Below are 141,936 nucleotides of genomic sequence, written 5' to 3' on the forward strand. Positions count from 1 at the left end.
CTTTGTTGTTAGCCATATTGAGATGGCTATTATACTTTACATCTCTAAAAATGCTTATATAGTTAATTCCCTTACAAACCCGAGCAACGCTGCTAGTAAAATATAAAAGATCATTTTTTTAATCAAAACTTCAATCATCCCATGAGTGAGTTCATCTCTTGAAGGAGATCTCTCTAGGCAGTAAATACCACAAGGAATGTACCCTGGTAGACACAAACACCTTTAAGGGACATCATTGAGATATCTTGACTTGCTATGAGTAGCAGCCATATCACCCTCAAATCACATCCTAACTTGAAATAGGTGAGGATACATTGAATAATGTATTCCACAAGATGTCTCTAAAGTGGTAGGGTGAGTTGACCCTGTCTGGAATGCAGTTGATCAAAGATCAGTTGCTTTATCAGGACATAGACGTAGACATCCATCTTTCTCTTTCACCTTGTGTACACATGCATGCACACACACACACACACACACAAGCACAAGGTTTACGTGGTTTCTGTTTGTACCAAGTTTTACTCACATCATATAAGTCAATCTAAAGCTGTAGTAGAGGATACATTCCAAAGTTCTGCTCATTGGGCCTGAACCTAGAACCATGTAACTATGAAGCAAGCTGCTTTTCCCCGCAGCCATGTCATTCGTGCCCAAATGTTTCCAAAATTACTTAAAACTTATTATACTCTTGAGATTAAGTGAAAGCAAATTATTAACCCTTTGGCATTCAGATTACTCTGTCAAATGTAATGCTTATTTATTCATGTTTTGAATTAATCATCCATTATCTCGTAGCTTCACAATTTTGATAATGTGATTGTTTATTTTTAGAATGGCATTGCAGGATAGGTGTGAGAAGCCAGATCTAGCTGGTTTGAACATAAAACTGATAGAACATTAAGGCTGGATATGGCTGGTTTAACCCTTTTGTTACTGTATTTATTTTGAGATGCTCTGTGTTTCTTTCAATTATTTTAAAATATAACAAAGAATTTAGTAAAATAACTTAATTATCATTAAGCTAGTTTTAGGAACATAAATTGTGACTAAGGTTTGGTGGAAGATTTTAATTCAAAACTTATGAAAACAAGACATTTGTACTATAGAGCCAGAGCTGGTTTCAACCGGGTTAGTAACAAAAGGGTTAAATAGAAGTAATTAATTTTGAATAATTGAATTTGATTTATTAAATAAGATGGTTAGCTTTGACAAATATAAAAAAAAATCTCTGTGATGAAAAATCCCACTGTTTTCATTGTTATCAGAAACTAAAGTAGATACAAAGACAAAACCTTTCTTAGCTTTAAAGGCTTCCACATATTTCATTTAACAGAAAATGCAAGTATGCAGGGTACATAATTCAAGGTGGCTGTCTATTCTAACCTGCACAAGTCCATGGATATTAACCATCCGCTGACATTGGACATTACAAACACTATTTCAAATAACTGCCTTTTAAATAGTTGCCTGATCAAATTTAAAGACATACATTCCAAAATATTTAACAAATCAAAATTATTGCACTTCAGTTGAGTTTATCTTGCCTCTTATAATCCCCACCAAATCCTCTGGACATTTTGTACCAAATTCGATATGTTTAATCTGAAATATTGCGTCTTATGTAACTGTAACTTGGTTCAATACAGATAAAAACATGGCATGTCTGCTGCAATCAGGATATATATAGTTCTTCATTCTTGATTTGTAAGCTTTGGATTGAAAGAAATGAAATCAACTGTCTATATTTATAAATAAAAGGAATTTTTTATGAAATTGTGAAAATAATAGTTAATAAAAATCTCTTGTTTATGAAAACTGTAAACTGGTTTGCTTTGCTTTATTATTATTGTTTGATCTAAAAATTATAAAAATTTTAAATTGTCTCTGAAAGCTTTAGGAAGAATCAGTTAATGCTAAAATGATGTTGACTTGACCTGGAACATGTTAAAATTTATTTGAAACACCCAAGTATATCTTAATTTTTTTATTACTACGTACTGACACTTATTTTATTGAAAATATTATTAGATGCTTAGTTTGAGCTTCATAAAAGAACAGAACAGAAGCATGTTGGTAATAGAAAATGTTCATGCTAAAAGTAATCTAGATATTAGAATTTACTTAATGAGCAAAGATTGAAGAATCTAGTAGATAACGTGTGAAGATAAATACCTAGATATCAGAAATTCATATGAACAAAGGTTTAAGAAACTTGTAGATAATTTGCAATGATATGATGAAGGCGCAGGAGTGGCTGTGTGGTAAATAGCTTGCTAACCAACCACATGGTTCCGGGTTCAGTCCCACTGCGTGGCACCTTGTGCAAGTGTCTTCTACTATAGCCTTAGGCCGACCAAAGCCTTGTGAGTGGATTTGGTAGATGGAAACTGAAAGAAGCCCATCGTATATATATGTGTGTGTGTGTGTATATGTTTGTGTGTCTGTGTTTGTCCCCCCTAGCATTGCTTGACAACCGATGCTATTGTGTTTACGTCCCCGTCACTTTGCGGTTCGGTAAAAGAGAGCGATAGAATAAGTACTGGGCTTACAAAGAATAAGTCCCGGGGTCGATTTGCTCAACTAAAGGCGGTGCTCCAGCATGGCCGCAGTCAAATGACTGAAACAAGTAAAAGAGTATATGGTTTAAGATGTAGGAGCTTAGAACTAATCAGGACTAAAGAACTTACTGACCGTAATGTGAACATCGAGGGTTCGTTTGCTGGTATTTTATGAAATAGATTTCTTTTTTCTTTTACAGGTTTAGCTATTGGGCTTAATCCATGCTGTGTCAATTACTTAGACAAAAAATATTGATGGTGCTAAGAGTACCAGGCTTGCAACAGTTGGAGAAGTGCAGTGATCATTGTATTGTTTACATGAAGACTTAAGGTCCTGTATGTAATCCTACATTACTGGGTATTCAATATAGTCCTTGATTTCCAATAATATTGAGGTCTAGTGCTTTTGTTGTCACATACAGTTTGTCATTATTTATATATATATATATATAATATTGTTTATGCTGTTGATTAGATTTTTGAAATCTATAAGTTGTTCAAATGTGTATGTCCATTGGATTAGGCAGTCATCTAAGTAACGTTTCCAGTTTTCTAGTAGATATTTGTAGAAGTTCAAGCCATATATTGATTTAGATTGTTCATATATCTGGACCTCCATGTATGCCATGACTAGATTGGTGTAAGTTGGAGCAACTTTTGTACCCATTGCAGTCCCAGATATATGTATATTTGTGTGTCTATGTACCCCCACCATCGTTTGACAACCGATGTTGGTGTGTTTATGTCCCCGTAACTTAGCAGTTCGGCAAAAGACACCGATAGAATAAGTACTGTGCTTCAACATGGCTGCAGTACTTAATCCTGAGCAATGCCGGGTACCTCTACTAGTTTAGTATATATAAAGGCAGGGCTGTGTGGTAAGAAACTTGCTTCTCTACCACATGGTTCTGGTCCAGTCCCACAGCATGATACCTTGGGCAAGTGTCTTCTACAGACTCATGCTGACCAAAGCCTTATGAGTGGATTTGGTAGATGGAAACTGAAAGAAGCCAGTCATATATATATCTGTATATATCTGCATGTGTCTTTGTGCCTGGTTGTCCTCCTGTCACCGCTTGACGACCAGTGTTGGTGTGTTTACATCCCTATAACTTACATCCTTCAAAACTGTGCTCCAGCATGGCTGCAGTAAAATCACTGAAACAAGGCGAAGAATAAAAGAATATATATATAGATGTATGTAAGTATGTATATACAAGATGTAATCAGTGTAAGCTATGGACACATAAGAGGTGTAGCAATATCAGAGGAAGGTTAACCGGGAAGACAGCTTTTGTGTGTGGTAAATGCACAGGGGCAATAAATACTGTAGAAGCTCAGAAAACTGATTCCATCACATGCCAGGGGGAGAAACTTGAAATAGTTGATAGCTTCTGCTACCTAGGTGGCCGAGTCTATAGTGGGGGTGGATGCTGGGAGACCATTGCCACTAGAATAAGAATAGCCAGAGCAAAGTTCAGAAAGCTCTTACCTCTACTGGTGACAAAGGGCCTCTCACTCAGAGTGAAAGTTAGATTGTATGATTCATATGTGCAAACTGCTATGCTATACAGCAGTGAAACATGGGACATGACTGCTGAAGACATGCATAGGCTTGAAAGAAATGAAGGTAGTATGATCCACTGGATGTGTAATGTCAGTGTACACACACGACAGAGTTTAAGCACTCTGAGAGAAATGTTGGACATAAGAAGCATCAGATCTGGTGTGCTGGTATGGTCGTGTGCTACATACGGATGAGGAGAGCTGTGGGAAGAAGTGTGACTCCCTAACAGTGGAAAGAACCTGTGGAAGTGGGAGATCCAGGAAGATATGGGAGGAAGTGGTGAAGCATGACCTTCGAATGTTGGGCATCACAGAGGCAATGATGAAAATCTGAGACCTCGGGAGATATGCTGTGATTAAAAAGACCCGGCAAGTAATGTGAGATCACAGCAGTAGCTTACAACAGCGTTGTATAACCAACCCACTCAAAAGTACCCCTGTATCATTCGGCAACATGCTGTACTTGAGGAAACTTATTGAGTCAAGTAAAATCGAAATCAATATCAAATAAAATCTAATCACAATCAAAAGGAAATTTTAGTTGTGGCTGATGCCAGTGCTGCCTGACTGGCTCCTGTGCTGGTGGAATGCAATAAGCACCATGCATGCGTGGGTCGTTGCCAGTCTCACTGCCTCGACTGGCTTGTGTGCTAGTGGCACATAAAAAGTACCATCCAAACATGGCCGATGCTAGTGCTGCCTGACTGGCTCCCGTGCCGGTGGCACGTAAAAAGTACCCACTACACTCTCAGAGTAGTTGGCATTAGGAAGGGCATCCAGCAGCAGAAACATTGCCAGATCAGATTGGAGCCCGGTGCAGCCTCTTGGCATGCCAGTCCTCAGTCAAGCCATCCAACCCATGCCAGCATGGAAAACAGTCGTTAAAGGATAATGATGATATATATATCATATATATCAAGTGAAAGAATTAAAGATTATATATAAACCAAAGTCCTAATAAGTAGAAAGGTAGATAAATCACAAACGCCTTCAGGTAGATGGCCTTGCTCAATCTGTAGAAAAGGTGTAAGTAGAAACTCTATAAGATGCACCAAGTGTAAGCTATGGACACATAAGAGGTGCAGCAATGTCAAAGGAAGGCTAACTAGGAAGATAGTTTTTGTATGTGGCAGATGCTCAGGAGCAATAAACACTGAAAATGCTCTGAGACCAACTTCTGCCACATTCCAGGGAGAAAAACTAGAAATAGTTGATAGCTTCTGTTACCTAGGTGACCAAGTCAGTAGCGGGGGGCGGTTGTGCTGAAAGTGTAACTGCTAGAGTAAGAATAGCTTGGGCAAAGTTCAGGGAGCTCTTACCTCTGCTGGTGACAAAAGGCCTCTTGCTCAGAGTAAAAGGCAGACTGTATGACGCGTGTGTATGAACAGCCATGCTACATGGCAGTGAAACATGGGCCGTGACTGCTGAGGATGTGTGTAAGCTTGCAAGAAATGAAGCCAGTATGCTCCGATGGATGTGTAATGTCAGTGTTCATACTCGACAGAGTGTAAGTACCTTGAGAGAAAAGCTGGACCTAAGAAGCATCAGTTGTGGTGTGCAAGAGAGACGTTTGCGCTGGTATGGTCATGTGGCGAGAATGGATGAAGATAATTGTGTGAAAAAGTACCACACCCTAGCGGTTGAGGGAACCCGTGGAAGAGGCAGACCCAGGAAAACCTGGGATGAGGTGGTGAAGCACGACCTCCGAACTTTAGGTCTCACTGAGGAAATGACTAGAGACCGAGACCTTTCGAAGTATGCTGTGCATGAGAAGACCCGGCAGGACAAGTGAGACCATAACCCATGGCCTCTACATGGGATGTAGCCAGTCCACTTATGCATACCTTTCCTTCCTGGGACACAAAACTCTACTTGTGAAGACCTGTTGAAGCAAGTGAAAATCGAAATCGATCAACATCAATGGAAATTGCAGCTGTGATACCAGTGCCAGTGATACGTAAGAGAACCATCTGAACGTGGCCGTTGCCAGTGCCGCCCTGATTGGCCTCATGCCGGTGGTACGTAAAAAGCACCATCCGATTGTGGCCGTTGCCAGCCTCGCCTGGCCCCCGTGCCGGTGACATGTAAAAAGCACCATCCGATCGTGGCTGTTTGCCAGCCTCGTCTGGCACCTGTGCTGGTGGCACGTAAAAAGCACCCACTACACTCACGGAGTGGTTGGCGTTAGGAAGGGCATCCAGTCGTAGAAACATTGCCAGATCAGACTGGGCCTGGTGCAGCCTTCTGGCTTCCCAGACCCCAGGTGAACCGTCCAACCCATGCTAGCATGGAAAGTGGACGCTAAACGAAGACGATGATGAGATGATGGTATATATATATAATCTTTAATTCTTTCACTTGTTTCACTCATTGTACTGTGGCCCTGTGTGTGGTTAATATTAGTTTCTTACTATATGACTTTGGTGTTCAGTCTCACTGTGTGGCACATTGGGCAAATGTCGTCCTCTGTATCCCTTTTCAGTGGATCTGGTGGATGGAAGCTGAAAATACCCATCATATACATGTATATGTTTATGTGTCTCTTTGTTTGGACATTGTGCAGTGTAAACAAGTTTTACTGTCACATAAGCGGTGTCATTCATTTCCAAACTTCTTTGAAGATATGTCTGGCCATGGGCAAGTATCATTTAGCTTGAAAACAGATGAGGGTTAGTGGCAGCAAAAGCATCAAGCTGTAGAAAAGTCCAACTCAATGAAATCAGTCTGGCCGATGCAAGCGTTGAAAAGTGGACATTAAAATGATGATGATAATGGTATGTAACTGGGTTTCTGCCAGTTATGACGACAAGTGTTCCAGTTGATCTGATCAATGGAACAGCCTGCTTGTGAAATTAACACACAAGTGGTTGGGTATTCCACAGACATGCTTACCCTTAATGTAGTTCTCAGGGAGACTCAGTGTGTCACAGAATGTGGCAAGGCTGGCCCTTTGAATTACAGGTACAATTCATTTTCACTAGTTGAGTGGACTGGAGCAAAGTGAGATAAAGTGTCTTGCTCAAGGACACAATACCCTACCAGGAATTGAACTTAGGCCTTATGATCATGAGCCGAATACCCTAACCACATATCAATATTTTAGTACTCTGTAATAGGAAAATCATGTATTCAGTTAAAGATTAAGTAATCAAGGAGTGTGTGACAATCTAACATGATTTGACCTTTTAAAAAATATTTATTAAAGAATTATGTCACTGTTTCATCCAATCCCTAACATTAGCTTTAACCTAGATCCTGAAACAATACTCTTGTTACCACAATACGTTTAATAGATCCATAAATGTCATGGATTCCTGTGGTTCCTTTACATAAATTATAATAATAAATAAATGCACCCTTTTAAAGCCTAGCCAGGCTCATAGGCCCGGTTTCCTGGTTTCTATGGCTTATGTGTTCCCCAGCTGGCCGGGACACCAGTCCATCACAGAGTTATTCATTTTGCCTGCTGAGTGGACTGGAGCAATGTGAAATGAAGTGTTTTGCTCAAGAACACAACACATCGCCCAGTCCAGGAATCGAAACCACAGTCTTACGATCATGGTGCTGGCACCCTAACCACTGAGCCACGTGCCTCCACTTTACATAAATTATTGCACCCATTATATTCACCTTTTAAGCAGTTTTCATAGATCAACACTGAAATTCTGTAGTTAGTTATTTTCATTTATAACTAATTGGATGTCATTCAGAATACTTTTTCAGACAGCAGTGGACTTGTCCCAGATGTATGAATAATACTTTAATGTGGATACATTTGTGGCTTGTACGTGTGTGTTGTTTTTGTGGAAGATTATACATGTGTGCATGTTTGTTTCCAGTGTATTTAGGCCAGCTTATGATTGTGTGAGTACTTAGGTGTTTGGTTTGTTTTTAAAGTCTGTGTAAGTAGGTTAGGGTGTGTTTGTGATTCTATTTTGAAAGTGTGTGCACATTCTCTTTTACTTGTTTCAGTCATTTGACTGTGGCCATGCTGGAGCACCGCCTTTAGTTGAGCAAATCGACCCCAGGACTTATTCTTTGTAAGCCTAGTACTTATTCTATCGATCTCTTTTGCTGAACCGCTAAGTTACAGGGGACGTAAACACACCAGCATTGGTTGTCAAGCGATGTTGGGGGGACAAACACAGACACACAAACATATACACACACACACACACACACACACACATATATATATACGATGGGCTTCTTTCAGTTTCCATCTACCAAATCCACTCACAAGGCTTTGGTCGGCCTAAGGCTATAGTAGAAGACACTTGCACAAGGTGCCACGCAGTGGGACTGAACCCGGAACCATGTGGTTCGTAAGCAAGCTACTTATCACACAGCCACTCCTACGCCTGTTTATTTTGTGTGTACATAGGCTGGAATGTCTATGTGCTACTGTATGTATGTGTACTTGCTTTTAATGTCTCTATGTGTGTGGAAGTTGAAAACTTAAATAGGTAATGTATGTGTGTGTGTTTCTTTTGCACTGTGGATGCATACTTTTTTTATTTTTTGAATTTGAAAGATGAAGCATATGTATGTTGGATATGGTGTACACTTATTTTGTGTGTATGCATACTTATTTAAAGTGTGTGTGTGTAAACGTTGATGCATGTGTGTGTAGGCTGTATGCGTGTGCTGATACTTGTGCCAGTGTGCACGTGACACGTAAAAAAAAACCACGATTTTCCATGACTGTTGCCAGTAAGTCTGATTGGCCCTCATGCCAGTGGCACGTAAAAAGCACCCACTACACTTTCAGAGTGGTTGGCATCAGGAAGGACATCCAGCTGTAGAAACTCTGCCAGATAAAGATTGGAGCCTGGTGCAGCCATCTGATTTGCCAGTCCTCAGTTGAATTGTCCAACCCATGCTAGCATGGAAAGCGGACGTTAAACGACGATAATGATGATGATGTGGATGCTTTGACATATTTAATTTATACTGAACTCACTAAAATTAGAATCAATACAGGTCGGTTGTGTGTTGGTTATAAAAGAAGTTAATAGTTTTAGATTGTCAGATATATTTCTGTGAAGGAAAAATGGCCCAGAGTCACCAGATATTTATGACAATACTGTATTTCACAATTCATTTAGATATCACAAATTGATACTAATTTTATTTTGGAGAGGAATGTTGTTATGGACTGAAAACCTATCTAGACACAGATTATCTAATACTATTAATTTCAGGACTAAACACTGCTACTAATCAAATGTATCCTCATATATAATACTATACCTTAAATATTGCATGGACTGAGCTCATTAGTATGTCTAGCTAAGCTTTCTATTTTAAGTGCTTGGAAGTTACGATGTCACTTTGATGTAGTGATTAGCACAGCTATATGGTTTACAGCAGACACACAGTTCAAATCCCACCAGCAACATTACAACTTTTTCTGTCTTCTTCTATAGATGAATAAGATATATATTTATTTCTAATTCATATTGAATATCCTTATAGACTTAATATTTTTAGAAAATTTTATTGAGCCAAAGGTAATATTGTAAAGTTTAATCAATTGACAAAAAAAAAAAAGAAAAATGAAAAGAAAGCATGTTTAGCTATCTTAGACAACTCTCTACTTCATATTCTTTTCTACTCTAGGCACGAAGCCCAAAATTTTGGGGCAGGGGGCCACTCAATTAGATCGACCCCAGTATGCTACTGGTACTTGATTTATCGACCCCGAAAGGATGAAAGGCAAAGTCGACCTCGGTGGAATTTGAATTCAGAATGTAAAGACAGACGAAAAATACCTATTTCTTTACTACCCACTAGGGGCTAAACACAGAGAGGACAAACAAGGACAGACAAACGGATTAAGTCGATTACATCAACCCCAGTGCGTAACTGGTACTTATTTAATCGACCCCGAAAGGATGAAAGGCAAAGTTGACCTCGGCGGAATTTGAACTCAGAACGTAAAGACAGACGAAATACCGCTAAGCATTTCGCCTGGCGTGCTGACGCTTCTGCCAGCTCACTGCCATAGTCTCTACTTCATATTGTGGATCTATTTTCTTTTGTACCTATCATCTTTGTAAATACTGAAATCATTCATGATTATTAGAAGGAAAACAAAAATAAAATGAAAATAAAAAATATCCATAAAACTATTCAAAAAATTTCACATGGCATGTAATATGTTTTATCTCACGGCCTATTTTTACATGTCTATTCAATTTATCATTTTTCTCTGTATTTTCTACCCTGCAGCCAATCCTCACCTTTATATTTCTGCCATGATTCATTACATCATTTCTCTTTTTGAATGCTCTTTCTGCTTCATGAATATTCATGAAATGCTCAAATTTTACAACAAACATGTTTTTCAGTTTTATAAACACACTAGCCTGGCTTTGCAAAATGGTCACATTTAATTCAAAGCATTAAAAATGTTATGAAAACAATTGGTATGTGTCCACAAAGTCCAAATGATTAATACGAAAAAACCCTCCAGGCTACATCCTGAAAATTCATTTCTTTGCCGAATTGCTACAATGTTTACGGTGATTCGTTTTTATATCTTGATTTTTTATTTTTCATGCAATTTACGCATGCTTGCACGCGTGGTGAAGACAGTTCACGTCAAACAGCTGACTGAGTAAAGTTCACTATTCAATGCATGGGATAAGGCCTAAACAAACACATTATCGATTTTTGCACTTGCAAGATGAATTTTGGAACAGAAATAGCGCAGTTCAATTTTCATTTGCCTAAACTTTAAATGACCCATTTTTGGTGGTTCTACGATTTGTTGGCTAGGAGATGTGCCGGAAAGTTAAACACACAGATACACACACAAGACACACAAGTTGAGTTTTATATATATAGATTTGATATCCTGAATGAAAGCAACTGTAGCAATAGCTAATGGAACACTTAATGGCTGCTTTTATATAATATATGCATGCATTATTTCTCCATGGATAAAATTGAATATTTAATTACAATAATAAAATTACACACAAAAAATAGTTTGATGAAAGAAAATTTTCAGGAGTGGCTGTGTGGCAAGTAGCTTGCTTACCAACCACATGGTTCCGGGTTCAGTCCCACTGCGAGGCACATTGTGCAAGTGTCTTCTACTACAGCCTTGAGCCGACCCAAGCCTTGTGAGTGGATTTGGTAGACGGAAACTGAAAGAAGCCTGTCGTATATATGTATATATAAATATATATATATATATATATATATATATACATATGTGTGTGTGTGTGTCTGTGTCTGTGTGTGTGTGTATGTGTGTTTGTGCGTTCGGGTTTGTCCCCCCAACATCGCTTGATGTTGTGTTTACGTCCCTGTAACTTAGCAGTTCAGCAAAAGAGACCAATAGAATAAGTACTAGGCTTACAAAGAATAAGTCCTGGGGTCGATTTGCTAGACTAAAGGCTGTGCTCCAGCATGGCCACAGTCAAATGACTGAAACAAGTAAAAGAATAAAAGAGTAATATCTTAATTCAGAATTCACTATTTTTAAATGCACCATTATCTTGCACTATGAAACAGGTACTTGTTTGCATTTTAAGCATGTCCCAAATAATAGAAACTTTATTGTTGATAGAATTTTATTTCTGTAATATAACTGGCTGCATTAAGACATCTGATAGGTTTGTATTGGCTCTGACATGCCAATACAAGCTTATCAAGAGCAAACAGTATCCTGAATGTATTTATTACCTAAATATCTAGTCCAGTTTTTATGGATTTATACTGACATAAGGCAAAAAGGAATTTATAAGTGTTTCCTATCACACAAAAGCCACTTGAATTGGATACAATGACCTTCATAAAGCATTCAATGTTTATTAAACTGAGTTCAGTTATTCTGGCAGAAGGAGTGAAAAAGGTGTCTAAATATTGAAAAGAAATGGGTTTGAGTTTCTTTTCAACCACTTCAGTTTCTTTATTGAAACTTCCAGTATGTCTTTGAATAAATTTACTAATGACTTTAAAATGAAGATTTTTATAACTATGAGTTATTTATTAGTATTTATAAGTATTTATAAGTTTGATATGAATAATGTTAATCTTTTATTGAATAATTTTATTAAAGAAAGTGCTGCAGTAGTAAATGGTTAATTTGTGCACAATTAACCAGCTATTATGAATGAAGTAAATAAAAATCTATGAAATATATTCTGGTTAAATATTTATGATATAATGTAGTTAGTTTTTATAGTTTGTCTCGTCTCATCTGAAAAAGATGAAAGATTGTGTTTTGAATTGATTTAAACTTAGAATTATATATAATTCACAGAATTGCAACATTCACTAAACAATTTTGCTTGACAAGTCAAAAATGTTGAGATTGGGAGAATTGAAAGACACTTCTAACTCAGAACATAAAGACAGACGAAATACATATTTCTTTACTACCCACAAGGGGCTAAACACAGAGAGGACAAACAAGGACAGACGAAGAAGGGATTAAGTCGATTATATCGACCCCAGTGCGTAACTGGTACTTATTTAATTGATCCCGAAAGGATGAAAGGCAACGTCGACCTCGGCGGAATTTGAACTCAGAACGTAGCGGCAGACGAAATACCGCTAAGCATTTCGCCGCCACCTTACTGAGACAGACCTGCCCACACTCACTACATGTTAAATTGGGCTGTGTACCAGCATAATTAAGCACATTAATATCTCTCTTAATGCTTGTAACATGTAACCCAGTACGACCTGCAGCACGATTGGGTCGTAGGCAACTAAATTGGCATGCATACATACATGCATTTAAGGATATATATGTGAATGTCTAGACATGCAACTATATGCATGAGAATATATACATAAAACAAAACATACAAATGTGCACATGCACTGACTTTAAACACTGCACATATATAATATACATACATGCACAAACACACTGCTGATGTTGAAATTCCAATGAAGGAGCTTTGGATCTAGGTTAGAAACTGGCTCTTTCTTTATTTGCAAGAAATCTTGAAAGAAACTGAATGACTTACAAACATACACACATTTACAAACATATAAATTAGTTCCTGTCTAATTTATATGGAATGTAATAGGAACTGCAAAGCTTTTTCTTGTGGAATGATATAAGAATTGAAAAGAAGTGTGAATAAATTAACATTCTGTTACTCTGTTACTTGTTTCAGTCATTTGACTGTGGCCGTGCTGGAGCACCACTTTTAGTCGAGCAAACCGACCCCAGGACTTATTCTTTGCAAGTCTAGTACTTATTCTATCGGCCTCTTTTGCCGAACAGCTAAGTTTGGTTGCCAAGCGATGTTGGGGGTTGGGGTGGGACAAACACATTTATACATACATATATACGACGGGCTTCTTTCATTTTCCGTCTACCAAATCCACTCACAAGGCTTTGGTCGGCCCGAGGCTATAGTAGAAGACACTTGCCCAAGGTGCCACGCAGTGGGACTGAACCCGGAACCATGTGGTTGGTAAGCAAGCTACTTACCACACAGCCACTCATGAACCACATGTTTAAGATTGTTTGAAATCTTTTAAACTCAACATAATGACAAAGAGAATTGTATGAACGTAAACTATATTTTTGTCTTTTAATCAATAAAGAAGGGTGGGGAGGTAAGCAATTCTACTGACATTTTGATGTATGACTGGTATTTGTCACTGAGAACCACAACAATCTTGATTTGTTCTTTTGTATTTCAACTTAAAATTGTGTTAGAGCAACTTTTTCTAAATATCAGTTTACCATCGGTATACTGTTTCAGTTTAGCTAGTCTGTACAAACTGAAGGAATCTGTGTGATTGCTAGATTTGCTAGAAACAACAGCCAAATCTCACTTAAAGCACCCTGTTGTCTTAAATAAAGAACATATAGGATAATGTTGTCTTAGACATACTCTCCAAAAGATGGGTGGTCACAGATGGAATAACTTTGATCATTCCTGTTCAGTCAGGGTAAACTCGGGGCTAAACAACAAACGAAGGCGATCTTACGGTATATGTACCAGTGTACTTCCGGAAGTACTGGATACATTTCAAAAAAGTGTTTTTTTTAATATATGAGGGGGGGGGGTTAGGGTTAGGGTTTGTGTTAGGGTTGGGTTAGGGGTGGGAGAAAAGGGTTTCTGTTATCTTCAGAAATGTAAACAAAGTCACGTGTGTACATATACCGAAGCATCGCCACATACCCCAACAGAAACCCTAACCCCACCATATATACCCCCCCTCAGTTTTTTGAAATGTAACCGGTACTTTCGGAGGTACACCGGTACATATACCGTAAGATCGCCACTCTCTCTAAGAAAACAATATAAATGAGCCTACAAGAAACGTCTATGCAGACATTCCACTTTCTAGAAATAGCAGTCAAATCTCCTTTAAATTACACCTTACTACTTTGAAAGGAGAAACCATATTGGATAATGAAGTAGTATTGTTAATAGGTCTCCTGGATCAGGGTTGACCTTGGCTAACCAGCAACAAACAATATAAAGGCGGAAGAATATTTGACTAGCAACTGTTTAAGTCATCACCGGTTGAAACCTACTTCAAGTTTTATTTCAAAATAAAGAAGGTAAGTTTATATAATAAAGATTTGATTAATTTTCAAGAAGTGTTAAAACCCTCTTTTCTGTGATATTTATTATCATTGCACGATTAAATCCGTAAAGAATCGCGAGTATTCTTTCAGTAAACAAGAGCGGTTACTTTGAAATTGTCAGTTTGAGACTTTGACAATTGTTATCTGGTGGAGAAAATATAATCGCGGAAGGAAGAAAATATATTAAAACAAATGGATAAACCAGCTTGGAAGTAGTTATATGCTGCTATTAAAACTTGTGGGTTTTATTTACGAGTTTATACGAATATGAAAACAACTTCATTTTTGCAGCATATTTTGTATTCGGATTAATGCCGAGAATCTGGGACAAAATGCAGTCGAAACATTTTCGACTCACTTTTCGAACAATCCAAGATTTTAAAGTTTCGTTTACTTCCCGCGCCGACTCTGCATTGGTGGCTTGCTTATCCCGAACGAATTCCGCATCTTCTTTGCTCTTAGGACCTGTGTCCTCTTATGTAGCTGTGCGATATATTCCGGGCTAGATTAAGTGCAATAGAGGCCATAAGAACTTAGACGGCAAAGACTTCCGCCCGGCGGAAAGACTTCTTAGAAGATTTTGGTACCCCCATGTATATGTAATTTAAAATATAAGCAACAATAAACTATAAAATAAATTTTTACGTTTCAAAAATTATACAAAACTAACAGTAAGATGGAAAATGATCCTTTCTAGTAAAGGTAAAAGGCCTGAAATTTTAGGGATGGAGACTAGTCGATTACATCGACTCCAGTGTTTCACTGGTATTTAATTTGATTTGTCGACCTCGGTGGAATTAGAACTCAGAACGTAAAGGAGGACGAAATGCTGCTAAGCATTTCGGGTTAAACTCCAGTGTTTGACCCGAGCACAAAAAAAAAAGAAAGAAATATAGTGCAATAGGTGTAAAACAACATCTAGTAAACGAATATGAAAAAAAAAAGAAAAAATGTGCGCTGGCGAAGGAGAGGGGACTCGAAAAATTCACTTGCCCAAGGCGTCATGCAGTGGGACTGAACCCGGAACCGTGTGGTTTGGAAGGATATCCATTTTCTTGAAGGAAAAAATCGGACCGTGTGAATTGTCCTGGTCCTCCCACCACCCTGTTCGCCAGCAAGTGCTTTCAACTATAGCCTCGGGCCAACCAATGCGTTCTGGAGGCCGAAAGTGGCATTTCGGAGGAAAAAATTATCTATGCTATAAACGAAGATGAAAACAAAAATTTTCGCACAAATATTTTCGATTCTGTCTTCTACATTATGGTTATTAACAAAAAGAATTGCAGCGTAGATGTTTGTAAGCCAGTCAAGAACACACACACCAGGACAATTCACACGATCCGATTTTTTCCCTGAAGAAAATGGATATTCTTCCCAACCACACGGTTCCGGGTTCAGTCCCATTGCATGGCACAATAGGAGAAGTCCTCTCTCCCCCGCCCCCTGTTCGCCAGCGCGCATTTTCCCCCCATATTCGTTTACTACATGTTGTTTTACACCTATTACACCATTTTTTTCATTTTTGTGACCGGGTTTTGAAGTGGGGTTACTGGATCGTGTGAATTATCCGAGTCCGCACCCCGCCCACCCCCGTCACAAAAATTGAGAAAAAAAAAATGTACTAGGTGTAAAATAATGTTTAGTTAACGAATATGAAGAAAAAATTTCACCAACGGACAGGGAAGTGGTGAGAGGACTCGGAATATTCTCGATGTGAATTTTCCGAGTCGTCTCCCCCACCTCCTGTTCACCAGCGCGCATTTCTTTTTCATATTCGTTTACTACATGTTGTTTTACACCTATTGTACTATATATATATATTTTGCTCCAGTCAAACACTGGAGTTTAACTGTATTTCGCCCGGCTGGTTAACGATCCTGCCAGTTTGGTGCCTTAGTAAGATGGAAAATAATGCTTATCTTTTTGCACTTCTAATTTATTTATATTTAAAAAAAATTTCCACCTTTTTTAATTGCAAAGTCTTTGATGAGATCCTCACCATGAAACCATGAGCACTTTTGAATTTATGTTTCCAATCATACAAAAAACTTCGAATATTATTCTGGCAAGTTTAAAATGCTTTCTTTTGTGCTGTGAACCATACACCATTTCTGTGGTGCCCATCATCCCTTTGATTCCTTAAGCACATGCTTATTTTGCATAATGGTTAATCCAGCGCTGACTTCATTAATTGTTAGGTAGACTGAATGGAGGTTGATTCGTTCAACCTAATGAGATAAATTTAATTTTCAAGGGAATCCTAGTAAAGCTAAATATCTACTCAGTTCCAGAACTGAGTATTTCCATTATCTATGCATGAGGAAACATTTCGGATAGGCTTATCCATTTTACCTGGGATCGAGGAATATGCTTTATAGCATTGCATATAAAGCATAACTTGCTATCACTGTGAGAGCTCGTTAATTACATTTTTAATCAACCAAATCATCATCATCATCATCATCGTTTAACGTCCGTTCTCCATGCTAGCATGGGTTGGATGGTTCAACTGGGGTCTGGGAAGCCAGAAGGCTGCACCAGCCTCCAGTCTTATCTGGCAATGTTTCTACAGCTGGATGCCCTTCCTAACGCCAACCACTCCGTGAGTGTAGTGGGTGCTTTTTACGTGCCACCTGCACAGGTGCCAGGCGAGGCTGGCAACGGCCATGGTCGGATTGGCGTATTTTATGTGCCACCGGCACGGAAATATGAATCATTTTGTTGTACAATCTTTCCTTTAACTTGAAAATACCCTTTTCCCAGAATTAAGGTGCCTGGGAGGGTAAGTCGAAAGGTAAGCTACTATAAATCGGCACGAACTTTCCGGACAACCCAATATTTTGTTGCGAAGAGGAAAGAGCCAAGTGTCTTATAATGCTTACAAGAATTATAATAGGTCTCTACAGACTTAGGGAGAATGGCTAGAGAAAAATGTTGAGATAATAGTTAAAATGTTTTAATATTATATAAAATTTTTTGAAGTTATATTTGCGTGTGCTTTTGTGTAAAATTAGTCGTGGGTATGAGAAAGTTTGAGGTGAATTGTTATGTGTGTCAAAATGTAGGACATGGTGCATAAAAATAATTACGTGCATGTGCGGGGTACGTTTAGGTACCTATTGATAGCAGTTTTGACAAGTACACGTATGTATGTAAGCAAGCTAGTTAATAGTCTTTGTGTCAAAACTTGAAGTGGCAATCGATATACAATTTGCTGAGGGTATCTAATGTGAAGTTTCGTGGAAATATACAGACAGACATTTCTAATGTCCCAGGTATAGTGTTTCTTCAAAACTTGTTACCACAATGATGTTTATATATGGTTATAGTTTGGAGGGTCATGTTATCCAAGTGTTCTGGAGTTGATTACACAACAATGATCAATGGCAATTGACCGAACGTGATTTTTTTTTTCTCAGAGGATGTGTTTATTTTCAAAGAATTGATGATAGCACTTACATTTTCATCAGTTGAGTTTGAGTAACCTTGGTTTGTCTTTACTTCTGCATGCTTTAGAAAAGTAATGTTCATGGTTCCAGTGTGCTGAACACTTTTCTGCAACAAAACCGTTAAGTGATAATAATGTATACAATAATTTCATTATTATTATTATCATTTAACAGTTTTGTTGTAGAATGACTTCCATGACTTCTGTTACAATCTTGATTAAATAAATCAAGAACAGACATCTTGATTTATTACAGAAGGCTTGATAACAGCACTTTTTTTGTCACTCTTTTCATTCTTGTAAATTCTGGTTGATGTAAATTCCTTATGAATCTAAAAGGTAGATTGCTGGTCTTTTATCAGTTTCCTTGGTCTCAATAAATTGGAGTACTAGTTCCAAGGATCATAACGCTAAAGAGGTGCAACTGAATTTATGGATTTTGGAGGTTACAAAATAAGATATCCTTAGTAATTGTAGCTGAGTACTTAAATTCATTTTAAATTTTATATATGAGTACAAAAGAAACCGGTTTTTCTGATCTTTGGACTTGTAGCATGAATAGTCATTACATTTTTTTCACTGAATTTTTTTTTACAGCAATAACCTGTAAGCTTTCTTATGGTAACTTGAAAATGTATCTGTAAATTATATATCTAGAAGTTAACGCCTTCCAGATGAATTTTCTTTCATCCTTTCTGATCAGATAAAATATTTATGGTGATTTATTCCACTGTACTCTTTATGTCTAACAAAAACTATACTCTATATTTCTTATTAAAACTGTACTGAAATTTTGTTAAAACTATCAATATTAAAGTTGTTGCTGTGGGCAAATTTAAAATGTTTTATTTCTTACTTTTTTTGATTACAGATCTGAGTGGAAAGTGAGAATAACTACCTTCCTTCAATTTAATCTGTTATATTTTTTTTTCTGAGAAAAATAACCCACAAAAGAATAAAAGACATTTTAATACACAATGGATTTGGATGTAGAAATACCACTCAAGGAGAGACTTTCAGGGTTATCTTCTAAATTTTCTCATGCTGTCATTGATCTAGACAATGAAAATATATATTCTGATGATCATTCACATGCTAACGTTCAGTTTGATGAACCTCTCAATTCATATCAAGAAAACAGAGATCTCAAATCTGGTTCCACAGTCTCGGACTTTGTAGGTGTAAATAAAGAATGTGCTGATAGTGATGATTCTGATTCCTTACCTGCATATACTGAATTAACGAGCTCTCACAGTGATGGCAAGTTATCAGAATTCCTAAAGAAACACACAACATTGTCGCAAACAGAAGTGATAAAACACACAACTTTGAATACATTGCCACAAACAGAAGTGGTAAAGAAGAGAAAATGCTCTCCAGAAAAGATGGCTGTGAAAAAAGACCTGAAGGATGTGAGTTTAACATTATTTTTAAATAACAAAATTTATAATTTAGTGTTCCAAGAAACTAGTAATAGCCTTCATAAGTGAAAACAGTTCACATGATACATTTTTTAAAAGATAAATTTGTGTGCCATAAGGAGAAGCTGGTTCTGAGGTTTTGCATACAACCCTTTGAAGGAATGAGAAATATGTTAGAAGGTTCTGAATAATGTTGAGTAATACAAGGAAAAAAATAGCTGATGACCAGGTATTAATTATATAAGATGACCAGGTATTAATTGAGTTGTAGATCAATGATCTAAGTGAACTATATGTGTTATACTTGTGTGTGTATGTGTGTGTGTGTGTATGTGTGTGTGTGTGTGTATGTGTATGTAGACTTCACCATCTTTTGTGATTATTGGTGATCTGTTAGAATTCAGTACTGATATTCAGTGTTCTTATTTATTACTGATAGGTATCCTTGTATTAGAATTAACCTCTTGACAACGGTCGATGCAAATATGCAATCACACTTTTGCTTGCCTACCTACTTTGCTAACCTACATCTATCACAGACTTTTTTTTTAGCGGCTGACATATGTTTACATTCGCTATCGTGTACTTTATCTCTTGAGGTGCGCTCGCTTCCCACCCCGTGCATTATCTTAGCTATTTTAGGTTACGTTCAAGTCACGAGACTAGTAGTAGACCAATGACATGCGGATACTTTACATGCATAATACAGTGCTTTGAGTTGTACCACACGCAAGCTATTTTTTGAACTTGAGCAGAATAACTCGTGCATATCATATTATGATAAATAGCTTCACATAGTTCGTTTTCATAAACCGGTAGACGTAAATGTACGACGCTATGTTATTGTAATGGTGAACATAAATAGATGCAAACTTGTTGGCACTTGTGGATCCGTGGAATAAGCTGCCGGATGAGATAGTGAAGATGCCGACGACCGCTCGGTTCAAAGTCTCTCTTGACCAGAAATGGCCTGAACTCTTTGTATGACCACCCTCCCTGCACATAACCACCTGTCCCCCTATATGGCCTTGCTTTTGCTTTTTGAGCCAATAAAAATTGAAATGAATTGAATTGAAATTGAATTGTGTGTTTATGTAGCCTCATTAGATAAAAAAAACCTGGAGCAGTGTCTCGCATGCTTCGGGTAATACCAGCGTCAAGGGGTTAATTTGAGTTCACTGCATAAAAAATATCTTTTGGGATTTGATTACTCCCTATCTGGTGGTTGTGTGCAAGCAAGCATTGCTTGTGATGAGCACAGCTTGTGAAAAGATATTAATGTTTGATACTTTATCTCATCACTTGAGGCTGATATTGAAGAAACTGTTCAGTTTCTGTTCTTGTTTGGCATGTTTTGTCTATGTTTTGTTGCCATGCCAAAAGATTACTGATTATACAATTGTTCTTCATTAGCATCTTGGTCTTGAGAATGAGTTTCTGGTTCATCTAGACACATGAGTAAGCAAACCTAAAGTAGATGTAGCTTTCCCAATATGATTATTGATCTTAGCATCAAAAGAGACCTTTTAACTGATAGTAGGTCTGATGTATGTGAATTAGTATATGTGAGCAAGTATACTAGTTCCAGTTTCTTATTTCTTTACTGCCCACAAGGGGCTAAACATAGAGGGGACAAACAAGGACAGACAAAGGGATTAAGTTGATTACATCGACCCTAGTGCGTAACTGGTACTTAATTTATCGACCCTGAAAGGATGAAAGGCAAAGTTGACCTCGACAGAATTTGAATTCACAACGTAACGGCAGATGAAATACCTATTTCTTTACTATCCATAAAGGGCTAAACACAGAGAGGACAAACAAGGACATACAAAGGGATTAAGTTGATTACATCGACCCCCAGTGCATAACTGGTACTTGATTTATCGACCCCGAAAGGATGAAAGGCAAAGTCGACCTCGGCGGAATTTGAACTCAGAACGTAATGGCAGACGAAATACCGCTAAGCATTTTATCTGGCGTGCTAATGTTTTTGCCAGCTCGCCACCTTGCTAGTTCCAGATGCTAATAAATCAAAGGTGGAGTGTCATTTAAAGGATGATAGTCACTCTAAAATCTTTGCAAGTATTAGAGAAATGGTCCGGAAGACACTGAAGTTATTTCTTATTGGGTGAGGACACTGGAGCATTATTGCCTTTGATTAAGAACCACACCCTCCTTGGCTCTCAGTCTTGTGCAGCTGTCTGTTAGTTTTGGTATGCGAATAGACTCCTTTGGTTGAAGTCTCAAATAATGTTTGAGAAGCAGATAGAAAGAGAATTTTGAAACTTTGTAGTGCCATATGTAGCCTTGATTCCCACTGCTGTTGATGTCTAGACGTCCAGATGGATTACTATTGTAGTTCTATTGGATTGTTGCCCTTGTATCGTCATACAATGATAGAATCTTGCTGTGTAACTTTGAGAGACATTCATTCTTAGGAGATTTAATCAAATGACTTACTATGTCACTAATATTTATTTCTTTATTGCTCACAGGGGTTAAACATAGAGGGGACAGACAAAGGGATTAAGTCGATTACATCAACCCCAGTGCGTAATTGGTACTTATTTAATCAACCCAGAAAGGATGAAAGGCAAAGTCGACCTCGGTGGAATTTGAACTCAGAACGTAATGGCAGACGAAATACCTATTTCTTTATTACCCACAGGGGGCTAAAAACAGAAGGGACAGACAAGGACAGACAAACGGATTAAGTCGATTACATCGACCCCAGTGCATAACTAGTGCTTAATTTATCGACCCAGAAAGGATGAAAGGCAAAGTCGACCTCGGCGGAATTTGAACTCAGAATGTAATGGCAGATGAATACCACTAAGCATTTCGCCCGGCAGGCCTCTCTGTTTCTCTGCATTTCTGAATTTGGTAATTGTACTGACATGCAATGTGAACATATTTCACCATTTTCTTAGACAAATCAGCACAGCTCCTGTGAAGGGAAATGAAATGTGAAAAGGCAGGAAATAGCTGTGTAATTACTCCTATTAGCTTGATTAGCTCGTTTTTTGATAATAGCTGCCTTTCAAATGTTGATGATTTCTTGGTGGTTTTTCATGCATCAGGTCAACTTTGTATGAATGTTACAAAATCACAGTTACAGAGTGAGTCTTTGAGATTTTTGGTTTTCCATTCTGCTTGTTTGTTGGAGTTTCTCCATTATCTTCATGGAACAAATGAGGAAGGTGAACTATGATGAGTTAACACCTAATTAGCCTTGTTCAATGTGGGTGGTAGTTGTCCTTTTACACTGAGGCCATGATTGGCTGTATTGTTAATAAGTTGGCCTCAAAATGACAGTTTCATGTTCACTTATGGTGTCTGACACCTTCGCCAGTGTCTTCTGTCATACCTTTCAGGTCTTCATCATCATCTTTTAATGTCTGTTTTCCATGCTAGCATGGGTTGGACGGTGTGACAGGAGCTGGTAAGGCCAAGGGCCACACCAGGCTCCGTTGTCTGTTTTGGCAGGGTTTCTACTGCAGGATGCCCTTCCTAATGCCAACCACTTTACAGAGTGTATTCGGTACTTTTTACATGGCACCAACATCAGTTCTTTTTATGCGACACCATTCACCAGTGCTTTTTATGTGGCACCAGCACTAGTGTTTTTTACATGACACAAACTCTTTGAAAGTTCAGCAGAGGGCCTGTTCTTGTTTTGTGGTAGACTTAATATATCATCTGGTTCAATACCACCACCTGGTTCATGGGTACCTCAGTTGGCATGCATTCTGTTGCAAATATTTGGTCAAGGTCTCTGCCTTGAGGATAACTTCTCCCATTTAGACTTGGAAGTCTTGAGGAGGTCAACGATCCTATCTTCCTCCTCTGATTAAGCCATTTAAAAAACAGTTTAAAAATATTGCAAATCTCTTTCAGTATCCACAGCAACCATTGGTACTATGCTATATGTTGATTTAGAGAAGCAGAACCTAACTTTTCTTGTTATGGTGATGTTGATACAAAGTTAGGGAGTCCTTCTCAGGGTTCTAGCTTTCAGTATTATTGAGGACCAGAAAGGCAGCAATCATTAACAGAATCATTAGCACACTAGACAAACTGCTTGGCAGCACTTCATCCCTCTTTACATTCTGCTCTGAGTTCAAATTCTGCTGAGGTCAATTCAGTTTTACCTTTCATCTTTTCAGGGTCAATACAATAAATACTAATTGAGCACTGGGATTGATGTAATTCACTTAACCCTGCCCCCAAAATTGCTGGCCTTGTTCCAAAATTTGAAACCACTATTATAGAGGCCAGTTGGTAAATCAGTTAATTTAGCCCTTTACTTTCTGCTGTATCCTGATCAAAGTATTTTGTCTGGCTATTACTTGGATTATAAGTTTTTATGAATTTCATATTATGGATTGTAGAAATGATATTGTATGTAGATCACTTGACTTGTTGAAACATAGAAAAACATAAAATATATCTTTAAGTGTCCATGTTAGCAGGTTTGAATTCAGGTTTGTAAATTACCAAACAATCACTTCAACATGCTAATAGGATAGGATAGGGGGAGAAGAGGAGGTAAAAGAATAAGAGAGAGAAGAAGAGGAAAACAAATGGGTAAAAAGATTGTATAGAGTGCACATCAGAATTATTAAGATAAAACTTACTCGGAAGAGGATGCGTGGCATTCAATCATATAATAATATAATTTATATATATATATATGAATTAGAGAAAAACCACTATTATGTAATTCAAACAATGATAGACATAAATCAAATCATAAAGAAAAAATAAAACATATTATAAAACATAACTAGATCACAAAAAGTACAAAAAATGAATAAACAATATATAATAAGTAAAAAGGCTACGTACGTTTCATATATATAATTTATATATATTATATATTTATATTGTGAAATTTGATTTAATACTAAATTGAATTTTTCCCTGCAAGTTTGGAGTTATACTCCCTAATATTATATATATATATATAATATTTTTATATAATATATATATATATAATATTTGTATATAATATATATTTTTTTAATTAAATGAATAGGTGATGCAGAAAAGTGATCAAAATGGAAAGATAACAAAGAAACACATGAAAGAGAAGGCTGCTCAAATAAGAAAGGCTGAGCAAAAGAAACGTTTAGCATATCAACCAAAAGAATGTCTGAAGGTTTGTGCTTCTAGTTTTACCTTGATATTTATTAACTGTTAGTTTTGTCTTAAGAGCTCAGAGACGAAGTTGTCTATCCAGGTTGAGCAGTTACTTCTCCAGATCGAGAAGACACACCTCCTGCACTATGGCTATGGGGTTAGAAAGGCGGCGAGATGGCAGAAACGTTAGCATGCCGGGCGAAATGCGTAGCCGTATTTCGTCTGCCCTTATGTTCTGAGTTCAAATTCTGCCAAGGTCGACTTTGCCTTTCTTCCTTTCGGGGTCGATAAATTAAGTACCAGTTACGCAAGGGTCGATGTAATCGACTTAATCCCTTTGTCTGTCCTTGTTTGTGCCCTCTATGTTTAGCCCCTTGTGGGTAATAAAGAAATGCAAAGCAGCAAGCTGGCAGAAACGTTAGCACGCTGGGCGAAATGCGTATTTCGTCTGCCCTTACGTTCTGAGTTCAAATTCCGCTGAGGTCGACTTTGCCTTTAATCCTTTCGGGGTTGATAAATTAAGTACCAGTTACGCACTGGGGTCGATGTAATCAACTTGATCTGTTTGTCTGTCCTTGTTTGTCCCCTCTATGTTTAGCCCCTTGTGGGTAATAAAGAAATGCAAGGTGGTGAGCTAGCAGAAACGTTAGCATGCCGGGCAAAATGCGTAACCGTATTTCGTCTGCCACTACGTTCTGAGTTCAAATTCTGCCAAGGTCGACTTTGCCTTTCATCCTTTTGGGGTTGATAAATTAAGTACCAGTTACGCACTGGGGGTCGATGTAATTGACTTGATCCGTTTGTCTGTCCTTGTTTGTCCCCTCTATGTTTAGCCCCTTATTGGTAATAAAGAAACATATGGGGCTAGAAATGTTGCAGGTAAAAAAATCACAAGATAGCTTCTTGAAGCTGAGCCGATGGGAAGGAGACCAGGAACAGACCATGAACGGGATGGTCGGATGATATTCATAGTCTCTGTAGGTCACATTTGGGGTGCTATGGATGAGATGCCTGAGAACTCTACCACAATGACTCTGTCAAGAATAGTGCATAGAGAAGATGGATGGATAAACTATTGGAGCCAGAAAAAGATAAACTGGTATCAAACTAGACTTCCATTTTATAGGATTTAAGCATTGAAGTTGTTTATTTTCTTTAAAGGTCTATTTTACTATGTCATCATTATCATTATCATCATTTGATGTCTGTTTTCCATGCTGGCATGGGTTGAACGGCTTGGTAGGAGCTAGCAAGGCCAGGGGCTGTACCAGTAACAGGCATCCATTTTGGTCTACTAGAGACTGTACTGAAGCTCTGTTGCGATGTTGCACCTCCATCGCTCAGGCCCATCAAGTGGCTTTCATTCCTTTGTGTGTTAGATAAACCCTCGCATTTATCACTGACGAAGAGAAGGTTCTTATGAATTAACTATGAAATCGGGTCCGATATGGTAATAACAGAATTTTTTAGAAATTTCTGTCGGCTTTCTTTGAGATGCGTGCTTATAGTGATGAATTATATAGTTATGGACAATGTGTCTAGTTTCAGCATATTTGGCATTAGAATTTTTTTTTTTTTGCCCTTGTTTATAAGTTGTTTATAAATTTAACCTTTATAGATATTTTTTGATATGTGGCCATTGATGAAATTCTTTTCGAAAAATTTTATCCTATATTAGATATATATATATATATATATCATCATCATCATCATTTAGCGTCCGTTTTCCATGCTAGCATGGGTTGGACGGTTCAACTGGGATCTGTGAAGCCAGAAGGCTTCATCAGGCCCAGTTAGATCTGGCAGTGTTTCTACGGCTGGATGCCCTTCCTAACGCCAACCACTCCGTGAGTGTAGTGGGTGCTTTTTACGTGCCAATATATATATCCATGTAGGATTGTAGTAAAGTAAGTATTGTTAACAAAAAGTATAGAGAAACATGCTTGAAGGTTGTCTGGTCGAACTTGATGGATACAAAATAATTGATAGAGATGCAAATAGTCAAACACAGTAGTCAAACTGTTAAGACTTCTTCTTTTCTTATGCTTTGTTCAACAGTCTATGACAGTTATCATTGATCCTGGTGTGGTTAACCAGTCTGGTGTTGGAACAGCTATTTTCAGTGCCTGTGATGATCTTGAAGTTACTTATAAAATTGAATCTCAATTCATGCCTTACGTTGTCTCTTGGAAACGAACTACACTGTGTTATGACACTGAAGATCAAGAGGTAATGTATATATATTTTTGCTTGTGTCTTGGAATTTGGAAGCAGAAACTTTTATCTTGATACTCTTTTACTTGTTTTAGTCATTTGACTGCGGCCATGCTGGAGCACCACCTTTTAGTTGAGCAAATTGACCCCAGGACTTATTCCTTGTAAGCCCAGTACTTATTCTATCGGTCCCTTTTGCCGAACTGCTAAGTTACAGGGATGTAAACACACCAGCATCGGTTGTCAAGCAATGTTGGGGGACAAACACAGACACACAAACATATACACACACATACATATATATATATATACTTATACCAAATCCACTCACGAGGCTTTGGTCAGCCTGAGGCTATAGTAGAAAACACTTGCCCAAGGTGCCTCGCAGTGGGACTGAACCCGGAACCATGTGGTTGGTAAGCAAGCTACTTATCACACAGCCACTCCTGCGCCTATATATATTCAAACTACATTATCTTAATTAAAAAAAAATGAAATAATTTCCTTTACTGTTCATACATTATGTGACTGTTGATTGCTTAGGAAAAAAATCGATGAAAAGTTTGCTTTCCAACTGCATGGTTCCAGGTTCAGTCCCACTGCGTGGCATTTTGGGCAACTGTCTTCTACTATAGCCTTGAGTTGAGCAAAGCCTTGTGCATGGATTTGGTGGACAGAAACAGAAAGAAGCCCATCATATGTGTATGTGTGTGTGTGTGTGTGTGTTTGTTTTTGCCCACCCCACATTACCACTTGACAACAGGTGTTGGTGTGTTTATGTCCTTGTAACTTAGCGGTTTGGCAAAAGAGACAGATAAAATAAATACCAGGTTTAACAGAAAGTATTAGGGTTGATTGATTTGATTAACGTTCTAGCTGGTACCCCAGTATGGCTACAGTCTAATGACTGGAACAAGTAAAAGATAAAAAAATAATGAATAATGATTGATCTTTCATTTATATAGGCACAGGAGGGGCTGTGTGGCAAGTAGCTTGCTTACCAACCACATGGTTCCGGGTTCAGTTCCACTGTGTGGCACCTTGGGCAAGCGTTTTCTTCTATAGCCTCAGGCCGACCAAAGCCTTGTGGGTGGATTTTGTAGAAGGAAACTGAAGGAATCCTGTCGTATACACACACACACACATAATATATGTGTATCTATATCTATCTATCTGTCTGTCTATCTATCTATCTATCTATCTATCTATCTATCTATCTATCTATATATATATATATATATATATATATATAATATGTGTGTGTGTGTGTGCATGTGTGTGTTTGTCTCCCCAACATTGTTTGACAACCGATGCTGGTGTGTTTACGTCCCAGTAACTTAGCAGTTCGGCAAAAGAAACCGATGGAATAAGTACTGAGCTTACAAAGAATAAGTCCTGGGATTGATTTGCTCGACTAAAGGCGGTGCTCCAGCATGGCTGCAGTCAAATGACTGAAACAAGTAAAAGAATAAAAGATTATGTTTAAGAAAATTAAAATTATTGAAGTAAACTGCCAGAGAAGTAATCATGGAAAAATAATGAAAATTAATAAATTAATTGGGCAGGTCCAGGCATGGCTGTGTATAGGCACAGACATAACTGTTTGATTAAGAGGTTTATTTCCCTACCATGGGACAAATATCTTCTGTAGCCCCAGGTTCATGAAAGCCTTATGGTTGGATTTGGTTGACTGAAAAAAGCATGTCAGGTATATACATATAAAGGGGGTGCTGAGAATCTCAGGTTGTAAGAAGCCACCAAGAAAATTGGCTAACCTTGCCATATGCACCTACAACTGCAGGTCCTTAGCAAGGGGTGGCTGGCTTGAATCACCTGATGGGAGGAGAGAGAGATGGACCTGTGCAGTTGTCGTGTGGTACCTGCGTGAATGGAAGAGACCATTTGGAAGACCTCCAATCAAGTGGGAAGATGTTTGGAACAACATGGAGGAGAATGGTAAGAGCACGAAGGGAATGGAGCAAATACTGTGACCAGCAGAGCCAACTCAGCACCAAACAGCCTGGCTGATCCAGGTGATATTTCTTCCATTTTGTTATGGGGGAAATTCAATATCAACTCAAATTCATTGATTTTGTTGTCATATAAAACCATTTAAAGCCTTTAGCATTCAGATTATTCTGTCAATTGTAATGCTTATTAACTTAAATTGTTTTGAATTAAACATGCATTTTCATGTAGCTTCAAGATTTCGATGATGCAATTGTTTATTTGTAAGAATGACATTATAGGGTCTGTGTGAGAGGTTGGATCTGGCCAATTTGAACATAAAACAAGTAGAACATTTCAGCCGGATAAGGCCGGTTTAAATGCTAAAGGGTTAAACCCTGAAATCAGAGGTAGGACCTTCAGATTGTTCCCTAACAATCGGTCAGATTACTTTCATCTCATTGGCTTATTTGAACAGAGCTAAGCAACAAAAACTGTTGGTTTTGTATGAAATTGATCTAGATTCTATCTTCTATTCTTATTTTCAGTATTAGAAACAGTATTTAAGTCAGCAAGCTGGCAGAATTGTTAGCACATCGGGCAAAATGCTTAACAGTACTTTATCCTTTATGTTTTGAGTTCAAATGCTGCCTAGGTTAACTTTGCCTTTCATCCTTTTGGCAGTCAATAAAATAAGCACTAGTTGAACACTGAGGTCCATGTAATCAACTTAGCCCCTCCCCTGAAATTGCTGACCTTGTGTCAAAATTTGAAATCAATATTAGAAACAGAATTTTTCCCTCATGTGTAATAAATTGATTAAAATATCCTGTGTTCATTCTGTAGGACCTCGTATGGCCCTGCCTGTTTGAGATTCGAGACTGAATCTGGAAATTCTCCCTAGCCATAAGACCTATTGTCTTTTCAAAAAGGAATGCTGATTAAAGCATTTTCCATTTGACCCTTGACATTGCTATACCATAGAGAGTTTAGGTAAACGAGTGTGACTTATATTAATTTAGCTATAGTTAAAATGGTATATCCATTTTCCTAACTAGCCTGCGTAATTATAAATACTAGCATTTTGTAAAGAAAAAGCAGTGGGTGAGAACAACTGACAGAGAGCGGGCCGACTGGCTCGAAATACCGTCTCGACAGAACGTCATAGAAGGACAGCTTTGGAATCCACCAGATATACGATTGTCTTCTCCACCACTATCTTACCTTGCTCACTCACTCACTTTCATTTCGACAGTATCACTCTGTCTCTCTCTCTCCACGGCTGCTTAATTGACAGGAACATGAAAGTCTCATACTATCGACTTTCTAAACTTACATTCACCCTATCTTCCTCTGACCCCTATTTTAGCATCTAGTAATTAGCAAACATGAAAACAGCAGCATTCATACAAGAAACTATAACTCTTGTTGCCTCGTATGCTTTCCATCTGTTTTTATACATGCCTGCCTGTTTTGGTTTGGCTATACATATGTAACGGTAAGGCGGTGAGCTGGCAGAATCGTTAGTACGCTGGGCGAAATGCATAGCCGTATTTCGTTTGCCGTTATGTTCTGAGTTCAAATTTCGCCGAGGTCGACTTTGCCTTTTATCCTTTCAGGGTCGATAAATTAAGTACCAGTTACGCACTGGTGTCGATGTAATCGACTTAATCCGTTTGTCTGTCCTTGTTTGTCCCCTCTGTGTTTAGCCCCTTGTGGGTAATAAAGAAATATATACATATGTAACGGTAAATAAAATTTGATTATCTGCAATTTTGGCCACTGTCCTTCTTTCTTGGAATCAACATCCTTATTTTCGCCTTCCAACTTATGCACTATCTGTTACAATTCTAATCTTCAGGTCAAAACTTGGAATTTGGACGTTGATGAAAAAGATATTGTAATAATGATGCCATTAGACATCTTTACTGAAATGTTAGATCACTTTAAAACGGTAAAAAACATTTTCACTTCATTCCCTATTTGTTTTTTGCATGTAAAATTATGTAAAAATTATCATCGTAAAAAACAATTTTGAGTTGCATCATCAGTTGGAAAAAGTTATTGTTTTAAATCTGCACAATCTGAAATTGATATAACTTTGTAAACATAATTAGTTTTACTGTGAAGAAAAAATTTCTCAGTTAAAAGCCTAGTATAAAGAGAAAATGTGTAATTGATAGAATATGAGAGTTACTGTTATAATTTTGGGATCTTTTCGGTTTGACTGGCAGTTTTTAAAAATAATTTCCACATAACTAAACACTTTTAAACTTCGTATACTGGTAGAATGTGTTTATAAAACATCTTTTTCTCTTGGCTTTATTGAGAAAATTCTATAGTTTGTAAGATATTTGTTGTTTTTTTTTCTTCAATTTCAACCAATCAATGACATCTATTGAGGTGAAAACATTCTGTGCCATATGAATATGTCCCTCGCTTAAGAAACAGATAAGGTTTATTTACATTTCTGAAGAAAATAAGATACCCTTCCCCCCACCCCTAACCCTAAAACAGATTGAAATGCAGTAGATCGATACTAGGGTCATAATTATGGATGACAATTTCATATGACACCGCTAGAAAAACTGCTGTTCAAACCGAAAAGATCCTAATTTTGACTCTTATTGTGTTCAGTCCATTAGATGGGATAGAACAAAAGCTGTATGCTAGTTTGTTCATATATTAACACTTTATAGAATTTGACATATAGAATCTAATATGTTGAAATATTTAGATTATGTTGTATGGATACATTTCAACTCAAGATTAGCTAGTGTCTGTAAAGGTATTCATTGTTTGATTGTTGTGATGAACATCATTTAATATGCTTTGTGGAATTATAGGAGAAGATTTACTGACACTTTGTATTGTTAATGTTTTGTTTGTAACTTAAACTGTGAGTATTGCACTGATGATGCTTAGAAATGAGTTATGATAATGCAACTTGAAGTGAAGGGATATTATAATAATAATAATGATAATAATAATAATAATAATAATAATGAAATTATTGTATACAGTGATCAGGGGCACCACAACTTGTCAAAAGTGCATATAAAGCATATGCAGTAATATACAAATGTCTGGAAAGTGAACAGTGTATGAGTCAGCTCCTCGCCCCGGTCGTGACGATACGGTCGCCCTTCCGCATTGGTCGCGGCACAAATATTAGACTGAAATCGATGCGTACGGGCCATTGCAGCAGCTGCTGCGCTTCGCGCGTGGGTCAACATCCATTCTCTCTAGGCATAGGAGTGGCTGGGTGGTAAGTGGCTTGCTTACCAACCACATGATTCCGAGTTCAGTCCCATTGCGTGGCACCTTGGGCAAGTGTTTTCTACTATAGCCTCGTGCCGACCAAAGCCTTGTGAGTTGATTTGGTAGACGGAAACTGAAAGAAGCCTGTCGTTAATATGTCTATATGTGTATGTTTGTGTATATGTTTGCGTGTCTGTGTTTGTCTCCCCAACATCGCTTGACAACCGATGCTGGTGTGTTTATGTCCCCGTAACTTAGCAGTTCGGCAAAAGTGGCAATTAGAATAAGTACTAGGCTTACAAAGAATAAGTCCTGGGGTCGATTTGCTCGACTACCGGCGGTGCTCCAGCATGGCTACATTCAAATGACTGAAACAAGTAAAAGAATAAAAGTGTGTCCTTGTATGGCACTGTGACTAGCAGTACCACTACATTCAGTTGTTAGATTTCAGGAAGAAGTCTCAATAGACCAAGGGGAATAAGTATATGTAAATAGTTCAACATTAAGGTTAAAGAAATATAACAAAAAGATGTGATTATATTGGGGGTTCCTTTTGGAAATTTAACTTAATTTTCTCATCTCCTTTCTTTGGAACATTCTAATATATTCTTGAAATACAGTTCTATATTTAAGAGAAGAGGAATTATGTATAGCACTATCCACTCCAATTATGAAGAAATGAGAGGATGAAACCAATAAATGGTCCACATTCTGTCTACCCTGTGTGAAAGGCCTCTCTGCAAAGATACAAAAGACATGCGGCCCATATGACATCAGGACAGTATTCAGGAGTAATACAACACTTTGTAAATATCACCTTCGATTAAAACCACCAGTAAAAGAGAATATGACCAAAGACTGTGTGTACGCCATCCCATGCAGCTGTAGTAGGTTATACAAAGGCGAAACATGCCACCCCTTCAAAATAGGGGTAGACGAACATCGCAAAGCTGTGACACGAGGAGATATTGATAAATCGGGTATAGCTGATCATGTATGGGAAAATGGAGACCACCTCCCCCTGTGGGATGAAGTTAAAATAATAGACAGAGAACACTACTGGAAAATATGAAGCAGCACATATACTAGGACATAACACTCTCCCAAGCAGACTGAGTGCAGATATGAGTAGCATATGGGAACCGATATTAAAAGAGGATAGGAAAATATTAGATTTATAAGCCCTAAAATCCACTCCATAATTGCCCACAGGTATATGGTGTAGTGGTTAAGAGTGCAAGCTACTAACCCCAAGATTCCGAGTTTGATTCCAGGTAGTGACCTAAATAATAATAATAATAACAACAACAACATCGAAAAATACCTTAGGAATGAGAACCCAGGTTCAAAATTTTCCCAAGACACCTAATGAAGGTATATTAGCCGAAATGTTGTGTTAGCAACAAACAAGATGAGGACAAATATCCGTCAAATGTAAATAATGTAAATAATATATTCTTCAAAATATTTTGAAGCTTTTACAGTTAATGTATTTTTTCTTAATTCAAAACAGAATAGTATGGCTATGAATAATGTGTCATCATTAGACCAATATGCTGAGAATATCCAGTCTCTCTACCCAGGTTACTCTGTGATGTTAGCTGTCATTGGATCACATATTGGAAGTCAGTAAGTTGATAAAAACAGTAACTTTAATATCTAATAATTTTTGCTCTACAAAATGTTAATGTGTTTGGTCTACCATGGAACATTGTCTTGTATGATTTATTGTTGCTGTTTAACCCAAATTCAGTTCTGACTGAGCAGATCTAAGATCAAAAGCATTTTGCCTTTGGCAATCGCACCTTTTTTTTTTATATATTGCCAAGCGTGATCGCTGCCAGACCAGCTGACTGGCTTCCATGCCGGTGGCACGTAAAAAGCATCATTCAAATGTGATCGTTACCAGCCTCGCCTTACTGGCATTTGTGCCAGTGGCACGTGAAAAACATTTGAGCGAGGTCATTGCCAGTGCCACTGGACTGGCTCCTGTGCAGGTGGCACGTAAAAAAACCACTTCAGTGTGGTCGTTGCCAGTACCACTTCACTGGCCCTCATGCCGGTGGCACATAAAAACACCCACTACACTCTTGGAGTGGTTGGCATTAGGAAGGGCATCCAGCTGTAGAAACTCTGCCAGATCAGATTGGAGCCTGGTGCAGCCATCTGGTTTGCCAGTCCTCAGTCAAATCATTCAACCCATGTTAGCATGGAAAGCGGACGTTAAACGATGGTGTGTTTACGTCCCCGTAACTTAGCGGTTCGGCAAGAAAGACCGATAGAATAAGTACTAGGCTTACAAAAAATAAGTCTTGGGGTCGATGTGCTCGACTAAAGGCGGTGCTCCAACATGGCCACAGTCTAATGACTGAAACAAGTAAAAGAGTAAAAGAGAGAGTAGAGTATGTATACAGCAAATTTAATAAAATACTATATATATTTTTTTGTTCACCAGAGCCAGTAAAAGATCTGGTTCGCATCAGTTTTCCCAGAGAAAAGCGAACAATGGAATTGATGATCGTCTCTCCATTGAAGAGGTTTGTTAATGATTAATTTTCTTGTTTCAGTGAAAATGACTGAGAATTTAACTGGTGTCAGATGTGTGCGTGTGTTTATGTGTTTCAGTGTGTACCCTTGTTCTAACATCATGTAATGATAGTAAACAACTGCACCATCATACAAGCGATGTCATTTGACACAAAAAAAACAGGGCGCAGGAGTGGCTGTGTGGTAAGTAGCTTGATAACCAAACACATGGTTCCGGGTTCAGTCCCACTGCGTGGCATCTTGGGCAAGTGTCTTCTGCTATAGCCCCGGGCCGACCAATGCCTTGTGAGTGGATTTGGTAGACAGAAACTGAAAGAAGCCCGTCGTATATATATATATATGTATGTGTTTGTGTGTCTGTGTTTGTTGACTGTGTTTGTCTCCCTAGCAATGTTTGACAACCGATGCTGGTGTGTTTACGTCCCCGTTACTTAGCGGTTCGGCAAAAGAGACCGATAGAGTAAGTACTGGGCTCACAAAGAATAAGTCCCGGGGTCGATTTGCTCGACTAAAGGCGGTGCTCCAGCATGGCCGCAGTCAAATGACTGAAACAAGTAAAATAGAGTATGTCTGGCTGTGGAAAATATTACCTTGTTTGAAAACTGGTGAGGGTTGGCAACAGGAAAGGCATCTGATTGTAGAAAATCTGCCTCCACAAACTTTGTATGATCCATGCAAGCTTGGGAAAGCGAGTGTTAAATGGTGATATTGACAATGATGAAAGGACTTTATATGGTCAAAGTGTAACCTTGTTTTATTTTCTGTACTGTTTATTTCCAACTTGCGTGTGTGTGTATGCAAATATATGTGTATATTTGTATATATGATCAAATAATTAAATCTCTATAATTGGTTGATGAGTACTCAGCATCTTAAATCTGTTGTAATACTTACAACATTTAATAAAATGATGTAGTACGAAATGATCGTACCAAATTACCAGGGTCATTCTTGTTGCTTATTTTGATTATAATCACCCCACAGATTTTTATGGATAACACCATGTAAAATTCTGGTGTATCTAAATTAAGTACCATATTCATTTGAATCTAAATTTTTGCTGAACTTATTTGTATATATGTATATACATATATATATATGACTGGCTCCCATGCCAGTGGCACGTAAAAAGCACCATTCAAGTGTGGTCAATGCCAGTAGCGCCTGACTAACCCTTGTGCTGGTGGCAAGTAAAAAGCACCCACCACACTCTCAGAGGGGTTGGCATTATGAAGGGCATCTAGTTGTAGAAACCTTGCCAGATCAGATTGGAACCTGGTGCAGCCTTTTGGCTTGCCAGTCCTCAGTCAAACTGTCCAACCCATGCCAGCATGGAAAGCGAATGTTAAACGATGATGATAATAATAATGATGATATGTGTGTGTTTGTGTCTGTGTTTGTCCCGTCAACATCGCTTGACAACTGATGCTGGTGTGTTTACGTCACCGTAACTTAGCGGTTCGGCAAAAGAGACCGATAGAATAAGTACTAAATGTGTTGACAGCGTCTTCTTTAATGGCGGTGCCCCAGCATGGCCACAGCTCGTGAGCTGAAACTAGATAAAATGAAAATGAAAAAATATCTATATATATATATATATATATATATATTATATATATATATATATATATATATACTTATAGAGTAAAGACCCCCTTTGTTCATGAATGACCATGCGATTGAACCTAGAAAGTTACCCTCCGAGGTAGAAGTCCAGGCAAGGTTGTGTATGGAAGACCAGTAGTCACCCATGCGTACCAGTTTCCCCTCTCCACACCACTGATGTTATCCAAAGTGAAAGTAAAGGCTGATACAGCTTGGCACCAGTGACGTTGCAACGCATTTCTTCAGCTGAGTGAACTGGAGCAACACGAAATAAAGTGTCTTGCTCAAGAACACCCCACATAGCTGAGTCCAAGAATTGAACTCACTCCATCATGATTGTGAGCCTGATGCGCTTTCACACACACGTGTATACGCACATACATGTACACACACACATACATGTGTATGTGTGCTTCACTCCAAGAGCGTAAAAGCAACCTACTACACTCTCGGAGTGGTTGGTGTTAGGAAGGGCATCCAGCTGTAGAAACTCTGCCAAATCAAGACTGGAGCCTGGTGCAGCCATCTGGTTCGCCAGCCCTCAGTCAAAATCATCCAACCCATGCTAGCATGGAAAGCGGACGTTAAACGATGATGATGATGACAATGAAAGTCTATTTTTATACTTAAAAAGTCTCCTGACTTTTTAAAACCATTTTAACAATTATAGCTAATGTTCAATAGTTTTTTAATCACTATATTGTAATGTCTATTTACCATTGAGATGTTTTAAATTAAGAAAGAGATTGTTAATGTACATGTGCAATGAATCTTTCTGTTTCTAATGTTAATTTTCCATTTCAGGCATTTTTAAATCTGCAATTAAAGAATTTGTTTAATTGTCAACTTATACAGTCAAGCTCTGGAATTACTAATCTCATTAAATCATTTACGAAAGCTGTTGGTGAGAAACCTGGAAAGTAAGACCACTTTTGTTACCTACATTGTCATTATAGTCTTCTGATAATTATATATTTTACTAACAGGAGAACTGTGGTTGAGTGATTATGGTACTAGAGATAATTGAATTTGAGTTCAGTAGGCACAGGTGTGGATGTACCTGTTGTGGTAACAAGTTTGCTTGCCAACCAAATGGTCTTGAGTTCGGTCACACTGAATGGCACCTTGGGCAAGTGTCTTCAACTATAGTCCGGGGCTGACCAAAGCCTTGTGAGTGGATTTGGTAAACAGAAACTGAAGGAAGTCCATCTTACAGATGAGATGCAATTTAGTTTTGTGTCAGAGAACAGTACCACTGATGCTATCTTCCTGGTGAGGCTACTTTAGGAGAAGCATTTAGCAAAAAATAAACCTTTGTACTCGGCCTTTGTCAACATGGAGAAAGCCTCTTATCTGGTGGTCAGTGCAGAAGTTTGGGATAGAAGTGGTTTGTGAGAGCTGTACAAGCTATGTAGAAGGATGCTGTCAATAAGGTGAATGTTGGCGATGAGTATAACAATGAATTTAGTGTACAGGTAGGAGTTTACCAAGGATTGGTTCTCAACCCCTTCTTGTTTGTAATTGTCCTCCAGGCCACAACAAAGGAATTTTAGACTGGTTGCCCTTGGAAGCTCCTTTGCACTGATGACTTTGTTTTTATAGCTGAATTCCTATAAGAATTAGAGAAGAAATTTCAGATGTGGAAGCAGGATCTTGAATCAAAGGGCCTTAGAGTTAATTTAGCAAAGACCAAAGTCCTAGTAAGTAGGAAAACACAAATTATTAATCCCTTCAGGGAGATGGCCTTGCTCAATTTGTAGCAAATAGTGTAGGTAGAAATTCCATCTGGTGTACCTGGTGCAAGTTATGGGCATATAAGAGGTGCAACAGTGTCACAGGAAGTAATCAAGAGAGAGTAATCTTTGTGTGTGGTAGATGTGCACGTACAATAAGCATTAAGTATGTACAGGAAATAAACTTCCTCAAATGTCCAGGGGGATCCTTAGAAGAAGTAGAAGGCGAAGCTTCCGTTACATAGGTGACCAAGTTAGCAGTGGAGGAGGAAGTTTTGAAAGTGTAGTTGCTAGAATAAAAATGGGTTGGTCAAAGTTCAGAGTGCTGCTACCTTTGTTGCTAACAAAGAGGCCTCTCCTTCAAAGTGAAAAGCACATTGTATGATACCTGTATTCGGACAGCTATACTACATAGCAGTGAAACATGGGCTGTGACTGTATAAAAAATGTGAATGCTTGAAAAGAAATGGAGTGAGCAAATTTTTCTGGATGTGCAATGTTAGTGTGCATATATGACAGAGTGTAAATGATTTAAGAGAAAAATTGGGTTTAAGAGGCTTCAATAGTAGTATGCAAGAGAGAAGACTGTGTTAGTGTGGTCATGTGATGTGTAAGGATGAGAACAGTTGCATAAAGAAGTGCCAACTTGTGGAAGAGGTAGACCCAGAGGGATGAAGTGATGAGAAACAATCTTTGGATGTTGTCTCATAGAGATGACAAGGGACCAAAACATCTGGTGATTTGCTGTGCTTGAGAAGGCACGTCAAGCTAAATGAAATCATGGAAGGTCATGTAACCCTCTTGCACACATACAAACACACACACACACATTCACATCCAATCTGTCTTCTGTCTAAGCTCCCTCACAACCCATCCTCCCAACATAGCTCCATCCCACCACTCATGCATACTACCCACTGCAAGCCCCTCCTCTTTCCCTCATGTGCTTAACTGCATACTCTTCATACTGCCACATATCTACCATATCCCACTGCCAGCCACTTCAGTTTCTCACCATCACCTGCTACAGCCACCTCTTCCCATTCTCTATACATCTTCCTTCACACTCTTATAGAACATTCCCTTCTATTTCCATCACTGCTACCTGTGGGTAGGTCCTGATGCATCTGTAACACCATCTCTATCTCTCTCACTCTGACTGTTTCTCTATCTTTTTCACTAACCATATCTCTCCTTTTTCTCCTGCCGGGGTAGCCAAGTATCTCCTCTTATAGCAAGACACCTATCTCTAACCCCATATTATCCTCCAACCTCTTTCTGTGGTTCCACTCTCTCTCCCAGCTGAGAGTTCTTCATCTTGAAAGTTACTTGGTGACCCCACTGGTGTCAGTGTCACTTGAAAAGCACCAGTGCTGATGTCACATAAAAAGTACCCAGTACACTCTGTAAAGTGGTTGGATTTAGCAAGGGCATCAAGCCATAGAAACCATGCTAAAGCAATGGAACCCAGTGCAGCTCTCCAGCTTGCTAGCTTCTGTCAAACTGTCTAACCCATGCCAGAATGGAAAACAGACTTTGAATGCTGTAGCTGCTGATATATATATATATATATACATACATACACCGCACACCCACACATTCACGCACCTTCATCCACACACACACACTTACACATTCATGCATGCACACCTTCATTTTAGGATCACCAATACTTTATTATCTCCCCTTTTTTGCACCTCTCCTGTCAAACTTTTTTTTTTCCAATCAGCCGTGCTTGACTACTAAATCCACAAGTTTTTTTTATTCTCTCTCTGTTTATTTTCTTATATTCCTTTCTGTTGAAGAACATAGGCTCGAAACATAAAAAACTTTCTCACTTTCCCGAGCATCAAACTAATACACCTGCTTGTTGTTCATACACCTGTCTTGGTTTTTCTGTAAGTGTGTGTGTTACTGTCTTCTTGCCTTGATTTCATGTGATAGTTGTAAAAAAATGTCACCATCATGCAGGCAGTGTCCTTTATTTTCAATCTTTTGAAAAAACATTTCTTGTCTTGGAGAAATATTACTTTGCTTGGAAATAAATGAAGATTGGTGACAGGAAGGGCATATAGTTGTAGAAAATCTACCTCAGTTGAAACTCCATCCAACCCATGCAAGTATGGAAAAGTGGGCATTATAATAAAGATGATGATGATAATGATCTAAGACTCAGTCACTAGAGTTTCATGTTCAGGTGTGGCTGTGTGATAAGAAGCTTGCTTCCCAACTACATGGTTCTGGGTTCAGTCCCTCTGCATGGATCCTTGGACAAGTGTCTTCTGTGGTAGCCTAAGGCTGACCAAAGCCTTGTGAGTGGATTTGGTTGATGGAAACTGACAGAAGCCCATTGTGTATATACATATGTGTGTGTCTTTGTGTCTGTGTATGCCCCCACCTCCCCACATGACAACAGGCATTCCTGTGTTTATGTCCCTATAACTTAGTGGTTAAACAATAGGGGTTGATGGACTAAATACCAGGCTTTAAAAAAGAAGTACCCAGTACACTCTGTAAAGTGGTTGATTCATTTGACTAAAACTTCTTCCAGATAATGCCCCAGCATGGCCACAGTCTAATGACTGAAACAAACAAAAGGTATAAGGTAAAACAAGACAAACGCTAATTCTCTTAGAAATAGATTTTATGTTTGACTTCACTACTTCATTGAGATAATTATTTGTTGCCAACAGCGACAGTATTTTCTATCTTCTATTAAAAATCTATATTGTTTGTACGTATATGTTTCACGAGCCCCTAGGCATCAGAACAAAGCAGTTAGCAAAATACAGAGAGGGAGAAACAATAGAGTAAGAAGCTAACAGAATAGAAGTAAAACCACAGCTAGTAAGAGAGGCAAGGGAAAGAATCACTTGTGTTGTTGTACAGTCAGATGACTCTTCAGTAATAGTGTGTAATCAATACATTTTATTGAAATACAAGCAATGTTTGTTTCCGTCTTCCTAATTCACTAACGATTTTATTTGTTTTTAAAATGTCCAGTTGTGAAGGGAATTAACAACAAAAAAAAACCAACTAATCTATTGTGCAATGATACTCTGCCATTAATGGTGTCATAAAGATGTTGTAAAAGTGGAAATAAAAAAAGAGAAAAACACTTGAAAAAACTGGGTGCTATATCTATGTAGCACTGTTTTTACACGAATGCATTTACTTTGTAATTGCAGTTTGCTCTTATTGAGCTGCCTTATAAAATATAATAATGAAATTATTGTATACAGTGCTCAGGTGCACCACAACTTGTCAGAAAGTGCATATAAAGTACATGCAGTAATGTAGAAATGTCTGGAAAGTGAACATGCTTGTGTGTGTATGGAGGGGAGAAAATCAAGTGTAGTGTTGGCGAATCTCAGGAAGCATGGAAGTCTTGAAGGATGCAGTGCTCCGACAACTAACAACCGATGTCGGCAGTTTGTTCCACGCTTCAGCAACTCTCAGTGTGAAAAAATGTTTCCTGAAGTCATGGGAGCTGTGCTGTTTTCTTACTTTGTAAATATGTCCACGGGTGTTAGATGGGTGGAGTTTGAAGAGGTGCTCAGTGTTATTGTTTGTGCGATGGTTGATAATTTTATGGGTGTCTGCCAGGTCAGCTGCCAGACGTCGGAGTTTCAATGTGTCCATGCCCAGGGAAGTAAGGCGTTCAGGATATGGCAAATGCCTGATGGAGGGTATTCTTTTGGTTGCACGTCGCTGAACAGCTTCCAGACGATTGATGTCCTGGGCAAGATAGGGGTTCCAGACCGGTGATGCAAATTCCAGGTACGGTCTTACAGGTTATGACGACGAGGGTTCCGGTTGATCCGATCAACGGAACAGCCTGCTTGTGAAATTAACGTGTAAGTGGCTGAGCACTCCACAGACACGTGCACCCTTAATGTAGTTCTTGGGGTGATTCAGCGTGACACAGAGAGTGACAAGGCCGTCCCTTTGAAATACAGGTACAACAGAAACAGGAAGTAAGAGTGAGAGAAAGTTGTGGTGAAAGAGTGCAGCAGGGATCACCACAATCCCCTGCCGGAGCCTCGTGGAGCTTTTAGGTGTTTTCGCTCAATAAACACTCACAACGCCCGGTCTGGGAATCGAAACCGCGATCCTACGACCGCGAGTCCGCTGCCCTAACCACTGGTCCATTGTGCCTCCACAATACAGGGGTAACCAGCTAAATACTCAGTGGTAGAGGAAGCATCTACTTCAGAAAACTTCCATGACTAGATAGCTTGTCATAACAATACCATCTTTGGAAGAAAGCCTTAAACCTGTCTCATTAATTTAACAGAGATTTCTTTGAAGGCAATTTAGTCTGCTACATTAATTGGTTTTGCATTGGTCCAGCTTGTTCTTTGTTAATTTTGTTTTATCTGTTGCCTGGTGACATACTTAGATTACTTATATAAGTTTTAACCAAAGTTGGCCCAGGCCATGTCTAATTTAATAGAACCACCTGGAAGAGGTACACAGTCAGCTCTTGGGCACCATAGCCCATTCAAGCAGAGAGTTATTGTTTTCAGAGACATATCCAAGTGTGGGTGGTTTGTCTGGTGTTTGTTGGGGGTAATCATCTAGGGGCTGTTTGAATGCTGTGAAATCACTTTCCTCCTTTAGGTGGGCTGGCACGATGTTGAAGAGAGCAGGGCCAGTTGAGGTGAAATAGTTCTGTCGTAGTGTTGTGATACAACACGAACATGATTTCTGTAGTGGATGGATGGCACGGGAGCAATAATATATATACACAATATATAAATATTCTACATTCCAGAATATCTTAGATATAGTCGATGATCAGATTAAAATCATTCCACTTCAATGAAACTGAGTTCTAGAAGTGCTGCATATATATCATCATCATCATCATTTACTGTCCATTTTCCATGCTAGCATGGGTTGGACGATTTTGACTGTGGGCTGGCAACCAGATGACTGCACCAGGCTCCAGTCTTGATCTGGCAGAGTTTCTACAGCTGGATGCCCTTCCTAATGCCAACCACTTTGAGAGTGTAGTGGGTGCTTTTTACGTGCCACCTGCACATATATATGTATATATATGTACCCTCCACCTACACACTACAATGATTGACACTTTCCACCCAAATGTACAAAACTACATCTCATAATGCATGATGCCTATCTCTTCACCACCTACTTACTCCTGCAACCTAACCCCACCATATCATCTTTTTGTCCTGTCCTCCTTCCATGTCATTACTATTCTGTCACTCCTCCCTCCACCTACTCTCTTTTGCATCTCTACCCTCCCGAATTCATGACTCTTCGGTCATTACCTTTCAACCCTCCCTAACTTCTTTTACAAGTGCAGCCTATCACTTCATCCCCTCGTCTTCTTCTTCCCTCTTAGAATCTTACAATAATCCCACTCACTTGTACTTACCTATTCCTTTACTACCCACAAGGGACTAAACACAGAGGGGACAAACAAACGGATCAAGTCGATTATATCGACCCCAGTGCTTAACTGGTACTTATTTAATCGACCCCGAAAGGATGAAAGGCAAAGTTGCCCTCGGTGGAATTTGAACTCAGAACGTAATGGCAGACGAAATACTGCTTAGCATTTCGCCCGGCTTGCTAACGTTTCTGCCAGCTCGCCTTGTACTTACCTTGAGCTTTGAGGGGCCACCTCGTCTGCTGATTATTCTCTCCCTCTCCTACAAACTGAGTTACCATGCAGCTCTTGTACAAGAACCTGCTCTTCCCCCTGCTCATACTCTTACCTCTCGCCCCATAGTATAACCCCCAACTCCTTTGGTTTTCATAGTTTTGTGAGCTGCATTGTGACTTCATTAGTGCTGTTGGCATGATAAAAGCACCAACTACTTTCTGTAAAGTGACTGGTGTTAGGAAGGGCATCCAGTCGTAGAAACCATGCCAAAGCAGACATTGGAACACGATGCATCTTTAGGTCCAATGGATCCTGTCAAACTGTCCAACCCATACCAGCCGGCCATATCCGGCCAGAAGTATTCTGCCTGTTTTATGTTCAAAGTGGTGAGATCTGGTCTCTCACACCAACCCTACAATATCGTTTTAAAAATTAACAGCTACCTCATTAAAATCTCATAGCTACAAGATAATGCATGATTAGTTCAAAACATTGTGGATAAAAAAGCATTCATTTTGGCAGAATAATGCAAACGCTAAAGGTTTAAATGATGATGATGATGATGATTCTGTATGAGATCTACACCATTGTTATAATTGCATCTATATCATAGTTTTCATCTCTCATAATAATGTTGCTCTCAACTATCACTTTTAGGAAAGATCGTTTGCAGTCTGAGTTCTCCTTTCACAATGCGAAAGGTAATAACACCTCCGGGTCATCTGATATACAAGGGTTGTGGAAGTTACAACTCCAACAGTTCAAGAATATTAGTTCTGATATTGCTAATGCTATTGTTTACCAATATCCTACACCAAAATGTTTGTTTGAGGTTAGTATCAAACAGTTTGATTTGTCAATATCTACCATTCCTAGTAATCTGTATGTCTTGAGTGTGATATTGTAATTGGTATGTAATATTTATCAAACATACATTCTATAAATCTACACCACTGAAGCACACTCATTTTGTCTATTATCAGATAGTCTAGTAATACAGACAAACAGAATTTTCTTTATTTTATATTTTTCCTTCGAGGTCATTAAAAAAATATGCAATGGGAGCAAATTGTTTCATTAACCCTTTCGTTACTGCATTTATTTTGAGATGCTCTGTGTTTCTTTCAATTACTTTAAATATAACAAAGAATTTAGTAAAATAACTTAGTTATCATTCAGTTAATGTTAGGAACATAAATTGTGACTAAGGTTTGGTGGAAGATTTTAATTCAAAACTTATGAAAACAAGACATTTGTACTCAGAGCCAGAGCCGGTTTCAGCCGGGTTGGTAACGAAAGGGTTAAAAAAGAATTAATTTTCTGGATAAAATTTATATTCAATATTTTTGCAAATGATGTACTTCTCTATATTTCCTGATTTTCTCAGGCATATGAAAAATGTTCCTCAGAGAAGGAAGGTATTAAAGTACTTGAAGATATTACGGTAAATATAGAACCAAATATTTGCTATGTATTTTAAGTTTTAAAATGTTCTTATTCTGATTTCATGTCATTTTAATTTTAAACCATTTTAGTTATTGTGGTGTACCTGAGTACTGTATGCAGTAAGATCATTATTATATTATTACATATATGTGTTTGTTTTACATGATTCTTGATATCAAATTGTGTGTTGTAACAGTTATATTTATATTTTGGTATGGTCATTTTGCCAACAAACACATGCACTATTTATTTGATCTTTAATTTAGCTTTGTATTACCTCTGCCGTAGCAAAGGCGGAGGCATTGTTTTCAGTCGCATCTGTTTGTTTGTGGACAAGATATCTCAATAACTGCTGGATGGATTTTGATGAAACTTTTAGGGATGTTTGGCCTTTTGACTGGCATGAACAGATTAGGTTCTGGGATCGATCCAGTACCGGACAAGGATTCTGGATTATTTTTCTGTTTTTTTTTTAACTTAATTTTTGAGTGGTCAGGTTCATTTTTAGTATTCTTGTTTGTGAGAGCAGTCGAGTTTATTTCAGATATTCTAATTTTAAAAATCATCTCTGGCTAATCGTTGAGAGGGCATTGGTGTTGCCTTGGCAGAAGTATGCCCTCTGTGAGTGCTCTTTTTATTAGTTTATTTATCAGAATTCTTTTGTCACACATTCTGTGACCTCTTCAATGACTTTCTGTTCTTCATGTCTCATCTCTGTTCAAAATAGACAGGACAAGACCAGAGAAAAGAGGAAACACAAAGGACGGAAAGTCAATTAATAATAATAAAGCTAAAGTGAAGATAAAATAAATAGTGTGTGTGTTTATTGGCAAAATGACCGTCCCCAAATATAACAATATATTATTATTCAAATAGTAAAATATTGGTTTATTTAACTGCTTTCAGTTATTATAGATGGCTGCTTTCATCTTTGTTTGAATAGATTTATGAAATACATAAATAACTGATTGAGAGAGAGAGAGAGAGGAGAGAGAGAGAGAGAGGGCCAGTCAGGCGGTACTGGCAACGGCCACGCTCAAATGGTACTTTTTATGTGCCACCTGCACAGGAGCCAGTCCAGTGGCACTGGCAACGACCTCGCTCGAATGTTTTTTTCACATGCCACCAGCACAAGTGCCAGTAAGGAGATGCAGGTAACAATCACACTCGAATGTTGTTTTTAATGTGCCATCAGCACAGAGGCCAGTTTGTTGCTCTGGCAACGATCATGCTCGTACGGTACTCTTAGTGCTCCACTAGCACTAGAAAGATAGAACAGTATTGTAGGATAGGTGTGAGAGGCTGGAACTGGCAAGTTTGAGCATAAAACATGTAGAGTATTTGGGTCTGATATGTCCAGTTTAAATGCTAAAGGGTTAATGTTCTTTTCCTTTGCTCCCCTCTTCTCTCTGTTTATGTGTGTGAGCCTCTTTCTCTGACAAAAGGGAAAAATGTTTGCGTCACTCATGTTCAATAAATAAATTGTAATATGTCCCTGGTGGAGGCGCAATGGCCCAGTGGTTAGGGCAGTGGACTCGCGGTCGGAGGATCGTGGTTTCGATTCCCAGACCAGGCATTGTGTGTGTTTATTGAGCGAAAACAACTAAAAGCTCCATGAGGCTCCAGCAGGTGGTGGTGGCAACCCCTGTTGTACTCTTTCACTACAACTTTCTCTCACTCTCTCTTCCTGTTTCTTCTGTAATGCTGCAATGGACTGGCGTCCCGTCCAGCTGGGGGGAACACATACACCATAGAAACCGGGAGACCGGGCCCATAAAAAAAAATGTATTTCTTACTCTTCCTTTCTATTTGTATGTTTCTGTGCACATGAGCTTGTGTGTATGTGCCACCTGCACAGGAGCCAGTCTAGCGGCACTGGCAACGACCTCGCACGAATGATTTTTCATGTGCCACCAAGGCGATGCAGGTAACAATCACACTTGAATGGTATTTTTTATGTGCCACCGGCATGGAGGCCAGCTTGTTGCTCTTAGCGCTCCACTAGCACTAGAAAGATAGTATTGTAGGGTAGGTGTGAGAGGCTGGAACTGGCAAGTTTGAGCATAAAACATGTAGAGTATTCGGGCCTGATATGTCCAGTTTAAATGTTTACAATTTAAAATACCATTCGAGTGTGATCGTTATTAAATAAATTGTAATGTATCACTTGTGGAGGCACAATGGCCCAGTGGTTAAAGCAGCGGAATTGCGGTCGGAGGATCGCGGTTTTGATTCCCAGACCGAGCGTTGTGTGTGTTTATTGAGCGAAAACAACTAAAAGTTTACAATTTATTACATTCAGTACCAAAACATTCTAAATGCCCAGTCAGCTGTACCAAGTTATCTGTATCCAAACAGCTGCACCAAATCATTTCATTCAGGTTAGCAGCATACATTGAATATATGCCTTTCTAAATATAAATATCTTATGCTTCTCTGTTTTGATTTTCCAGGTAAGGAGACATGCTGGTGTGTTGCAATCAACCAAGCGAATAGGTAAAGAAGCTGCACGGAGAATTTATCAGCTCATGACAACAAAGGACCCAAATTTATTGTTAAAATAAATCCCTTTTAGCCTTATTTTCACATTGTATTTTTTAAAATTAAATATTACTCTTTTAATCTTTTACTTGTTTCAGTAATTTGACTGCGGCCATGCTGGAGCACTGTCTTTAGTCGAGCAAATTGACCCCAGGACTTATTCTTTGTAAGCCTAGTACTTATTCTATCGGTCTCTTTTGCCGAACCGTTAAGTTACGGGGACATAAACACAGCAGCATCGGTTGTCAAGCGATGTTGAGGCGACAAACACAGACACACATACATATATATATGTGTGTATATATATGTGTGTGTATATATGTGTGTGTATATATGTGTGTATATATATGTGTGTATATATATATATGACGGGCTTCTTTCAGTTTCCGTCTATGAAATCCACTCACAAGGCTTTGGTCGGGATCGAGGCGATAGTAGTTTATGAAATTTGTTTTGGGATCTTAACTTTAGATAATGCACTGGAATAAATACCAGTTATTACACTGGATTGCTGTTTAGTATAGTGTTTCTGTATTGATTGAAAAGAAAATTGAGATACATTTTAAAACTTGTTCAATACTACAGCAAAGGAAGAATTATATGGATGCAAAATCTGTTTTGTATTCTCACAGATAAAAAAGGGTTGGAAATATAAATATTTTTTTGGTGGGAGAAGAATGGTATTTGAAAAACACTGATTCATATCGGGGGGGGGGGAAAAAAAATGAAAATAAAGATAATGAAATACAAAAAGTTCCCCCAAACATTTATTCATAAGTTAATAAGTTAGTAAACAACAATACAACAGTTAAGATAAATATTATATAACTTATAGTCTCTGAGATACACATCTGCTAACAACTGTTTAGTTTATTGAATAGAGATTCATTTGTTGTTTCATCTCACTGATATCTGCCAATCCAAATTTATCTCCTTGAGCTTTCATGAGATTAAACATTTCTTCCAACTGGTGTCGTTGAATAGCTCTCTCTTCTTCTAGCTCTTTCTCAGAAAGTTGTATATTTTTCAAAGTGAGGCGTTGTTTCGCTTTCTTCACTTCACTTGGAATGTGTTGACAAAATTGCATTGGGTCTATATCTGAATTGGTTTGAGGATTTTGGGTTTCTTCACAGCCTGAAAATAAAATAAAATAAAATCCTTTTAAGTATACACAAAAACAAATAAATAGTTGTTAGAGAGTTGGATAGACTTCTGTGCAATATTTGCTTTGACTCCTTGCACTCGAGTTCAAATAAAACCGAGGTCAACTTTGCCTTCCATCTATTCAAGGTCACTAAAAAATTATCAACAAGGGTGGTAGATTACAGAACTGTAAGATTGTTTGAATACTTTGTGGTATTTGTTCTGGTCCTCAGCATTTTGAGTTCAAATCCTGCCATGGCTTACTTGGGTGGTGGGGTTAATCTGTCATTTGATTTAACTCCTCCACTTGGTACCTTGGGTGCTTCTAGCAGAATCCACTTTTTAAAAGCACTCAAGCGAGGTGTCTCTAGTTTGTTCTTTCTGTCCACTTATCTCAAATGCCTTGTAAAAAGATTAAAAGAAAAAAACAAAACAAAACAAAACAAAAACAAAATAATTTAGGTAGCAACCTCACCAATTAGGTGGTCCATTAATGAACTTTTTCTTATGTAAAATACAAACACCGGAGTTCAAGATTTGTGAATTTTTTGTCTGCCTCTAAAGCGAAGGCTGCAACATTTTAGTTTAACCCTTTTGTTACTGTATTTATTTTGAGATGCTCTGTGTTTCTTTCAATTATTTTAAATATAACAAAGAATTTAGTAAAACAACTTAGTTATCATTAAGCTAGTGTTTGGAACATAAATTGTGACTAAGGCTTGGTGGAATATTTTAATTCAAAACCTATGAAAACAAGACATTTTACCACAGAGCCGGTTTTGGCCGGGTTAGTAACAAAAGGGTTAAGAGACGTTTATTTTAGGGAAAGGGAAATAGAAATAGCTCTATCCAAAAAGTGAACTTTGATTGTTGGGGTGATTACTTCCAATATATGATGTATACATCAGTTTTTATTAACATTAAAACTTATAGTAATGAAGACAAAGTTCAACTGTCAGTGAACCAAATCCATGACCCAGTTTTCAGTGTTGTTTGAAGACATTGCATTTCTGTTATGTCATTAACCCCTCTCAGACCTGGGTCCCTATGTCTAACTTTACCTTCAACCTGGGCTCCCGAGCAAAAAGGCACATATACAACTCGAGTGTAATGATTGCAGGCAAACTAATGGACAGAATTGTCTGCATCTTTTTGGCATCCGTGCTAGTGGAGTGCTAAGAGTACCATATGAGTGAGATGATTGCCAGAGCAACAAGCTGGCCTCCGTGCCGGTGGCACATTAAAAACACCATTTGAGTGTGATTGTTACCTGTGTCGTCTTACTGGCACTTGTGCTGGTGGCACGTGAAAAAAAAACATGCAAGAGAGGTTGTAGCCGGTGCCACTGGACTGGCTCCTGTGCAGGTGGCACATAAAAAACACCATTTGAGCGTGGCCGTTGCCAGTACCGCCTGACTGGCCCTTGTGCCGGTGGCATGTAAAAGCACCCACTACACTCTCAGAGTGGTTGGCGTTAGGAAGGGCATCCAGCTGTAGAAACTCTGCCGGATCAGATTGGAGTCTGGTGCAGCCATCTGCTTCGCCAGACCTCAGTCAAATTATCCAACCCATGCTAGCATGGAAAGTGGATGTTAAATGATGATGATGATGTTCATTACCACTTTACTGGGAATTCAGCAGAGATGACTTTTAGCCTCTTCCTACTACATGAGGATACAACATGGCAGGGTAAATACACTCTTGGTAAAATTATGAATATTACAATTCTGTTTTTTCTTTTATCAATTTGGATATGAAATCACAAATAAACTTTCTTGGTGTGTTCAGTTTTTAAACATCATATAGAAATGGAACACAAACTTAAATAAAGTTATTTAACTCCAGGTAATGCTAGCTGGAGCTGACCTTATGATCAAAGCTTTTTTAGTGAGATGAAGCAACAAATGAATCTTTATTTCAGCTACTGACCATCCTGCCTTCTTTAGAGATATGTACAGCATACGTCAGCTAAAGTGTCCTATCCTTATAGAAAATGTCAGGGAATGATTTATGTAAAATTTGGTTGTTATTTCTAGGAGGTTGAAAGGTCACATAGTAGATACTTTGACAAAGACAGGGGCATAGAACTATTTAACTTGAAAAATACCTTACTCATAAGCTTATAAGACATTCTGGAAACTAATATATTTGCATTATTGAGATAAAACATTTGATACTTATTCTATCAGTCTCTTTTGCTGAACTGCTAAGTTATGGGTATATAAACACACCAGCACTGGTTGTCAAGTGGTGGTGGGGGACAAACAGATACAAAGAAAGAAACACATAATATAAATACATACATACATATATATATCATCATCATCACCCTTTATGTTCATCTTCCATGTTAGCATGGGTGGGACAGTTTCACAAGAGCCAGCCAGGTAGAAGTCTGCACCAGACTTCTGTGCCTATTTTGGCAGGATTTTTACAGCTGGATGCCCTTCCTAGCACCAACCACTCAGCAGAATGGGTTTAATGCTTTTTACATTCCAGCCTTCATCAGGTGTCTTGGAAATTTCGAACCTGGGTTCTCATTCCTAAGGTATTTTTCAATGTTGTTGTTGTTGTTATCATTATTATTATGATTAATAATAATAACAATAATAATAACATCGAAAAATATCTTAGGAATGAGAACCCAGGTTCGAAATTTCCCCGAGACACCTGATGAAGGCTGGAGGGTATACCAGCTGAAATGCTGTGTTAACAACAAACAAGATGAGGACAAATATCTGTTAAATGTAAATAATGTACATAATTCCTCATCTCTTAAATAAACAACAGTTTTGGCAAGGTTTTTACAGCTGGATGCCTTTCTGAACACCAACCACGTTACAGTGTAGATTGAGTGCTTTTAAGTGGCACCTGCACTGACAGGGTCACCAAGTACTTGCAAGACAAAAAAAAAAAAACTTTCAAGAGGGGAGGAGGCATTGGAGAAGGTGATCTTGTGTTGTATGATGAAAAAGTTATAGAGACAGATACAGGTGTCTTGCTGTAGAGGAAAGAGATCAGGAATGGCTGGAAAGATATCAGGAATGAAGACAGAAACAGGTGTGCTACCGCAAAGGAAATACATGGTTACTCAACCTGAGGGAAGTGTAGGAGGAAGAGAGAGTGAGAGACACCAGGATAGAGATGGTGGCAAAAAGCTGAGCATACTCACAAGGAACAGTGATCAGAATAAAAAAAAAAAAAAATAATAATAATGAAATTATTGTATACAGTGCTCAGGTGCACCACAACTTGTCAAAAGTGTGTATAAAGTATATGCAGTAATATACAAATGTCTGGAAAGCGAACAGTGTATGAGTCAGATACATGCTTGTGTGTGTATGGAGGGGAGAAAATCAGGTGTAGTGTTGGCGAATCTCAGGAAGCATGGAAGTTTTGAAGGATGCAGTGCTCCGACAATTAACAACTGATGCCGGCAGTTTGTTCCATGCTTCAGCAACTCTCAGCGTGAGAAAATGTTTCCGAAAGTCATGGGAGCTGTGCTGTTTTCTGACTTTGTAAATATGTCCATGGGTGTTAGACAGGTGGAGTTTGGTCGAGTAAAAGAAGAGAGATATAGATGGTGGTATGTTATGGATATTCGAACCTTCAGGTTCGAATGCCATAAGTGGTAGGATATTTGCGATGGAAATGTGATTAAAGAGTGTGAGTGAGTAAGTGGCAAAAGATCTTGGTGTATATAGAGTCGGTGAACTACTGGATAGCAATGATACAAAGGAACAGAGCCGTGAGGACAGGATTGGGGAGTGAGAGCTAGGGATAGTGTATCATCATCATCATCATTTAACGTCTGCTTTCCATGCTAGCATGGGTTGGATGGTTCAACTGGGGTCTGGGAGGCCAGAAGGCTGCACCAGGCCCAGTCTGATCTGGCAGTGTTTCTATGGCTGGATGCCCTTCCTAACGCCAACCACTCCGTGAGTGTAGTGGGTGCTTTTTATGTGTATGAAGGAGGAAATTTGAGAAACAGAAGAGATATGGCAATGTAGATTGGTTTGTTGGGGTAGGGAGGGGAAAAGTTTTCTTGTTATGTGTAGGTGGAAAGACAAAGGTCAGGGGCTAACAGATAGCAATAGTACAGTGAGATGGGGCATGTGGCTAAGTGGAGAGCAATGATACAGTGGCACAGGGCCAAGAGGACAGAAGTGGAAGGTAAACATACTGTATGAAGTGGAAATGTGAGGAAGAGAAGATGTAGAGATGTAGTTTGGCTTGTTGTTGTAGAGTGTGTGAGAAGTCTTATTGTTAAGTATGGGTGGTACACGCAACGCTTCTAGAACTCAGTTTCACTGACGTGGGCAGTCTTCTCAAGAACTTCATATCGCCAGACATCTCGGTCCGTTGTCATTTCCTCTGTGAGGCCAACTTCCTGAGATCGGTCCTTACCACTCCATCCCACTTCCACGGGTACCATATATATATATATGCACATACATACACACACATATATGTACATACACACACACATATGTACATACACACACACACACATGTACATACACACACACATGTACATACACACACACATGTACATACACACACACACATATATATATATATATATACATACTTCATCATCATCATCGTTTAATGTCTATTTTCCATGCTAGCATGGGTTGGATGGTTCGACTGGGGTCTGGGAAGCCAGGAGGCTGCACAAGACTCCAGTCTGATCTGGCAGTGTTTCTACAGCTGGATGCCTTTTCTAACGCCAACCACTCCATGAGTGTAGTGGGTGCTTTTTACGTGCCACTGGCACAGGGGCCAGAGACATACATACATATACATACATACACACACACACACACACACATATATATATATATATATATATATCTGTAAATATAATATGTGACAATTATTCGGTAGCCATGATAAAACTCCAAGTTTTGGATGTCGGGGCAGAAACCCAAGCTGCCATCTCTTCAGTTATCCAGTCATCGGAAAAAATGCTATGAAAAATGACCATTATACAAAGGGAAAATACTGTGTGATTGACTGTTATGAAGATAAAAGAGCTATTTGAATGACTGCTAAGTGAGGAGAGGGAGTAAAAATGTTCATAGTATTCGCGTAAGCGCGCATGTCCACACCTACACATGTGCGCCCGCACACCCACATACATACGCCTTTAAGTATATACTCATCCACCCTCACTTGAAACACACACATGCTCACCCATACATTCGCCAAAAATATATACATACATACTTGCACACACACGCACACAAAAAAGTTTCATGCACACGTCTATACACACACATGCCCAAGAAAAAACGGCTAAAGGTACAATACAGAAAAATGTGTAAAAACGTGTAAAAAAATAAGCAATAAGAGTAAAACACGTCTATATACACACATATTCGTATGCACGCACGCACACACTTCTATATACGCGCATACCCGCACACACACACGCGCACAAAAAAGGTTCATACACATGTCTATATATGCACATGCTCAAGAAAAAACAGGGCTAAAGGCAAAATACAGAAAAATGTGTAAAAAATAAGCAATAAGAGAAAAATGTCTATATACGCGCATACACGCATGCATGCCCACACACACGTCTATATACGCACATACATGCACACATCCAGATGCGTGCAAAAAAAATTCCATATACACATCTATATATGCACAGGGAAAATGCAGGGTGAAAGGTAGAATATAGAAAAAATATGTGTAAAAAATATATGAGCAATAAACTTATAAAACAATATCTCTATAAATATGTAAAAAAATATATAAATATATAAGAAATATAAGTAAAAAGTATTGAGAGATAAAAAGCTTGTATGTGGACACAATATAGAAAGCAAGTCCTTTCTGTCATCTCGGGGGAACCAAAAATGTAACAAATATTTAGCCATGTGTGGACATGATCTGAAAACTTCAGTTCTTGAATTTAGACATGTGGCGGGGTCTAAGCTGCTTTACCAGATGAGCCATCTTTCCATATCAGAAAGTCTGCACTTTCCACTGCCATTGGTGTAGGGCTTACACTTGGCTAAGATCTTCCAATGGATGTTGTAACTGACACCTATATCTTTTAAGGACCATATATGACTAGATAATTTGGTTGTTTTCCTTTTATCCCAGTGCCTGAAGTTCAAGGTGCCTGGCCTTGAAATTACCCTCTGTAAGACCCACGTATTTCTTCATCGAAACCGTGTCCTTAGTGGATATAGAGTCCACAGTGGCTTCATAAATGATGGTCTTAGACATGCAAGCTCCATTTAGTGGGCACAAATTTGTATCCCTGCATGAGCAGCTGGTTTCATAATTTGGTTTTTGTGTGTTGTGTGCAATTATATTTTTAAAATTAGTAGTTGAGCTGAAACAGAGCTTTCTGTAACTGTGGTTGACTGGAAAATGTCTATCTATCAGTGCTAAGAAATACTTGCCTATATTGAAGGTCACTTTGGGTGAGTAGGGGTGTGTGAACCAGATAGTTTTCCTATTCCTATGTTTCCTCTTCTTTGTTACTGGACTGGTGGCAGGTGTATAGATTATTTCCTTGCTAAATCCACTATCTTTTAGAGCCTTATTATATACTGGGGCAATGCTATTAAAAGTGTCCCTAGCGGAAGAGAGGCTTGAGTAACCTAATTTTGCAATATTAGGAGGTCACAGGAATTCATTCAACGAAAAGAAAAAATCCCAATGATTCTTGGATTGGTGGGGGGACGACTCCTCCACTCATTTTTTCCAAACCAAAATAAGGGATTTGCAGCATATTAGGAGGTCAGGGTACTTGATCAAATGTTTTTTTTTACTTAGTGAAATTCGTGTGGGTGTTAATATAGAAATTGACCATAATGTTGTTATTTAGCCTCAGAATCAACCCTGATACTGCAAACCTATCATCAAAGACATTCCAGCCTTCAGCAAATCATTTTTTTAGGGATAATCTAGGATATTACATACAATGGGCATGTGATTTAGGTAGGGGGATACTTTGGCTGCTATTTTTAGTGTGTTGAGTGACTAGGTAGAGGCTCTTTCATTGGTTCGACTGCATAATGAGATTTTTTTACACATATATGTAATATGTATATATATATATATATATATCATCATCAGAAGTTAGAGATTAAGTTAAAAGCTGAGAGTTTCATGTATTGGCACTTAACAAACACGAATTTGTCCATTGTCGCTCTGTAACTTCTGACGAAATAACTTCTAAAATACAAAGTTTTGTCAAAAATGTTAAGAGTAAACCCTGTTCTATGTGACACATTCTACCAGTATTGGAAGTTTGAAAGTGTTTAGTTAAAAAAAATTAATTAAATAATTTGTACGTCTAATTGAATAGCTCCGAAATGGATGAAGGGGAAAGTCAACTTCGGCAGAATTTGAACTCAAAATGTAAAGACAGATGAAATACTGCTTCTAAAATACAAAATTTTGTCAAAAACATTAAGAATAAACCCTGTTCTATGCAACATATTCTACCAGTATCAGAAGTTTGAAAGTGTTTAATTAAAAAAATATTGATTAAATAATCTTGACCTCAGCGAAATTTGAACTCAAAACATAAAGACAGACAAAATACCACTAAGCATTTTGCCCAGCGAGCTAACGTTTCTGCCAGTTCGCAACCTTAGAATGTAAAAATTCATTTTAGAAATATATTCTTTACTCTTATTGCTTAAGTGTTACTTCTTACTTCATGACATTAAATTTCGTACCATTTTACCTCATAACTGTTTTTCTACTAATTTTTGTTCAATGCAACAAATGAATCTGAATTCCTCATGCATTTTCCTATCATTTAAGCCTAAGAAAAGTACATTTTCAATTTAAAATTTAAAATATTTATGTCAATTGAAGATGAATGTCTGCCTTACTACTCACTTGAGGTCTGACATATTTTGATGTAATTTTTTTTCTACTGAACCAAATCTCAAACAATTTATGCCAAAGTGTAGCTGAGGAGATGTCCTCTTTAAAATTATCAACAGTTTGCAATTTAGTTGAGAACTGAATTAGTGGTGAAGCTTGGAAACTGCTGTGATTGATGGAATGGAGGACTTGAGAATATATTCAACCAAGGTAGTGGTTGAATATACGATATATGATATAGTTGGAATTTACAGAAAAACAAACGACGAAGACAGGTTTATAAACAACAAATAGGTGTATTAGTTTAACGCTTGGACAAGTGAGAAAATCTTTTATGTTTCGAGCCTATGCTCTTCAACAGAAAGGAACATGAGGAAATAAACAGAGAGAGAATAAAACACCAGAAAAAGAATAAAAAGAGAATAAATATACACGTATATATATACACATACATACATATATATAAATATATATATACATATATATAAATACATATATACATACATACATATATATACCGGAGTAAACACATAAATGTGAAACAAGGTGGAAAAAAGAGTACTCAAATACCAGTGGTAGAGTAATATGCTTTATTTAAAGCAGCAGAAAATTCAACAAAATCTGTTACTCTGAGTTTCTCGTTGCCGTTCATCAATACATACACATACATACATATATATATATATATATATATATATATATATATATATATATATATATATATACACACGAAACTAACTGGCTTCTGTGCTGGTGGCATTTAAGAGGCACCATTCACACATGATTGTTATCAGCGTCGCCTTGCTGGCACTTGTGCTGGTGGCATGTGAAAAAACATTTGAGCAAGGTCGTTGCCAGTGCCACTGGTCTGGCTTCTGTGCAGGTGGCACGTAAAATATACCATTTGAGTGTGGCAATTGCCAGTACCGCCTGACTGGCCCTTGTGCCGGTAGCATGTAGGAGCACCCACTACACTCTCGGAGAGGTTGGCGTTAGGAAGGGCATTCAGCTGTAGAAACACATACATATATACATACATACAAATATACACACATATGTACATACACACACACGTACATGTACACACACTCACGTACATATACACATACATGTACATACACACATGTACATACACACACATGTACACACCTACATATGTATGTACACACATGTATGTATGTAGGTATGTATATATGTATGCATGCATGCATGCATGTATGTATGCAATGAGCGTCTTTCAGTTTCTGTCTATCAAATCCACTCACAAGGCTTTGGTTGGCACAAGGCTGTAGTAGAAGACACTTGCCCAAGAAGAATATTATTATAAAGTCAGTAAAGAGTTAATAAATAACTTGTGACTAAACTGTGCAGCTTATCATGTCTTACATTTGATGAATGGAGATGATGTAGTTCCATTAGAAGCCTTTACAGCAGTGATCTGCAAACAAAGATTAATCTATTGTTTTCTTAGGATAAGAATGACATGTCTCAACAGATCAGATTAAAGAATAAGTTCAATATGTTAGTGCAGCAGTTACAAATAAAAGGGATAATCTAAATAAGAAAGGACTGACCTTGGGCCTTGTTTAGTCTTTGTTACTAGAGAAATTAGATATAAATTGAAAACAGAAACATGAAAAGTGTGGAGAGGATAAATATATATTCAATCAAGAAAACAAAACGATATGAAAATATATTTAGTGCTTTATCAATGAAAGTAAAAAGTATAATAAAAAATAATGACAAAAAACCCCATACAGTTTAGAAAAGCATTCAGAAAAAGCTATTCCTTGATATAAGGAATCATTCACAGGTTTTCTATAAGTCTATGGCTTTTAATAATAATAATAATAATAATAATAATGAAATTATTGTATACAGTGCTCAGGTGCACCACAACTTGTCAAAAAGTGCATATAAAGTATATGCAGTAATGTACAAATGCCTGGAAAACGAACAGTATATGAGTCAGATACATGGTTGCGTGTTTATGGAGGGGGGAAAATCAGGTGTAGTGTTGGCGAATCTCAGGAAGCATGGAAGTTTTGAAGGATGCAGTGCTCTGACAACTAACAACTGATTCCCTTGGTTGCACGTCGCTGAACGGCTTCCAGACGATTAATATCCTGGGCAAGATAGGGGTTCCAGACCAGTGATGCAAATTCCAGGTGAGGTCGTACCATAGCTATATAAAGCTGCACATAGATAGCCGGAGAGCGGCTCACAAAGGACTTGGTGAGGGATGCCAAGCGGCCCTCAGCCTTCTTGGCAATTTTAGCGAGGTGTTTTGTCCAACGCAAATCGCTGTCGACAATAATGCCCAGGTCACGTTTACAAGAAGACTTTTTGAGATTAGTGCTGTGGAGGGAGTAAGTAGACGCTGGGTTTTTCCTCCCAAAATGCATGGGATCGTGCTATTGTTTCACAGACATCTTAGTGTTCTCCACTTCCCCACCCTCCACAAAAATAAAGAAATAAAAAGTCATTTGATTGACAAGCTTCATGTAATTCCCTAATATGTACCAACCTCTGGACCTCACACATGCTCGCTTTCTTTCTTACCAGTCTGCTTTTCTGCACTTACTAACCATAATCGCTGCATTTCAGGACAGGCTGCTTTTATACCATTTCCACTCAGGCTTTCCCCATCTCACTTGTCCCTTACTCTCTCTCCAAACATGTTAATCTTCTAAAATTCTCCTTCTGCTCATATTTTGCCTTCAGTTGTTCAAAAGGAAAATCAACTACATCAATTCCAGGCCATAGGTACAGCATCCTCCTTCAAGCCTGTTCTGTCTGGCACTCCATTGGTTATGCCACCAAAGGTTCCAGTTTAATGTAACAGCTTGACTGAAATTAATGTAGTTCTCATGGAGATCCAGTGTGACACAAGATGTGACAAGGACTGGCCCTTTGAAATACAGATACAACTCATTTTTGCCAAATGAGTAGACTGGGGTAATGTGAAATAATTTGTCTTGCTCAAGAATACATTCAAAGTACTGCCAGGAATCGAAGCCACAACCTTACGACAATGGGCTGAATACCACTAAGCCACGTGCCTTTAAGTCAAATCATTAAAAACAAAACAAAACACTGGCCCTGCCTACCGTTTTTCTTTTTTGCTACCATAACAATGACTTCTTGGCTATGCCCACCTAAACCAATGCTGTAGTTTTTGTCTTTTATTAACTAGTGCTTCTTATTTCCTCAGATGCTACACTAATCACTTTGTAAAATCTACTATGCTCAATTAGTAATATTTTTGTTACCAAATTTTCCATCAAACCTTTTCATCTTGTAAGCTATTCACATCAATCATCATCATCATCGTTTAACGTCTGTTTTCCATCTAAAAGAATACACAATATCTCTGGGCATTGCCTCACCGTCTCTGAGAGGAACTCCCCACACAAATAAAATTAACAAAAACTAATGAATTTTTAAAAAAGAAATTGAAAATTTTATGCTATTGAGGGTGTTGATGAGCAATTTATATTATTTCCCCATATGTTATACTAATCAATCTGTAAAATCTACTGTACTCAATTTGTAAAATTTTTGTTACCAAATTTTTCATCTTACTTTTCATCAATATCAATCTTGTACTATATTCATATCAAACATCATCATCTAATGTTCATTTTCCATGCTGGCATGGGTTGGACAGTTGTCACAAGCTGGCAAACTAGAGGGTTGCACAAGGCACCAATTACCTGTTTTGGCATGATTTCTATGGTTGGACGCCCTTCCTAACACCAACCACTTTATAGAATGTAATGGGTATTTTTCATATATGGTACCAGCTTGTAAACAATCTAGAAGAATATACAATATCTCTTGACATTACTTCTCAGAAAGGAAAAAAAAATAGGCGCAGGAGTGGCTGTGTGGTAAGTAGCTTGCTTACGAACCACATGATTCCAGATTCAGTCCCATTGTGTGGCACCTTGGGCAAGTGTCTTCTACTATAGCTTCAGGCCAACCAAGGCCTTGTGAGTGGATTTGGTAGATGGAAACTGAAAGAAGCCTGTCATATATATGTATTTATATGTGTGTGCGTGTGTTTGTCCCCCAACATCGCTTGACAACCGATGCTGGTGTGTTTACGTCCCCGTAACTTAGTGGTTCGGCAAAAGAGCCCGATGGAATAAGTACTAGGCTTATAAAGAATAAGTCCTGGAGCCGATTTCTTCGACTAAAGGCAATGCACCAGTATGGCCACAGTCAAATGACTGAAACAAGTAAAAGAGTAAAAACAAAAACTAATGAATCATAGAAAAGAAAGTGAAATTTTTTTTATGCAAGTGAACGAACTATAGTCACAAAAGCTTAAAGAAATTTTTTTTCTTTGTTTCATTATTTAGTCTCAGGAAGACAAACATTGTACATTGTCTTTGCAGATCTTTTCAAACTGATGGATGTACTAACTGTTCAGTTTAAGGTTTTGCTAATTGATACCTGTAGAGTAAATGCAGATGGAAAGAACATTCCAGTATTACTATCCAGTAGGGGAAATTTTTAGCAGAGTGTTTGAGGGTGAAGCACCTGGGATGGTGAGAGGAGAGTGCAGTGGAGTGTGAGTGGGTAATACAACTTACAAGTTCAAAGAAGCAGAAACTATTGTAGTTTCTATTGTAAGGCGGTGAGCTGGCAGAATCATTAGCACGCCAGGCAAAATGCTTAGTGGGATTTTGTCTGCCGCTATGTTCTGAGTTCAAATTCCGCTCTGGTCGACTTTACCTTTCATCCTTTCGGGGTCGATAAATTAAATACCAGTTATGCACTGGGGTCAATGTAATCAACTTAATCCGTTTGTCTGTCCTTGTTTGTCCCCTTGTGGGCAATACAGAAATAATAAACTATTGCGCGTCACCATACAAGCACCTGTGCTGGTGGCACATGAAAAAACATTCGAGTGAGGTTGTTGCTAGTGCCGCTGGACTGGCTCCTGTGCAGGTGGCACATAAAAAGCACCATTTGAGCGTGGCACGTAAAAGCACTCACTATACTCTCAGAGTGGTTGGCATTAGGAAGGGCATCCGGGTGTAGAAACTCTGCCAGATCAGATTGGAGTCTGGTGCAGCCATCTGGTTCACCAGACCTCAGTCAAATCATCCAACCCATGCTAGCATGGAAAGCGGACGTTAAACGATGATGATGATGTAGTGGTGTTAGAAGAAATAAAGTGAAGGCACAACATATTATTATGATTATAGTTGTAGTGGTGGTGGCAGTGTTGTTTAGCCTCTGATTAACCCTGGTTTAGCAAATCTGTAATCAAAGGCAATGCACCTTTGACTATCCTCATGTTTCATACATTAAAAACTAGTGTTCTGTAAGTCTTTCCTATTTGGAAATGATAAACTGTGATTTGAAGTAACTTAGCTGGATAGAGGCTCCACCACTGATTAACAGTGTTGTCAGTCAATCAGTCAGTTTGGTAATTTTAGAGGATCAGCCTTGAGTGCTTGTCCTAATGTAGGTTACACCTTGTAAAGAATTAGTAACTGATCACAACTGAAGTATTTTCTAGCTCCAATTGTCAAAAGGTCAATAATTTAAATGTTAAATTTCAACATTCATTTTTGTATATAGTCAAAAGTTTATCTTTTAACTAAAAGTAGGAGCTAGTATTTGTCATTTCAGTCACATAATGGCCAAAATGGGTGTGATAGCCAGGTTCTGAATTTGGCATTTTTATTTTTATAGGATTAGCCAAGAACAGTGGTTCTCAACCATTTTTCTCTTAGGGACCCCTTTGATACCTATTTTACTCAGGTGGACCCTCTTAGCAATTTGATGTTTAAAAAACCCTATTATATTATTAAGAATTGTATAAAAATAGCTAAAATATTTTGTGTATTGTAAAATAACAAAATATAACCAATTAACTTCATTTTAACAACAAAATGTTATTTGGACCCCACCTGGCCACATGGACCTCAGTTGAGAACCATTGGTCTAGAAGGGGCTGTACCTATGTCCTTTGTAGGCTTTCCAAGACTAGCAAGGTTGAAGTGCTTAATGTTATAAACATTAGACCATGCAGGTGAGCATTCAAGCCAAACAAGCTTCATACTCATCAGGAAACGAGACAGACTAATCAGCATCATCATCATTAAGTGTCCATTGTCCATGCTGGCATAGGTTGGATGGTTTTCCAGGGCTGGCAAGCTGCACCAGACTCCAATCTGTTGTGACATGGTTTCTACGGCTGGATGCCCTTCCTAATGCTAACCACTCCGAGAGTGTGATGGGTGCTTTTATGTGCATTTGTGTGACATTGATATCTGTCATAACTGTGATTTTATTTAGCTTGTTGGGTCTTCTTCTCAAGCAAGACACAATGCCAAAGGTCTTGGTCATTGCCTTTGTGAGGCCCAACACTCAAAAGGAGCTTTTCATGTGCCACTGGCATGAGCAACTTTTCCTTTGTGAGGCCCAAAGTTTGAAGATCATGTTTCATCACCTCGTCCCATGTCTTCCTGGCTCTACCTCTACCACAGGTTCCTTCCACAGAGATTGGCACTTCTTTACACAGCTGTCCTCATCCATAAGCATCAAATAACCATACCAGCACAGTTGTCTCTCTTGCACAACACATCTGATGCCTCTTATGCCCAACTTTTCTCTCAAGATGCTTACACTGTCAAACATGCACACTGATATTGCACATCCAGTTGAAGCATACTGGCTTCATTTTTTTAAGCCTATGCATGTCCTCAGCTGTCACAGCCCAGGTTTCCCTGCTGTGTAGCATAGCTGTTCACACACAGGCATCATATAATCTGCCTTTCACTCTAAGGGAGAGGCCCTTTGTTGTCAGCAGAGGTAGGAGCTCTCGGAACTTTGCCCAGCCTAATCTTATTCTCAGAGCTATGCTCTTAGAGCATCCATCTCTGCTACTAACTTGGTCACCTAGATAATGGAAGCTATCTACTACCTCTAGCTTACTCCACTGGCATTAGATGCGGACACATTTCTCTCCTATGACATCACTATTTTCTCTCACACACTGTTTTGCAGTCTGAAACATTTCAAGTCTTTGGTCCTCACATCACTGAACATAGGCAAACTTCTTTTCTGCTTCTTCCTTGACTAGATATATCCATATGATATGCCACAAACTGTGTGAACTTGGCATAGCTGGAAAACTTGGAGAGTGGTTACATGACTTTCAGAAAGACAGAAGTCAAGCAGTAGTGGCCAATAGAGCCACCTCAATGAAAACACAAATAGTGAGCGGTGTTCCACAGGGCACTGTCTTGGGACCACTGCTTTCAATAGTGGCCTCTCAGATATGGCCTCAACTGCCTTGCTAGCTACACAGATGATATGAAAGTCTTGCAGAAAATACAAAGCCCCAGTGATATTGCACAACTGCAGCAGGAGTTGGACTCAATTTAGAGATGGGCTCAGGATAATAATATGCAGTTTAATGCTGAATATTTCCAAGCCATGCACTACAAGTGTCCAAAACTGAATATGAAACTTACAGGGTACATTGGTCTACAGTAAATTTCAATCCCAGAGCATAAATCAATGAGGGACCTGGGTATCGACCTTAGTGATGATACCTCTTTCCAAGTGCACATTACCAGGATGGCGACAAAGTACAGGCTGGCTGGATCCCGAGAACATTCAGAACCAGAGATAAGGAAACCATGATGGTCCTATAAAGGACATTCATCCTCAGCCACCTGGATTAGTGCTCCCAGCTATGGTCACCCAACAGTGTAAAATTAACAGCAGACCTTGAAGTAATCCAGCGAAGATCATCTCTTTGCAACTGCTCAGCTACTGGGAAAGGCTGAAACAGCTAAGACTCTACGTCCTGGAGCGAAGGTGAGTGAGGTATGCAGTATACACATACACATATATATGCATGTATATATTATAATTTCATTCACAACTAAGATGTATTATAAATCACTCCAAGTATTTTTAACTGAAGGGATTTGAATTTAGAATGTAAAGGTTTATAACTTCTCTAACAATTCTGGCAAACTGTCACTTGGTTGTATTATCAATTTTAATATTGTAAATTGCTTTTTTAGTTTTATAAGTGAGGAGGGTGCAGACAAATGCAGTTGATGGTTACCTTGAACATCAACAGGAGGAAATTCCTGAGACTTGCAATGAGGGAAGATGGATTGGGATGTGTTTACTGTAGAATCTGGGAAGTCTAGTTGTAAAGTTGTCTTTCCAATTCATCATCATCGTTTTATCGCCCATGCTTGCATGGCTTAGACAGAATTTGTCGAGGGCGGCTTATCTATGTACGGCCAGATGCTCTTGCTGCCGTTAACTCACGCCTGTTTTCAAGCAAAGTAATTTTTTCCTTATGTCCAGAAGAATGGAAGCAAAAGAAATCACTTGCATAACGGTGACACTTGTTTACAACTATCAAGACACAGAGTCAGTAACACACATACATACGACAAGCCTCTTTCAGTTTCCGCCAACCAGATCAACTCACAAGGCTTTGGTCGGCCCGGGGACATAGAAGAAGACGCTTGCCCACGGTAACATGTGGTTGAGATGCAAACTTCCTACCTCACAGCCACACCAGCACCTTTTAATCATTTTATAGGTATGATTTGTTCGACTCCATTTTAAGACAAAAAAAAAAACACAAACCTGTGACTAAGCATGGAATTAACGAGGAAATACACTTTCTCGCCATCACTATAGACAATGCTTGCCAGGTTTCTTCTCTGGGATCTAACTAATTCTATCTTTATGAATTCCTCTGAGAAAGCTTTATTGTTTTCGATAGAATCTATCTTATTCCAAGCGCTTCGTATCTTTCTTTTTGCCATAAAATCGATTAGGAAAAAAAAATAAAGAGAAACTATGCTATATTATAATATTTTTCTGTAACAAAGCAGAAACGAACACAGTAAAACAATATTTACTATGCGAAATGATGTTCGCATGAAATAATTTCCTTGTAAATAACAATACGTAGTTACCTTAACAAGACGAGACAAATTTAGACATAGTATTGTTAATGTAAAGTTAGAAATAGAATACTAATTTGAGAATATTGTAAGCATTCAATTAGAACAATGGGTTCAGGCTGTTTCTTTTCTTTTTTATCAATTTATCGACATAATATTTTTAGTTCGTGATTTTTGTATTAACTATTGATATTTCTGCAAGGCTAAGTGACTAAAATATACAGCAGTTATATGAAATTCTGTTGTCATTAACACCAGCTAATTATCCATATTTATTGATGCCATAATGCACAGAAATGTTTTTTTTTACATCCGTATATATAAATATATATATATATAACGATATATATTATAAATAAAACGATAAAATACGTATTCCACATCCAACCTAAAAAAAAATTAATTAAAATGGCATTATTGAAAACCATGAAAACGTGTATTTAAAAAGGTTCGACGAAATTTCTATCCGCAAAGGGTGTAAGACAGGGCGATCCTATTCCCCCTAAGCTATTTCCAAACTACTTAAAAGTATTTTTAAGACTACGTTAGAAAATGGGAAATCAAAATCTACAGTGAATTTCTCACGCATCTTCGATTCACAGACATGATTCCCGTGTCAGGAGATCCGACACAACTCACCACCATATGTCACAGGCCCCACGCAAATGCTTTATAAGAGTGCTATGTCGCTTTTGTCACGTATACTGGGTGCTTAAAGTTGATCCAAAAGTGGAACATTTCTGAGATCCAATATACTTCAAGTTGAATTGAATGACAGCAGCAAATAGGTAAACACTTAGTTTTTTGTCGGATGCTAATGAATAGATTTTCCATTTTATTTCTTTATTTTGATGTATTAACCCTGATATATAATAATTGGGATTATTATATAACGGGGTTAATACACCATAAGGTTTGCTGAATGAATCAGATTATTACTGGTATATTTACCAAAAACACCATAATGTTAGCCATCGTCGTTAAATAATATCGGAATTTTATTTCATTTACAGAAGTAGGAAGGAATGGTAGATTTATTGAAAATTTAGATAATTCAATAATTACAAATATAACACGTATATATATATATATATATATATATATATATATATATATATATATAGCTATGAAACATATACTACAAAACCACATTAAAATACTAACAAGGAAAAAGAAAAGAGAAAACAAAGAGGAAGACAGAAAGAAAAAGGCCATCAGTTCACACTTTAGTGCTTCTCCGATCGCACACTACAAGGTTCAGCGGAACCTACTGAAGCAAGCCAAAAACCTCGTGGTATTTACCACAGGTGACGCCGAGGCTAAGGCGTTGGAACAGGCAAGTACCCTCACCTGCATCACCTGACACCTCGGTAAGGCGAGCCGCAGACCACAAGAACTTTGCCATTAGCTGTCCAGCCCCTCCAAACGCCTCAAAAAGGTTCACTGATAAGTCATAATACTTAAGGATTTTATTCCGTTTAGTTACGGATGCGGTGACCCTTACATTTTCAGCAGCATCTAGGATGTGTGTGTGTGTGTGAGAGAGAGAGAGAGAGAGAGAGAGCAAAGGAGTCACATCGAGGCATCTACCTCTTACCCAGAAGAAAATGTGGCGGAGCGTAAGGCATGCGTGTGCAAAAGGCAGACTCCTTCTAAATGTTTTCGAGATAACTCAGAGGACCCATAGCATTGGGTGGATTGCAAGGCTGAGGCGCTGGAACAACCAAGCACTATCCAGGATACCACCTTATAATATCGCGTATAGTTTCTACTTTAAACATTAAACGAAAAGTTAACATTCAAGTACAAACAACACATTTAATTTATAAAGACACATTTTCAACGTTAGACCACAGAAACAAATTCATATGATATTAGGGTTGAATAAAAGGAGAAAATGTTCAATTTGTGCATCACAGATGCCGAAGTAACAATGTTATATAGAAATGAATACGTAATATATCATTTAAGGCTTGGTTCACCCTTTCAAATTCGCCAATATAATTTATTGTGTCTAAGCCTCTAAATGTTTCAAACATGTCACTTAGCAGATAAATATTGAACTTTTGGTAAAATAATAAAGTGAAAACCTATGATACAATTCGATTACCCCCTGTAATGGATAACATACAAGGCATTCAATATGCAGTTGGATTTATAAAAATAATTAATATTCTACAAAATAGCCAGGTCCCCCTTTGTTACATATACTACGGCTCTGCATTAGCTTAATTCAACGAAGAATGAACATAAAAAAAAACCTCTAAGAAACTGTTAGATGAAGTTCCGGAGCTTTTCGGTTTGAACGGCAGTTTTTAACATAATTTCTAGGTAACTTAAACACTTTTAAACTTCGTATACTGGTAGAATGTGTTTATAAAACATCTTTTTCTCTTGGCTTTATTGAGAAAATTCTATAGTTTGTAAGATATTTGTTGTTTTTTACTTCAATTTCTGCAATTTCAACCAATCAGTGACGTCTATTGAGTTAAAAAGCATCCTGTGCCGTATGAATATGTCCCTCGTTTAAGAAACAGATTGGGTTTATTTACATTTGTGAAGAAAAAAAGATACCCTTCCCCCACCCCTAACCAACCCTAACCCTAAAAGAGATTGAAATGCAATAAGATCGATACTAGGGTCATAATTATGGGTGACAATTTCATATGACACCGCAAGAAAAAACTGCCGTTCAAACCGAAAAGATCCGAAGTTCCTGATATAAAAGTTGAGAAACCATCCCTTCAAGTGGTAAAGCAGTTACATTTACATTGGGTAACTTAATAACGTGACCAGGGAAATAAAGAAATGAAACAGTGAATTGCCATGGGCTGAGAAGCCTTCAAGAAGTTTTAAAATCAAAATGCTCCTGAGCTTTAAAAGACGAGTTTAGCAAAGTGCTGCGAGCCAACAATTTCTAACTAATAAATGTAGAAACATGGAACCCGACAGAAGACTTAACAAGCAAGCCAAGACACTTCAATCATGTACAACACATTAAGCTTGGCATGATGTGGACAGCTATAAATCATCGAAACAGAATCCCCCTGCTCCACCAAAATAAAACTGATATCGTCTAATTGATAAAATCGTTAAAATGGGAGTTGGTTTGGACATGTCCGGAGGATGAATGACAAGTGGACGGAAAAGCTGACAGACCGGATTTGGAGAGACAGCGAGAGAAATGGAGGGCGACAACAACGAATAAGATAAATTGGATCGATTTGACAAACACTGCAGATTGATTACCTCAAACAGAAAGTAATACAAAAAGTAAAGTACAAAGCCTTTACTTAGCAGTGGCTGATTCAATTGGTAGTAAAGATATATTTATGAAGTGTTCTGTACTCATGAAAAAGAATGGACCCACGCTAGTCATTAAGAAAGTGAAAGTAAAACAATTTTGAAATTGAAATAAAATGTTATTCACTTCGGTATAATTCTATTGTTGTTTAAAATGTTTTATATTTTGCCATACATTCAGAGTTTTGATGTTGCTTATTCATTTTGAATTATATAAACGTAGATTGATACTCTCTTTTACTTGTTTCAGTCATTTGACTGCGGCCATGCTGGAGCACCGCCTTTAATCGAGCAACTCAACCCCGGGACTTATTCATTGTAAGCCCAGTACTTATTCTATCGGTCTCTTTTGCCGAACCGCTAAGTGACGGGGACATAAACACACCAGCATCGGTTGTCAAGCAATGCTAGGGTGACAAACACAAACATATATATATACATATATACGACGGGCTTCTTTCAGTTTCCATCTACCAAATCCACTCATAAGGCTTTGGTCGGTCCGAGGCTATAGTAGAAGACACTTGCCCAAGGTGCCACGCAGTGGGACTGAACCCGGAACCATGTGGTTGGTAAACAAGCTACTTACCACACAGCCACTCCTGAGTATGATGGGAGTACAAATAAGTATGATTGAATCCCATCTAGATGAGTTTCTTTGGAGCAAAAATTAAGAGAAAATAGGGGTTGAATGTTTTCAGAACATTCTAAAACAGCTTTCGGAATGGTTTACTTTTGCATAACATTTTATTTCAATTTCAAAATAGGTTTTATTTTCACTTAATGACTTTAGCGCGGGTCCACTTTTCTTTATTAGTATCGTATCTTTCAACACCCAAAGGCCACATAAATTCTGCCAGATACATTAACAGCATGTTGGTAATCATTCTTGTAATGGTTCCGGATCCTATCTTCGTTATTTGTCGCATACTTTTCATGCGACTTCTAGTTGTTCTCCTCACTGGGTCAATGTTTAACTGCGGTTAAACAATGCGGTATGTTGCTCATTTGCGAGAGTATACAGTGGTAAGAAGCTTGCTTCTCAACTGCATGGTTCTAGGTTCAGTCCCACTGCATGTCACCTTCGGCAAGTGTCTTCTACTATAGCCTCGGGTCGACCAAAGCTTTGTGAGTGGATTTGGGAGACGGAAACTGAAAGAATCCTGTTTGTGTGTGTGTGTGCTTTTGTGTCTGTATTTGTCCCTTCACTGCTTGATAACCGATGTTGGTGTTTACAGCCTTGAAATCTAGCGGTTCGGCAAAAGAGAGCGATAGATTAAGTACCAGGATTTTAAAAAAATAAGTATTAGAGTCGATTCATTCGATTACAAATTCTTCAAGGCCGCAGTCTAATGAGTGAAACAAGTAAAAGATAAAAGATATTTCTTACATTTATCCTTAAATTAAATAGTAAAAAAAAAAAAAAAAAAAAAATCAAAGTTGCTGCACCCCTTGTTGCGCCTCAATAAAATTCCATGCCCAGACAATTTCCATCAGCCCAAACTCCGACTGCTCACGTACCATATTACCAAAGTGACACTTCTTGCAAAGTATAGTATAGGAGCACTCCGTCGGTTACGACGACGAGGGTCCCAGCTGATACGATCAACGGAACAGCTTGCTCGTGGAATTAACGTGCAAGTGACTGAGCAATCCACAGACACGAGTACCCTTAACGTAGTTCTCAAGGAGATTCAGCGTGACACAGAGTGTGAAAAGGCTAACCCTTTGAAATACAGGTACAACTCATTTTTGTCAGCTGAGTGGACTGGAGCAACGTGAAATAAAGTGTCTTGCTCAAGGACACAACGCATCGCCGGGAATCGAACTCACGACCTTACAATCGTCAGTCGAATGCCCTAACCACTAAGCCATGCGCCTTCACTACTTCTTGCAAAAGATTCTGCTATCTCAACAATGACTCCCGACACATCAAGTTGCGTATCGAGATTCGCAGGATCCACTATGAGCTAATTTCACAAGGTGCCCATTTCTAGTCCGACCACTGTCGTCTGGAGTCAGTTCATACCGATTCATCAGAAACTGATGAGTAGCCGTATCCTTTCCAATGAGTGAAGTAAGTTTAGTACTTGAGGAAATTTGAGTTGGGGATTTAGAGAAAAGTTCTCTCTCTGAGCCTCACTTCTTTCCTAATAACAGCAACTGGTAGAACGGTGCAGAAGCCAAAACTGGCGAGCTGGCTGCGGGCCATCTGAAGTGGGTTGTTTAAGGTTCGTAGGGCGCTCATTTTGCAAAGCTTTGGCTGGGCATGGAATCAGTAAAAAGTATCAGTGGAGGAAACAAGTTCCGTCACTGAAGTTATAGAGAAAGCGATTAAACGTTTACTTTAACACCCGGCCACGAAAAAAGAAAAAAAAAAGTGTAGTAGGTGTAAAAAAAATGTGTATAAAACGAATATGAAAACAAAAAATTGCACTAACGAATCGGGGGTGGTTGGGTGAGAAGAGGACTTTCAGAAAATTCACACGATCCGATTTTTTCCCTCATAACTTTTAGGAAAATGGATATCTTTTAATGAAATTTTATATAAATACCTTTCAAACGGTATAGATTACGATTATAAAGAAATTTGTGGGGATAATTCTTTTCAGAGTTGGCGCATTTTTTTATACTGTAAAACATTCAACATAGCTCTTCTAACCCCCCCAACGGTGATGTGCTATAAACAATAGTTAAATAGCTCTTAACTTTTTTCTATAGTGAAACCATATTCAACACCGTATTAATGAAACTGTTTCTCTCACCATGATACATAGGATCTTTTAAAAAACCTTTTTTATTACTCAAACGAAAAATATATGAATCTAGACATTTCTTTTTCAAAGTTTTTTCCCCACCAAAATAATTTATAAATTTCTTTTTTTTCGAAAGTCCTCTTCTCACTTGCGAAAAAAAAAAAAATCCCCACAAATTTCTTTAATAATCGTAATCTATGCCGTTTGAAAGGTATTTATATAAAATTTCATTAAAAGATATCCATTTTTCTAAAAGTTACGAAGGAAAAAATCGGATCTTGTGAATTTTCCGAAAGTTTTCTTCCCAACACACCCAATTCGTTAGCGCAAATTTTTGTTTTCATACTAGTTTAATACACGTTTTTTTTTTGTGGTCGGAAAGCTACTAGAGTGGCTTTGGACACAAAAAGGCGGCGTGTTGTTGCTGCAATGGATGCAAGTCGGGGCTCAATCAATCCCGGCTGAATCAACTGGGTCCAATGTGGAAAAACTCGAAACATCCTGCGACCCCATGAACATCGCAGACGATGTTTCCCAGAGCATCCGAAAAATATATCTCGCAACATAGAGATTTTGCATGGACACCTTCAACTTCGCCTGTAATTTTAGGTGCAGTAAAGAAGTGTAATTATTGTTCTTGATTGCAGGACATGGCTGTTCTCACTCATAAACATAAATCATCGATTGAAGTTACTCGAGGAGCTTCTACGTGGTCGTTCGCTAGAAACAGCAGCTAAATCTTCTTTCAAACAAGCATCTACTGTCCGTTTTATAACGAAATATGGGGATAATGATGGTAGTATAGGAGCAAAAAACGGAATAAATGCTTCTCTTCCACTTCCGTCAGTGCATGCATTAAATAAAAGGCGGTATAGTAGAGTGCGAGAAAATAGTTTTAAAATAACATAGACACTTACATAGATAATCTTTCATGTTTGGAAAATAGGTAGAGGTATTTTCACTTTCACTATTGAAGGTGGTGGGAGCGAAACACGAATAAGTCCCGCGAGTTGATTGAATCAAAAGCAGCAAAATCAGTCATAGAGAATTTCGTTCGTTAAAAAAATTAGTGCCGTGTTTTATTAGAGTTCCCTCCTAATAAATAAATAAAAGCTTATCTTATGTAAATTACAATATGATAGAAACTACAAGCTGTTGGTTGAAGTTTAGAAGTTGGCGGCTCGAATGAAACGAATAACATTTCATATAAAAACCCATTTGAACTTAGTAATTGTATGAGATGTAACAGCTGCACTTTTGTTTGGTGTTTCTAATAGAGCAATACGGAAGTGTGTGCGTATATACACTGAGCAACAATTATCCCTTCACCGTCTTTGTTTTCCGTATAACTTTGGTAAAAGACGAATATTTTTTAATGAAATTCCCCAGAGATATGTTTTAGATAATATAGATCATGTTGGAAAAAAAAACTGTAACAAAAACAAAACAAAAAATGTTTTGGAGGAGCTTTGGATAATCTCTCCTTCATCCACACTTTCGTTCCTCAACTTTTATACATACAACCAGCGCTGGTTTGTTTATATAACCGTAAATTAGAGGTTCGGCAAATAGAATCGATAAACAGGTAGTAGATTTACTGGAGGGGTTCAATTTTTCCAGCTAAACCAGACATGGGTAGCCTTTTTCGAGAAGCGGGCCGCATGGGACATGGTTCATCATCAAACAGGATACAGGTTGCACACAAGTGAACTAAACCCTTCCTTCAAGGCAGTGCCACTTACTTGCATGATCGCAGTCCAGCGAATGGAACAAGTAATTGCGACACATACACATCACTCGGTGTATGCGAGCGAATGTAAATATCAAAGATAGAAACGCAAAGAGCGCTGATGAATTTTTTGTTCAATAAAAAGGAGAAAAACCAAAATGAGCGTTGATCATAATGATTGATAGAATGGCAAATATTAACTTACTTACATGTTTCCTTGCAATTCTTTGAGTCATCGTTACCATTTGTATTATTTGGTGGGTTATCCTGCACGTTAACCTTTCCTTGTGTCCCATCATTATTACTGGAATCTTTTTTAATGTTTTTGTTTTCCGTATTCGCTGTTGCAGTCGGGTTGTTTCTTTTCCTGGTCTTCCTGTTACCCAAGAACCATATTCTCTTAATATTTCGAATAGTGTACATAGCAGATATTACCATTATGACTATTGTGGCTAAAATCGACAAACAAATTATGTAAATATTTCCGTATGGACCGTTTTCAGCCTCACTGACTCCGCTTTTAGACTCCATAATATTTCTTGAATTGCAATAATTTGAAAAAAAAAAAATGAAATGTAAATAAAAATATTCTTCTTCTCCCAAAGTCAGTCCACGATTCAACCAGAAGCAACAGTAAAATTTGTTTACTGCATGTTACTATAAAAACACGAATTGTGAGCAACGAGCTATAAGGCGGAACGAACCGAAATCCAGTCTTATTCAAGAGCAGGGCACTGTTTACTTAAATTATTCAGCTTGCAGGAAGATGTCTAATCACTCGGGTGAGATATTTGTCAATGTTATCAATTTAAGCTCGATCTCTGAACGATGATTTGTTATTTTGTATTTATATTTTTCTCTCTAAATTTAATCGTTTAAAAAATAACGTAAAAAAAGCAACTTATCATAAGTTGCTTGCAACAATTGATTATTAGTATATTTATATATTTATACATATGCCTTTTAATCCTATAAGAATAGCGTGTTTCGAGGGAATTAAAGGAATTGATTTTTGGTATGTATGTACATATGTGGCTAAGGGACAGTTAGACAAAATAATTTCACATCCCCATGCATATGTTCATTTATATTTTATGGATAATTGGTATCGTACTAAAGCTTTACGAAAACCTCATCGGATATTACTGAAAGTATGCGCTCACTGTAGCTTCGATCACAAACCTGTTGACTTTCAATAGATATTTTTTGATTGGTTAACTGTTAGTATTAGGAATGTGTATAACTGGATGGTTAAAAGAACATCATTGACAACATATAGAGTCACATGTTTCACCTATTTATTACGAACCATCGAAGGGGGTCTTTACGTAATCGCCCGACCTGCTAGAAACAGTACGAAATGCCGTACATAAATAAAAAATATAGCAATGATAATGTAGACCAACGTGCTCCTAACAAGTCGGGATGGTCACAACTGGAATGCTTTTGGTAAATTTGCTATATGTTATGGTTTCTACAATGTACTTCGTTGAATTTTGGGATATGTTAGTAAGAAAATACCGCTTTCAGTTTCTTAAGACAATATTGTCTTAATATTATTTTGCTTTATTTTAAGTTAAAAGCCACTTCTGGAATTGGGCTTTTGATTTTAATTTGAGCTGACCTTTTTTTTTAATCATGTGGTTCTTGCTGATAAATATATTTTCTCAAATCACACAGTACAGGTTTTTCCCCCTAAAGATGGGCACGTCTGGGAATTGTTGTCTGTCTAGCACTAAGCAGCAATATATATATTTAGAAGGCAACGTGCATAGAAAGAAGACAACACGGGAAGGACAAGTTTTAACACACTCACACACACGTATTTAAAGTTGGTTTCTTATATTCTCAGTAATTAAGAAAAATTAACCTCTTTAAAGTTCCTTCCATTGAATATTTCGACACTATATCATCATGTTTTTTTTTCTATATAGTTCATATTTATTGACATTCTTATGTGAAATACAAAGGCATTAAATTATTTATTCTCATTGACTGATTGCCTTATTTGCGATCTCAGGTTTTCGGAACAAGGGAGATAATAATCAAGAAAACTTGCGACTTGGATCATCCCATGTGAAGAGGTGACGGTTGTCACTTGATTCTCCAGAGATGAATTAAGCTATTTCATTTCTTACCCTAACACTTTTAAGATTATATTGTGTCCATTTGCTGTAGTCAAAGCCATATTACATTCAAAGAAAGGGGTAACCAATTTGGCTACCGTATAGAGTGGCCAAAACACGTGTTAAGCCACGGTCCCCCTTCGTATACTGTAACTTTACTGATTGTCACTCGTGTCCCAACCATTTCTATTAAACTAATCGTCCCCTGCTCGAAATCTTGTCGATCCTTCGGTATAGGTACCGTAAGTACCGGAAGTGGCTTTGTTTACATTTCTGAAGGTAACAGAAACCCCTTTCTCCCACCCCTAGCACTAACCCTAACCCCCCCATATATATAAAAAAAAACACACTTTCTTGAAATGTATCCGGTTCCTATACCGAAGTTACGCCGAAATCTTCAATCCCCTTCTTCCAATTCCTACGTCTTAGCTGACTTCGAAGCATAGTCTCCAACTTTCATTCAGATTCCAAGAGACGCAATATTTCTTCGACTGGTTGTGGGTGTAGCTCTTTAACTAACAAACCAGAGCTATCAACTGCATCGCAGCACCCCCGAAAACTACAGCAGACCTCCCTGTTTGACATTTCACTCAGTCATCCTTCCATTAAAACGTATCCCCTGTAACTTCCAGCTTATAGTCTCCGACTTGTAACTTTCATGGTATTTGCCGCACCGTCTTGTTTACACTTAACTTTTGCAGTCGTCACACTGCAGCCATCCTGGGGTACTGCCTTGAAGGGTTTAGTTAATTAAAATGACCTCAGTATTATTAGTCTGGTATTCATTCTATCGAACGTAACACCGGGCGAAATGCGTAGCCGTATTTCGTCTGTCGTTACGTTCTGAGTTCAAATTCCGCCGAGGTCGACTTTGCCTTTCATCCTTTCGGGGTCGATAAATAAAGTACCAGTTTCCCAGTTGGGTCGATGTAATCGACTTAATCCCTTTGTCTGTTCTTGTTTGTCCCCTCTATGTTTAGCCCATTGTGGGCAGTAAAGAAATACGTTCTATCGTTCTCCTTTTGCCGAAATACTAAGTTTCAGGAATGTAAATCAACCAAAGCCGGTTATCGGACAGTGAGAGACAAATGCGAATGAGTGTTTGTGTGTACCTTGTTTTGGCGTCACATAATTGTTATAAATAAGCATCATCATCATACAAGTTTGTTTGTTTCCAATTTTCCGGTAATAACATGTCTGGCCATGGAAAAATATCTTGTTTTGAAACAAGTAACAGGAAGAGCATCCTGCTGTAGAAAATCTGCCTCAGTAAATTCCATCTAGGTTGATGCTGCTGCTGCTGCTGATGATGATATATATATATATATATATATATATATATATATACCCACACAAACACAAAAATTCTATAATTATGAGTATAATTATAATTAGGGTTCAGCAAAATTTGCTTCCCCACATACCGAAATTTAGAACTAGCAGTTAAAAACTACTATTCTACTACTATAAGATGTATCCCAGACAGCAATACAAGGGGCTAACGTTTCTGCCAAGCTCGCCGCCTTAATATTGACACAATATTGTCACTTACATGATGTAAATTGAATTTTACATATTATATCGATATAGTTTTGAACAGCGTGCTGGAAGCGGGGGATTAGCTCAAGTGGTAGAGCGCTCGCTTAGCATGCAGGTAAAGAGAAAAAATAATGAATCTACCCGGCTCTGATTAACTGTATACTCGTTTCGGAGTTAGAGAGATGTGAAAAATGTAAAATCATATTTCTACTCTATCATTCTCCTCTTCAGTACGGTAATTCAAGATTTTAAATTTGTGAGCACTAAAAATTAACATCCTTATCTAACCAAGGGACATCAGACAATGCATATCCAACAACCAGCAATGCATCAATCTCATCAGGAAAGATATAAATAGCAAACCCATCAAACAGACATGTTAACAGAAATAGAAAGTCCTATAAAATGTAAAGTATTTATATTCATATGCATACATGCGTACACACACTCAGATATGTGATGTGTAAATATAAACATTATATACCTACAAAAAAACACAAATGTATACAAACACACACATATATATATATATACATAAGTCACATATTTGAGTGTGTGTGTATGCATGTGCATATGAATATAAATATGTTACATTTTATAGGACTTTCTATTTCTGTTAACATATGTAGAAGAATTATTCAAGATATAAATGGTTTAACAACGTCCTGAGAGTTTGTCTCTCTTGCACACCACATCTGATGCCTCTTATGCCCAGCTTTTCTCTCAAGATGCTTACACTCTGTTGTACATGCACACTGACATTGCACATCCAGCAAAGCATACTGGCTTCATTTCTTTCAGTATATATACATCATCATCATCATCGTTTAATGTCCGTTTTCCATGCTAGCATGGGTTGGACGATTTGACTGAGATCTGACGAACCAGATGGCTGCACCAGACTCCAATCTGATTTGGCAGAGTTTCTACAGTTGGATGCCCTTCCTAATGCCAACCACTCCGAAAGTGTAGTGGGTGCTTTTATGTGCCAACGACACACACGCATGCACGCGCGCGTGTGCGCACACACACACACACACATGCACACACTCACACAGGTCTTCTTTCAGTTTCTGTCAACCGGATCCACTCACAAGGCTTTGGTTGGCCTGAGGCTACAGTAGAAGACACTTGCCCAAGGTGCCGTGCAGTGGGACTGAACCTGGAACTATGTGGTTGGGAAGCAAGCTTGTTACTACACAGCCAAGCCTTTCACGTGAAGATAAGAGAAAAGTTTGAGAGATGTTTTTTCAAGGTTTTTGATAATTCTTTTGGGGTGGTTTGATTGTTTACGGATATACTGAAATTTTTCGTTACCTTTCTGGTATTGTTTATAGATACTTCATTCCAGGTCGAGGGTAACATCTAGGATGTTGACTGACTTTAGCTGTGTTTCTATTGTGATTGAGAAACCCCAGTTTTTGAAGAAGTGATGTCGATCCTCCCTAAATTTATCTGTTTTTTTTTTTTTGTGCATTATATTTTCTTAGCAGGAGTAGACCTCGTGAGATGGATGAAAATTTGTTGCGTAATTTTTCTCATATGTAAAGATCCGCAATATTGTTTGTCACTGCCAAGTCCTTTAACCCTTTGGTGTTCGCATTATTCTGCCAAAATTAATGCTTTTCCATCCACATTGTTTTGAACTAATCATGCATTATCTTGTAGCTATGAGATTTTGATGAGGTAGCTGTTAATTTTTAAAACGATATTGTAGGGTTGGTGTGAGAAACCGGATCTGGCCAGTTTGAACTTAAAACAGGCAGAATACTTTTGGCCGGATATGGCTGGTTTAAATGCTAAAGGGTTAATCCCATGCTTACATCAAATGGTTCTTTTGTGTTTCTCTTAATGAAGAAAGCTTTGTTGTGGAAGATGAGCGATTTTCTTGCTTGCAGTACTGTTTCAATTTCAGTATCACTTATTGTGGTTATGGTTTTAGTGAAGTTCAAAGCAGCTGTAAGGAGAGGTTTTGTTATTGATGCATAACAGTCTTTTATGTCAAACTGGAAGAAATGGCATTTACTTTTGTTTAGGATTTTGTTGAACCAGTAACTTTGTAACTGTTATTCCATAGAGGTAATGTTGATTTTGTTTAGTCTATGATTTTTTTTTACTAATGATGACTATGTCTGGTTTTGGATATAAGCATAGTTTGTGAAAAGATGATTTTTAACTCAACAGAGACTGTGTAAAGGCAAGACTAACTCTGATGCATTGCAATCTGACATTGGCTTGGCTGGTCAAAACTTTGAAGTCACTGTCAACAATATTCTTGTATAAGAAAAACAAATTTGTACTCTACAAAAGTATAGAGTAACCCATCAGTTTTTATCATAACTGAACCTTTGAACACACACACACACACATGTATGTGTGTATGTATCTTATTTCTTTACTGCCCAAAAGTGGCTACACACAGAGGGGGCAAACAAAGACAGACAAACTGATTAAGTCGATTATATATCGATCCCAGTGCGTAACTGATACTTAATTTAATCGACCCCGAAAGGATGAAAGGCAAAGTTGACCATGGCAGAATTTGAACTCAGAACATAGTGGCAGACGAAATACTGGTAAGCATTTTGCCTGGCGTGCTAACGTTTCTGCCAGCTCGCCACCTTTATATATGTATATATCTATGTGATTGTGTCTCTCTGTCATGACAGCGCATGGTTGTTGTAAATAAATGTCATTCATTTCCAAAGTTCTGTGAAAATGTATCTGACCTATGGAAGCATGGAAAAGTGGATGTTAAAATGACTCTGATGACAGGCAGAGAATACTTGTCATTACAATCAAAAAAAAAAAAAAAAAGAAAAGATAATTTAAACACAGAACAAAACAATTGAATACAACATGAAAAAAAACCCACAAGCATAGATATATATTATTTTATTCATTTCAGCTATGCAGCTGTGGTCATGCTGGAGCGCAGCTGTTGTCTGACTGTCAAAATGTGTACATATGTTGACATTTACTCCATGTAAATCATGTTTTTTGCTCAGATATTGAAAAGTTTGGTTCTATCCCCTACACTCTTCTTCCTATACATCAATGGAATTCTTGCTGTTGTCTTGAACAATGTTTACTTCAACATACCAATTTACTCTGCATAACAGGAGGAGTTTGTGTGTCTGTGTTTGTCACAAACATAGGCACAAGAGTGGCTGTGTGGTAAGTCGCTTGCTTACCGACCACAGGGTCCCAGGTTCAGTCCCACTGTGTGGCACTTTGGGCAAGTGTCTTCTACTATAGCCTCAGGCTGACCAAATCCTTGTGAGTGGATTTGGTAGACGGAAACTGAAAGAAGCCTGTTGTATATGTATGTTTGTGTTTGTCACCCCAACATTGCTTGACAACTAATGTTGGTGTGTTTACGTCCCCGTAACTTAGCGGTTCGGCAAAAGTGACCGATAGAATAAGTACTAGGCTTACAAAGAATAAGCTCTGGGGTCGATTTCTCGACTAAAGGCGATGCGCCAGCATGGCCGCAGTCAAATGACAAATAAGTAAAAGAATTAAAAGAACAAAACATTGTCGAAAGTGAAGTGGTGTTCTTTGATGACAATATTAATGATCAAATATTCACTTTCAAATTTGCCAGAATATTTTAAGAATCAATAGACACATTATTGGTTCATTTCTTGCTGTTCTTCTTGCGTCCCATAAATTAGTAGTTTCCTTTCTATTATCTTTTTCATTATCAGTCATTTGACTGTGGCCATGCTGGATCACTGTCTTTAGTCGAGCAAATCGATCCCAGGACTTATTCTTTGTAAGCCTAGTACTTATTCTATCGGTCTCTTTTGCCGAACCACTAAGTTACGAGAACGTAACACACCACTATCAGTTGTCAAGCGATGTTGGGGGGACAAACACACACACAGACACACAAACATATACACACATACATATATCATCATCATCATCATCGTTTAACGTCCGCTTTCCATGCTAGCATGGGTTGGACGATTATGACTGAGGGTTGGCAAACCAGATGGCTGCACCAGGCTCCAATCTTGATCTGGCAGAGTTTCTACAGCTGGATGCCCTTCCTAACACCAACCACTCCGAGAGTGTAGTGGGTGCTTTTTACATGCCACCAGCATGGGGGCCACTCAGGCGGTACTGGCAATGACCTTGTTTGAATCTTTTTACACGTGCCACCAGCACAGGTGCCAGTGAAGCGACGTTGGTAACAATCACGCTCGAATGGTGCCCTTTTATGTGCCACGGCTGCTCTGGCAACGATCATGCACGGATGGTGCTCTTGGCACCCTACTAGCACAGGCATAAGTGCCAGTAAGGCAATGCTGATAATGATCATACTCGAATAGCTGCTCTGTCAACGATCACACTCGTATGGTGCTCTTTGCACCCCACTAGCACGGATGCCAGTCATCGAATTGATTTTGATTTCACTTGTCTCAGCATACGATGGGCTTCTTTCAGTTTCTGTCTACCAAATCTACTCACAAGGCTTTAGTCAGCCTGATGCTATAGTAGAAGACACTTGCCCAAGGTGCCATGCAATGTGACTGAACCTGGAACCATGTGGTTGGTAAGCAAGCTACTTACCAAACAGCCACTCCTATGCCTATAATTATAAAGATATTCATATTCAAATTTACTTACGTATTTCGCTTATGCTAATATGATATCAGGCGAATAACATTAAATTATTTTCACCATGATCATTTAATTTACGGAGATGTACTTGCATAGCGAGTGACTTGATCTGAGATCGTGTGCTGGAACGAAAACAATTGCAGCGTGAAAGGTGTTTATAAGCGATTTAAGAAACACACAAAGCGACGAAAATATTTTAACAAATTAAATTTAAATGTTGAAGTGAATCTAACGGTTTTTGTGAGTTTCTTAAATGGCTTAGAAACACCTTCCACGCTGCATTTAATTTACTTTATCTTTTAAATTTCCAATTACATTCAACCATGGAGTAGTTATCTCCCTTCCATAATTAGTTTTTGTCAGTGCTGCAGAGAAGTGATGTTATTTTAGTACATCGTGTTAAGCTCACAATAATTAACACACATTGGAGATATGATCATAGATTGCTGACTGACTTAAACAACAAACTATGAAAAACCAGGTACAAAGGTTGTGCAAGAAGACTGAATAATAAAATAAAAATAATTTTTTCTTAACATTCAAGTATCTTTAGCATGACCTTATTATCAGGTTATATTTTGATAAAAGTTGCTTTTAGCCTATATTTCATTTTCTCAGCTTGCTTACTGTGACCATAACTACAATCTGGTTCTGACTTCGGGTTGGTTACTCCATTTCAACGGTGAGGGACGAAAAAAAAAAATACCTTTAAAAGTTTAATCCTGAAAAGTGTTATTGGAATAAGTTTTTCTGAAATAAAATATTCACATATTCAGGCGTAAGAGTGGCTGTGTGGTAAGTAGCTTGCTTACCAACCACATAGCTCTGGGTTCAGTCCCACTGCGTGACACCTTGGGCAAGTGTCTTCTACTATAGCCTCGGTCCGACCAAAGCCTTGTGAGTGGATTTGGTAGACGGAAACTGAAAGAAGCTTGTCGTATATATGTATATATATATATATATATATATATATGTGTGTGTGTGTATATGTTTATGTGTCTGTGCTTGTCCCCCAACATCGCTTGACAACCGATGGTGATGTGTTTACGTCCCCGTAACTTAGTGGTTCGGCAAAAAGAGACCGATAGAATAAGTACTAGGCTTCCAACGAATAAGTCCTGGGGTCGATTTGCTTTCGACTAAAGGCGGTGCTTCAGCATGGCCACAGTCAAATGACTGAAACAAGTAAAAGAGTAAAGGGTATAGTTTGGATTTATGTTGGGATGTTGCAAACGAAAGATGCTTTCTATCCATTTGGTTTTGGGTTCAGTCTCACCATGCAGCGCCTTGGGCTAGTGTCTTCTATTATAGCCCTGGGCTGACCACACAAGCACGCATGCATTACTTTTTCATACTTTAGTTTACTGAGAAGTGAAAACCAGATGTAAGTTGAGAATTCATACAATAGTGAAAGCTATAAAACATACTTTAGGTTTTCACTTAGCATGGGAGATAAAACCCTGACACCTCCAGTGCCGGGACCACTAGATCATGTGATTTCGACCTTCCTTGGTCTTGTCAAAAGGGTTAATTCAGAAGATAGGTAGTTGATATAATATAATCAGAAATGGTACGCTGGCGCCAGAAATCAGGCAGTGAGCTGGCAGAAACGTTAGCACACCGGGCGAAATACCTAACGGCATTTCGTCTGTCTTTATGTTCTGAGTTCAAATTCCGCTGGGGTTGACATTTGGATTGCTTGGCACTTCTTTGTTTATGATTGGCTTTCATTCCTTGTTGGTTGGCATATTGCAGAAACAGTAACTTAAAGGTGGCAAGCTGGCAGAAACGTTAGCACACTGGGCGAAATGCTTAGTGGTATTTCGTCTGCCGCTACGTTCTGAGTTCAAATTCCACCGAGGTCGACTTTGCCTTTCATCCTTTCGGGGTCGATAAATTAAGTACCAGTTATGCACTGGGGGCGATGTAATTGACTTAATCCCTTTGTCTGTCCTTGTTTGTCCCCTCTATGTTTAGCCCCTTGTGGGCAATAAAGAAATAAGAGATGGTGCCAAAACGGTTAAGTGTCAAGCCAAAGTAACACTTATCAAATAGTAGGAATTTAAAATCAGTTTTTTTTGTATAGCTTTTGAAATCATTATTCTTTCTTTATTTCTTTGTCATTTATTTGCAGTTGGAATGTGTTTTTCTTATTTTTCTTTTTGTTTTAATCCAGAGTCTGATGTTAGCCATTTGTCTGGTGTGAAGCATGTGATACTCGTTCTGTCAGGCAAAGGTGGTGTCGGTAAGAGTACCGTTGCTGTTCAACTTGCACTCGGACTACTAAAAGCTGGGAAAAAGGTAAATTATTGCGTAAAGCAAATACATATTTTGATAAGCCCAGGTATTGCCCCTGCGTGGTTATGAAGTTTGCTTGACGACCGTGCGGTTTCAGATTTGATCCAACTCTGTGGAATGTCTGGGCGAGTGACTTCATTGCAATAGCCTGGGGTTGACTTATGATTTCTGAATGAAATTTGGGAGATGGAAACTCACAGAAGCTTGTCACATGCATGCAAGCACACACACCACCCTCTTCCTCCTCCTCCCCTCCTCCTCTTCCTCCTCCTCTTCCTCCTCCCCTCCTCCCCTCCCCTCCTCCTCTTCCTCCTCCTCCCCTCCTCCCCTCCTCCTCCTCCCCTCCTCCTCCCCTCCTCCCCTCCCCTCCTCTTCATCCTCTCCCCCCTATCCACCCCCTTCTCCCCTTCCTCCACACCACGATTGGTTGGTGCTTTTTACGTGCCACCGGCACGGAGGCCAGTCGAGGTCGCGCTGGCAACGGCCACGTTCGGATGGTTCTTTTACGTGCCACCGGCACTGGTATCACAACTGCAATTTCCATTGATTTTTGATTGATTTCGATTTCACTTGCCTCAACAGGTCTTCACAAGCAGAGTTTTGTGTCCCAAGAAGGAAAGGTATGCATAAGTGGACTGGCTACATCCCAGGTAGAGGCCACGGATTATGGTCTCACTTGTCCTGCTGGGTTTTCTCACGCACAGCATACTTCCAAAGGTCTCGGTCACTAGTCATTGCCTCGGTGAGACCTAATGTTCGAAGGTCATGCTTCCCCACCTCGTCCCAGGTTTTCTTCAACTAAAAGGCGGTGCTCCAGCATGGCCACAGTCAAAACTACTGCAACAAGCAAAAGAAAACAAAAATTGGTTTCAAATTATGGCACAAAGCCAGCAATTTTGGCTGAGGAGTTAAGTCGATTACATTGACCCCCAGTTCTCAACTGCTACTTATTTTATTGACCCTGAAAGGGGTGAAAGGCAAAGTCAATCCCAGTGGAATTTGAACTCAGAACTTATAGATGGATAAAATGCTACTAAACATTTTTGCCCAGATTGCTAATGATTCTACCATCTCATCACCTTAAAAGTAATACAGATATTATTTTCTACTTAACGAACTATTTGTTTGACATATATGTTGCTTATTCAAAAAAAAATCATCATCATCATCATTTAGCATCCGCTTTCCATGCTAGCATGAGTTGGACGGTTCAACTGGGGTCTGGGAAGCCAGAAGGCTGCACCAGGACCAGTCTGATCTGGCAATGTTTCTACGGCTGGATGCCCTTCATAACGCCAACCACTCCGTGAGTGTAGTGGGTGCTTTTTACGTGCCAGATGAGGCTGGCAAACAGCCACGGTTGGATGGTGCATTTTACGTGCCACCGGCACGGGGGCCGGGCGAGGCTGGCAATGGCCACGATCGGATGGTGCTTTTTACGTGCCAGGCGAGGCTGGCAACGGCCACGTTCGTATGGTTCGCTTACGTGCTACCGGCACTGGTATCACAGCTACAATTTCCATTGATGTTGATCGATTTCGATTTTGATTCTGATTTCCACTTGCCTTAAAAAAAAAATGTTTTATTTATCTTTATAGGTTGGTCTTTTGGATGTTGACCTTTGTGGTCCTAGTATCCCCAAAATGCTAAACCTTGATGGTAAAGATGTCCACAACTGTCCCGAAGGGTAAGTTGAGGATTTTCAATTAAATTTCAATTGCATACATTATATCTAATACAGTTCTATATTTAAGAGATGAGGAATTTTGTACATTATTTATATTCGACGGATATTTGTCCTCATCTTGTTTATTACTAACACAATGTTTTGGCTGACATACCCTCCAGCCTTCTTCAGGTATCTTGGGGAAATTTTGAACATGGGTTCTCATTCCTAAGGTATTTTTCGATGTTGTTGTTGTTATTATTATTATTATTGGATCTTTTCATTTTGACCGGCAGATTTAAAAAATAATTTTTTGTAACTAAACACTTTTAAACTTCGTATACTGGTAGAATGTGTCACATAAAACATCTTTTTCTCTTGGTGTTCTTGAGAAAATTCTGTAGTTTGCAAGCTATTTGTTGTTAAATTTCTCATATTTCGGCAATTTCAACCAATCACTGATGTCTATTGAGGTGAATACAATTACTGCTGCTGTTTGTCAACAAGAAGTTTCGGTGGTGTATATTTCGTTTGTCACTGTTTACAGAATTTTCTCAAGAACGCCAAGAGAAAAAGATGTTTTATGTGACACATTCTACCAGTATACGAAGTTTAAAAGTGTTTAGTTACAAAAAATTATTTTTAAAATCTGTCGGTCAAAGTGAAAAGATCCGAGAATTTCTTTAAACATATCTATCAGATTTTTATTTTTTATGTTATAGTTTTCTGCACATATAGACTTGCATACACCTTGATATGTCTTTTTTTTACTTTTTTGTCTCTCTCACTATTATTATTATTATTATTATTATTATTATTCATCGTCTAACGTCCGTTTTCCGCGCTAGCACGGGTTGGACGGTTTGACCGGGGTCTGGGGAGCCAGGGGCTGCTCCAGGCTCCAGTCTGATCTGGCAGTGTTTCTACAGCTTATTTTTTCCTCTTTTACGATTTGTTTGTAAATATCTGATTTTTTTTTCCTATTACCCCATCTATATTCTCCCTTATTATATCTTATTTTATTTTGTTTTATTAAGCTTTTTTTATGTTCTTCCAAAAATTCCTCACACTGATGAGAACGGCAATGCATAAATTTAATTATAATTACTATGATTATAATTATTTTCTTACATATTTCTATTGTCTTTGGAAATTTGCATATGTATTAAATCCAATTTTGATTCAACATCTTTTTTCCTCATTTTTTGATACTTGTTTATGGTATACTAGCTGTATCGCCCGGCGTTGCTCGGGTTTGTAAGGGAAATAACTATATAAGCATTTTTAGAGAGTTATAGCCAAAAAATAGCAAAAAAATGCATTAAAAATGGAAAAAAAATTATGGTAAATTTTTTTTAAAATCGTTGACTCATCGTAGACATTTTTAGAGAGTTACTTCCCTTATATAATAGCAAAAAATGCATTAAAATGGAAAAAAATGATGGTAAATTTTTTTTTAAATTGTAGACTCATCGTAGACGCGTGCTAATACCCAGAAGGGCTCAATATGAATCACGACTATAAGATACCTGGTTTTGGTTAAACTGCTCCGCAAAATGTGGGAGTAGTTAGGAATCTAAATCGGAGGAGACAGACACACAACTTCTCTTTTATATATAAAGATTTATAATAATCAAATTTTTCAACTATTATTTTCGTATTCTTATTACTTGCCCTGGCTGATTTTTATGAATATGATAATTTATTAAAAATAAATTTTTCTCTCTTTTTGGATCTTTCGAAAAGTTTGAATTGTTCTTTTTGAACTTATTTTTTCTCCTATATATCATCATCATCATTGTTTAATGTCCGCTTTCGATGCTGGCATAGGTTGGATGGTTTGGCTGAGGACTGGTGAGTCAGAGGTTGCACCAGGCTCAATCTGATCTGGCAAAGTTTCTTCAGCTGGATGCCCTTCCTAATGCCAACCACTCTGAGAGGGTAGTGGGTGCTTTTGCATGCCACCGGCACGAGGGCCAGTCAGGTGGTTCTGGCAACGACAATGCTCAAAGGTGTTTTTACATGCTACCTGCACAGGAGCCAGTCCGGCGACACTGGCAATGACCACGCTCGAATGTTGTTTTACATGTGCCCATGAGGCGACACAGACAATGATCATGCTCGAATGGTGCTTTTCATATGTCAATGGCACGGGAGCCAATCCGTGACCCTGGCAACGATCATGCTTGGATGTGCTTTTAACGTTCCTCTGGCACAAAAGCCAGTCAGGCAGTAATTTCATCGGCCACATCAACGATTTTGATTTGTTTACACTTGCCTCAATAGGTCTTCGCAAGCAAAGTTCATTGACCAAGTGCAGGAATGGCTGTGTGGTAAGTAGCTTGCTTACCAACCACATGGTTCTAGGTCCAGTCCCACTGCGTGGCACCTTGGGCAAGTGTCTTCTACTATAGCCTCAGACTGACCAAAGGCTTGTGAGTGGATTTGGTAGTCGGAAGCTGAAAGAAGCCCGCCGTATATATATCTATATATATATATATATATATATATATATATATATAATAATAAATATTAGGGAATAAATCCAAAATTACAGGGAAAAAAAATCAGATTTAGGATTAAATCCAATTTTATAGTAAAATATTATATAATATTAATTCGAGACAAAACCACTATTTTGCAAATTAAAACTGACTAGAAGATCGGAAATCCACCTGACGAATGTCATTTGAAGACATGAAACAATTGTAGTGGCGATTTATTTACTTTATATTAAAATTTTTTATGTATTGATTAAGTCTTTCCTTGTTTGATTTGCAAAATAGTGGTTTTGTCTCGAATTAATATTTTATATATATATATATATATATATAGCCAAAGATAAGCCCCTGTACCTGGCTTTCGTTGACATGGAGAAAGCTTTCGACAGGGTCCCCCAATCCCTTATCTGGTGGTCAATGAGGAAACTAGGGATAGATGAATGGTTAGTGAGAGCTGTGCAAGCCATGTACAGGGATGCTGCTAGTAAGGTGAGGGTTGGCTACGAGTACAGTGAAGAATTCCGGGTAGGGGTCCACCAAGGTTCAGCCCTCAGCCCCCTCCTATTTATCGTAGTCCTCTAGGCAATAACGGAGGAATTCAAGACGGGATGCCCCTGGAAGCCCCTCTATGCTGATGACCTTGCTCTAATTGCTGAGTCACTATCAGAACTGGAGAAGTTTCAGGTGTGGAAGCAAGGATTAGAATCGAAGGGCCTTAGAGTCAACCTAGCTAAAACCAAAGTCCTAATAAGTAGGAAGGTAGACAAATCACAAACGCCTTCAGGTAGATGGCCTTGCTCGATCTGTAGGAAAGGCGAAGGTAGAAACTCTATAAGATGCACCAAGTGTAAGCTATGGACACACAAGAGGTGCAGCAGCGTCAAGGGAAGGCTAACTAGGAAGATAGTTTTTGTATGTGGCAGATGCTCAGGAGCAATAAACACTGAAAATGCTCTGAGACCAACTTCCGTCACTTTCCAGGGAGAAAAACTAGAAATAGTTGATAGCTTCCGTTACCTAGGTGACCAAGTCAGTAGCGGGGGCGGGTGTGTTGAAAGTGTAACTGCTAGAGTAAGAATAGCTTGGGCAAAGTTCAGAGAGCTCTTACCTCTGCTGGGGACAAAAGGCCTCTCGCTCAGAGTAAAAGGTAGACTGTATGATGCTTGTGTACGAACAGCCATGCTACATGGCAGTGAAACATGGGCCGTGACTGCTGAGGATATGCATACGCTCGCAAGAAATGAAGCCAGTATGCTCCGATGGATGTGTAATGTCAGTGTTCATACTCGACAGAGTGTAAGTACCTTGAGAGAGAAGTTGGACCTAAGAAGCATCAGTTGCGGTGTGCAAGAGAGACATTTGCACTGGTATGGCCCTGTGGCGAGAATGGATGTAGATAGTTGTGTGAAAAAGTGCCACACCCTAGCTGTTGAGGGAATCTGTGGAAGAGGCAGACCCAGGAAAACCTGGGATGAGGTGGTGAAGCATGACCTTCGAACTTTAGGTCTCACCGAGGAAATGACTAGAGACCGAGACCTTTGGAAGTATGCTGTGCGTGAGAAGACCCGGCAGGACAAGTGAGACCATCACCCATGGCCTCAGTCCACTTATGCATACCTTTCCTTCTTGGGACACAAAACCCTACTTGTGAAGACCTGTTGAGGCAAGTGAAAATCAAATCAACAAATCAAAAATGGAAAAAATCAAAAATAAAAATTGATCAAAATGAATGGAAATTGTCGCTGTGATATCAGTGCTGGTGGGACATAAGAGAACCATCCGAACGTGGCCGTTGCCAGTGCCGCCCTGACTGGCTTCCATGCCGGTGGCACGTAAAAAGCACCATCTGTCCGTGGCCGTTTGCCAGCTCCGTCTGGCACCTGTGCAGGTGGCACGTAAAAAGCACCCACTACACTCATGGAGTGGTTGGCGTTAGGAAGGGCATCCAGCCGTAGAAACACTGCCAGATCAGACTGGGCCTGATGCAGCCTTCTGGCTTCACAGACCCCAGTTGAACCTTCCAACCCATGCTAGCATGGAAAGCGGACGCTAAATGATGATGAGGATGATGATGATATATATGTATATATGACAGGCTTCATTCAGCTTCCATCTACTATATTAGTAATTGGCAGAAGTTACAGAATGACTGAATGGTGAGAGTTTCATGCGTTGGCCAACACACAAAACTCTTGGCCTTTGAGTTACTCTGTAAGTTCTGCCAATTATTAGTAAACACTATATGTATACTCATGTTTTGATTTCTATTTTTCCTGTTTGCATCATGAAACCTACACACACACACACACACACACACACACACACATACATGCACACACATAATCGACAGAATTGTCTATATATGTCTATATATGCAAGCTAATGAAGACTAGGTCTATGTTACAGGTGGGTTCCGGTATACTTTGATAAAGAGCAAAGACTGGCTGTTATGTCGATAGCATTTCTACTGGAAAATAAAAATGATGCAATCGTTTGGCGAGGACCAAGAAAAACAGGTAAATCTATATATATATATAAACGACAAAATGTCTGTCTGTGTGTGTATCCTTTATATAAATCTACAATTTTTCACTTAGAGGGCTCGCACTTTCTATGGTCATTCAAAACCGTCCAAGTGAGGTCGTGCACATCTTTACATTTTCCCAGTCACCCCGCAAAACTATTTAAAAATCAATAGAAGTGACTTTTTTGTTTGCTGGGTCATAGTGCTAGTATAGACATAGATCTTAATAGAAAACATGCATGGCACCTTGGGCAAGTGTCTTCTACTATAGTTTTAGGCCGACCAAAATTGTCGTTGTCTGAATTTCAATTGCATACATTATATCTAATACAGCTCTATATTTAAGAGATGAGGTATTATGTACATTATTTACATTCGACGGCTATTTGTCCTCATCTTGTGTACATTATTTTGTACGTTTTTTACATTCGACGGCTATTTGTCCTCATCTTGTGTTTCAACGCATCAGGTGTTGAAATGATCGCAAAACAACATGAGACAAAATGTTTCGCTCAAGGGCACAGTCCACCACCCTGTCTAGGAATTGAAACCACAATCTCACAATCATGTATGTGTGTGTGTCTTTGTGTCTATGTTTGTCATTCATAACCACTTGACAATTGGTGTTGGTGTGTTTATGTCCCCATAACTTAGTGGCTTAGCAAAAGGGGCCAATAGAATTAAGTATCATGCTTAGAAAGATAAGTACTGGGGGGGTGCCAAGAGCACTATCCAAGCGTGATTGTTGCCAGAGCAGCCAACTGGCTTCCGTACCCGTGGCACATAAAAGGGCACCATTCGAGCGTGATTGTTACCAGCGTCACTTCACTGGCACCTGTGCTGGTGGCACATGTAAAAAGATTTGAGTGAGGTCATTGCCAGTACTGCCTGACTGGGCCCCATGCTGGTGGCATGTAAAAAGCATCCTCTACACTCTTGGAGTGGTTGGCGTTAGGAAGAGCATCCAGCTGTAGAAACTCAGTCAAATCAAGATTGGAGCCTGGTGCAGCCATCTGGTTCGTTAGCCCTCAGTCATTCATCCAACCCATGCTAGCATGGAAAGCGGACGTTAAACGATGATGATGATTCATTTAACTAAAATTCTTGAAAAACGGTGCCCCAGTATGGCCACATTCTGACTGACACAGGTAAAAGAAAAGATAGAAGATGAGTCACATCAAGTCTTGCAGCTATGACACAATGCATGATTAATTTAAAACAATGTGAATAATTAATCTTTACATTTGATGGAGTAATCTGAATGCTAAAAGGTTAATAACAACAACAGCTGTTTATTGTTTCGTTCTTTTATAATTTCAGCAATGATTCACCAGTTTATAAACGATGTTTGTTGGCAAGACACTGAATATCTGATTATTGATACCCCACCTGGTACATCGGATGAGCATTTAGCTGTTGTGGAAAGTCTTCGGAGTTATAATCCAGATGGAGCTGTTTTGGTTACTACACCTCAGGTAAAGTCATGAACATCGTACAACAACTTAACACAGCACTTAACACATGGACAGCACATGACTAGAACTTTCATAGTCACTTCAAAAGCTAGGTTTCGCCAAATTGGTCAAATTAATTGATCAAGGAGCTGATCTAGGAATAAATGACAGTAGCTTCTCTTTATTGACCAAGAAAAGGAACTTCTACTTGGTAACTCATCTATGCTAGAAATAGCTGTGAAGTTACACTCAAATTACACCCTATTATTTTTAAAACAAACCTGTTTTGGTTGATGTCCATTCTCTTCATTGCAAAGACAGCATCACAAACAATAAGTTTCCCTCTTCAGAGCCAGAAAATACTTCAGTTCCCCAAAATTGCAAACATTCTACACACATGAAACCCACAATGGAGTGTAGTTTCCACATTTGGGAGAGTACTGTTCACTGCTCATGTAGATGTCAAAAAAAAAAAAAATCTGACACTGGCGATGTGGTTAAGAAGTTAAGAACCTCACTTTACAACCATGTAGTTTTAGGTTCAATCTCACTGCATGTCTTTTACTATAACCTGAAGCCAACTGAGACTTTATGAATGAATTTGGTAGATGGAAACTGTGTGGAAACTCCCCTCTCTCTCTCTCTCTGCATGCACGCATGCACACACACACACGTGTGTTTGTTCCTCCATTACATGAAAATTGGTGTCGGTTTGTTTATGTCCTTCTAACTTAACACTTCATCAAAAGTGACCTGTACTAACTGTTACATTTTGTTTTTCCTTACCAAAATACCACCTTTCTGGCATTCTATCATAGCACATGCTTTTATTCTTGTAGCCTTGGTATTGCAATTATTTAAGAAGAATGTTAATAACATAAATCTTACTGGTTTTGAAGGTTCTGCGATAGACCAAAGCAATAAATATATATATAAAAAAAAAACGATAAAGCAAACAAATGGACATAGCTATTTTAGGGAATGGAAGATTTGAACCAAACCTCTTTTTAATTGATCAAGGAGCTGATCTAGTAGTATACACAATTTAATTTATACTTATTCAGTAAGATACAAATTTACACTATTAATATCCAGCACAAGTTCACATACTCAAACAAAAGAAGAGTTTACATATTTAAATGAATGAATCAATACATTCACCTGATTAATATTGAATTCACTCATTTTTACTTTCCATTTAATATTCTAATAAGACTTTATTATAAATTAAATGCACAAAGCCAGTTGAAATGGGTTCAAATTCTATGGCTATTTTAGGTAATCTGATAGCTGTATCTGAGAACTATTAAAGATACATCAGAGAGCCTTTCTACAATCTACATCTCTATATATATAAAAGGCAGTTTGTCTGTCTGTGTGTCTGTCAGGTTCTACCCTCACCCTGACCACGGCTTTCAACTGATTCTGATGAAACTTGACACACACATAGCCCAATGTCATAATTCAAAACTAATGCAGCGAAAATTTTGAAAAGTTCCCCCAGTTCTGAAAAAAATCGATAAATTTGATATGGGGTCGAGAATCTAAGCTTATCATATGCAACACATTTTCTGTTGTAGTTTTCGCAACTTGCAATCGATTTTCACCAAACTCATGGTGAAGCTTAATGTTACCCTAAAGGAACTTAATTCTGACGTTAGTTTTCCATGCAATACCTTACCATCAGAAAAAATCGATAAAATCATGCCATTTTGGGAAATCGCGTTCAAATTCAAGATGACATATTTTCGACAATATCTTTAACAAATTGGCAGGAATGTTTTTTGAAATTCACAGCGAGCATCATGTCAGCTCCAAGGAGCTATATGACCCTTTTGATTCCAATAGGATACGTTATTACTGGAAAAAATCGGTTAATTACATCATATGTGGCACACATAGCAAACCGATTTTTCTGCGATATTTTTTGAAAGTTCACATAGATTTTCCCTACACTGATGTTGGATATCAAATTTGCGTTAAATGTCAAACTAACGACCTTTTGTCAATGCAGTTAACAAGTATTGGGAGAAATCGACAAAACCATATCACTTTGAGACTGACCATGCGAACCCTACAAAACTGATTTTTGTTAAATAGTTGGCGGATTTCAGGCGATTTAGTCGATTTTTGCCGCTTTTATCTTAAAGGTTACTAGAAATGGCATATGTTTTCCTTTTGCTTCAAATCCGAGTAATGTTGGGCTGTAGATGTGATTGCAGTTGTGTGCGCACATGCGCATGTGTCCTTGACACGATGATTGCTGCTCTTCCCATTGGCTCCCCAAACAGTGAACAATGCTCTCAATTAAATACCCTTTGGCCAAACACATGCACTGACACACTCAGTTGTGTGCGTATAGTTTGTGAACAAAACCAGAAAATGTACTTTGACTGTCATAGATTTTCTTCATGCATGCAAGGGAACGGTGCCTTGAATGCCTTAATGCCTTTTAGGCTTCATTTTACAAAATAACGGTTCAATGAGTACAAAAAAGGGTAAAAAGGTAAAGGGCATTGCTTGTCGACAAAGTTTCTTACATACCCGGGTAACGCCGGGCTATGCTGCTAGTAATTACATAAAATCACAACATGGGTACTGTAAGAAAGACCCCCTTCAGTCATGAATGACCTTGGAATTGTACCTAGAAAGTTATCCTCTGAGGCACAAGTCCAAGCAATGTTGTTTATGGAAGACCAGCAGTTGCCCATGCATACAAACCTTCCCTCCCCATGCCTCTGATGTTATCCAAGGGAAAGGCAAAGGCCATTATAGCTTGGCATCAAAATCTCTCATGGAAGTGCCATCCAACTAAAGTACAAATATATAGGAAACTACCACCTGTATCATCTCTTGTGAAAGGTAGAAGAGTCCAGTTTGCTGGACATTGTTGTAGAGCTGAAAACGAGGTAATTTCTACTCTTCTCCTCTGGAAGACACCAGAGGGCACACACTCTCCTACCCTGATGTAATCTCCAGGGATACAGGCATCCAGCAATAGGACCTCCGTGATGCTATGATGGACCGTGAGGTCTGGCGTGGCACGGTAAATTCCATTGTCTCGACCACGGTCGAACAATGATGATGATGATGGCATCAGTGATGTCGCAACTCATTTCTACAGCTGGAGTGAACTGGAGCAATGTGAAACAAAATGTCTTGCTCAAGAGCACAACACACCACTTGGTCCAGAAATCGAACTTGCTACCTCATGATTGTGAGCCCAACACTCTAAGAACCACTAAGCCATAGACCTTTATACCTTCAGATACTGTACAGGTAGTAAAATAAAGAAGCGATAAACCATTTTAGATACAGTAGAAGCTCTTTCTTTTAATGATAGTTAATTAATTTACACAAATTAGTACAAATTCTCTTGACTCTAATTAACAACATATTTTCTTTTATTTTTTTTCCTTGGTGCCAGTTACTTGAGAGTTCTGGTTATTTGAGTACCAGATAGGAAGAAGTTTACCGTGTTTAAGCCTTTCGATATGAACCTGGCTGAAAACACCTCTGGCTCTGTAGTACAAATGTCTTGTTTTCATAAGTTTTGAATTAAAATCTTCCACAAACCTTAGTCACAATTTATGTTCCTAACGCTAGCTTAATGATAATTAGGTTATTTTACTAAATTCTTATATTTAAAATTGATTGAAAGAAATACAGAAATATGGTAATGAAAGGGTTAAATCAGAAATTTGCTGGCATGTTGATTCATTAAAATATGTAATAATAAAACTCTTTCCAATTCACATTTTATGGATTTTTAGATCTCAGTTGCCTCTGTATTGTTGGATTTTTCATGGACATGGCATAAAAATATAACCAATGTCTCAAAGAAATGAGTGTTGTGGAGTTTAGTAACATCCCACAAAACACTAAAGTTTTCCCCAAAATCCAGGGTTTTTATAACTGCTCAACTTGACTTTAAAGAATTGAAATCACATAAAAATATTCTTTAACTAATTTTTAGAATTCCTATATGAGCAATTATTTCAACTAATGGGAAAACAACAACCATATTTCTTCGGCAATATGACATTACGTCATATTGCCAGCTACCACAAATTGGCGGTACTATTTTAAAATGGCTACACGCTACACCTCTCTAATATTATTGCTTTCAAATTTTGGTACAAAGCCTGCAATTTCAGGGGAGAGGATAAGTTGAATACATCAACCCCAGTTCTCAACTGGTACTTGTTTTTTGAACTCGAAAGGATGAAAGGTAAAGTCAACCTTGGCTTCTCTAATAATATATTTTCTCTACAGTAACGATTGATAATAACTTGCTTTTACCTCCAGCTACAAACTCTTATAGTTGATACTATTACTCATTCTACTCTCTCAGGCTTTATTTTAACAACCATAACACATTCTGTCACCCCTGCGCACCCTCATTAAATCAAAACTTACAGTTTCTTGTTTGTTAATCATTTTTTATCTTGAAGTAAAGATTATTTGCCAACATAACATGGCAGTCCTGGTTTAGGACGAATGTTACTGTAATTTAGACCCAGGAGACATCATCTCCAGCTGGCTATACAACACGACGTGTCCTTATATTTTTGAACAAAGGAATATAGCACCCCCACTCAGCTCAAAACAATATCTGTGTATCGCGATTTCCGGGTTATTTCTCTTCATCAGCACAGAATAATTGTTAGGCTAGAGGTGGTGCTGCCAGATTCCCATTCGAAATATATAGTTTTCAACTAATCACTGATCTATAAATTAGGACGAATGTTGCTGTAATTTAGCCCCAGGAAACATCATCTTCAGCTGGCTATATGACACGATCTGTGTCCTTATATTTTTGAACAAGGGAATCTAGCACCCCCACTCAGCTCAAAACAATATCTGTATATCGCGATTTCTGGGACTGCCATGTTATGTTGGTAAATGATCTTTACTCTAAAGTACTGTTGCTGAATATCTCTCATTGTGAGATTTACAAATAGTAATTTTCTAATTTTTTATCTTATTGTAATGGCGAAGAATTTCCTTCATCTCTTTTCATTCTAGTCTGTCTCTGTTGGTGATGTGCGTCGTGAAGCTACTTTCTGCCAAAAGACAGGCATACCTATACTTGGATTGATTGAAAATATGAGTGGTTTTGTTTGTCCATCATGCAAGGTATAATTGTTTTAATATTATCAGAATTTTGAAACTTCTCTTGTCATCATGTGATAGTTGTAAATGATAGTCATTGTCATACAAGCAGTGTCATTTATTTCCAAGCTTCTGCAAAAACATGTCTGGGCATGAGGGAATATTACCTTGCTTGCAATTTCAGGGGAGAGAATAAGTTGAGGGTTTCCAGCCATAGAAAATCTGCCTCAACAAATTCCTTCTGACCCATGCAAGCATGGAAAATTTATTGTTGTTGGCACCTGTGCTGGTGGCACGTAAAAAGCACCATCCGTACGTGGTCGATGCCAGCACCACCTTGACTGGCTTCTGTGCCAGTGGCACGTAATAAGCACCAACCGATCGTGGCCGTTGCCAGCCTCCCCTGGCACATAAAAGGCACCCACTACACTCACGGAGTGGTTGGCGTTAGGAAGGGCATCAAGCTGTAGAAACACTGCCAGATCAGACTGGAGTCTGGTGCAGCCTTCTGGCTTCCCAGACCCTGGTCAAACCGTCCAACCCATGCTAGCATGGAAAATGGACGTTAAACGATGATGATGATGATGATTATTGAGTAAGAGAGCAGTGCATGCCATCAAAGTGAAACTAGGGTAAAATATATGAAGCCCAATATGCCCATCATAACTACCTGTCTGATAAGAGTACACCAGGTCCATGCATCACAACCATATTTGCATGACACGGTGGTCTCATATCAAAATAAACTGTGCATGACCTTGCAGGTGGGAACCAGTTAGAATTTTCTTCAGGTCAAGTAGCCCGTTCCGGTCAAAAGGTCCCTGAATAAGGGTTGTTTAAGGATGTTGAACAAACACCCATGTCTCCAGAGCTGATTGCCATGACCTGGTACTGCATCAGGGCATACAACATACAGCTGCAGGGCATTTATTATTATTATTATTATTATTATTATTACTATTATTATTATTATTATTATTGTTGTTGTTGTTGTTGTACTTTTACGCTATTTCTGGTTTCTGAATATTTTCTGCAAAATTGGTTTGAAAATTGATATTAGGTAATGTTAATGTGTGAAGTTTGTTTTCTTCATTATTATTATTATTATTATTATTTGCACAGGTTTCTGATGCCAGCGCTGCCTTGGCTGGCTTCCGTGCCGGTGGCACGTAAAAAGCACCAACTGATCGTGGCCGATGCCAGACTCCCCTGGCACCTGTGCAGGTGGCACGTAAAAAGCACCCACTACACTCGTGGAGTGGTTGGCATTAGGAAGAGCATCCAGCTGTAGAAACACTGCCAGATCAGACTGGAGCCTGGAGCAGCCCCTGGCTTCCCAGACCCCGGTCGAACCGTACAGACCGTGCTAGCGCGGAAAACGAACGTTAAACGATGATGATGATGATGATTATTATTATTGTACTTTTACATTATTTCTGGTTTCTAAATATTTTCTGCATCATCATCATCACCCATTTTCCATGCTGGCATGGGTTGGACGGTTTGACTGAGGACTGGCAAGCCAGTAGGCTGCACCAGGCTCTGATCTGATCTGGCAAGGTTTTTACAGCTGGATGCCCTTCTTAATGCCAACCACTCCGAGAGTGTAGTGGGTGCTTTTTATGTACCACCAGCACGGGAGCCAGTCAGGCAGCATATGGTTTGAAAATTGATATTAGGTGAAGTTAAGGTATGAAGCTCTAGCTATGTGGCCCAGAGACTGTAATTCAGTTTATTTTCTTCATTATTTATGAAATTCATTTTAATTACAGGAGTGTTCTAACCTATTTTCAAAAGGAGGTGGAGAATCCCTGGCAAAAGAACTCAGCATTCCATTTTGGGGTGAGTAAACTACTACTACTACTACTGCTGCTGCTGCTACTACTGTCAATATATATATATGTGATATAATTATAAACAGGGCAAATTTTAGCCATTTCTCCTTAGACTGAAAATAATGACGAACAACCTTTACTGATTTTCAAACCTTATTGGATTCTCATCAGAGGTGTCCACATCATTCTAACAGTCTCCAGAGACACAAGAAGCCAAACTGTTTATATACTCAACAAATGCAGCAGTTACGCTATGAAGGGGTCCCTAATTTGCATACCAAAAATGTTTAACACTCTATAAATACCAGTGGCCTGTCAACAGGGATCTTAGTCCACACAGTATCAAGGTATGATATAATAAAAATGTAACATATGGTATAATTATAAACAGGGCAAACTTTAGTCATTTCTCTGCAGGCTGAAAAGGTTTCGAATTTTGGTACAAGGCTGGCAATTTTAGTAGAGGACGAAAGTCAATTATATCAACCCTGGTACTCAACTGATACTTATTTTATTAACCCTGAAAGGATGAAAGTCAAGGTCAATGTTGGCAGAATTTGAACACAGAGCATAATAACGGATGAAATGCTGTGAAGCATTTTAAAAAATAATAATGAAATTATTTTATACAGTGCTCAGGTGCACCACAACTTGTCAAAAGTGCGTATAAAGCATATGCAGTAATGTACAAATGTCTGGAAAGCGAGCAGTGTATGAGTCAGATACATGCTTGCATGTGTATGGAGGGGAAAAATCAGGTGTATTGTTGGCGAATCTCGGGAAGCATGGAAGTTTTGAAGGATGCAGTGCTCCGACAACTAACAACTGATGCTGGCAGTTTGTTCCATGCTTCTGTCTAGCATGCTAATGATTCTGCCAACTTGTCACCTTTGGACAATAATAATAATAATAATAATAATAATAATAATAATAATAATTGTGTACAGTGCTCAGGTGCACTACAACTCATCTAAAGTGTATATATAATCAGGTGTAGTTTCGGCGGATTTCGGAAAGCATGAGGGCCTTAAAGGATGCAGTGTCATGGCAGTCAACAACTGACGCAGGCAGTTTATTCCATGCTTCAGCAACTCTGAGCGTGAAAAAAATGTTTCCGAAAGTCATGGGAGCTGTGTTGTTTTCTGACTTTGTAGGCATGTCCATGTGTGTTAGACACATGGAGACACAATGCATATATTGATGACTAAAACACTTGAGGAAATCAGAGATTGAACCAATTGAAATGCAATATAAATATTCACTCCAAAAGATGTATATTCATTTATAGTATGTTTATGTAATTGTGCTTTTTTCAGGATGTATCCCCATTGATCAGCATGTCACTTCATATACAGAAAGTATTCCTGAGACCACAGACTCGCCTTTGTTTGACGCTCTTTCTTCTATTGTTGAAAAAGTAATTGAAGTTGAGAATACATCTTGAATATTCTTCATTTGAGCCTCTCTTGAATCAGACATTTGTTAATAAGACTGTTAATTGTTAATAAAGATATTTTCTAACGATTGCTACAAATACAAAACGATGGTAACTATTCTTTGATACAAAATAAAATTTTTTAATATTTTGGTTATTTATACGATTTCAATTGATTCCTGTCTTTAGGCAGTTTGTGGTGCACTATTTTCATTTATTTGTCAATTTATTAATCTACTAAGCAGTATCGCCTGGCCTTGCTCGGGTTTGTTTCGACCATCCTAGAACAAGAATAGTCTCTTCTAATTGGCTTCCACACAGTTTCTGTCTACCAATTTCATTTTACAAAGTTCTGATTGACCAGAGATTATGATAGAAGACACTTACTCAAGGAGAATGTAATTTGTTTCAAATCTTGACATAAGGTTAGTAATTTTGAGGGGAGGGGCCCCAGTAAATTACATTGACTCTAGCATTTGTCTGGTACTTTATTTTATTGACCTTAAAAAGATGAAAAGGGTGAATGTAATAATAAGCCTTTTTACTGTAGGCACAGAAATTTTATGGGTGGCAGTTAGTCAATTGGAATTTTTGAAAAGTAAAAATTTTGCATTATGTAGCTTGTTATTCTCTTTAAGTGAACATTTTTCTAGTTGAAATACACCGAAAAATGGTGACACAGCAGTCAAAAAAATCGTAAAAAATAGAGATTTTCATAGAAAAAAAGCACCTTTTTGATGTAAATAATTTTTGGTGTTAACATGGTCCGATTTGAAATTTTTCTTCTACGGAAGGAAGAGCAAGCCTTCTTCTATCATACTCTCAATTTTGGTCAACTTGCGCCGCAGTATCTCTGTGGAGATAGTGTTAGTTGAAGGCTACTAAACCTGCCATACACAGGCAATTTTAGCTTTATATATAAAGTTTAAGACGTTAACATGAACATGCAGTTGTCTCCCTTAGAGTATGTCGCCTCCAGATTTGGAAATACGCTGGAAACTTGAAATTGCTAAAATTAACAATAGATCTTCATAACACGGACTTTCAGATTTCATCAAAATCTCATTCAACCCTGTATGTCAAGTTTCATTTTATAAATTTTACATTTTAAAGTTAAATAATTACGGAGAACATAATATTTTCAGTTTTTGATTATGAATGAAATGTCATATTAATTCAGTTAATATATTTTTGTTCAATGGCAAATATTGGGTTGTCCTGAAAGTTCGTGCCGATTTTTAAAGGAAAGAAAAAGGTCAATAAATACTTGCCATTACATTTTTAATCAACCAAATAGGAACCATTTTGTTGCACAATGCGTCTCCATCTTTCCTTTAACTTGAAAATACCCTCTTCCCAGAATTGGGGTGGTTTCATGGCAAAGAATTCATCAAGGTATCTTTTTACGTCATCCAAGGAATTGAAATTTTTACCATTAAGACTATTCTGCAGAGACCTGAATAAGTGGAAATCCAAGGGAGAAATATCTGGTGAATATGGAGGGTAGGGTATCACATCCTAGCCGAGCAGCAGCAATTTTTGTCTGGTTCCCAAAGCATCAAGTGCCGAAAATGAACTTTCTTATCTTCCATTTTAAAGGGTTACAGAATTAACACAGGTTATAAGAACATAAACCTTCTTCCACGAAAAGATAGCTTAAACTGTTCTCCAAATGGAGGTGTAGTAAAATCCTATTTTATTGACTCAACCATGTTCTAAAAGAAGTCGAAAGGTAAGCTACTATAAATCAGCACGAACTTTCCGGACAACCTAATATAAGGTTTAGTAAACATCATCTAGGTATTACTCATTGTATTAATGCTATCCTTTGTATAGAGATATTGTTCCCAACCCCGACTAGCATTTCATCAATTACAATGATGAGTGTTCCAATTGATCTGATCAGTGAAACAACCAGTTCAGGAAAGTAACATGCAGGTGACTGAGAACACCACAAACATGTGTACCCTTAATGTAGTTCTCAGGGAGATTCTGCATGACACAGAATGCGACAAGGCTGGCCCTTAGAATTACAATTTCAACTCACTTTTACCAGTTGAGTGGACTGGAGCAACAAGAAATAAAGTGTCTTGCTCAAGGACACAATGGAGCACCAGGATTTGAACTCACAACCTTACAATTCTGAGCTGAATACTCTAACACAAAGCCATGTGCCTTCACAGTCATGAGGCTGCATTACAGCAAAGAAGAAAAGAAGAAAACCTGTTCCTTCTCTCATATGTTTTACTCCTCGTCCCCTAATGTAAAGCTGCCCCCTTTAGGTTTGTAGTCTTGCGAGCTGCATGGTGACATCACTAGTGCTGGTGGCACAAAAAGAAAGCAAAAAGCCCTATACAAGCTAGAGAATGCTTGACATAAGGAAGGGTGTCTGATCATAGAAACCATATCAAAGCAGATACTGGGGCCTGATGCAGTCAGATCCTGTGAAACTATCCAACATATCTGTGAACATGGATGTTAGGTGATAATGATGAGGATGATAGCATAGATGCATATTATTCACATCAAGCTGGCAGACATGTGAGTGCGCCAGGCGAAATGCTTAGCAGTATTTCGTCTGCCGTTACGTTCTGAATTCAAATTCCACCGAGGTCGACTTTGCCTTTCATCTTTTTGGGGTTGATAAATAAAGTACCAGTTTCGCACTGGGGTCGATATAATCGACTTAATCCCTTTGTCTGTCCTTGTTTGTCCCCTCTATGTTTAGCCCCTTGTGGGCAATAGAGAAATAAATATTTTTATCGTTAAAATTTTGTTACCATTTAGTCAGAAGAGGATGGGTAGGGTTCAAGATCCTTTTCAGAACCTCTAAAAAGGATTGGAGAAGAGAAAGAAATTTTCTTCAGACTAATGTTTGATCTGAATGCTTATATCAAAATGAACGTGGCTGTGTGGTAAGTAACTTGCTTACCAACCACATGGTTTCAGGTTCAGTCCCACTGTGTGGGACCTTGGGCAAGTGTCTTCTACTATAGCGCCGGGTTGACCAAAGCCTTGTGAGTGGATTTGGTAGACGGAAACTGAAAGAAGCCAGTCGTATATATATATATATATATATATGTATATATGTATATATGTATATATATATATATATATATATATATATATATATATATATATATATATTTGTATATATGTATATATATATATATATATATATATATATATATATAATATATATATATATATGCGTGTATATATATGTGTGTGTGTGTGCATGCATATGTTTGTGTGTCTGTGTTTGTCCCCGAAACATCGCTTAACAACCGATGCTGGAGTGTTTACGTCCCCCGTAACTTAGCGGTTCGGCAAAAGAGACCGATAGAATAAGTTCTAGGCTTACAAAGAATAAGTCCTGGGGTCAATTTGCTTGACTAAAGGTGGTGCTCCAGCATGGCTACAGTCAAATGACTGAAACAACTAAAAGAGTAAAAGAAAGAGAGAGACAAATGATAGTATTAAACCAGGTGATGAATTAATTGTACCATCCTAGAACAAGAATAGTCTCTTCTAATTGGTTTCCACACAGTTTCCATCTACCAATTTCATTTTATAAAGTTCTGATTGACCAGAGATTATGATAGAAGACACTAACTCAAGGAGAATGTAATTTGTTTCAAATCTTGACATAAGGTTAGCAATTTTGAGGGGAGGGGCCCCAGTAAATTACATTGACTCTAGTACTTGTCTGGTATTTTATTTATTGACCCTAAAATGACTTAGGACTGGTGAACCAGATGGCTGCACCAGGCTCCAATCTTGATCTGGTAGAGTTTCTACAGCTGGATGCCCATCCTAACGCCAACCACTCTGAGAGTTTAGTGGGTGCTTTTACGTGCCACTGGCATGAGGGCCAGTTAGGTGGTACTGGCGGCGAGCTGGCAGAAACGTTAGCATGTCGGGCAAAATGCTCAGCAGTATTTCGGCTGCCGTTACGTTGTGAGTTCAAATTCCGCCGAGGTCGACTTTACCTTTCATCCTTTCGGGGTCGATAAATTAAGTACCAGTTACGCACTGGGGTCGATGTAATCGACTTAATACCTATGTCTGTCCTTGTTTGTCCCCTCTGTGTTTAGCCCCTTGTGGGTAATAAAGAAATAGGTACTGGCAACGGCCACACTCAAATGGTGTTTTTTACATGCCACCTGCACAGGAGCTGAAAAGGGTGAATGTAATAATAAGCCTTTTTACTGTGGGCACAGAAATTTTATGGGTGGCAGTTATTGATCCCAGTGTTCAACTGGTACTTATTTTATTAACCCTGGAAGGATGAAAAGCAAATTTGACCTCGATGGAATTTGAACCCAGAACATAAAGATGGATGAAAATGCTGCTGATCATTTTCTCTGACATGCTAATGATTCTACCAGCTTGCAATAATGAATGTAATAATCCTTTCTGTTATAAACACAAGGCCTGAAATTTGGGGGAGGGGGATAGTTGATTACATTGACCCCAGTACTCAACTGGTACTTATTTTATCAATCCTGAAAGGATGAAAGGCAAAGTCAACCCCGGCTGCATTTGAACTCCAAATGGGAAGACAGATGAAATACCACTGAATATTTCACCTGACGTGCTAACGATTCTGCCTGCTTGCCATCTAATAAATGTAATAATAATAACAAGCTTATTGTATACAGTGCACACAGACATGACTGTTTGATAAGCTTGTTTCTCAACCACATTGCTTTTGATTCAGTCCCACCATGTGACAGTTTGGGCCAGTGTCTTGTACTATAAACCTGGGCTGACCAAAGCCATATGAGTGGGTTTAGTTGACAGAAGCTGTAAGAAGTCCATTGTATATGTGTATAGGTATGTATGTATATCTATTATGTAAAATCCGTTCTGTCTGTGTGTGTGTGTGTGTGTCTTCTAGGATCTCAGGCATCCTCCATCCGATTGCGCTCAAACTTGATATATAGATACCGACGATATCAGGGCATGTATGAGTCTTGAAAAAATTACAAAAATCAATTCCAGGCGAGAATGCGATCGATAAAGCCATGGGAACGTGCATCAGCTGTTGCGATCAATACTACGAGTATGTGAGAAAAATGCACGCGCAGTTTGCGCAAAAAAAGCCGGCTGGCTTGAAATAATGCTTTAAAATGCAGTATATTTAAGAGACCCAAAAAATAAGATGCAAAAGAGATATTTTCTTCAAACTTGGCATGAAGGAAAGAAAGACTATTTGGTTTCTCAAGAAGTTTTTTTTTTTTGCCTTAACTTCATTTAACAAAACCAAAAATTTTATTGAAATAAAGGCATGCTTAATTATTTTTTAATGAAAAGAAAACACTGATTGCTTTTTATTCAGCAGATATGATTCAGCACTATTCATTGGACAGGAGGGCGTTTTGCTTGTATATACTGGAGATATGCTGTGACTGCAAGACCTGACAAATCATGTGAGTTCATGGCTGTTTTCTGCACCAGTTTCACATAGCCCCAGCCCATCCAAAGTATCATGGATTGCAGAACGACCTGCTGTGCTTACCTTGGATCGTAGGGTGACCTGCTATGCTTGAGGAGACCTATTGAGTCAAGTACATCAACATCAAAATAAAAATCAAATGGAAATTGTAGTTGTGATACCTGTGCTGGTGGCACATAAAAAGCACCATCCGAACATGGCCAATGCCAGCACTGCCTTGACTGGCTTCTGTGCTGGTGGCATATAAAAAGCACCCACTGCACTCACGGAGTGGTTAGCATTAGGAAGGGCATCCAGCTGTAGAAACACTGCCAGATCAGACTGGAGCCTGGTGCAGCCTTCTGGCTTCCCACCCCTCGTTGAACCGTCCAACCCATGCTAGCATGGAAAACGGATGTTAAATGATAATGATGATGATGATGATGATGATACATATATATATAAAAATGTTTGTGTGTGTATGTGTATGATTGTTACTGTTTCCTTACCTTTATATAATGTGATAGCTGTAAATGAATGTCACCCTCACGTAAGTGGTACCGTTCATTTCTAATCTTCAATGAAGACATATCTGGTCATGGGAAGATATTACTTTACTTGGAAACAGGTGAGGTTTGTCAACAGGAAGGGTATTAAGCTGAAGAAAATCTGCGTCAACAAATTCTATGAGCATAGAAAAGTGGACACTAAAACAATGGTAATGATGATGACATATGCATAAAAATACAGAAATACACGTGCACACACATGCACACTTACATACACACATGTACACATACACATGCACACATACACTTAACATATATATGACAATGAATAAATACTATAATCTAAGGAAATCACCTCAGCCTATTATCAGTGAGTGTTTTGGTGTACAATACACACAAATGTTAGGTTACAGGTTTCTTAAAGTTCAATATTCTTTTTTACTCTAGCCACAAGGCCCAAAGTTTTTGGGGAGGGAAGGCCAGTTGATTAGATTGACCCCAGTATGCAACTGGTACTTAATTTATTGACACTAAAAGGATGAAAGGCAAAGTTGACCTCAGCGGAATTTGAACTCGGAACGTAAAGGCAGACAAATTACCAAGAATTTTGCCTGGCGTGCTAACATGCTCACATCAGCCATATTCCTACCACTCTATGTCACGCTGGTGAGACCCATATTGGAGTATGGGATTCAGGCCTCTTCTCCTTATCTCCTCAAAGACATACAGCATCTCGAAAGAGTCCAGAGGCTGGCTACCCGCATGGTTCATGGTCTCAAAAATTTGTCCTACGAAGAAAGGCTGAGGACGCTCGACCTTTATTCTCTTGAAAAACGCCGCCGCCGTGGTGATCTCATTCTCGCCCACAACATTATAAGCGGAAAGTGTAACCTCTCGAAAGAGCTGTTCTTCACTCCTGCTCCAGAGCGTCGGCTGCGGGGTCATTCCGAAAAGCTCTACCTGCGATGATTTCATCTCAATCGAAGGAGAGGAGCTTTCTCCGTCCGGGTTGCGGATCCGAGGAACAAGCTGCCAGACGAGATGGTGAAGATGCCGATGACCGCTTTGTTCAAAGCCTCCCTGGACCTCAAGTGGCCTGAACTCTTTACATGAACACCACCCTGTACTTAACTCCATGTCCCCCTACATGGCCTTGCTATTTGCTTTTGAGCCAAATTAACTAACTAACTAACATTTCTGCCAGCTTGCTGCCTTCTCAAAGTTCAATATTGAATAAGCAAAGTCAGGTCATAATGTCACTTTGCAGTTCATCTGACTTCAGTTCCTGTATATCCCTTGTGGAATACAGTTGTGTATAGTGATTTCATATTTCCTCAAAGTTTTGTGTAAAAAATCTCCTCCAGAAACACTCCATTATGAAAAATAAAAAAAGGAAAAAGAAAAAAATTTATTGAAGTTATTAAGAAGACAACTGCAATATAGGAAGAGAATTTTGTGTTTTGAAGAAAGATATCAAACAAACTTTAGACAATGACATATATATACTTCTGCAAATCAAAATCAAAATCGAAATCGAACAACATCAATGGAAATTGTAGCTGTGATACCAGTGCTGGTGGCATGTAAGAGAACCATCTGAACGTGGCCGTTGCCAGTGCTGCCCCGACTGGCCTCCGTGCCAGTGGCACGTAAAAAGCACCATACGATCATGGCCATTTGCTAGCCTCGTCTGGAACCTGTGCCGGTGGCATGTAAAAAGCACCCATTACACTCATGGAGTGGTTGGCGTTAGGAAGGGCATCCAGCCGTAGAAACATTGCCAAATCAGACTGGGCCTGGTGCAGCCTTCTGGCTTCCCAGATCCCAGTTGAACCGTCCAACTCATGCTAGCATGGAAAGCGGACACTTAACGATGATGATGATGATGATGCAAGGCACAATGGATGAGGGTGGATGTGGTAAAAGGACGAAAGAAGTTTGGAACTTACAATCTGGCAGGCTATGAAAGGAAATCACATAGCTTAATTTCCTGGCAGGCACACCACTGTTTTGCAGCCATTAAATGTTAATATCAAGAAATCATTTAAGGACACGAGAATCAAGTAGGATAACTGGATGCGTAATGGAGAGAAGAATATGCATAAAAGGAAGCAGCATGCAGGCTCCATCCCTGTCTCCAGTCTGTGAATGGATCATTGATTTATGGAAGGAAATAAAAACTGACATGATAATCAAATAATTGAAGAAATGTGGGATTTTGAATGCATACAGAAGGTGATTGTCTGTTGGATGACATGTCTAAAGAAGAAGTGGATGATGCGCTGCTTGTAACTATAGACAGCAGAGATGAAGATAATCCTTATTGTGATATTAAATCTTATAAATATGAAGCTTTATTCAGTGCTGTAAATGATAAAGAGTGTAATTTAACAAGATTTTAACGAACTGTTGTGCTTGAAATGTTTAAGATGTACCATGCAATTGTAATTTAAAACTATTAAATTTCTGCTTTACTTTTTATATGCATAAATTAAAGTTTACTCGTTAATTTTGTTTCAATTGTTATTATTTACTTTTATGTTTTATATTTTATGACCTTAAGCTGCAATGATTTTATTATAATTAAAAATTCAACAAAGAAAATGGACATCCCTAACCCAGGCAGGAAGGAAAAGAAAACATTTTCTGTGGAGATTGTATCAATTTTGGCATTTAAACATGAAGGAACATTGAAATCCTAAAGGTGCATTGAAGCTTTAAGGCATATTAATTAGTAATTATGATGCAGCACAGATATGCTGTAACTCTGATGCAAGTGATTTTATCCACAATTATGAAAATAAGGTGATTAGAGAGTTGCGATGTGAAACACATGAAGCAAGTGATGTTATGCAAGCCACCAGCTGAGCAGATATCAGCCACATGCATTCTATTACAGTAAGTTTGTGGTAATAATTATACAATAATTCTGAGGTATAAGTTTGTAGCGAATCTTGCATGCATGATGTGGATTTGATCCACCATAGCCAAATTTAAATCAACACTGCTACAGAACTTTCCCACGATGACGGAACAATGGTTTTTTTCTCTGACAGCAGTTATTACATTTTCCAGATGCCTTTAACTAGGCCGAAATTAATGTCTTCATCACTTGACCCTATCTAACCTCTTCTACTTCACCAAAAGCTAGAACAAGAGATAACGAGACCACCAACTAAATCTATTGTTCTCAACGATATATCTATCCTTCTGGATCTTAATATAAACAAGCACATCCCAAACAAAAATCAGTTAGTCACCAACTGGTGACGACTCAATGAGGTCTGGCTGACCGACCGTGGTCAGAGGGAGAAAGCAACTGTGAGACAACACTCTTTAACTCTCTCTAGCTCTAATTCTGTTCTCTCACAACATCATTCTATCTGTCTCAGCAATTACTACTAAACTATGAAGAGGACACAAACATTATACTGCAACAAACTTTCTTTTGCATGCTTTTGGGATTTATCAACCTGCCCGTCGAGGCAAGGTATTTGTAATGTAACAGTAAATAAATAACTTTCTGAAAACTTTATGCGGATCTTTTCGGCTTGAACGGCAGTTTTTTCTTGCGGTGTCATATGAAATTATCACTCATAATTATGACCCTAGTATCGATCTATTGCATTTCAATCTGTTTTAGGGTTAGGGTTAGGGGTGGGGGGAAGGGTATCTTTTTTCTTCACAAATGTAAATAAATCCAATCTGTTTCTTAAATGAGGGACATATTCATATGGCACAGAATGTTTTCACCTCAATAGACGTCATTGATTGGTTGAAATTGCAGAAATTGAAGAAAAAAAACAACAAATATCTTACAAACTATGGAATTTTCTCAATAAAGTCAAGAGAAAAAGATGTTTTATAAACACATTCTACCAGTATACGAAGTTTAATAGTGTTTAGTTGCGTGGAAATTATATTAAAAACTGCCGTTCAAACCGAAAAGATCCCTTTATGCACTTTGTTCTTACACATTTTTACAACTTGCTGTTTTAATAACAAACTCTTATCGTCACAACTGCTGACTCCAACATTTCGCCAATAATAATGTTTACCTAATCAATCTCTACTGTTACAATTGGTAACTGTACCAAATCAATCTTAGCCGTTACAAGTTGATTTCATTAAGTTAGTTCATTTAATGTGATGGGTAGAGGTAAAATAGGAAGTGTAAATTTTTATAAGTGCCACGTGGTTTATGTGAGGTTGTTGTTGTGAGGTCATATGTTTTGAAGCATAAAATTGGTATAATTACTATAATTCGTTGTGTTTCATTTAGAAGTCATTTGAGATTCTGCTATGATAGGAATCTAGCATGAATTTCAGCCCCTCAAAGTAACATCCATGTTATAGCTGATCCCCATAAATTTTGACTAAAAAAAATGGTCTAAAAAATTTGTTTTTTACATTGGCCAATGCCAGCGCCGCCGTGACTGGCTTCCATGCCAGTGACACGTAAAAAGCACCAACTGTTCGTGGCCATTGCCAGCCTACCCTGGCACCTGTGCCAGTGGCATCTAAAAAGCACCATCCGTACGTGGCCAATGCCAGCGCCGCCTTGACTGGCTACCGTGCTGGTGGTACATAAAAAGCACCAACCGATCGTGACCATTGCCAGCCTCCCCTGGCACCTGTGCTGGTGGCACGTAAAAAGCACCCACTACACTCATGGTATGGTTGGTGTTAGGAAGGACATCCAGCTGTAGAAACACTGCTAGATCAGACTGGAGTCTGGTGCAGCCTCCTGGCTTCACAGACCCTGGTCGAACCGTCCAACCCATGCTAGCATGGAAAACGGACGTTAAACGATGATGATGATGATTGATACATACATTATATTGTGCTTGAGAAGATGACCCATCAAGCCAAGTAAAATCTCAGCCATGACAGATACTGGTATCACACAAATGGCACTCATGCTGGTGGCATGTAAAAGCACCCATTACACTGTCAGAGTGGTTGGCGTTAGGATAGGGCATCCAGCCATAGAAACTATGCCAAATCAGACTGGAGTCTGGTGCAGCCTTCCAGCACTTGCCAGCCCTGGTGAAACCATCCAACCCATGCCAGCATGGACAGCAGACATTGAACGATGATGATGAGTATCTTGGAAATATGGATATAAGTTTTAAACTATTACTTGATAAACTTATGTAGAGGGACCTAACTTTTGTTGAAAATTGTATATCTTGTCAATTTGGAAGAAACATTATTTTGTGTTAAAAGTTATTGTAAGAATTAGCAAATGTTGGAACAGGAATTAGAGTAAAAACTTAAGTAATGTAACATGGTTTGAGGTCCCTTTTCATTATGCAGTACATTGGACAGATACCTTCCATTGTACATTGTTGTGGAATTTGGTAAATAGAAACTGTGCCAAAGCTCATTGTTTGTATGTATGCATGTGTATGTATGTGTGTGTGTGTGTGTGTGCACATATGTGTTTGTGTGTGCATGTATGTGTTTGTGTGTGCACGTGTGTGAATGCATGTGTTTGTGTGTGCATGTATGTATTTGTGTGTGTGTATGTGTGCGTCTGTGGACATGGGTGTGTGCTTAAAAAGTTGTTATAGCAACCACATAATTTCCAATTCAGACCTACTGGATGGCACTCTGGGTAAGTGTCTTCTACTATAAACAGTGAATTGATCAACACCTTGTAGGGTATATTGATAAATGGAGAATGTAGGAAACCTCTTGTACATCATCACCATCATCATTTAATGTCCATACCTCTTCTCTTTATGGATCTGCTGTGTTGAAGAACTCATCAGACTTACTTATTGGCATATTTCCAGTGGAGTTGGGAAAACACATTGTCTTTATGCCAGAAAATGACATGAAACTCAAAGAATTTATATTGAAGAGTATACATCAAATTTGTCCCAGGAAAAGGAGCCAAAACACACAAAAAAGACAGCAAGAAGTTCTATCTCAAGATGGCACTTCCACAGATTGGAAGTAAACTCATCCTCTCACAAAAATGAAAGGGAATATAGAGAAACCAGGGCAAGTTGTTGAAGGCCTTAAGGCTAATTTGCAGAAGAATCTGCTTCAGTACATTACAAGATGAAGCCACTATTTGAAGAAAATGGTTCACTGACTGTGGACCTCATAGTTCCAATAATAATAATAATAATAATAATAATAATAATAATGATGATGATAATGATGATGGTGATGATGATGATGATGATGATGATGATGATGATGATGATGATGATGATAACAACAACAACAACTATAATGATAATAACAACAACAACATTGAAAAAATACCTCAGGAATGACAACCCAGGTTTGAAATTTCCCCAAGACACCTGATGAAGGCTGGAGGGTATATCAGTTGAAACATTGTGTTAACAACAAACAAGATGAGGACAAATATCTGTCAATTGTAAATAATATAAATAATGTTCATAAGTCCTCATCTCTTAAATATAGAACTGTTTGACAACTGATGTTGGTGTGTTTATGTTCCCTGTAACTTAGTGGTTTGACATAAGAGACTGATAAAAAAAAACGTATCAGGATTAATAATTAATGTGGTTGATTCATTTGATTAAAATTCCTCAAGGTAGTGCCCCAGCTTGGCCACAGCCTAATGACTGAAGCAAGTAAAATATAAAAGACAGATGAAGAAAACAGACGTTGATTAAACATCTTTATGCTTTTCTAGAAAGATGGATGGATCCTCTTGCCATGATATAAATAACTGATATAGAAGCTACTAATGGCTTCTAACGAATTGAATAGATTATTAAATATTACATGAGTCCGAGTCTGAGAAAGAAGATAAATTATATATCGCAATAATATAACATATCTCTTATACTATCAGCTGATATTTAAAAAACAAAATGTTTTACATTTATTTATTTATTTTTTTTGTTCTTACATGGGTAGGGTGGCCTTTGTAAATTCATGGTTTGCATATTGTCTAAGCAGTTTCTTTTTACTGTTGAATAACCTTTATACTGATAATTGTGGAGGCGCAATGGCCCAGTGAATTTGTCCTTTTGATAGTGTTTATATTACAGTGATTACGATCAGATGACCTATTTGATTTCTGTAAAGTTTGTTTCCAACAAAATTTAGGCGAATATTTAGTCTCATAGAGCATTATTCTGTAAACAGGAGGCGCAATGGTCCAGTGGTTAGGGCAGCGGACTCGCGGTCATAGGATCGCGGTTTCGATTCCCAGACCGGGCGTTGTGAGTGTTTATTGAGCAAAAACACCTAAAGCTCCATGAGGCTCCGGCAGGGGATGGTGGTGATCCCTGCTGTACTCTTTCACCACAACTTTCTCTCACTCTTACTTCCTGTTTCTGTTGTACCTGTATTTCAAAGGGCCGGCCTTGACACTCTCTGTGTCACGCTGAATATCCCCGAGAACTACGTTAAGGGTACACGTGTCTGTGGAGTGCTCAGCCACTTACACGTTAATTTCACGAGCAGGCTGTTCCGTTGATTCGAATCAACCGGAACCCTCGTTGTCGTAACCGACGGAGTGCTTCCATACTGATAATTATTCAGTCATAAAATATATGGAATTTAACCATAAAGTATTTGGAAGAATGAAGCAAGCAGAGTGGTGTCATCCGTTTAACCCTTTTGTTACCATATTTCTAGCCAAAATGTCTTTTCTAACATAATTATAAGTTTAGTCTGGTTTCATTAAACAACTCTAACTTTTTTATTTACTCTCTCTTTTACTCTTTTACTTGTTTCAGTCATTTGACTGTGGCCATGCTGGAGCACCGCCTTTAATTGAGCAAATTGACCCCAGGACTTATTCTTTGTAAGCCTAGTACTGGTTCTATCGGGCTCCTTTGCCGAACCACTATGTTACAGGGACATGAACACACCAGCATTGGTTTTCAAGTGATGTTGGGGTGGGGGGGACAAATACAGAGATGCAAACATATACACACACATACATTATATACATATACATATACATATATACGATGGGCTTCTTTCAGTTTCCGTCTACCAAATTCATTCACAAGGCTTTGGTTGGCCCAAGGCTATAGTAGAAGACACTTGCCCAAGGTGCCATGCAGTGGAACTGAACCCGGAACCATGTGGTTGGTAAGCAACATATCAATGTGAATTTAATATATCAACATATTAATGTGAATTTTGGAAGATAATTTAACAAAAGGTTCTCAACCAATTCTATACCATAATTTTTGTCACAAAGTGACTCTAATTACAGGTAAATACAGGTAAATTCAACAAAATATAAAATTATTAAAATTTTTGTTCAAACATCACTATAGAAAATGGGTTATTAGCTAATATTCAATTGGGTATACAACAAGATTTTTCTATAGAAGAGTTGTGCACATTACTGGATTCATCAGGTGAATTTAAACACACAAAAGACAGGTGTACCATGAAGGTATAAGTAAAACGAAAGACTGGAATTTGTCTATGAAGAAAACTAGAAAACAAAATACACACACACACTATCCACTAGATTAATCTTTAGTCAAACTTAATCATCACTATCGTTGTCATCATTGTCATCATTATCATCATTGTCATCATTATCATCATTGTCATAATTTTATGTCCATTTTTCCACGATTGCATGGGTTGGATGAATCTTCTCCAGTGCAGTATCTCTTTGTTTTTTTGCAGTTCCTTGTCACCCTCTTCAAGTTCTGTATTCAGAGGATCAGCCTTCACAACTTCCCATGTCTTTCTTGATGTTTCTCTCCTCTGCATGATTCTTCCTTTTGGATTGCTTGGCACTTCTTTGTTTATGATTGGCTTTCATTCCTTGTTGGTTGGCATATTGCAGAAACTGTAACTTAAAGGTGGCTAGCTGGCAGAAACGTTAGCACGCTGGGTGAAATGCTTAGCGGTATTTCGTCTGTCGCTACATTCTGAGTTCAAATTCTGCCAAGGTCGACTTTGCCTTTCATCCTTTTTGGGCCCATTAAATAAGTACCAGTTACACACTGGTTGATGTAATCGACTTATCCATTTGTCTGTCCTGTTTGTCCTCTCTATGTTTAGCCCCTTGTGGTAGTAGAAATAGGTATTTCGTCTGCCGCTACATTCTGAGTTCAAATTCTGCCAGGTCGACTTGCCATCCTTTTTGGGCCATTAAAATACCAGTTACCACTGGTTGATGTATCGACTTAATCAATTTGTCTGTCCTTGTTGTCCTCTCTATGTTTAGCCCCTTGTGGGTAGTGAAATAGGTAATGCCGCTACATCTGAGTTAATTCTGCCAAGGTCGACTTTGCCTTTCATCCTGGCCATTAAATATAGTACACACTGTTGATGTAAGACTTAATCCATTTGTCTGTCCTTGTTGTCCTCTCTATGTTAGCCCCTTGTGGGTAGTAAAGAAATAGGTATTTCGTCTGCCGCTACATTCTGAGTTCAAATTCTGCCAAGGTCGACTTTGCCTTTCATCCTTTTTGGGCCCATTAAATAAGTACCAGTTACACACTGGTTGATGTAATCGACTTAATCCATTTGTCTGTCCTTGTTTGTCCTCTCTATGTTTAGCCCCTTGTGGGTAGTAAAGAAATAGGTATTTCGTCTGCCGCTACATTCTGAGTTCAAATTCCACCAAGGTTGACTTTGCTCTTCATCCTTTCGGGGTCGATAAATTAAGTACCAGTAATGCTCTGGGTTCGATGTAATCGACTTAATCCCTTTGTCTGTCCTTGTTTGTCCCCTCTATGTTTAGCCCCTTGTGGGTAATAAAGAAATAAGAAGCAGTAACTTAATCATCTCTGTTGTGCCTGGGCTGTTTCCAGAAGCGAGCACCTAGACCCAAGTGCACTTCCCAGCTCTCCACTCATGTATATGCCACAAAGGAAAGACAAGTCAATATATTCACAGCATCCATGGAGCTGCGGGGGATGCCAGATATGGAAGGGGTTAACACCCATAATTTTTTTAAATGCTCAATTAATTACCCAACAAAACAGCTGGGGTTTATTATTATAGTGGGCATGATTTGGGCAGAATCAGTCCCACTCTAAAGTGGCGAGCTGGCAGAAACATTAGCATGCCGGGCGAAATGCTTAGCAGTATTTTGTCTGTCTTTACGTTCTGAGTTCAAATTCCACTGAGGTCGACTTTGCCTTCCATCCTTTTGGGGTCGATAAACTACGTACCGGTTCCTTACTGGGGTTGATCTAATTGTCTGGCCCCCCCTCCCCAAAATTTTGGGCCTTGTGCCTAGAGTAGAAAAGATTATTATTATTATTATTATTATTATTATTATTGAGTGAAAGAGCAGCACATACCTCCTCCTCCTCTCCTCTTCCTCACCTCCCCTTCTCTTCATCCCCCTCCTCTTCACCCCTCCACCCCTCCTCTTCATAACCCCCCTCCTCTTCACCACACCCTCCCCTCATCACTCCTCCTCACCCCTACCCCTGAGTACTATTGATAGTATGATGCTGCATTTCATATTTTACCGCAATGAAGTGGGTTAATGGAAAAAAGACATAGCTTTTCCTTATTAGGAAGCAACTTACCTTTGTCTATTCTATAATCATTTTAATGGTTTCTGCTTTTTTTCAATTTACTAGCTTTATGTAACCCCACCAAAAACTTGCTTTTTGCTCTTCACTTCTATCAAATAGAAATTATTTATAATTCTGACACTTATGATGTAATTATTCTTCAGGGGAATGACAGCTAAATAAGACTGTCAATATAGTGCCAATTTATGAGAGAATAACAGTGCTTTAGTTATTTATTGACTACCTTATGCCAATGTCCTCTGTATTATGAAAGGGTTGCATTCATGAAAATTTTGCTGTATATATTTATTTATTTTATTTTATCTAGTTTCAGCTCACGAGCTGTGGCCATGCTGGGGCACCGATATATATATATATATATATATATATATATATATATAACACAGTAACTTCCCTTTGTATAACGGTCTTTTTTCATAGCATTTTTCTGATGGCCGGATAACTGAAGAGATGGTGGCGTGGATTTCCACCTCTGCATCCGAAACTCGGAGTTTTATCTTGGCTACCGAATAATTGTCACATATTACATTTACACACACACACACACACACACACATATATATATATATATATATATATTATATATATATATATATATATATATATATGTAAAAGTAAAAAAATATACAAACTGGGACAAGAACGTGAAACATTTAGAAGACGACACAAAAAACACGCACGGGACATTCGAAGCCCTCAATCATCAGTCAAGAACCGGATCATCTATATATATATATATATATATATATATATATATGTAAGTATGTGTGTGTATACATTTGTGTGTCTGTGGTTGTCCTCCCAACATCGCTTGGTTGTCCTCCCAACATTGTTTGAGTACTAGTGTTGATGTGTCTACATCTCTGTAACTTAGTGATTTGGCAAAAGGGACCTATAGAATAGGCACTAGGCTTTAAAAAAAGCTCTTCAAGGTGGTGCCCCAGCATGGCCACAGTCTAGTGACCGAAACAAGTAAAAAATAAAAAGATAAAAAAATAAAAGAATGTAAACCCTACTGAAACCCCCCTTTAACTATGTTGTCGTTATTGTTATCTTTATGTAACCCTTACTGAATAGTCCTAAGGCACATAAGTAACCAGCTGGATGATTGAGGCATGGCCCACAAACCTGTTCTTCCCAGTCATACCATGTCTCCGTTAGGCTGAAGAATCTCTACATCTTCTCCAGAAGCATTGCCTTGCAGCGCTCTCTTTACTTGTTTCAGTCATGTGACTGTGGCCATGCTGGAGCACCGCCTTTAGTTGAGCAATTCGACCCTAGGACTTATTCTTTGGAAGCCTAGTGCCTATTCTATCAGTCTCTTTTGCTGAACCGCTGAGTTACAGGGATGTAAACACACCACCATCAGTTGTCAAGCGATGTCGGGGGGGGGGGACAAACACAGACACACAAACACACACACACATACACACACACACACACACACACATATATACATATATACGACAGGCTTGTTTCAGTTTCCGTCTACCAAATCCACTCACAAGGCTTTGGTCGGCCCGAGGCTATAGTAGAAGACACTTGCCTAAGGTGCCACACAATGGGAATGAACCCGGAACCATGTAGTTGGTAAGCAAGCTACTTACCACACAGCCACTCCTGCGCTGTTCAAGCTAAGTGTTAACTGTATTAATCTATCTGGCCTGGAAGGGCCTGTGAAGTTTATGGGTATAATTCCTTACTCTAGAATGAAACCATAAAAGAACATATTGGGTAAAACATGAATCATTAATCTTTTGGGGTTGAGTCAATCGATTCCTTTTTCTGTAAACTTGTTGCTTTCTGCTTTGACAACTGAAATCATTTTAGGAGAAAAATCAAATGAATGTCCCTACACACACACACACACACACCACACACAACACACACACACACACACACAACACACACACACAAAGCATACAAGTGCATCATCATCATTATCATTGTCACTACTACCAACACTGCCACCACCACCACCACCACCACCACTATCACCACCACTAGCACTACCACCACCATCATCATCATAATCATCACAAAATGATGACGATGTACACACATTGTCATCATGCTTATTATATGTACATGCTTATTACATGCACAAGCACTCAGGTATACACTGGCACTCATTTATAGACAATCACATACACCCACGTACACAACACACTCATGCATACATTGTCTATAGATATGTATCACTGATATATATATATATATATATTTCTGACATTACAACTCTAAATGAAAACTGCTGTAAAATGGCTGCAATAAGAATCCTCATGAAAAGAGAACATTGTTATGCTCTCACTCAATGATATTATATCAATGTCTGAAATTGGTAAAAGATTAATATTAGATGAAACTATTTCTTTGAAAAGGCATGTGTATGATGAAAGAACTGCAGTCAATGCCCGGAGTAATAAAACCCTCCACTCCAGTAGTTACATGCATGTCCAGTGCAGTGTGATTGTCCTTTGTATGTTCAATGTAATGTTGGTTTTAAGTTTTGGGACAAAGCCAGCAATTTCGTGGGAGGGCGTAAGTTGGTTACCTCAACCTCAGTGCTCAGCTGGTACTTACTTTATAGGCCCCGAGAGGATGAAAGTCAAAGTTGACTTCGACAGAATTTGAACAGGCGGCGAGCTGGCAGAAATGTTAGCACGCTGGGCGAAATGCTTTTGCGGTATTTCGTCTGCCGTTATGTTCTGAGTTCGAATTCCGCCAGGGTCGACTTTGTCTTTCATCCTTTCGGGGTCGATTAAATAAGTACCAGTTACGCACTGAGGATCAATATAATCGACTTAATCCGTTTGTCTGTCCTTGTTTGTCCTCTCTGTGTTTAGCCCCTTGTGGGTAGTAAAGAAATAGATATTTCGTCTGTCTTTACGTTCTGAGTTCAAATTCCGCCGACTTTGCCTTAAATCCCTTCGGGGGTCGATAAATTAAGTATCAGTTGTATACTGAGGTCGATCTAATCGACTGGCCCCCTCCCCTAAATTTTCGGGCCGTGTACCTAGAGTAAAAAAGAATATCGTCATCATGAGAACCTTTAATATTATTGTTATTAGTGGTAGTGGTCGTAGCAGAAGAAATAGTACCTCTAAGTATTATTATTATTATTATTGAGTGAGAGAGCAGTGCATGCCAACAAAGTGACACTGGGGTAAAATATACGAAGCCCAGTATACCCATCATGACTACCCGTCTGATAAAGGTACACCAGGCACATGCATCACAACCATATGTGCGCGACATGGTGATCTCATATCAAGATAAACAGCACATGACCTTGCAGGTGGGGCCCAGTTAGAATTTTCTTCAGGTTGAGTAGCCCATCCCGCTCAAAAGGTCCCTGAATAAGGGTTAAGGATGTTGAAAGAACCACCCATGTTTCCAGAGGTGAATTATTCAAACCCCAAAGAATCCCTCTCAACACATGGCTATGATGCTCCCCCACTACTTCTGCTCGTGATCAGAGATGCACATATCGTTAGCCACTAAGGGACATGCTCAACTGGTTAAGGTCAAACAACTGACAAGCAAATCTGTGGTATTGAGCAGAATATTTGCTGTAGCCCATCTGTTACACCAAGACAAAAACAATGTACATGATAACACTTCCAATCAGTTAAGATCAGAAGCCATGAGAGCCACTGTCTGGTACTGTATCAGGGCAATTATTATTATTATTATTATTATTATTATTATTATTATTATTATTATTATTATTATTATTATTATTTATTTAGCTTAGGTTGGAATTTATCAATAAAGTTCATTTCTCTGATTTTTCTCTCGATTTCACTTGGACTGTGTAGTTTGTGGAATGGAAATATAAATATTTTCGGAGCTTATACAAATGTATTTAAGGCACATATTTTAGCCACCTCACTACAGTTGTAAATTGTAAAATATAATTGTCACCAATACTATATGAACCTGAAGATTGCATAGTTTAATGCATGGAAGGTCTAGTTCAATCAGAATGAACATTTAATATTCTATCATTTCATTATATTATATTATCTTGCATGTTTTTCAGTCTGTGGCGAAATGGCTAACATTTGCCCTGTTTATAATTATACCATATGTTACATATTTATTATATCATACCTTGATACTGTGTGGATTAAGATCTCCGTTGACAGGCCGTTGGTATTTATAGTGTTAACACTTTTAGTATGCAAATTAAAGACTACACTTTGGCTGCTTGTTTCTCTGGAGACTGTCAGAATGATGTAGATGCAGCTGATGAGAATCCAATAAGGTTCGAAAATCGATTAAGGTTGATCATCATTTTTTTCAGTCTGCACAGAAATCGCTAAAATTTGCTCTGTTTATAATTATACCTTATATTACATTATTATAATGTTGTAAATAAAACGTAAAAATCAGACAAAGTTGGAATTCCTTTGATTAATATATTCTATACACAATCATACACACCCAATATATATATATATATATATATATATATATATATATATATATATATATATATATATATAGGGAGAGTTCACGAAAAAAACAAAAGACGAAGACAGGTGGTGTACAAAACAAACAGATGTATTAGTATAACGATCAGGAATAGAAAAAGTCTTTTACGTTTCGAGCCTACGCTCTTCTACAGAAAGGGACACAGAAAAAAAGCAAGGAGAGAAACAATGTGTGTAGTGGCTACCGATCTATCATACCGACTGATATATAGGAATATATATATATATATATATATTCCTATTGTGTATATGCCAACATGTCTGGAAAGCAACAAACAAAATTAACAGAATCAGAAAGAATTCTAATTTAACTTTCATCGAAATTATCAACACTCATCACTATGATTGACACAGAATCTTCTGTCTCAAAAGAAATAGAAAAACAGTCTGCAGACGGAAAACTTGTAAATGAATATATAGACTATGAAATTAAGAATTTAGCTGAAATTATGCTGACAGGGAAAACCTACCACAACCTCCTTGGATGTCAGAAATAAACGAAACAAATCTAGAAAACGAAGCGCATCGAAAAAGAAAAAGAGACGTGGTAGACATGGAAAAAATTTCTTAACATAAGAAAACAAAATGTCTGGAAGGCATATAAATGTGAAAAAATATGCCGAAGCACATTTATTTATTTAGCGGTACCCGTACTTCCGAGGAAGTACCGAATTAAAGAAATTGTAGGAGAACCAGAGGAGGAAGCAAAACTTCGATGTGAAGCTGTGGATGTTCAAATTGGAGACAAAATATCAAAACTAACGACTGGCAATATAGCAAAAAAAAAAAAAAAATGCGTGATCTATGGCTCAGAGATATCTCAAAAGAAGAAAGCAGATCAAGAAAGTTATGGCAGCAGAAACAATTATTTCTCGACAAATATGCTACAAATTACGGTGAAGAATCTAGAACTCTGAGAAATAGCATTAAAAATGGACAATCTCACCAACGTAACATACGCCAGAACACGTAGCAACACGAACACTCGTTTCACCACGAATTGAAGATAAACTACGGTAAGAACTCTTCCCTTTTTGTACACAAACACCTTAATGCACACAATATGAACAAAGAGCACAAACAAGATAGATATGCCTTTGATCAGAACATTTGGAGTAGAAATAACAGATCATTTTCAAGACCTCAACAGAGATTACCTACAAGAAGCTGGGCAAAAAACCGATCTAGATCTGGAAGTAAACCTAGATAATTTCCCCAGGCTGTTAAAAACAATACTAACAAGAAATTGACAAATAATATACATAATACCAAAAACAGGATAGAAAACATACGAAACCAAGTCAAATATCACAACCAAAAGACAAAGTCCATCAAGCAAACATCAATAGGAACATAAATTATAAACAGAGAAAAATCCATTGTTTAATGTCAGGACAACAAAAACCGGAGAATGAAAAATTCCAAAAGGAAGCATACCCAGAATAACTGAACGTATAGATCTTAAAATAATTAATTCATCCAAAATTAATCTTGACGATGATGAAATCCAACTTCTGTCAAAAGTACTGAAATTCACACCAACACCAACAGTCAACCACCAAGAACTAAAGGAGGATATCCAGAAATTTGTAGTAAGTTACGGCTTATAGAATTCTTTACTAATAAAAGTAATGAGATTGATGAATCCCCGGTAAAGAATAAATCAAATTTCGCCTCACCAAAAGAAAGAAATAACTATCTTGACCAATACATTAATATCCTGTCAAAATTTCCCCTTAGGCGCTATACTAATGTTAGGCAAAAGATTGAGAAATCGGAGATGTTTGCCCTTAAACGTATACAAAACGATCAAGCAATAATAATTAAACAAGCAGATAAAGAGGGTGCAATTGTTATTATGGATGCCGAATACAACAAGGATTAGGTTGAGGACCAACTGAAGGACGCAACCTTCTATTGTAAAATACTTTCAAATATAGACCACCACATCATGAAGAATATCAACAACCTAGTTTCAAAACATTACAACTCACCGATAAAGAAAGATATTACATCACCAATTTCGAGCCAAAACCAAGCAATTTCTACGGCTTACCAAAAATACATAAGTCAAAAGATATTCAGCACCAATATTCCACATGATTTAAGAAAAAAGGTGATTAAATACTGGGTAGAAAAACATAGAGAAGTAATTCCCGACAGATTCACAGTGTCATTTATATTAGACACAGTCAGACTTATTCTAGAAAACAACACATTCTTCTTCAATGGAAAGAATTACATCCAAATTCAAGGCACGGCGATAGGAACGAGGTTTGCTCCCGTTTACATGAACTCTGTAATGGGATACGTAGAACAACCCTACTAAGAAGTAGAGGAAAGCTATAGCACTGAATTTAGAAAGTATATTGAAAAGGCAAGGAAGAGATACCTTGACGACTGCTTCACAACCTGGACAGAATCTCAAAATACTCTGGAAGAGTTCAGTATCTTTCTGAACAACCTATATCCATCTCTCCAATTTACGAAGGAGATGAGTAGTACCAAGTGACCATTCCTAGATATAATGGTAGTTAAAAAGGACATCATCATTACCACAGGTATATACTACAAACACATGGATACACATCAATACCTGAATTTTAAGTTGTGCTAACCATCACATACAAAACGCAACATCTCATTCTGCCTAGCCAGAAGAATTTGTACCATTATACAAGATGCAAATATCAGGAACAAATGCTTAACAGAGCTAAAGAGAGTTGTTGCTCAAACAAAAATACCCGTCTCTACTTATAGAGAGTGGCATAAATGGGCTATAAAAATATCCATACAACAAGAGGAAAACAGGAACAAGTCATACCATTTATAGTGTCACTCAACCCATGTCACCAGAATATCTTCAACATTGCCAAAGCGAACCTGCCAATTATTGCTCCAAGTAATGAATTAAAAGATATAATTACGGATCGAGTTATGGTTCTTAGTAAAAAGACAGCTTAAAACTTGAAAAAATTATTAACAGAGGCAAAGTTTGACCTTAGCAACAAAGATCAATCATTCACTGTATCTAAATGTAATGATAGCCGATGTGACACATGCCAATTCATACGTACTGGCCAATATATGAACACAAAAACTGGAAATATATTCACAAATACAAATATGCACTGCAAAAGCAAAAATATAATTTACTGCATCAAATGCCCGAATTGTGAAGAACTATATGTGGGTCAGACTGCAAATACACTATCAGAACCTTCACGTGTGCACCGACAGCAAATTAGAGACCCAGGTGTCCATCAGGTACTTTGTGTAAGCATTTAGCAACATGTGGTCAGAAAATATTTTTAACATTTCCATTCCACAAACTACACAGTCCAAGTGAAATGGAGAGAAAAATCAGAGAAAAGAACTTTATTGATGATTTCCAACCCAAGCTAAATAAACACAAATATAATAATACTTAGAGGTATTATTTCCACTGCTACAATCTGTTGGTAATCTTTGAATGAAAAATCTCCAGAACAGAACTTTTAAAACCATTTCTGACAAGCGCGTTCTGTTAAGCAATCGGCACCATAAACTTCACATATCTCTTCGTGAGCCTCAGCAGCTTTCTTGCTTTTACGGAAACAAAAAAGCAAAATATGGTGAAAATGTTCGTTTTTGCACTCCATGTTAAAACTGACACTGAACTAACAACTGTAAACAATTTGTTTGTTCCTTCTCGAGCCATGCCCGGCTCATAAGGGCCGGTTTCCCGACTTCCTTGGCGTATAGGTTCCCCACCTGGACGGGACGCCGGTCTGTCGCAGGTGAGCTGCAAGATGCAGGAAGAAAGAGTGAAAGTTGTGGCGAAAGAGTCAGCAGAAGTTCGCCATTACCTTCTGCCGGAGCCGCGTGGAGCTTAGGTGTTTCACTCATAAACACACACACATCGCCCGGTCTGAGATTCGAACCCGCGATCCCTCGACCGCAAGTCCGCTGCTTTAACCACTAGGCCATGTGCCTCCACACTGTTAACAGAATTACTCGCAATTTGCTTCTAAAGTAAGCTAAAAGTAACGGCTATCAAATGTTAAAAGCAAAAGAATCATAACAGTGACAAAAGTCATTAAAAATAATCATAACTCTATTTGCGTAAAACGAAATTACTTTCTTGCCAACCTAATAAAAATGTAAGAGTGACGATGTTACTCGATAGACTGATTAGACATTTTGTAAAATAGGAACAAATAAAAAGGCGACGACCAGTCAGGGATCCGCATCTTTTCTCTTGTACCTGATCGTCACTTTCGTATTGCTCCTTCCCAAATACTAGGGCACAAATGTATGGGCACATACATACATACATACATACATACATACATACATACATACATACACACACACACACACACATACTGCCATCCGCAAAAAAGACTGTCCTGAAATAAACTTAGAAAATCCCCCTGTTATCGAATACACTCATAAACACCAACTCAAGGAATACTAGTGGAATATTCTCATCAAAACTTCTGTCAAATGTAAACATAACAGGCCGGATATTGCTGTTTGGGACAGAAGGGCAAAGGTATGTACCATCATAGAGGTTAGCTGCTCTCTCTCTCTCTCTATATATATATATACCTCTTAGAAAATCAAAGAAAAAGATGATATCTATGGACGACTGCCTGGAAACCTCTAGCTTCCATATGCAGACTATAAATTCATATTCATACCAATAATAATTGGAACACTAGGTTTTGTTAGTAAATGCTTAAAATAGAATTTGGATAAAATGTGATTTTCAGAAAGAGAAATTGACTCGCTGATTCTTACGTTACAAGTGTATTCTGTGTGGGACAGTAAAAATATGCAAGTCTTTTCTCAAGTTCCAAATGTAAATTTGTCAGTGTTAACTACATCCCAAAGATGGAGCCTTGTATCTTTGTTGGAAACCGGCTCCCTCCTCAGTGTAAGATTTATAATAATTAAAAATAGAAGAGGCATTCATACATACATGATTTGGGATAGAGACGAAAAACTGTGTACAGTTGTGGAAATCAGCTGCCCAGCGGATGTTAACATAAGGCTGACGTTCAGTGAAAAAGAGAATACCTACACTGAACTATTTGAGAAATCTGCAGTTACTCAAGTTCAAGTTTATATCTGTAATCATTAGGGCGCCAGGATATGTAACAAGCTGCCTAAATACAATTCTTGAGAAATTAGGGTTCTCGAAACCAGAAAGGAGAAAGCTGATTCGAAGACTACAGATCCAAGCCATTATTGGAACTGTAAAAATCTGTAAAACTTTCAATAAGTTTAAGTATATATGAGCATGTCTAGATATGTAAATATATGCATGAGAAGACATACATAAAACAAAATATACAGATCTGCAACTATACGTACATACATACATACATACATACATACATACATACATACATACATACATACATACATACATACCCTGTTGTTGGTGTTGAAATTCTCGGATCTAGGTTAGGAACCGGCTCTTATTGGCAAGAAATCTTGAAATAAAATTGAATCTATTACAGAAGTGGAAAATCGGTGTGTGTTTGTTTGTGGCGTTGTTAGCTAACTCCTCCCACATCGTTTTACTGATTTTGATGAAGCTTGACACATGAGTAGAACTCATGACTGGAAATCTCGTGACATACCTAGATTGTTGAAATATTTAATAATACGGCCTCTGGAAGAGACCTTTATATCTACCTCATATAACTAATTTTGGATCTTTTCGCTTTGACCGGCAGATTTTTAAAATAATTTCTTTGTAGCTAAAAAAATTTAAACTTCGTATACTGGTAGAATGTGTTTATAAAACATCTTTTTCTCTTGGCTTTCTTGTGAAAATTTTGTAGTTTGTAAGATATTTGTTCTTTATTTTCTTGCATTTCGGCAATTTCAACCACTCAATGACGTCTATTGAGGTGAAAACGATTTCTGCCGTAGTGTGTCAACAACATTTTCTGGCGGTGTCATATGAAAATGTCTCTGTTATTTATGACATATTTCATATCAGTTACGTTCGTATGAATAAAAGATTATCGTTATTAAACTTTTATTAATAAATACATATTCTAAGTTCACAACATATGCAGTTTTAATTTTCCTCTCAACTCTAATCCTAACCCTAAAACAGATTGAAATGCAATAGATCGATACTAGGGTCATAATTATGGGTGGACACTAAAGAAGGAACGGTTTTGTTATCCAGCTCTGTTTACGAGTGACCCCTCATTTTATGACCACAGGGTATCTTTTTTTCTCATAAATAGCAGGGACATTTTCATATGACACCGCCAGAAAATGTTTACGGCAGAAATTGCTTTCACCTCAATAGACGTCATTGATTGGTTGAAATTGCTGAAATGCAAGAAAATAAACAACAAAATACCCGTGTTTCCTGTGTTTATGGGATAGCCAAGCGAGAGACAAACATTAGGAGCAGAAACTCTGGCCAGTTAGGAAAAGTTTGACTGTTGGGGAGAAGAATATCATACACCAACCACTTGTTGAGCGAGAGAAAAATCATCTTTCCACCCCTTCATATTAAACTAGGACTAATGAAGTAATTTGTCAAAGCTCCTGGAAGTCAACTGTTTCAAATTCATATGTACAACATTTCCTGGACTTTGTTATGATAAGATAACGATTGGTGTTTTTGATGGGCCACAAATCAGAAAGTTAACGAAATGCCAGAATTTCTCGAGGTTGATGGCTGAGATAGAAAAAAGAGCATGGGATTCATTTGTGACTGTTATGAAAGGAGTTTTGGGGAGTGAAAAGGCTGCATACTACAAAAATTTGGTGGCGACATTAGGTGATAGCTTCCATCTTTTAGGCTGCAACATGAGCATAAAGCTTCATTTCCTCAATTGCCATCTTGATGAATTTCCTGCTAGTCTCGTAGACGTGAGCTATGCGCATGGTGAGCGTTTTCATTAAGCAATCAAGATTATGGAGGAGAGACATCAAGGTTGATGGAACACATACATGACGGCAGACAACTGTTGGAGTATTCTAAGAGACTGTGTGGACATGAAATACTCCAGACACTCTTGCAAGCAGAATGTGAAGGTGTGTGTATGATGGTTTCTGTTTTATCCATCATATTAGAAAACGAGCAAAACGCACCCCGCCGTCCAATGGACGGTGCTGAGTTGTCAAACATTTAAATCAAATTTTCTCAAAACACCTTGTCCGACTGTTCCACCATAGGCCTCCCCTTTGAGGAACACTGATTTAACCTAAATTTGAGACACCAGCAAAAGAAGAAATAAAGATAGACTTTTTCCTATTCCAAGAAAAACGATTTTGCAAATGCACGTTCCCACGGCTTTATCGATCGCATTCTCACCTGGAATCGATTTTTGTAATTTTTTCAAGACTTATGCACGCCCTGATACCGTCGGTATCTACATATCAAATTTGAGCGCAATCGGATGGAGGATGCCCGAGATCCTAGAAGCCACACACACAGACAGACAGAACGGATTTTATATAACAGTAGGTATTTAGTAAAATGTGGTGCTATTTTACATTTCATATTCTATTGACATTATAACTTATGGTTTGAAGCTATAAGACTTAGTGAACTATCCTGACCAGGTAAATTATTATACCGTCATAAAATATACATCATAAAATAGGGTTATGCTATAGAATGAAAACCTAATGTATTAGGAAAAAATGGATGCCATATTTGAAATCAGCATCTCAAAATTAACTAAAATTAACCACAAAACCGAAGTCAGCAAAAAGTGTGTTGACCTCTGTAATAAGTTTGGTACTGCTGCAAAAGGCTTAGTGCTGTATAGAACGCTGTAAAATAAATTGGCAGAAAATAGTTTATACTAATCATGGCTTTTATTTAATAGTTACGAGGTTTATCGCAACTGTGATGAGTTGGAAGTAATTACAGATTCACGCCTGTTAATAGAGAATCTCATGTTATTGAAGAAGTACACTACGAAGTTGATGTAGGAGGCAGATAGCAATAGGGCTTACACAGGGGTTGCCATTGATGATGAATTAGTTTTCCTGTGGCCGAAGGGAAGAAAGAGAGAAATAGAGAGGAAGAAAGAAAGAAAGAAAGAGAGAGATATAGAGAGATGTTACCTCTCTGAGAGTTGCTGAGCGAAGAGAGTGTTTCTCTACAGGTGACTCAAATTAACAAATGCCCTAAAATTAGAACTAGGCCTATAGCAATGGAATTTGGACGAGTCATGTAGATCGAGCCGTTTCATCTAAGATGGCGGCGAATTTAATTGGTGACACATAAAATATCAGTGCAAACTCTGGGAACAATGATATAGAGGCATGCAGAAGCATTCAGGCTTCGATTTCTGGCTGCGAATTCTTTGTGCTTCAACACGCACACACACACACACACACACACATGCACACACGCACACACACACGCACACACATTTAGATACATTTAGCATGGCCACTGCCTTTGGGCTGGAACACATAAAGAAATGCATATATGCATGAGAAACCACTCACTAAAGAGGCCAACAGGTTTTGGGATCTGATGATACGTCAAAAATCTAAACACTTTATGGACGTTAAACCAAAGGTAATCCTATAAACCGCCTATTCTAACACAGACACACACACTCACACACACACACATAGTTAAAAAAGTAAAACCATCATTTTTGATTTTATATATATATATATATATATATATATGTGTGTTGTTGTTTTTTCTGTTTTCCCGTTTGGATTAACCTTATATATATATATATATACATACACATGCCAGAACGGGATAACACTACATAGTGCCAAAAATCCCAGCAACGCCATCGCACTTCAGGACCAGTTACTGCAACAGCCTGGGTTTCAGGGGCCCACAGCTTTTTAATATTCTCCCAAAGAGCCTGAGGAACCTGCACAAAGTAGATGTAGGGGTTTTTAAATCAATGCTGGACCTCTTCCTGTCGAGAGTCCCAGATGAAACTACCTCGCGGCAAGAGGTGCAAATGAGGTTAACTACATCAAACTCCATTCTTCACCAAGTGCCACATATAAGAGGAGGCTCACAGTAATAACAGTGTAGCAAAACAGCGGTGCATCAGCATGGCCGCAGCTATGAGCTGAAACTAGAGAGAGAGAGAATATATATATATATATATATATATATATATATATATATATATATATATATATATATATATAATATATATATATATATATACATATATATATATATATATACACACACACATACATACACATGCATACGGACAACTTTTGAAGCCCGTAACTTCTTTACGTTGATTATAAATTCACAATTATTCAAAAAAATTAGTGTTGTACTTGGTTATGTTAATAAATGTTTAAGTGACAATTAGGAAAAGATGCGATTTACAGTCTCAAAGAAAGCGACTAGCTAGCACACACTTTACAAGTGCAATCTGTAAGCGGATCAGTAAATATCTGCAAGACATTTTTAAAGTTCATCATGTCGCATTTAGTATGATATCCAAATTCCAGGTGTTGAGCTTTGTTTCTTCGTCAGAAGCCAGCTTGTTCTTGTATGAAGAATTAAAATAATTAAAAAAGAAAACTGCATATATCCACACACACATGCATACATGCTGATAGACTCTATCTAAGAAGAGATGAATAAAGTAGACGCTTGAGATCAGTGCAGACAGGTATCGAATGTCCTGTACTATCTCTAGCCAAAAACCGAAAGAACTATCTTGATTTAAACAAAATGCCTTACCTCTTTGTGATACCATCAAATAACATACATACATACATAAACATACACGCACACACGCATACATATATACATACATACTCAGGTGTGCACGCGCAGACATATATAAGTACGTAGGCTAAGGCGGCGAGCTGGCGGACACGTTAGCACGCCGGGCGAAATGCTTAGCGGTATTTCGTCTGTCGTTACGTTCTGAGTTCAAATTCCGCCGAGGTCAACTTTGCCTTTCATCCTTTCGGGTTCGATAAATAAAGTACCAGTTTCACACTGGGGTCGATATAATCGACTCAATCCCTTCGTCTGTCCTTGTTTGTCCCCTCTATGTTTAGCCCCTTGTGGGCAATAAAGAAATATATATAAGTACGTAGATATACATACACACATGCATAAACACATACATAAATAAGGCAGGCTGCTGCGCTGTTGCAGTCTACTAAATTTTACACGACGAATTGGTCAGGCTGAGGCAGCTGTAGAAGACACTTACTTAAGGTACCTTGCAAAAATATCGAACCCGCATCACAAAGTTGCGAAGCGAACTTCTTTTTTAACTTCTTAACTATAATAATACCTGCACAGACTGCTTATCATTGTTTACTTTATAGCCAGACTTTGAGATTTAAGTAAATACCCAGTATGATACTAGACTTGTTTAATTCTCGTGATGTTATGTGTAATTAATTCCGTAATTCGGTCGTAGAAAAAGGTTCGGTTCTTAAGCACATGTTTAAAAAAACTTGCATGAAAAATACAGCTGCCAAATCTGTGCAAAGTAAAATGTTGTAGTCAGGAATGTGTAGGAACGAAATCTAAGATGATTTAACTAAAATAGTTACCTTTATTTAATCTCTGCCTGCAAAAGCACAAGTCGTAAATAAAACCAAAAGAAAAATAAAAGTTAAAAGAAGAAAAAGATGGAAAAGATCTACATACCAGGAAAAGAAAAACATTTGATTTGAATTAAATAGGAAGGTTTCCATTTTCACTACTAACCCGGATATATTAGGATGTTAGTAAGTATAGTTAGCAAATGTAGTTGGATTTCATATACGTAACACAGTGCATCGAAAACCTTCGATTAACTAAGATTATCCTAGCAATATTTAAACAAAAAGTTCCCGAAGGATGTTAAAAAGATTATGAATACAACTAAGAAAGGAGATAACTAATATAATTCATAAGTAGAAATATTAAAATTTCTAAGTCTCTCTAAAGGAGACTACGGCAGCGGTACTGTATATTAATAGTTATCGCCAAGCTAATATGGCAGTCCAGAAATATAGAACGAATGCTGCCGTTGATTAGCTCCAAGAGGCCATCGCCTCTAGCTAGCTATGTGACACACGAACCTGTGTCCATTATAACCTTCGTTCCTGCCATATTAGTTTGGCGATAGCTATTAATAGAATAATTCAGTTATCGAAATATTTGTACATTGCTGATTGGAGTACATTTCATCACTAAAGCAGAGGCATATCAAAATGGAAAGTGAAGGGCAGCAATCACTCCCCATCCTGAAGTGTAGGTGCGAAGGGCAGCAGTCATTCCTCATCATCAAGCATAGGTGCGAAGGGGACACAAATTTTTTGTCTGACTTAGCATACCTTTTCTGTTAATTAAAGTGGGTGGTGGTGGTGGTGGTGGTGTCCAAAGCGCTATTGGTCCACGAGGCAGTAGCATAGTTAGAGGAAGGCATGGAGAGGTGGTGGTCTTCCCCGGGCAACGTTTTAATGGTAGCGGCATTTTTGGGTCAACTGTAAAGCTTGTATAGGGGGAAAGGTGACAGGAGAAGCGCAAAGTGAAGGGCTGCCCGGGGCGGGTCACATACTAGCTACACCACTGTCATGCAGTTGAGAGTCCTGGCTATGCCATTAGCTTTAGGCCAATTGGTGCAATCAACTAAACTGTTTCGATTTTATGTGATCGCCTCAGTTGGCGTGACCGAGATCTATCTATCTATCTATCTATCTATCTATCTATCTATCTATCTATCTATCTATCTATCTATCTATCTATCTATCTATCTATCTATCTATCTATCTATCTGTTTGTATGCCTGGAATATATATGTATATATGTATATAATAATAATAATAATAATAATAATAATAATAATAATAATAATAATATTGAGTTTGGTTTAATGGCCTACCAATGTATACTATGAGTTTCTTTGCCCTAAGAGTCGGGAAGACACTCGGCAAGAAATGGAAGCAAATTTGAAAGAAGAAAAAAAAGTAATAATAATAATAATAATAATAATAATAATAATGATAATAATATTAGGGAGTATAACTCCAAACTTACAGGGAAAAATTCAATTTAGTATTAAATCAAATTTCAGAATATAAATATATAATATATATAAATTAATTGGACTCTTATATTTTTCCAGTAAAGATATACTATAGTTTGTTTAAATTACTCTCAAAGCTAAAATATATCTTCACAGATAAAATACCAATTTCTATCTATTTACTCTATTTTTTTTTACCTTAGGTTTTTAACGTAATAAATGTATTATAAACACCATGTCCTACTTTTTAAGTTTCAAATTTGGTTAACGGAGTTTCTTTTATAAGAAAAATCTTGTTTTTATTTCTTTAAGAAATATTGTTTAATTCTGTTTGATTATTTATTAAAAATATGTATTTATTTAACTATTATTGTTATTATTGTTGACCTGAGGAGTGACTATACTTTTAAACTGAATTATTTTTGGATCGATTAAATTTAAATATAATTGTAATTCGAATTGAAGTTATAGCCACGAAACGTACGTAGTATTTTTACTTATTATATACTGTTTATTTATTATTATGTACCTTTTGTGATCTAGATTAATGTCTTATCATATATTTTATTTTTCTATATGATATGTTTTATGTCTATCATTGTTTGAATTACATAATAGTGGTTTTTCTCTAATGTATATATATATATATATGTGTGTGTGTGTGTGTGGTGTGTGTGTGTGTGTGTGTGTGTGTGTGTGTGTGTGTGCATAGGAAATGAATACGCATATGCACATAGGGAATGCAAAGACGTTAATCAGGAATATCAAGAATATGACAGGCGGAAATACCTCAGACGAGCGTTTTACACACTGAATACAAATATGAAAGTATCTTACATATATAATATAGTACAGTGATCTTTAGGTTCATCAGATGAGATTACCCAAGCAAAGAGCAAACGAAAACAACTTTCAAGGTGTTTTGAAAATAGAAATCAAGGGAGGTAACTCTAAGGAAAGAAGAGATAAATTTTTGGCCGATCTAAACAATACTAATTAGAGAGGATCTGATCTTTTAAAGCCAAATGGTGAGACAAACTGATACGTTTCGGCATTATCAGGCGTCCTTGGCGAAGCGTATTCTGAACACTTAAAAAAACTAAGAATGACACACAAATATACATATATGTACACACACACACACGCACGCACACGCACACATGTGTAAGCATATATACATGTATATATTTGTATATTTAAATATATATATATGAGTGTATATATATATAAATACACATACAATGATATATATATATATACATACAATAATACATATATATATATATATATATGTTTGTGTGTATATATACATGCAGTTATAGATATGTATATATGTATATACATACGTACACTTATATATGTATATATGTTTATATATATATGTATATATATATATATATATTATATATATATATATATATATATATTTATTATATAGAAGGAGCTTCTACAGGACTAGAACTGTTTCATTCAAGAGAAATCATCAGGAAGCTCTGATGATTTCTCTTGAATGAAACAGTTCTAGTCCTGTAGAAGCTCCTTCTATATAATAAATTAATTTTACTCTGCTATGTATTGAGTACCTTATTTACTGTGGTTAACCCCGAATCAACCCGGGACCTACATATATATATATATATATATATATATATATATATATATATATATTATATATATATATATATATATGTCTGTGTGTATATATATATATATATATACATATACATACATACACACACACATATATATATGTGTGTATATATATATATATAGTTATGGTATATTTTGTTAAAAATGTAGTAGAGTACAGTATAAATCTCGTCCACCTTCAGATTCACCTTGTGCAATCCAGTAGTAGTGTTATACGTACTTCCAAGTTTGTGTTTGGGCTTCTGGCGTGTGTGAATAGATAATTGAAAAAATTGGAGTCAACAAGAAGGAGCACGGTTGGACATTTATTTTTTAATCACTACAATTGTTTCCACGCAATGTAGTTCTCCGAGCGTTCAGGCACTTGATTATGCAGCTGTTTCACTGCATTATGATATCTAGTTGTGTTTCGTCAGGTGATATTTAAGCATTGTCTGTCTCCGTAAGTTCAGAATCATCAGCTTCAAGAACATCCAAGGATGTTTCCTGTAATGAGCCATCGTTAAATATTTCGTCGCAAAAGCTAGTTTCTTTAGAAAAATCTGTTGAACTGAGCCAATATCTATCAAATATTTGCGAGATGTGAACTTAATTTTCCAAATTAATAAACCGTTTATCAAATTGGTAGTGATGCTGTTGCTTAGAGACTTGTTTCCATTTTAATTCTGAGCATTCATTTTTAGCAAGAAGTCACGATATAAGATTTAATAACTTTTAGATCTTTTCCAAGGAATTAAATGATGCACCTAGTAATAGCTTTAATTGAGAATTAAAATTCGACTATAGACTTGAATGTTCGGGAGCATAATACAGGGTCAGGCAAAATGATCTGACACATTTGTAGGTTAAATAAAAGGCATTGTTTTTCGTTTCTTTTTCAGTTGCTGCCATGAATTGGACTGGTGAGCATCACGCTTTCATTGTGGAAACGTTTATCAAAACAAACGATTCTGTAACTGCAACACAAAGAGCGTTCCGTTTGCACTTCAATCTTGGTAGACATGATCCCGTACCAGCTCGAAACACGATCTTGTTATGGGTTACCAGCTTCAGAGCTACTGGATCTGCATTGAAACGAAAATCAACCGGCCGACCTCGCATCGCCAGAACTTAAAGATGCAATTCGTCAAGAAATTACTGCCATTCCACATGAAATGACCCGCCGAGTTATTGACAACTTTCGTGAACGCCTTCGACAGTGTGTGGACAATAATGGATCCCATTTGACTGATTTAATTTTTAAAACATAATGAAACAAAATGGCATTATATGTACTTTTCAAAAATAAAAACACTTTTTTGTTTCTTTACTTCATTTGCCTTTTATTTAACCTACAAATGTGTCAGATCATTTCGCCTGACCCTGTATATAAAAGAAAATCTATCATGTTGTATAAAAAAGAAAAAAAAATTGTCTTGATCCCAGAATTACCCGAACCAAAGGTAATACTAGAAGAAGGAATTGTCGGTAAAAGTAATGCGATAGATTAACTCAATAGACAAGCGAAAGAAAATGCTGATTAATGTCGACACGGCCTAGATAGCAACTTTAGTGAACTAGAACTAAACCAGAAAATTTGTAATTTTTTCTCTTTATTCGACTGGATTCAAGGAAAAGAGAATTGTCATAGTAAGAGTCTTAAACTGTTATATTTCTATTCATTTATATCTAGGATGAGCCAACCAGTCGGTAGTTTCATTGACCATCAAGTCTTGTGGATTCTTGACAAGATGAAATTTGTTCGGTGGTCCGGGCGAAATGCGTAGCCGTATTTCGTCTGCCGTTACGTTCTGACTTCAAATTCCGCCAAGGTCGACTTTGCCTTTCATCCTTTCGGGGTCGATAAATTAAGTACCAGTTACGCACTGGGGTCGATATAATCAACTTAATCCGTTTGTCTGTCCTTGTTTGTCCTCTCTGTGGGCAATAAAGAAATACATATTATTTCACTCAATTTACTCGGCATCAATCTCTATTTGTGATTGATTCCCTATTCGGGATAAATTCATGACAGAATTTGAACTCAATACAATAAGCTAACAATGACATATGTATATGATATTACATTCCCATTGCTTTCAGTAATAAAGTATACTTTTTTTAGGCTTCTTATTTATAGCTAGACGGACATAACTATTCAGAGAGTCTTTACTTGAGATACCTCACAGCACCTGTGACAAGATGTTAACCACCAGCAGTCGACCTTTAGGCTAATAGGTAGCATCCTATTGACTCAGCTGTCTGCGACTCTTGAAGAGATAAAACTGATGATTAAATTATTTTCAGTTTCAGTACCCGGATGTTGACCTTTCACTTAAATGACATCGGTTATTATATTACTAAGAAAAATATGAATATCGTACAGTTTTAGTTTCACTGCTTTATAAAGAAAGTTTGCGTCTTTGCAAGAATTGAAATTGTTTTAAGGACCACAAACCTATGGTTTAAGTTAGGTTTTCATTGCGTTGTCTCCAGTTTACAAATTAAGCCAAGCATTGAATTGAAAAATCGATCTCATGATTGACATTGGTACCTTAGTATTTCTTTGAATACCAATTTTATGCTGGCAGCATTCCAACTTGAAAACCAAAGATAGAAGACAGAAGAAAGCAAATAAATTATTAATACCTATGCACTTAGTGCCAACATGAGTCTATCACAGCCAAACAACTGATATATCGTAATGGAGCAGCTAATGTGATTTTGGTGTGATACTTGTTTACAGAATATGGATGGAAGCACTCCGTCGCTTACGACGATGAGGGTTCCGGTTGATCCGAATCAACGGAGCAGCCTGCTCGTGAAATTAACGTGTAAGTGGCTGAGCACTCCACAGACACGTGTACTCTTAACGTAGTTCTCGGGGATATTCAGCGTGACACAGAGAGTGACAAGGCCGGCCCCTTGAAATACAGGTACAACAGAAACAGGAAGTAAGAGTGAGAGAAAGTTGTGGTGAAAGAGTACAGCAGAGTTCACCACCATCCCCTGCCGGAGCCTCGTGGAGCTTTATGTGTTTTCGCTCAATAAACACTCACAACGCCCGGTCTGGGAATCGAAACCGCAATCCTATGACCGCGAGTCCGCTGCCCTAACCACTGGGCCATTGTGCCTCCACTGTTTACAGAATAATGCTCTATGAGACTAAATATTCGCCTAAATTTTGTTGGAAACAAACTTTACAGAAATCAAATAGGTCATCTGATCGTAATCACTGTAATATAAACACTATCAAAAGAACAAATTCAGGTTTTGGGAATGGTCACACTTCTTTGTTGAGAGTCAATAAGCTTTTAGGAATACGAATAGGAGAAGTAAGGAGTCCCTATGACTATCTTTCTATACGTTTTAATCTAGAGATTTTCCGTTTATAATGCTCGTATAGGGAGTTTGCATTGTTATCAGTAACTGACTGAAAGCATAAAATAATATACGATGCACATATCAACAACATTAAGGAAAATATCTTTTAAAAATATCTCTCTATTTATGTAAGATTGTTACCACAATTATCTCACAGACTGAAGGCGGCGAGCTGGCAGAAACGTTCGCACGCCGGGCGAAATGCTTAGCGGTATTTCGTCTGTCGTTACGTTCTGAATTCAAATTCCGCCGAGGTCGACTTTGCCTTTCATCCTTTCGGGGTCGATAAATAAAGTACCAGTTACGCACTAGGGTCGATATAATCGACTTAATCCCTTTGTCTGTCCTTGTTTGTCCCCTCTATGTTTAGCTCATTGAGGGCAGTAAAGAAATATATATCAGGGAGCGCACAATCGTACAGAACTGCTAAGCAAAGAACAATACCAGTTAGGTGATAAGGGAACATTCCAAATTCGTTGCACTTTGAATGTCTGAAAATACTGTTCTCTAGTTGGTTAATTTTTAATTCTCTTCTTATAACCCGGACGTTAACTAATTATATGCATACATAAGAATTTTCATTTATTGCTCATTTGATGATTTCATAACCGGACTTTTGAATTTTACGAAAGCGGAGCGAACTATGGCAGATTTATGATGTTCTGATGTAGTCAAATCTGAAAATATCATCGAGAATAAATGTAAAAATAGCTCATGACTAGTGAATCTACAATATGAATTTCTATAGCACCAACAGTTTGAACTGATTCAAATAAAAGTTATTGAGATATCTATACAGTAATTATTTCGTTTTGGGATTTGGTTTGCAAGATTCTTTATATGAGTTCGTGTGTTGAAGCATATTCTGTTGTGTCTGTGGAGAGTCATTTTCTTTTTGTGCCTTATAATATAACGCACCCACCGGTAAAATTTCCGCTTATTTCCTATTTTTATTTTCCTAAAATTTTCGTTGCGTCTTGCAAACTATTGAAAAGGTTGTAAGACGCAACGAAAATTTTAGGAAAATAAAAATAACAAATAAGTGGAAATTTTACCGGTGGGTGTGTTATATTATAAGGCACAAAAAGAAAATGACTCTCTCCAGACACAACAGAATATACAGTAATTAATATTCAGCAATTAACTTAGTAGTTGAACAATCACCAACTTCTATAGAGTCCACGAAAAATTCAGTGATTTTAACTTTAAATCTGTTGGTGTCACTTTTGATCCTTGGCTGCAGAAACGAAGATTAAATTAAACGACTTCGGTGAAATTTAGATTAAATAAAACGACTTTGATGAGCGTAAATTGAGTAACGTATTGCAAATACTGCGCAAGTTCTAACTTGTCAAGAATTTACAAGACTTCATTTTCAATGAAACTACCGAGCCATTGGCGTAAATCTTCGTCTATCTGTTATCTTAGTTTATCATCAGGTATTAGTTTTTAAAACTGGCAGATTAACTTCTACAATGCTCTCATCTCTGCCGGCATCGTTCATCAAACAACTCATCTATCGCGTTTCGCGCCGAATGGACGAGGGCCGTTTTCGCTGCTACCAAACCGCATGCAATGCTTTTTCTATGCACCTTCTCTGATCACTTGACTTGCTTCACCTCACCAAACACCACTGCTCTCTATAGCCACTTCCTTCCTCAAGTTATCGGATACTGTTCTAATTGCTATTGAAAATACTGTTCTCCAGTCGGTCAATTTTTTTTTATATTTCGTGGAACATTTCGTTGTGGTGGAACCCTCACTAATTCTCTTTAATTGATACGCTACTTCAACCCCTGGATTTTTTTTGTTTTGTAAATTTCTGAAACCGGGTTTTTGTCTACTGGTTTTATCTAAGTTAGCTGCTGTGTTAAGTTGTTGTTATGGTTATAGTAGTCGGAGGAAATTGTAGCAGCGGTAATATCCTTCATTCGTCTCCTCCCCACGTTAGGTAGAAAATCCCGACGTGATCTGGTTTTGTGCAAATGCGACATTTAAATTTCCTGCTCTCGAAAAAAAAAATACCTGTTTCTTTATTACCCGCAAGGGGTTAAACATAGAAGGGACAAACAAGGACAGACAAACGGATTAAGTCGATTATATCGACCCCAGTGTGTAACTGGTACTTATTTAATCGACCCCGAAAGGATGAAAGGCGATGTCGACCTCGGCGAAATTTGAACCCGGAACGTAACGGCAAACGAAACACAACTAAGCATTTCACTCGGTGTGCTAACGTTTCTGCCAAATCGCCGCCTTAATAAATAAATAAAATACCTATTTCTTTATTACCCACAAGGGGCTAAACACAGAGGGGACAAACAAGGACAGACATAGGTATTAAGTCGATTACATCGACCCCAGTGCGTAACTGCTACTTAATTTATCGACCCCGAAAGGATGAAAGGCAAAGTCGACCTCGGCGGATTTTGAACTCACAACGTAACGCAGACGAAATACCGCTAAGCATTTCGCCCGGCGTGCTAATGTTTCTGCCAGCTCGCCTAAATAAAATACCGCAAAGCATTTTCTCCGGCATTCTAACATTCTGTGCCAATCCAGTAACAACTACAGCAACGACAACGACGACGATGATGATGACGGCATCAATGATGATGATGATAACAAGTGAAGCAGAATTCAGAGCACCATGACCAGCTTCAACTGCAGAAGACTTGTGGTGGTCAAGTTTATACATTGGGAAGCACCCAAAGCCGACGTAGAATGGAAACGTGGACCGAGTAAAGACCTAGCGGTGAATTAAGGTGAATAAAGACCTAGCGGTGAATTAAGAGCTCTGGACTGAAAACAGACACGGAAGGCCTGATAATGTCTTTCTATACGGTTTTCGCTTGTTCTGATTCCGTTTTCTGTTCGTCAATTTTCTGTAGGCGTTCTATGGTTTGGTTTTGCTGTTTTCGTTACTTTACTTTTCGCGTGTTTGATCTTTCTTGGTGGTTTATGTTCTCAATGTCAATTTACTCTTTTACCCTTTTACTCGTTTCAGTCGTTTTGACTGCGACCATGCTGGAGCACCGCCTTTAGTCGAGCAAATCGACTCCAGGACTTATTCTTTTGTAAGCTTAGTACTTATTCTATCGGTCTCTTTTGCCGAGGGGACGTAAATACACCAGCATCGGTTGTCAAGCGATGTTGGGGAGGACACAGACACAAACATATACACACACATACCTACACACACACACACACGACGAGCTTCTTTTAGTTTCCGTCTATCAAATTCACTCACAAGGCTTTGGTCGCCCGAGACTATAGTCAAAGACACTTGCCCAAGGTGCCACGCCGTGGGACTGAACCTGGAACCATGTGGTTGGTAAGCAAGCTACTTACCACACAGATACTCTTAATTTAAAAAAAATATTTTTGTCATTGTTTGC

General features: G+C 38.1%; 3 protein-coding genes and 1 long non-coding RNA gene across 7 annotated transcripts; 3 read left to right on the plus strand and 1 right to left on the minus strand.

Annotated features, from left to right (window-relative positions):
* The first annotated feature begins 14,418 nt into the window (after positions 1–14,418).
* LOC115211950 (crossover junction endonuclease EME1) lies at positions 14,419–47,735 on the plus strand. Of its 2 annotated transcripts, XM_036503236.1 has the most exons (12): positions 14,419–14,676; positions 19,023–19,445; positions 19,479–19,563; positions 24,614–24,736; positions 26,776–26,946; positions 30,740–30,832; positions 33,653–33,768; positions 34,595–34,676; positions 37,096–37,211; positions 44,320–44,494; positions 45,050–45,106; positions 47,562–47,735. In XM_036503236.1, the coding sequence occupies exons 2-12, from the start codon at positions 19,129–19,131 to the stop codon at positions 47,670–47,672; spliced, it is 1,446 nt and encodes a 481-aa protein (XP_036359129.1). In that variant the 5' UTR covers positions 14,419–14,676; positions 19,023–19,128; the 3' UTR covers positions 47,673–47,735. The 2 variants fall into 2 exon arrangements, with proteins under 2 accessions (XP_036359129.1, XP_029636574.1); XM_029780714.2 differs by having other exon boundaries at positions 14,421–14,676; positions 19,023–19,563.
* A 654-nt stretch (positions 47,736–48,389) lies between these two features.
* LOC115212060 (matrix-remodeling-associated protein 7) lies at positions 48,390–73,979 on the minus strand. Of its 3 annotated transcripts, XM_036503237.1 has the most exons (3): positions 73,625–73,979; positions 58,236–58,260; positions 48,646–48,783 (listed from the first exon to the last, which is right to left on the minus strand). In XM_036503237.1, exons 1-3 carry the CDS (start codon positions 73,944–73,946, stop codon positions 48,777–48,779), a joined length of 354 nt encoding a protein of 117 aa, XP_036359130.1. In that variant the 5' UTR covers positions 73,947–73,979; the 3' UTR covers positions 48,646–48,776. The 3 variants fall into 3 exon arrangements, with proteins under 3 accessions (XP_036359131.1, XP_029636728.1, XP_036359130.1); XM_036503238.1 differs by lacking the exons at positions 58,236–58,260; positions 73,625–73,979 and adding an exon at positions 65,305–65,417 and having other exon boundaries at positions 48,390–48,783; XM_029780868.2 differs by lacking the exon at positions 58,236–58,260 and having other exon boundaries at positions 48,395–48,783.
* Positions 73,980–74,072: 93 nt separating this feature from the next.
* On the plus strand, positions 74,073–100,646 carry LOC115212059 (cytosolic Fe-S cluster assembly factor NUBP2 homolog). The gene is made up of 8 exons (XM_029780867.2): positions 74,073–74,197; positions 83,889–84,013; positions 85,609–85,697; positions 90,584–90,693; positions 92,022–92,176; positions 97,184–97,294; positions 99,043–99,112; positions 100,422–100,646. The coding sequence occupies exons 1-8, from the start codon at positions 74,182–74,184 to the stop codon at positions 100,547–100,549; spliced, it is 804 nt and encodes a 267-aa protein (XP_029636727.1). The 5' UTR covers positions 74,073–74,181; the 3' UTR covers positions 100,550–100,646.
* An 18,540-nt stretch (positions 100,647–119,186) lies between these two features.
* LOC118763484 lies at positions 119,187–126,788 on the plus strand. Its single transcript, XR_004999242.1, has 3 exons — positions 119,187–119,198; positions 120,150–120,155; positions 126,664–126,788. It is a non-coding gene; the product is annotated as an uncharacterized LOC118763484 (long non-coding RNA).
* Positions 126,789–141,936: the final 15,148 nt, after the last annotated feature.

This window comes from Octopus sinensis, linkage group LG5 (assembly GCF_006345805.1).
Source record: "Octopus sinensis linkage group LG5, ASM634580v1, whole genome shotgun sequence".
Lineage (NCBI taxonomy): Eukaryota > Metazoa > Mollusca > Cephalopoda > Octopoda > Octopodidae > Octopus > Octopus sinensis.

What these genes read in the sequence shown, in the direction of transcription:
- LOC115212060 (XM_029780868.2), bottom strand. Translation starts at nt 73,946, where the DNA reads ATGGAGTCTAAAAGCGGAGTCAGTGAGGCTGAAAACGGTCCATACGGA. An exon ending in AAAGAATTGCAAGGAAACAT is followed by an intron (nt 48,784 to 73,624) that starts GTAAGTAAGTTA and finishes TTTTATTTTCAG; the next exon opens with GCTGTGAAGAAACCCAAAAT.
- LOC115212059 (XM_029780867.2), top strand. An exon ending in TACTAAAAGCTGGGAAAAAG is followed by an intron (nt 84,014 to 85,608) that starts GTAAATTATTGC and finishes TTATCTTTATAG; the next exon opens with GTTGGTCTTTTGGATGTTGA. An exon ending in ACTCAGCATTCCATTTTGGG is followed by an intron (nt 99,113 to 100,421) that starts GTGAGTAAACTA and finishes TGCTTTTTTCAG; the next exon opens with GATGTATCCCCATTGATCAG.
- LOC115211950 (XM_029780714.2), top strand. Translation starts at nt 19,129, where the DNA reads ATGGATTTGGATGTAGAAATACCACTCAAGGAGAGACTTTCAGGGTTA. An exon ending in TGTTAGATCACTTTAAAACG is followed by an intron (nt 30,833 to 33,652) that starts GTAAAAAACATT and finishes AATTCAAAACAG; the next exon opens with AATAGTATGGCTATGAATAA. An exon ending in CACCAAAATGTTTGTTTGAG is followed by an intron (nt 44,495 to 45,049) that starts GTTAGTATCAAA and finishes TGATTTTCTCAG; the next exon opens with GCATATGAAAAATGTTCCTC.